Here is a 144,179-nt window from a genome sequence, read left to right as displayed (position 1 = left end):
CTTGCTAAGGAAAGCTAGGCATTGTCTTGCTCTTGCATGAACACATGTTATTAAGCTTAAATTTTTTATTCTGACATTTAAACTGGTGCAAGTAGGGAACTTACTGTTCACTTATTCAGTGTTAAGGCTCATCAAAGCTATATATTGCTGCAATTTGCTTTGACTGAATACTTCATTGTCTCTGGTAAGGGATTTATATCTTTGAAAATTACAGGTCTATATAACTATACTCAATAAGAAATACATAATGTACTCCTTGTACCAAAACTCAACTTTAAAGCAGACATTTTCCCCAAAACAAGAGAGAAAACATATATACAATTTGTGCAAAGGAACTGAATTATTTCATACTGGTTTAATTGGCTTGAAGAGTTAAAATAGGTATGTATTTTCTTACGGCCTAAATTTGCTAAAAGTACTTTTTTTCACTGAGGCTCAGTCTTGGCTATTTAATTGACAAATCATGTGGTTTTATAAATAGTGAGCTGATAAAACACACACTTCATATATTAAACATCTGGAATTCTATTGAAACAGGGCAGGGGGCAGGGGGTCCTGATATTGCTAGCTTGAACAGATGGGTTATATCAAGTTTTAAAAAAAAGAAGGAACAACGAAACAATTTTTCAGACTTGCTCATTTGCTAACAAGTTCATTGGTGGAGGCCTCTAAGTGAGGGTAAACTTTTTCATTCATCATGAGGCTGGGTTTTTTTTCTTGTAACTGGTATATTTAATGGAAGTCCTGTCATCCCTTGTTTCTTCACTCCTCCTCCCCCCAGTATACACTAGGATCTTTTCTACCAAGGAAATGTTGTAGAGACGAAAATTTCCCCTCTTGGCAAGGGGAGGCATGCTGCAGAAGAAACTCAGCACAATATTAATTCCAGTTGGACTTTTGTTCCCCTCAGTACCTCAAGACCAATATTTCTGATCATCATTTGAAAGCATACTCTTAAAAATACGTGACTAGAAATTATAATCAAATATGTATAGGATTCAGTTACTAATGTCTATTAGGAAATCCATTCTTTATGCTTCACTTAAGTCATGAAAACTGCCAAGTCTAAAGTACCTAATATGTGGTCTTTAAAGGCATTTTCACCAAAATCTGTGTTAAAGATAGAGAGAGATTGAACAAATGTCTTTACTTCTTGAATATTCACTAAAAAAAATAGACTGCAATCAAACAAATCCTCCTTTATTGCATTTGCATGCAAATTCACAATTTTATTTGTGACAGATATCTATTTTTTTCCACAGCAGGCGATGGTACTGAAATAAACAAGTAGAAGAGCTAAAAAAGTGTGCCACGCTGTGTTCGATGAAACATAGGAAATATGTACTCAGTACTTTTTAAACAAAATGGAGCAATGTCTGGCTGCTTTATCACAATGGCAGTAGCTTCCATGGCAAAGTGAAAAGCAAACTCTGGCACTGGGAATATCATCAAGGAGGTGTTCTCAGATTCTGGGATGAGGGCATGGTCAAACACCTTCAATTCTGTCAATAGGATCAAAAAAAGGCTTAGACACTTATAAAGAACACCTAGCACATGAAGTAGCATCTTTACAAACAGAATTCTTCATGCTGCAAGGTTAGATACTGATATAGCGGTCTCCTAGAAAACAGCAAAAGTGATTAGGATATTAGTCTTGTTCAGAAGAACTTAGATCTTTTCTCCCTGGAGAAGAGAAGGCTCAGCGGGGACCTTATCAATCTCCCCAGGGATGTGGTAGAGTCCCCATCACTGGAGGTTTTTCAAGATGCTATTGGACAGGGTTCTACATAATCTCATCTAGGCTCCCTTTCCTAAGAAAGATTGGACCAGATGATTTTTTGAGGCCCCTTCCAAACTGGACTGTTCTATGATTCTATGAATTTTACATGCCATCAGATTTCTATCTCCAAGTTAGTCAACAGCAACCTAAGCTTTCTTATGGAAGCCTGAAGATGAAATGCCAACTAATGTACAGCTGACCTGCCCACAGCTACTTTATACATAAGTAGTAATACTGATATTCTTCAACTAGAGGTTAAATTTCTGCATTTGCAAAATATTCATGTTAACTGATTTAGCAAAAAAAAAGAAGCTATAAAAGAAACATTCCCCTCATTAAGTAATTATTCCATTAAAAATTACTGCAGAAGCTGGATAGAGTACAGAATATATGATACAGGCAAATTAGTCAGCTGTTCAGAGGATGCTTACTGAAGTCAAGGAAAGCTATATTCTCCTTACTAAAGAAAGAAAGATTCTGTTAAAGAGGATAAAGTTGACATGGCATTCTTTACACTACTGGCATGAAGGCAACCAGCACCACAGCCCAGTGGGGATATCTCCTGCCACCGAAAGTAATAGCCAAGGTAGATGAGCCCTGAATACAATTAATGCCTTTTAGACAACATTTATTTGATACTTTATCTCTGTGGATTTTTTATTTTCAGGACAATCATATGCAATACTTGTTTGTCAAAGAATATATAATTTCTTTAAGCGATTAGTATTATAGTTCATAAATGCTGGGTTTCAGTGCTAATTAAATCCCCAATGTCATTTTTAAGTAGTGATGTAAAAGATACAGAGGTCATGGGACATTTGGCTACCATTCCTACTGTCTATAGTCCTTTGACCACATGTTTAAGATAGCCTTTATACTGCAATTGAGGAAAGAACAGCTTCTGTCTGTCCCCTCACCAAGTCTTTCCCAGCTATCTCAGTTAGTTCAATATACCTCCTGGTAGCTTTGCAAGTGAGAAAAAATCCTGAGAAATGAACTCAAATAAGCAGGCTATCATTTAAGAGCAATTCATTGATGTGATATTTGAGAATTTCTTTGTTAGAATTTCACAGAATCATAGAATATCTCAAGTTGGAAGGGACCCATAAGGATCATCAGGTCCAACTCCCTGCTTCTTGCAGAACTACCTGAAACTAAACCATATGACTAAGAGCATCATCCAGACGCTCCTTGAACTCTGAGAGGGTTGGTGTTGTGACCACTTCCCTGGGGAGCCTGTTCCAGTGACCGACCACCCTCTCAGTGAAGAACCTTTTCCTAATGTCCAATCTGAACTTCCCCTGATGCAGCTTCATTCCATTTCCTCGTGTCCTATCACTGATCACCAGAGAGAGGAGATCAGCATCTCCCCCTCCGCCACCCCACTTGAGGAAGTTGCAGACTGCGATGAGGTCACCCCTCAACCTTCTCTTCTCCAAGCTGAACAAACCAAGTGACCTCAGCTGCTCCTCATAAATTTTGCCCTTGAGGCCTTTCACAGTCTTGGTCACTCTCCTCTGGACACACTCTAATCGGTTGATGTCCTTCTTAAATTGAGGCACCCAAAACTGCACACAGTACTCGAGGTGGGGCCGCACCAGTGCAATGCAGAGTGGGACCATCACCTCCCTCGACCGTCTAGCTATGCCGTGCTTTGTGCACCCCAGGACACGGTTGGCCCTTTTGGCTGCCAGGGCACACTCTTGACTCCTCTTCAACTTGCTATCAATCCAAAACCCCAGATCTCTCTCTGCGGGGCTGCTCTCCAGACTCTCATCCCCCAATTTGTATGTATAACCAGGATTACCCCATCCCAGGTACAGAATCCAGCACTTGCTCTGGTTAAATTTCATACGGTTGGGAATTGCCCATCTCTCTAGTCTATCCAGATCTCTCAGTAACGCCTCTTTACCCTCAAGGGAGTCCACAGCTCCTCCTAGTTTAGTATTGTCATCACACTTACGTAATGTACATTTGATTCCTGCGTTCAGATCATTTATAAAAACATTAAAGAGCACTGGCCCTAAATTTGAGCCCTGGGGAGCCCCACTGGTGACTGGCCGCCAGCCTGATGTAACCCCATTTACTCTAACCCTTTGAGCCCGACCCATCAACCAATTGCTCACTCAACATATTACGGACTTGTCTAGCTGTGTGCTGGACAGTTTATCTAGAAGGATACTGTGAGAGACAGTATCAAAATCTTTGCTAAAATCCAAAACCACCACATTTACTGGCTTCCCTTGGTCAACTAGATGGGTGACTTTGTCATAAAAGGAAATTAAGTTGGTTAAGCAAGACTTTCCCCTTGTGAACCTGTGCTGGCGCTGTATCTCAGGAACTCCCAGAATAACCTCCTCCATAACTTTTCCAGGCACTGAAGTGAGACTGACAGGCCTGTAATTACCAGAGTCTTCCTTCTTACCCTTCTTGAAAATTGGGACAACATTTCCCAGCTTCCAGTTGTCTGGGACCTCTCCAGACTTCCAAGACTGTTGAAAAATAATGGAGAGAGGTCCCACGATGACATCAGCCAGCTCTTTAAGTACCCTGGGATGAATCCCATCAGGCCCCATAGATTTATATGCATCTAGCTGGAGCAGCAAGTCTCAAACAAGTTCAGGGTTGGCTGGGAGTTTATCATCCCTCCAGTCACAGTCTTCCAACACAGAGATCCGGGGATCCCAGGGCCCATCATCAGTGTTGAAGACAGAGGCAAAGAAGGCATTAAACTTCTCCACTTTGTCTATGTCAGTATCTGTGAGGTGACCGATCTCATCAAGCAACAGATCAATGTTATCTTTAATTTGCCTTTTGTTATAGGATACTGTTTCAGAAGGCTCATTGGATAAGGACTGCCTATCATTTTCACACAAGACCCATGGATGACATTTGAGAAGCCCAACACCTCTCTCATATTGAGTGCTACGTGAGATCTCAGCATTCAGGACAACATAACTTACAGGAACAAAAGGCTAGAGCCCCAGCTCCATCGAGGTCAACGACGAAACTCCAATTGATTTCCAAGGGCCAGATTTTCAACCTTGGATTTTAAAAAGGCCATAAATGAGAGAATTATAGAGATGGATTAAGACAAGAAAGGATTAAGACATGACTAGAGATTTCACAAAAGCAGAGAAAGCCAAGGAAAAATCCTGGCAATATTCTCCGCTATAAACAGATTTATAGATAAAGGAGGGAAAAGAAAGTTCATGGCTGGGCTGGTGGTAAGATTTCCAAGACCTCTGCTGGGAAGAGAGCTAAGAGTTACAGAAGCTTGCTAAAAATGAGCACCACTGCTACTAAGTATGTTTCAGAAGCACAATGTGTAAGTGATTTTGAGGAAAAAAGCTTATTCCACTCATACTCTAGCCCTGAGATAAGGCATACATTGTCTGACTCCATTTATTTTTCTCACTTCAATATTTTGCAGCAGTTTCCAGAATGTTTCACACCGCCATCTCAAGTGATTTAGTACAAAGAACTAATTTTCTCTCTGGTCTACCATCTGCAAATCATTATTTTAGAGTATATATTCTGCTCTAATTAGAAATATTTCCAAATATTCAGATAGACATCTTATTGATATACAGGTCAACTGGACAAATTAATAAATACGTATTACATTAGAAAAAATAAATAAATTTCAGACTGTTTTACCTGGAACAGCGTCTACAGAAAAACTGCTTAAAAGTTCTCCCAACAGAATAATATTCTGTTAGAAAATGCTGATTCATTCAAATTGACATATTCTACAAGAAATGTTTCATATTGATAAGGCAAAATTATTTCACTTCATTTTTTGCCTTTTGGATGCAGTTTGTTCATTTGGTCTATTATATTACATTATAATGCCAGCAAAACTTTGCACTCAAAATTCATTTTTAGTTTGCTGGTAATTTCTTACAGGAAACAATGTTGAAACTAAAAATCATTGCACAGCTCAAAAACCCCACCACGCTTCTATTCACCCATGTTGTTCACCAGTAAATATGAAGATCCAAATGCTCCATCTTTATTACAGAATCACAGAATCACTAAGGTTGGAAAAGACCTGCAAGATCATCAAGTCCAACCAAAAAAAAAAAAAAAAACCCCAAACAAAAAAAACCCCAAACCACCCACAAACCACAAAATACACCACAACCCACACCAAAACAACCCATCACACCACACAGCACCATGCCCATCAAGCCACATCCCACAATGCCACATCCACATGCTCCTTGAATACCTCCAGAGAGGGTGACTCTACCACCTCCCTGGGCAGCTTGTTCCAATGTTTCACTACTCTCTCAGTAAAGAACTTTTTCCTAATATCCAACCTGAACCTCCCCTGGTGCAACTTGAGGCCATTTCCTCTTGTCCTGTCACTTGTCACTTGGGAGAAGAGACCAACACCCACCTCTCTGCAACCACCTTTCAGGTAGTTGTAGAGAGCGATGAGGTCTCCCCTCAGCCTCCTCTTCTCCAGACTGAACAACCCCAGCTCCCTCAGCCGCTCCTCATCAGACTTGTGCTCCAGACCCCTCACCAGCTTCGTTGCCCTTCTCTGGACACGCTCCAGCACCTCAATGTCCTTCTTGTAGTGAGGGGCCCAAACCTGAACACAGCATTCGAGGTGCGGCCTCACCAGCACCGAGTACAGGGGCACGATCACCTCCCTGCTCCTGCTGCCCACACCATTTCTGATACAGGCCAGGATGCCGTTGGCCTTCTTGGCCACCTGGGCACACTGCTGACTCATATTCAGCCGGGTGTCAATCAACACCCCCAGGTCCTTTTCTGCAGGGGAGCTTTCCAGCCACTTGTCCCCAAGCCTGTAGCATTGCATGGGGTTGTTGTGACCCAAGTGCAGGACCCGGCACTTGGCCTTGTTGAACCTCATACAATTGGCCTGGGCCCATCCATCCAGCCTGTCCAGATCCCTCTGCAGTGCCTTCCGACCCTCAAGCAGATCGACACTCCCTCCCAACTTGGTGTCGTCTGCAAACTTGCTGAGGGTGCACTCTTATCCCCTCATCCAGATCATCAATAAATACATTAAACAAGACCGGTCCCAAAACTGAGTCCTGGGGGACTCCGCTTGTGACCGGCCGCCAGTTGGATTTCACCCCATTCACTACAACTCTCTGGGCTCGGCCGTCCAGCCAGTTTTTTACCCAGCGAAGAGTGTACCTGTCTAAACCACGGGCCGCCAGCTTCTCCAGGAGAATACTGTGGGGAACAGTGTCAAAGGCTTTGCTGAAGTCCAGGTAGACAACATCCACAGCCTTCCCCTCATCCACTAGGCGGGTCACCTGGTCATAGAAGGAGATCAGGTTGGAGATCAAGCAGGACCTGCCTTTCATGAACCCGTGCTGGCTGGGCCTGATCCCTTGGTTATCCTGTACGTGTCCCGTGAGCGCCCTCAAGATGAGCCTCTCCATAACCTTCCCCGGCACCGAGGTCAGGCTGACAGGCCTGTAGTTCCCCGGATCCTCCTTCCGGCCCTTCTTGTAGATGGGTGTCACGTTGGCAATCTTCCAGTCGTCTGGGACCTCACCCATTAACCAGGACTGCTGATAAATGATGGAGAGCGGCTTGGCAACCTCCTCCACCAGCTCCCTCAGCACCCTTGGGTGGATGCAGAACCTATGACTCCTGCTAAAACATATGACTTCCAAATATTCCAACTTTCACAAAATACTCAAACTTTTCAAGCAAATCATTAAATCTCTGATTTTCCCACAGAAGGATGACTTTTCTAGATCAATTGGCTCACCATTAGCTTGAGTAACATCGATCTCAAGTAGACAGCAGCAAATTTTTCTGCCCCTCCACAGCTGGTTCTTACAGATGAGTCTGTCAGAAATCGTTTGATCAACAAACCTAAGAGCATGAAATAGAAAGGCTAGATTACTACACCTGTTGACGAGTTAGGTGCGAGGAAGAGCAAACTTATTTCAGAGCACCATCTTCGGGACTGTTAATGAGGTAGGTAATCTAATGCCTAGGAAAGAGACACAGGAATCAACCGCCTGGCTTGGCTTAGCTCCTGCTCAGAGTGCCGTGAACTTTTATTAAGCTGCTCCTTACTGTCAAAATGATTAAGAGAATCCTTGGGTCATTCAGAGCAACACCAGGGATGACATGGCACATCATCATTTCCTGGCAGCCCACAACACTTTCATGGCCACTGCAGTCCCTGAAATTAGTGTGATGATAGTGAACAAAAACCCATAAAAATTTGGGAAGGGTAGCAAACTTCTTGGTATTTAGTAAACAAAACCAGACACAAGCCACTGAGCTGAACACTTTGCAAAACTCCAGACAGAGACCAAACCACACATTATTTGGACTTGCAGATTTTCTAGGTTTGTTCTAGACAGTGCAACACCTGATAAAAACAGGGTGAGGAGGAGCTGAAAGTGCTGCTTCTTAGGCTGAAGGAACATTAATCATGTCCCCCCAAGTTGGCTTTTCTCCAGAAACAGCCCAGGAAAAATGTCCCAGTTACTGTTGTCAGGGTCATAATTTAGTTCAAACTTTGGAAAGCTGTGTAACTTTCCGCATCACTTTCCAGTTTCTTCCAGAGATAATTCAACATCCTGCTTGGAGTCCAGACATAACATGTCACTAGGTTTCCCTCCAAGCAACCGAAGGATGAACAAAGCATAAACAGTTCATTCCCTGTAAAACAATAATGAAGTTGCAGGTGACTCACACTTTAGCTGTGGTGTCACATGGAAGAGCAGTAGAAGGTCTACAAGCTGTCACGACGTGCTGATCAGAACCCAGATCAGGTATGGCAAGTCAGGTCAGGCAGTGATGGAAAGAAAGAAACTATCAATCTTTTGGATGTAATCTAATGTGTTTTTTTATTATATTAGGTCCCCAGGTACTTATAGTGATAAGTACTATATAAATCCCTAAAATAAGTAAATGTGTATCAAATCATTATATTTGGAGAAGGAAAGGAATAATTCAGATTTTGATTTTCAAGAAATATTATAAGCTATGCCTTTGGGTGCCTATGGCCCAAAAAAATTAAACTTCAGGCCAGAAGGTACAGTTACACAGTCTGAAAGTCTGGCAAATAATTACAATGTTGAACAATATATTATTGACTTGCCTTATTCAATTTCCTGAAGTCCATGTAAACCAGTATACTGCAACTCTGCAGTGAATCTTCTTCAGGAATCTAGATTTTTTTCCCCATTCATCACCAAAATTAGAGTTGAAATGATTAACAGCATGTTCTTCTGATGGTCTTCCCACCAGCATGCTCCATCAAAAGGAACTGCATGTCAAAGCATGTTCAATTTGTGAAGTCTGTTCAGGTTTTACAGACCAAAGTTACAAAAGTATCCAATGAACCTAATAGCCAAAACTTGACTTCCAAAAGTACAACAGAGCATGAATTCGCTGAATGATGCCTTGTTCTCCCTTCAATTCCTTCCTGTCAAAGCTCTACCACACAAAGGCTCCATCAGCACCAGCATTAGGTAGATACTAAACCTTCGAAAGACAGCTACAATCCACCTAAATTCCCTTTAAGGCGCACAAATATGCCATTTTATGATCAAAGCACAGAGTTGGCTTTCAGTCCCAATTGACAGGAAGTCCCTGGGCTTTAAAGGCTTTTTCAAGTGCTGTGCTCCTGACCATTGCAGAGGTAACTACTTCCAGAAGGAGGGTGAGGTCTGTTTATCTTGATTCCTGTAGCCATTTATTTAAGTATGGATTGTGATTTTTATCTTTAAAAAAAAAAAAAAAAGTTACAAACTCTTTGTGGTTTTGTGGCAAATAATGTACTCATTTATTATCCTACGATTATGCAAATGTGACTGATAGTGCAGAATGATATACTGCAGCCTTTGAGCCAGGTATTCAAACAAAAGAATATGAAAACACCACCGTAAAATGGCAACTGCCTTCCAAACACATGTGTTCCACTTCCAGGACTTTTGAAATTTAAATCATCCTTTGTTAAAAAGATCAAATCTAGATTTCAGAGTGAATTCTAAACCACAGCAATTGCTTTTAGAAGCCTTAATTTAAGGAACATACCAGATTTTCAAGTCTTCCAAATTATGGGCTCCAATACTCATACTTTGGCATCAGAAAGATTTTTGCAAGAGAACTCTTGAAAATCCTCTAAGGCTAGTCAAAATTTTGCCTATAAGTATTTTTTTTTTGTTTGAAAAATTCAGTTCTTGGGGGTTTTTTGATATATAAATGGAAGATTTTTTTCTTGTTTCCTTTTCCTTTTTTTTTTTTTTAATTTATTTTAAATGCATACTCCAAACTCTTGAATTTTTTCAGTCAAAGATTTGCAGGTCAGAGACAGACAAATCTTTTGATGTTTCCTCAAACATCTATTAACAAATGTTCAATCTTTTAGTCATTTCTACATTCACAGAACCAAGTATTGGATTATGTTTTAAAACTTCAGAATTATTCTTAGCAGAATGCTTTTTCAGAACATTTTGCAGTATTTAATATACATACAACACTCTTTTTTGAACTCTTTATCTGGGAGGGCACCTTCTTGAAAAAACATCTTTTTTTCTTGATGTTTGTGAAGTCCCCAGTAGCACAATTGACCCACCCCAGATAAAAAATCAAAATACTCTGAAATGGCAAGGTGTTGAAAAACTGTCCCCACTGGGTACTCTCTGCAGCTTTACAAAATGACTGGTATGTACAGTGTCAAGATGACAAAGGGGTTTTTTTTTCCAAAAAAAATTCCTTAAATTGGAGAAGAGAAAACACAGAAATGTGCTACTTCATGAATTTGTCGGAACTTAACTTAAAATAGCTTCATTTTCATACATGCAACAAGACTTTCAGCCTTAACCATTCAAAAATAATAGGGAAGAGACTTCCTTATAGAAGAACACATTTCAGCTCGCCGTTTAGTCCCTGACACTTGAAGGTGTCCCTACAGCATGTTTTAAGACTCTCTCCATTATGAAGTGGGCTAAAGTTTTACTTCCCCGTTCAGCTGAAAGCACTCTCTTCAGTACTGCAAGTGTTCATGCTCACAAGCCTTGTGTCAAAGTAACTCTTTCACTTCTCTGATGTACAGCAGCAGGTAAGAATTGGGCTCTGTTTCTCCAAGAATGTTACATACAGTGTAGCTACACAGTTAGTGTAGACATTGCTTTTTCATTCCCAGTGATGTCCCCCTTTACAACTTAATGAAAAATTTCATTATTTTGTTTCAGACCTTAGGCTTTTGTGAAGTTAGTGTTCACTGTCAAGGACACAGAGAATACTTTTAGCAGAACTGGCCAGAAGGTGAAAAAACATTCCTGCAAATTTTGTTCCTGTTGCTGGTCCATGATCCCAAAATAGCCCTCAGTATGTTATGAAATAGGTATTTTCCTTCTGCAGCTCAATGCCCTGGAGAACATCTGATCAACTTAATTTGGATTTCCCAGATTTCTGGTGGAACAAGTGTTATTTACTTGTTCAGAAGGAACTTTTAGGCAACTGTCAAAAAAAGAAATCTCGGAAAAGGATCTGAGAATTTGTTGCACAATTACTCATAACACCAATATTTCCTTGATTGAAATCTCCTGAACAAAAGCATCTAATCCAAAGAAAATTTACACTCTGGAAAAGCATCAGTGACTCCATGAGGTAGAACTACTGCTTGTTCTTTTTGTCATTAAAATTGTTCAGATATTAGGATGACAAGGTAACTGTATCATCTAGGAAAAGACCAATTGCAAGGTATTGTGTACATAAAACTTTTCTGAAACAGAAGAGTAAGAAATACCTGGGAGGTGTTATTAGCTGTTTCTTTACTTATGAATTCTCTCTAGAGTTGTGGATGTTTTTTGGCAAGAAACCATGGAAAGACAAAGTTATAAAAGAAATCTTTGAGTTGACTGCCAGAAAAATGCCATCACAGTTGTAGGAAATGAGACCTTCCCACAGCTCTCACAGACATCCTCTTTCTTTTTCCTCCTGGATCAACTGTTCTGCTCAGTTAATCACATTCAGCATAGGCTGTGCAAACTTTTTTTGTTTACCTCCTTCATGTCTGCTATTTTGCTTTATGATCAGATGCACTTTGCTTCTTGATCTGTAATTTTCATAAGAGTTCCCATGTCTTTATCAAACTCTTTTGCTTTAAGCTTTAGCTTTGCTTATCAGAAAGACAATTTATTCATGCCATTCCATGTGATGATTTAATGCCAACACAGATATTTGATTCTGTATGGATGTGAAACAGCTCTTCTTCACGATTTCTGTACTCCTTAGCAGGCTTGGTACAGCTCATCTCACCTCTATGATTTCTAACAGTTCTTTTAAACAGATTTTTAACTCTCCTGGGAGTTCTTCTCCTGCAATCTCTTTTCTCTGGCAAGTGCCTTGTCCATTCTAAGGCTGGTGCCACATTATTAGACCTGCTCATTGCAGGCAGGTTGGACTAGATGACCTTTAAAGGTCCCTTCCAACCCAAACCATTCTATGATTCCATGATTCTGTGATCACATACCTTTGTCCAGGATGGCACTGGTAGACACAGGGCAAAAAAGAGAGCCACTGGTTTTGTTCAGTGGCTCACTTAAGACTATTTATATCCAAGACTTTGTTCCCTCTACAGTCATTGCTGCAAACAATGTTAATTTAGCCATGCCTAAGTTCTCTTTAAATGAGTGTATCTTATTGCTGCAATTAATTTCTCCATGAAACACTTGATTCTTACTGGGCTTTTTTCTGGTTTGCACCTGAAAATTGGTCTGCTCACAGTACTCTCACTGGTTAGTCTAAAGCTTGCTCAGAGACTTCAACATCTTTGACAACCTTTGTAGCTACACAATATGGTCTAACCAACAACCAAATACCAGTATAAGGTATCATACTTTTATATACTCTTTATTACTTGCATGGTTTCTAACCATTCCTCCTACATCGTCTCAGCATGGAAATTACACCAGCTTAGATCCCCTTCCATGTAGGTTTGCTGAGTCAAATTCAGAAGCAGATATGTATGTACTGTTAGTGAGACAAGAAAAGGTTGTGAGTTTCTAAAGGTCCATTAGAGTTTACACATGTGGGATGAGGGACAAGTTTAAATTAGATTATGATATTCCTATTATACTCCCATATACTAAACTCTGTAGTTTGTCTCATCATTTAACTTCATTTTTATTCCTGAAGAAAAGCCTTCTGTCAGCTCTTGTGGCACTCCTTCACAGTAGTGCTTTGGAATAGCTCTTCTCTTCCCAATCTTCCATCCCTTTATGTTATTAACGTGCTTCCTATAGTAAAGCTTATATATGAGGTCCCATATTTCACACAATGTCTTTGTAATAAATATAACTTTTTGTTATGGCTTTAAACCAGAAAGGCGCTTTTTTTTTTTAATGAAGTTTTGGCTCAGTTACAGTGGAAGTTCCCTTAGAATCAATTTATCCAGCTATGAACAGCTTGAAAATATATTCTGCTTATAAGTGTTCAATTTCTCTGGTGAGACAAAACCCAGCACATTAGATGACATATAATCTTTGCAAATGGAAAGCAAGAAGCTAATTAAGAAGTAAAACTCTGCCGGTTTTCTTTGCTGGCATTTAAAAGTGGAATATTAATCAAGTATTAACCATGTCATGGAGGAGTCAGACTAAAAAGTCCTTGCTGAAAAAAGAAACATGCTCTCATGTTAGTTATATCAAATCTTTAAGATCTCATTATTCCTGCAACAAACTACTTTCTCCCTTATAGATATCAGAATATGATTTACCAAGGGGCTGTTATGAGATATTTTATTCTAGTGCCTATCCTGGCTCCTGTATGTAGTGCAGGAGAGATGTCAACCTCTCTACATCTCTTACTGTTAGCATTTTTAAAGACATCAGTGCTTCCTTGCAGTTCAGCTACCTTTTCTGGGAGACAACTGTAAAGATACATGTTTTCTTGCAGCTTGCCATGACTGCTTGCAATGCTGTTCCATCACTCTACTTAAGGGAAAACATCTGTTGATGGTTGACACTGGCTACGTGTATGTCTTCCTGTAGGACTTACTTGCAGTATCAACATAGGCTGTGTCAACATGTGTCTTTTGTGATTTGTGGTCTCTCTACCCAGTAGCATCTCTTTAATTGTCATCTGTCTTTGCCAGTTGCTTTGAACCTGTGGTAGAATGCTGCAGGATTTTAATAATCACATTGCTCGCCATTCATTCCAGGACTTCACAACAGTTTGGTTTCTTAAGCCAGAAGGAGCACTCTTGTAACAACCCCTGCAATTCTCCAGCATGCCCGGAGCTATGGAGATACCGTAGTGGGCCACAGAAGTCTGGCTGAGAAGCTCTAAATCACTCACTGTCCTTGCATAAGGGAAAAGAACTGTGACACTCTAGGGAAGGATGTATGGTCAGGCCCAGCAACCTGCCAAGCTGATTTTCAGGATGGCCAAATTCTAGGTCTTCATGCAAGTTAATAGGGGTATGTAAAGGGTTCTCTTAAAAAGCAAGAATAGGTTTGTTGGTTCTCCCATCTGAGGCCACTGCAGGGTTTTATTGGCAAAGGATGACTTTGCCCACAGGACTTTGTGCTTATTTTTGATAAAAAAAGGAAAGCCATGACGGACTCTGATATATAAACTAAAACAAATGATAAGAAAATCAAAGATAACTTTATCATCTTTACAGAAAGCAGGAGCTCAGAGACATTAATTTCAATGACAAGTTATTTACAACATAAATCCTGTAGTGAGACTGTTCCTTTTTCCCCTTTTCATTTTAAAGCTCTTATTTTCAATATATTTTTTAAAAGCCCTGAAAGTGTAACATGTAGAAAGACAGACGATGACCCAAAGCAGACACACTGTGCTAAGTATACACTATACAGATGTTAGGAAATGTCTCCTGCCTTCAGGGAGTTAGCATCTAAGTTTCTGAGCTGACCAACGGAGTCACTTAAGAAAGCAAAGATCACTATGCACTCCTGCTATTAGCAATATATAGCTAGTAAGGTAGCCTTCCACATAATTTTCTGCCCATTTTACGTGAAATCCATATACAGGTAATCCTCCTTATTATGGGAGATAAAATTTATAATCAAGCAAAACATTTATTTAAATATCTTCAGTTAGCATGTTTACAGGGAAACCCAGCTCTATTAGCGTATAGGTCTGCTTCAGGCTGCAAGTACCTCTGGAACCTCCTCGTAGAAGCAGCAGATCTGTGCTAGATAAAATAAGATTTTCCGAGTACGAGAACACAGCTTCCCCCACAAAAGCATACAAAAGCTGCTTCCTTTCAACGAGACTAATCTCACTGATTTAAAGCTGAGCATGAGACTACACCAGGATTTTCAGAAGTGTGAAGCCTATATCCCAAATAAGATTAGGAAATAGCAGTCACACTTAGGATTTTGCTATACTAACTAAGAACTTTTGAACCAGCCTTTTGAAAACTTCCTCTCCCATAACATTTGCTCTTGCTCCCTCCAACGTGTGAGCGTCTCTGGCATTCAGAAAACATTAAGTGCAATGAGCACTTCTGTAACCCATACCATGTGTGTATTTTTCTGCTTAGTTTTAAGCCCTGAATGATTCCTGGCATCCTCCTCTGTTTGAACTTTTAACCTAGAATAATGACATTTGTTCAAGGGATTAAACACAAGTCTAAGAATTTTACTGACACATTCGTTCCTGTGTCAAAAATTTTAGTTGAAGATTAAAGACATTTGATGTCCTCAACACTCCGGATTTCCAGTGGCCATTATACTGTTTTGATTAATTCATTATTCACAGAGAATTGACTGAGAAAAAAAGTTTCTGGATGTAAAGTCTCATCAGCACCTCTAGATTTCTTTTAGGGCAAACATTTCAATCTCCTTTTATTTTCTGCTATTTTTGTATGTGCTCACTGAACGCATGTGAAAAGCATCACTGAAACCATTCAGAAAAAGTGAATACATGTATACTTGTTAGCGGGATCAAAAAGCCTTAATCACCAGATATCTCTGATGCATTTCAATTTTCTTCTTCATTGTGCTACTGTCTTGCTTTCATTATGTTTTCTGTCTATACCACATCTTTGTGTCATATCTTCTGCTTGTTGCAAGAGCATCACTTTGTCTTAATTTAATTTGTCATTTGTAGTCATTTTATGGTAATCAATGCCTGTTTTGAAAAGCTTTCTCTTTACTGAGGCATATTTTCACCACTTGATATACTGTTCTTTTATCTTTTACACCTGTTCTATTTATCATTGTATTGTTTCCCCTGTTATCTGCAACATATCATGTTTTATGCCTGTCAGATGACAGTTTTGAATTTAATAATAGATCTGTCTTCCTACCAAATGTGGTTGAGCAGTGACAGCAAATTGGCAGCAAAACTTTGTGGTTTACTGAAAAAGCTTTAGGTCACTGTCAGTTCAATGAAGTTAAGGTCTGTATTGAAAACAGTAATAAAGCACAAGACAAAGGCACAAAGTGCAATTCTTTTTTTTGTATTTCGAAGTTTGCTTGGTAGTGGAAGCTAATGAAACTTCCAACCCAGGATGGCCTTCGCTGGTAGAACAGCCACAGCTAGCATATGCTTTCAAAAGTGATTAAGGCTTTTTTTTGTCCTTTTTTTTTTTTTTTTTTAATAATAGTAGCTGTAATTTTCTGTAACATGTCTAGAAAAATGCTTTTTCTTTTACCTGGAAATGTGAATGTAAGCTTTTGTCCCTTCTCCCAGTGGTTTGCAAGTTGTGAGGAAGTCTATGCCTAATGAAGGACAGCTCCCTTGAAAGTCTCTGCATCTCAATTTCAAGAATAGATAGATGCCTGGAGCATTTTTAATAGCTGCCGAGGGACAGAGACCCTCAGGCTGTTGCACAGTACAGGGACTGCAGTAGTGAAACCAGCTAAAACAGTTCCCGTCTCCTCACTCCAAGCTGTTCTTGCTCCCTGCTGCAGCATTTCATCTCCTCCAGACTGCTGACACTACCATTTTACAAGACCATATTGTGAATCACATCAGTGGATTCATCCATGTTAAATATAATCCTTCTCTTTGCAGAGGCCCAGGCAAGGTATGGGGCAAAAGGTGGAGAAAATGAAGGGGAATGGGAAAAAATGGAGGGAAACAAGGCTTCCATAAGCTGGTCTTGTTACTCAAAGTCCCAAACTTGTGGAATGGTTGCTTTAGTCTCTCCAAAAAATCTTCTATGTTGCTATGCCACATAGCGAAGAAATTAGCCAGTAGGCTTTTCCACAATCTTACTTTCATGGCTTGTTTTTAAACCAAATTCTTCACAACCAGGCACACAAACCCCCTTATGTACAATGATTGGGGATCTTTGTGAGACTCATTAACTGTCTCGGAGTGGTTGAAGTTGTTTGCAAATTGCTCAGGCCCAAAACTAGCCACATAAGCATGTGCTTAAAGCCCTACAAGAGCGCTAGTGAACAGACATCTTCAAAATATACAGCAACACAACTGCATGTGTCAGAATAAAACTAAACCTTAAATCCAGACTGATCAAACAAAATTTTCTCTGTGACAATCTTCCAAAGACTGTGAGAGGACATCCCATTACTAATACTAACTTTAATCTAATCATCCCTTTTTGCACAAGGATTATTTCTCTCTTTCTTCTTCCATGTCTACAGGGTAACTCGGGTCCAGTGCACACGGCAAGTTCAAGACAGCTTATCCCAGTGGGACTGGGATAAATGCAAAGTGGGACTTCTGAGATGCTTAGCCTTTGAAATAACAGTAGAGTATGCAGAAGGTGATTCATTTAAATACAGTTAACATTCTAGGGACCTTAAGTCTACTGCAAGACTTAACAGGTCTGCAGTAAGTGAAAGTGTTATTTCAAGCTTTCTAGGTTTACATATATAATACAAGGGAAACATGTAATGTGAAGAGTGCAATATGGAGCAGTCCTAAATTATATAATTTATTTCATTCTCAGTAAAGGTACTTTTAAAAGCACCTGGAAGTGCCTCAAAAGAACAGCCCAAAAATTGTTGTGAGGACTGACTAATGACTGTTTGGGGACTCTGTTACAAGGCAGACCTAAATCACCCAGCAGTCTTCTTCAGTGTTGCCTAATGTTGATGCCCTGGCAGGCAATCTGGGAACACGAAGTTACAAAACATAACAGGGCAAAGCAGGATGTCAAGTGTTACGGATTAAATGCTGTATGGGAGAAAGAAACCGAAGTTACAGCTCCAGCAGCTTCTTGTGCTTCAGATCCAAAAATAACACTGAATTGAAGAGGAATAACTTCAGAGCTAGAGGCTCCAAAGGCAATGTCACCAGCCTGTGCTAGAGACAGTTATAGGAAGAAAAGAGTTTATGTTCTTTGAGGCATGACCTGATACTCGGAAGGCATCCACTTGACACAAGGCAGGACTATATATATATATATATATATTCATTGATATCCATTAGCTATTAGTCCAACAGCAAGCACTAGCTCTAATCTGAACATAAGCTCACTCAAAGAAAATATTTTATAGTATCTGTAAAGTTGATCACAACTTCAGGGACTTTTTCTATGCAGGAACAGGCTTAAGTATTATGGTTACAGCTCTGAAAAACACCTGCCTGTGCAGTTGTTGCTTTAGAAATAATCTGTACATCATCAGCCACCTCCGTTCCTGTGTTAAATGACAAATAACTTATCAAAAAATCAGAGCACAGGAAAATCTTTGGATTGTAAATGGTTACAAGAAATGTGCCCCAGTAAGTGTGATGAGTGGCTAAAAGACAAATCCAAGTCATATTAATTCAAGTATATCACACACCACCAAAAACATAGTGGGAAGCAAGCAAATCAATCCATCCAGCTCTCAGTTCTTGACCATCCCACTGTCACACTGAATCCTCAACCCACAGGCAGGCATCCCAGCAGCCCCTTAGATGGGAATCCAGAAAAGCCAGTTGGCTGAGCTACCTACATAAATCAAGACGAAATACATAAATGTTTGATAACATTTGCACACAGAAAAGTACATGGATTCTTCTCTTTCTGTCTTCCACACCTACCTGGCTCAAACCATGTCCATTTCAGGCCATCCTGAGCACAGAAGCTGGATTATTCATCTCTTGTTTCTCTATTATTGAATTCAAACTGCATTGCAAATCTCTGACAGTCTTGGAATCGAGTTAAATCTACTTACAGTCAGGACATTGTGCAGTTGATACACGAGAGGGAAGGGATGCCATCCAGGGGGACCCTCACAGGTTTCAGGAGTGGGCTTATGCAAAACTCACGACGTTCAATAAGGCCAAGTACAAGGTCCTGCACCTGGGTTGGGGCAATCCCGAATATCAGTACAGACTGGGTGAAGAATGCATTGAGAGCGGTCCTGCAGAGAAGGACTTGGGGATACGTGGTGGATGAAAAACTGGACATGAGCCAGAGATGTGCACTCGCAGCCTGGAAAGCCAGTTGAGCAGCCTGGGCTGCATCAAAAGAAGAGAGGCCAGCAGGTCGAGGGAGGGGATTCTATCATTCTATGATTTCTACAACGTATGCAATATAACATCAGTTTAAATCAAGCTTGCTTACTGCCAGGAATAGTGTGTAACCTTAACATAGGATCCTAGGCCTACCTTGGACCAGCCTGTGAGTATGTATGGGCCACCTATCCAAATGGACTTATCCCACTGCAGAAGACACACTCCTGTCACTGTATCCTTAAACAGGAGCTGCTTACTTTAAGTTACACTGAAAATCTGAGTACTCTGTCCGATATCTCAGTGTGAACCGAGTCCTTTTTAAAAAACCTTATTACCATGTTAATGAAAGGAGCTGGAAAGGATGCAAAGAAAGAAACAACGGAAGAAAAAATCTGGGCTTTGGACATGTACATGTGTGTGTGTGCGCGTGTAGAAATCCAGTTGTATTTCTTCTCTCCTTTTGACAGAGAGAAAGCTCCTAGTGCTATTTTTTTTCCCTTTCCACAGACTTTGTTATCAAACATTTGTGACCTGTTACTGCCAAAGGCAAATCTGAGGCTGGCTCTTGGGGCCCAGCTAAAATGTATTCTATATGCACCCTTGAATATAAGTGATGCTTTTTGGTAAGTACATTGAGCAGAAAAGAAAAGGGAGATCTAATAGTCTGGAGAATATAGATGATTACAGAAAGTCATAATCAAAGAAAGTTTGTCTTTGTGATAGGATATTTAAATTGACCTGATACTTAAAATGAAGTAAAAATGTGGACTTAACAGAAATTGTTTCATGTTTGCAACAGGTGTTTTTCCAATGAATGCAAGGCATAAAGATGTACTCTTGACAATATATGCTATTTAGGTTGCCAGTAAGTCATTAAGAAGTCAGCATTTGTTTCTAGAAAGAGGTACAGTGAGGGGGAAAGAGCAGGTGTAATAAAGAAAGAGTGAACAATTTCTGGAACATGATGGCCAACCTAAATAGTGGACTGTTATTATGTTGTGTGCAACAGTGTAGTGTTGAGGTTGGATGCAACAATGAAAAAGGATTGCAATACATTTGGGCAAGGATGAAAAAAACAAGTATCTTCAGAAGAATAAGTGTCAAGATGGAAAAGAAACATCTGTCCCTCACAGCAACACAAAAACAGTAACTCCAAGAAAAGGCAGTTATTGGTTTTTTTATGATTGCAAAACAAATAGAAACCCCATGTTATTCCAAACGCACCTTAACTATCACAAATTGTATTGGGACATTTTAGAGAGGTGCGATGAATAATCAATGAACTCTTTATACAAGAGTAGGTGCTCCAGGGAGGGCAACCACCTGAACTAAAGGTCAGTACTTATTCACCAAGATGCAAGTGATCCATGACATCACTTAATTTTACTTAATTTGGAGGAAGCAATCAACTTGTCTTCCCATAGTGTGTGTGCATTTTGGTGAATTCATTAATTTTCCTACCCATATGCACATGACAAAAACACTTTTGGTAACCTTTCATATCTGCTGTGCTTCCAAATTGCTTCAAAGGTATTTTTAAACTTTAAAAACTAAAGTAAACACAAAGGTATCGGACTACATTATGAAATTACCCACAGGAGAAAACAAACAAAAACAAACAGACAAACAAATCAATTTATGGAAATCACAAGTTAGACTCACCAGTGCAACTACCTGAACAGTCCACTATTGTGATACTTTTCACATCTATCTTTCTGCTGTTTGGTTTGGGTTTTTTTAAGCTGAATAAGTTAATAAATACGAAAGCTGTGCCATCCTGGTTCTCTTTTTTTCCTCTGAGTTTTATACAATCCACCACAGGCCTTTCATATTGATCACTAGAACTATCTGGTTTTGCACACAAGCTGTCCACTCTCCCCATGCCATGTAGGAAATAATAACTTGATGTGGCAGAGAAACAGCCTGAAGACTTGCGGAAGATTAAATGTGCCATGAAACCTATTTTTAATCATATAATCTTTGTATTCAAGAGCAGTAGTTGTAGAGCTACCTGAATGCTTGTTCATTTATTTCTAAAGTAGCACAGCAAAATGGCAGCAGAATCTCTGGTACATTGCTACTCTTCATTTGTTCACGCATTGGCTTTGGACCAAAATCCTGCTGATGAAAAAGCAGAACAATCCCTTTCACCAGCTGATTAGATCCACTTGTTCCATGGTAAGGATTTCCTTTACTTTATTACTTTTTGCTGCTTTCCACCTACCTCACCCCACACCTTCTTTTCCATTTTCACCCAATTACTATTTCATCTGTATTCTGCTTCTACTTCACATATCATGCAATTCCAAAAGGATCCAGCACAAGTAATTTTTCTGCCAGAGGCAACCTGCAAAGCATGATAGCTACATTAACCGTATCTTGCTCTGAAGTGTGACACACCACTACTGCATTAAAGATTACACTCCAAGCCTATTCAGAATATTGGAATGACTCCCACAGAGTCTGAGATGTTCTAGACTGTATTCGGTAAATGATATCCCCAATCAGGTTGGTTCTACAATTTAAAATGAGAAAGCCTACTTCCCTCATTTTTGATTTCCTGAAAGCCTTGGAGTCTGAACTTCAGTGTTCTTCCAATGCATTTACATTGATACAAAAAACATTCTCCCTGTGTGAACACATTGCCAAAAGAACAACTTAGCACAGGTCCAGCTACTTGTACCAGTATTTTTATTCACCTATTCACATTTCATTTCAGCGCTGTATTGGTTCTCCTCGGGTATGCTATGGTCCCATATTTTAATTCCTTCCTCTGTCTTCTCTCTTATTTTTTTTTCGATGTCATCTTTTTGAAAAATTAATTTATAAAATCAGAACTCATTTTTGAAGGATTACTTCAGAAAAGTAAATGTTTTTAATCTAGATGAAAGCCATATGGACAGGTCAAGTCATTCCTTTAATGCCTGTCTCTAATGCCATTGCTATGTACAACTAGTATCACGTGTCTCTCCTTACATGTACCTTCTCACCAGGCTTTGGAACTTGACTGGAACTTGACAACTTGAGTCATCAGGATTGTAAACCAAAAATCATAGGATGTCCCACTGATACCACTGCAATAGAAACATTACTGATAGAAAGGGAATTAAAGAGAACAGTTTAAAGCTGCTGTGCTTCTATGACCATTCCTGAGCCACACCTCAAAGTAGAGTACTTTTCCACCCCCATTTAAAGAAAACTCAGCATTTCTTCTTTTTTGGCAAAGAGAAGCCTTGGATGTAACCTGAGTGTAGAGATTCTGCAGGATCTGTACAGGATTACACACATTTCTTGTCCAGTTCAAAGAGCAACCTGTATTTCTGCCCCAATGCCAAAAGAAAAAGCAACAGGGGCAGCAGCAAACCAAAAAAGTCAACACACACCACACTTCTACTTGTAGCTTTCCCAAATAAGTATGCAAGAAATAGGGCATTTTCTTTCAGGCTGCATTGCTTCCAGAAGCACTGCTCCCACTAAACTATACCTTCCAGAGGTGATAACATTTAAACCAGCATAGAGAAGATAATGCAGCTACAAACATACGCATAGACACAAACACTGCTCCAATCAGCTCACTTCAGCACATTTATTGGCAGTTTTTATCAAGGACCAAAGACCAGAAGAGAAAAACAACTGCAGAGATAGTGTTTTAGTAAAAATCCAGGGTGGGGCGGGGGAAAGAAAGAGGAAATACATGCAGAGACAAATGCATGACTCTGGACTGTATTTCTCACCCCTTCACTCACCCCTTCTGTGTTTCTGTTCCTGACCTATCCTAAGATCCTCAGCGTAAAGGCTTTACCTGAAGTTTGCCTGGGGTTTGGAATACAGCTTCTGACGGATGAATCTCTTCGTGAAAATGCATGAACCAGATGCTGGAGGTCCAATTACAAGATCACACAGAATCACACAGAATCACTAAGGTTGGAAAAGACCTGTAAGATCATCAAGTCCAACCATCAGCTAACACCATCATGCCCATTAAATCATGTCCCACAATGCCTCGTCACATGTTCCTTGAACACCTTCAGTTACGGGGACTCCATCACTTCCCTGGGCAGCTTATTCCGGTGTCTCACCACTCTCTCAGTAAAGAAATTTTACCTAATATCCAGCCTAAACCTCCCCTGGTGCAACTTGAGGCCATTCCCTCTTGTCCTGTCACTCATCACTTGGGAGAAGAGGCCAACACCCACCTCACCACAACCCCCTTCCACGTAGTTGTAGAGAGTGATGAGGTCTCCCTTCAGCCTCCTCTTCTCCAGACTGAACAACCCCAGCTCCCTCAGCTGCTCCTCATAGGACTTGTGCTCCAGACCCCTCACCAGCTCTGTCGCCCTTCTCTGGACATGCTCCAGCACCTCAATGTTTTTCTCGTAGTGAGGGGCCCAAAACTGAACACAGTATTTGAGGTGTGGCCTCACCAGCGCCGAGTACAGGGGCACGATCACCTCCCTACTCCTGCTGGCCACACCATTTCTGATACAGGCCAGGATGCCGTTGGCCTTCTTGGCCACCTGGGCACACTGCCGGCTCATATTCAGCCGGCTGTCGATCAACACCCCCAGGTCCTTTTCTGCAGGGGAGCTTTCCAGCCACTCGTCCCCAAGCCTGTAGCATTCCATGGGGTTGTTGTGACCCATTTGCAGGACCCGGCACTTGGCCTCGTTGAACCTCATACAATTGGCCTCAGCCCATCGATCCAGCCTGTCCAGATCCCTCTGCAGAGCCTTCCTACCCTCAAGCAGATCAACACTCCTTCCCAACTTGGTGTCATCTGCAAACTCAATCCCCTCATCCAGATTCCACTTGTGACCAACTGGATTTTGCTCCATTCACCACAACTCTCTTGGCTCAGCCGTGCGTGTAGTTTTTGCATCTATAAAACCAATAAATATTAAACAATAACAGAAGGAATAAGGACAGGAATGGAAAACATCCCTATCATCATTCTATTAATGATCAACGCTTGTTTCCCCTCTCAGAACGAGCCAGTAGTTTAGACTCCAAATTTTCAGAGTAATTCAAATCTATGCCAGGTGGGTAGCTAAAGAAAAGTATTTTATACCAAAGCTCTGTGGTGTGGCTGTTCACCTCTGTCAACAGCTTCGCTTAGGGCCTCACCAGGACAATCCTGAAAAGTGAAATTTACTTCAAAGTCATAACTAGCTAACCATATACAATTTTAGTTTTAGAAAACTAGTTCTTACACATGGCTGCAGTCATAGTAAGTTCTCTTCATACAAATCATAGAATGATAGCAATGCAGAATGGTTTGGGTTGGAAGGGACCTTCAAAGATCATCTAGTTCCAACCCTCCTGCCATGGGCAGGAACAACTTTCACTAGATCAGGTTGCTCAAAACCCCATTCAACCTGACTTTGAACGCTCCCAATGATGGGTCATCCACAACTTCTCTGGGCAACCTGCTCCAGTGTCTCACCACCCTTATTGTAAAAAACGTCTTCCTTATATCCAATCTAAACCTACCATCTTTCAATTTAAAACCGTGGCCCCTTGACCTGTCACTATAGGCGCTGGCCAAAAGTCTCCCTCAATCTTTCTTATAAGCCCCCTTTTAAGTACTGAAAGGCTGCAATAAGGTCTCACCAGAGCCTTCTCTTCTCCAGGCTGAACAACCCAACTCTCTCAGCATTTCTTCATAGGAGAGGTCTTCCAGCCCTCTGCTTATTTTTGTTGCCCTTGTCTGGACCCATTCTAACAGAGCCATGTGTTTCTTGTGCTGGTAACCCTAGAGCTGGATGCATTACTCCTGGTGAGGTCTCACGAGAGCAGAGTAGAGGGGGAGAATCCCCTCCCTCGACCTGCTGGCCTCTCTTCTTTTGATGTGGCCCAGGCTGCTCAATTGGCTTTCTGGGCTGCGAGCGCACATTTCTGGCTCATGTCCAATTTTTCATCCACCAGGTATCCCCAAGTCCTTCTCTGCAGGACTGCTCTCAATGCATTCTTCACCTGGTCTACACTAATATCGGGGATTGCCCCAATACAAGTACTTGGCCTTGTTGAACTTCATGAGATTCATATGGGCCATTTCTTTTTGTAAGCAAGAAGCATGTCACAGACACCATCTCTAGCCTGAAATGTCATTTTCTCTCTTCCTCCTTTCCTTTAAGTCTGTTGTGTATTCATCTCAAGTGACTGTGCTCAGCTGCCCAACAGCCTAAGTTCATCTTCCAAATAGGGAAAACGAGATGTGTTGTGAATTGATGACCAGTCACTATTTAATACATCCAGCAGGACTGGATTTACTGCTTTGGACAAACAGTTGCAACTCCTGGTTGTCTTGCACCTTTTTTCAATTTACAAGTTTATTTGAAGGCATATATTCACAGTCAACCTTCCACCACACTCCCAGCACCAAAAGACATTGTCTGTTTCCAGTGCTGTTGAGTGTCAACATTTCTCACTCTCGATGACTTTTTGACATGTCTTAGCAAGTCCATCAAACATTCCTCAGGATATTATGCTTCTTGAGATTGGAGAACAGGTCTATAATTTCAGTTGTACATACCTTCTAGCTAGTAGAAATTTCCAAATTTATAAAAAACTTATCATATCCTAACTAAAAATACCTGGAAGCAAACACGGTAGCAGAAGTTCAGAGTACTTATGTTACTCACCCATCTGGCTGACTATGCTTCCAGTCCACAAGCTAGATTCTCTTAACAAAGAACTGATCATGGTCCTCCCTCTGTCCTATAAGCCTGAGGATCAGATTAGCAGATCAAGTGGAAGGCTATGTGTATTTTACACCACACTTCTGATCCTCCTTTGGGATGTTACAGTTACAGGTTGGCTGGGCTACTGGGATTCCCACTACTGGCTTCTGAAATTCTCTATTCCTAGCTGCAAAATGTCTCTGCTTCTCTTCTGACACTGGCATCTGCCAATCAGTTGGTTTTCTCAAGTCACCTTTTTATATGGTGTACGCAGAGAGTGTTCTTCACATTTAGGTGAGACACCTTTGAGGATAGATATAATCAATACAGCAGTGCAATGCCTACATCCACCTTGCAGGTATTTTCTTACTCTGAGAAGGTATTTCTTGGAGAAGGAAGAAGCAAAGAAGCAATAATCATGAAGGTGACCAGTACCTATTCTGACTGTTTTGCCTGCTTCTATGACTAAACTCACGTTCAGATTTCTGCTCAGAATCACAGTTGCTAAGCATAGCCTTTTGGGATTCTCAAAGACAGGTAAGTTTTCCATGTCTAAGCTGGTACATAAGGACTGGTCTATTTGATGATTTTTCAGCTTCATAGCCCTCAGTGTGGAAAATCTCAGTGAATGAAATTTACACATCAATTGCTTAGCTGCAATGTCTTCTCTTTTACGTGTCTGTGCTAATCACCTAGAGGAATATGGTTGCTTCAAACCGGAAAACATCTTATGTGTATCTAAAACAATGCTCTTAAGGTCTGGCACACAGGCATACAAAGAGAAGCAAAGAGCAATACCTTCCTCTTTTTTAAAAAATGCAGCCTAAAGTATTAATCGGAGGACAGACATGTGACCAATTACTATCTCTCAAGTTAGAGGACACCAGATAATGGTTACTAAACCAGCCATGTTCACACCCTTTGCTTTAGACAAATGTGAAGTAGCGCAGCTGTGCTTCTCCTTCTTTCACTGCAGACTACATTGAGGTGAATTAATTTGTATTTGCCATGGGCTAAAAGCATGCACACAGACAGTTACTGCTGCTCGAAGAGTAATTTGCTAAGCCATGATAATCTGCTTGTGTGTCTGAGCCAGTGATAAGCTGGGTGAGGAAGTACTACTTCATCGTGCCTCCTTTTACTAGGGGTTCATAATTAGCAGGCCAGCTGGTCAACCTCTTGCCAGTGACAGTATGATTACCACCACTTACAAAAGGGAAGGCTGCAACAGATGATGCTGTTAATGCATTTCTGATCTAACACATGCAAGACTAATATATACCTACAGTGGGATCTGAACTAAAATCTGCTTAGAGAGGAACTGGAGTTTATTTCATTGACAGGAGTTTAAGGGACTACAAAAGCTGATGCTTTCCAGTCTATCCACACAGCAGTCAAAAGGATGCCTCATAGTTTTAACAGTACTGCTACGCTGTAGGATTGTGCATATCCACACAGTTCCACTCAAGCGTGCTGACACCCTTTTAAAGAATCTTCCCATATCTTTCCTATACTGAGCAGTAGTAATACCTTTTTCAGCCTCTTCTTTATATTTTAGTAAGGAAAATTATTTTTAAAAGTGCCATAATTAAATGGAAGCAGAGAGCCACTGAACAAACAAACCATTAAATTGCATTGAAATCCGCTGCCTTCAAAGGCAAAATCTAATTAAGGTTTAAACTGCAATGTTAATTGCACACTACTGAGATTCACCATGCATTATGGGTTTATTATCAGTTTTCTAACTTGAGTAATTTCGGAGAGGCAAATGCAACTTGTGGGACCCATGTTATGACATGGAAATGGACTTAATTACTAGCAGGAAAATATTTGCTTTATAGTTGGTTTAGGGCAAAATGTCTGAAGAGATCTTGCTAAGAGCTTGGGAACATAGAGCACCATGTAAATCACAATGTAGTATTAAGATTATCCTCAGAACTATTCACGGATTGCTTTTCAGTTTTAATCATCTCAGCATCATTTGGAGAGAACTAAACCTGCTGTTAACATTGCTGCAAATAACCAGATTCTAAGAAAAGACCATGACCAAAATAAGAGAATTAAACCAAATAATTTTTCATGGACTTTAAGAAAATAAAGAAACCCTATTCTGTGTCAGCACCATTCAATCCTCAGAAAAGACAGCATTTCAAACCAGATTTTTTTCTGAAGTACTTTTCCTACATGAAAACTTTAAAAGAGGAGAAACATTCCTTCCTCTGTGCACTTTTGCTTTATTTCTGGCTCTCAGCTAATTCATAATAATATATAAGCCTCTATCTGAGGCCTAACACTTAGGAATCTGATTATCTTTTGCTTTTATAGAGACTTAGGTTAACTAAGGCTCAGCTTCTCAAAGGCATTATGTACTTACTTACTACTGAATTCAGCACCTAAATATCTTTGAGGATTTAAGTGTTAAGTGCCTATGTTACTTCTAGTAACGGGATTCTGGCACCCAGGTAAAATTGGCACTTTCAATATTTTTTCCTTCACTCACAGACATACAAATTTTTCATAAACACACTTATATGAGTGTAGGTGACATGATTAGGTTGTTTGTAACTGTATTTCAGAATTCTTCATTTAATGTCATTTGCATAGGACACATGCCTTCTTGCTAGACATAGGTGAAAAATGAACACAGTGCATTCATTCAAAATTAAGCATATAAATCAAAACTATCCTTTAGTTACAAATTTCCTGCTATGCACTGTCAGCTATTTTTGTCAATTTTCAAGGAAGGAATTTTGTTTGCATTGAAGACAGAGGAAGGATTATTCTTCATATTGACCTGTAGACCTTTGTCTACAGGTGAGTACTACTGTTACTGCAGAAATATATTTGTGGTTTTCAAAGTTCGGTTGTCCACTGAAGTAAAAGAAGAGAGTTTGCTTTTGGCAGCCAGTTAAATCCCATGGAAAACAACCTGTTGGATGAAACTACCTAAAGATGGAAAATTCCTCATATCCAGAAGGAATCAGGCAAATAGCTCAATAGAATAACCTGTAGGCTGACATTGTTCATTCACAAAAAGAATCAGGTCATTTCATGAATGATTTGTGAACAGAAAATAGAACTAAATTCTCAGCTAATACTCCTTGCAATAAATTATTCAACCAGGTCTACTTTTTGCCTAAACAACATAGCTATAAATAGCTTTCCTCCATAACAGTAGAATTTTTCACCAAGAAAAAGCACATTCGAAAAGTGTAAGATCTCCTGTCTCTGTGAATGAGCCACTTAAAAATGGACTATTAATGCATTCATGTTTATAGCCTGTTTCTTGCATCCTGATTAAAGCAGGGTGAAATCAATACAAGTAGATTAACAGCTCAATATATAAAATGTTAAGGATGTAAGTATCGCATTCACTAAATATACATATATTTAAAATGAGAGAATTATGCACCAAAAGAGGTTTTTAAAAGTGTTTGGCGCTTACGTCTGGGGACAATTCTTTACAGAAACCTCAATGTCTAAGACTAGACAGCTCTCAAAAGTATAGGAAACAGGCTTCTCAGTCCAAGCTCTGTTGAAATGCTTTAAATCTTGAAAGTCTAATTCTGCAATTCTTGAAAGTCTAATTCGTATCTCTGGAGGAGACCTAACCACCACTACATTTTCATATAGTCAACAAGAGTTGTACGCCACTAAAGGATCAGATACTAAACCAATAACACAGATACACTAGAACACCATTCACACAATCTCACTAATTCAATATCTATTACTTCCACTGAAACTGATGGGCATCTAATTTGCAAAGCTGTGAAAATAAATGGTCATTTTGGTTATCTGTCACTTTATGAAAAAAAGAAAAAAAATCAGGGAGGACAATAAAAAACAAAAAAGAGTCAGGCTTCTTTAAGAAGACCTTTTTGTATCAGCAAGAAAAAGAACAGCTTAATTGCAGTTACTCTTTGTCGGGAGTTTTCCGAAGATGTCGGGAGTTTCCCGATGCCAGGAGTTGACTGACGGTTCGCGGCTGAAGGAACAGATGCGTCCGACTCAATATGAGTGATAAAGCATAGTCCACCTTTATTATTCAAGCAACACATATTTATATCGTTAGACCTAATACGCACCTACTTGTTAGATCCTAATTGGCTGAGCCTAAAACATACGTCTACTTGCAGTTTGAGCCTAACAGTTACTTTTGTTTATGTTCTTCTACTTGCAGTTTGAGCAGCTGTATAACTCCCTTCTACTTTGATCATAACTTCTTGTTATCTACATCCTCACTTCTCAAGGACGCCCAGTCCTTGCCACGTAGCCCTTATTTATTGCTTCGCTTGTAATTTTCCACAGGCCCGTCTTTGTCTCTCTCAGAACAAGCTCTGATCCATCAGCTGCACAGGACCACCCCAGGGGCCCGCATCCTGCCTTCCCACAACTCTTGGGGCTTAACAGATACAAAGAGCTCCTGCAGCTGTAAGAGAGACTACTGGGGAAGAGGGACAAATCACAGGTCTACAATGAGAAGCATGGAAGTAAAAGCTCACAATGCAAACTCTTTTAAAGGAGAGTTGATCACACGTGTTAATGTTTTCCTGCATATGCCTTTACTAACCAAGCAATAAATAGATGCCATACATCCCTTTCCAGAAGATATCTTGAACTACGTACCGTATACAGACAGAGCACATTAGCTCTTGAATGTTTTAACAAACATGTAGTTTTGCATTTACATATTAAGGTTAAAAAGCATGCTTTTTGTAATCCAAGAGTTCAAAATGCAAATCATGTGCTACCTTCCTCAAGTGACACGTGCCCCTCCTATTTTGTTCTAAGAACTAAATTGTTCCATTGCTTTATCAGGCAATGGCCCTTCCTAAAGATATCTGCCAGCACATACCTACTGTTGATCATCTTTAGATCAGGCTAGTTAGAATCACTTTCCCGTTTTGGAAGACTGCTTGGCACATTGCTGTGAACAAGCAATCATTCTTAATGCTCATCATGTGTACCCTGTGGCAAAGGGTTTTGCGGGGTCTATAACCAATTTTCACAGTATTGCGGAATTAGGACAACCTACACTGCATTATTTCACATCCAGCTGAGGATCTCCATGGTTCTATAATTAAAAAAAGTTGCTTTATAGGATGATAGGAGGTATAGCAAGTTGCAAGGAACAACACACACTGCATAGGATACACACACTGCATTTTCTATCAGGAGGTTACCAATTGCTCATCATGTGCTAGTCCAGCTCCATGGTTTTGTCTTGCCTCTAGGATATTTTGGATTATTTGATCCCTTGGATAGGATAAGCACCCCAGGAAGTTCCAACATAGAACAAACTACACTTCTCAACATGAAGTAGGACGCTGAAAATGCCAGGCACCTATTGCTATTCAAGCACAGAAGATGGGGCAAGGCAGGGAAGGGAGATATGTAGTAATGAATTAACAACATATTCAGTGCATTCTTGCCCCCAGGAAGTTCCAACATAGAACAAACTGCACTCCTCAGCATGAAGTAGGAGGCTGGAAAAGCCTGGCATCCATTGCTATTTAAGCACGGAAGATGGGGCAAGGCAGGGAAGGGGGATATATAGTAATGAATTAACAACATATTCAGTGCATTCCTGCCCCCAGGACCTGGAACGATATCCTTCCCTCACAAAGGTTCCCATAGCAAAGGCTGGAGCAGCTGACCCAGAAACATGTTGCATCTAGCCCATAATATCAGACTAAGCTGTAGCAATGCTGTCAGAAATGTATCAAATTTAAGGTTGTGCAAGGGATATCTGAATCTCTTCGGCATTCCTGCTTGAGCGTAATCCTGCCTGTGCTAATCAAACCACACAGCTCTAGTAGGGATTTAATAGCCTTGCCTTCATAAAGCCTTTTTTTTTTTTACTCACCTGCCTCTTACGCTGCAGCTTTCACGTCACCCCGGATGTAAAGACTATGCACATATTCTTATCATGTTCTATAAAGCACCAAGTTCTGCATTCGATTGGTGTGTTGGTATTAAGGCATCACACAGCCAGCACACACTGACAAGGACCCCTGCAGAGAGTGTCAGATGCGATAGCAAATGCAACTGTAGTCAGAAGATGGCAGCTGCCAGAGGGGACTAACTAACAAGCTCTTAAAAAAAATGCCAATTTTAACTTGAACTGACAAAAAAGAAATTCATAGTTCATGCAAAAGCAGGAGGCACTTGCTTTCACACATGAACAAAACTTTCTAGATCGCTGTGCTGAGCAAAGCAGGTGCAATTGTCCCCCAGTCCTTTCTAAAAGAAACTGTCTTGAATAGACACATCCACTCAAACACTTCTATTTCAGGCTAATTTAGTCCAAGAACTTGCACAACTAGAAAAAATATGATGCAAACAGCTAGTTATGCTTCTGAACAATTTGCTAATATCAGTTCTCCAGGGAGCTGACCTTTCCGAGAAAGATTTCAAACAAGGCATAAATGAATCTCTTGATAATCCTTCTTCTAGACAGAACATGACTGGAGTGGGAGATATTTGGAAGTTTTTGCCTTTCATAGCATATGCAGGAAAACAACAAAATAAGAACATTCTCATTACATCAGGATACTCCTGTAAACCAATGCTTATTTTTTTCTGATTATACTTGCTGCCAAAAATCCTCAGAGCAAAGCTATTAAAAATAATAAAATAACAGGCTTTTTTAAAAATAATACTTTAATGTCATAGGAGGAATTATCAGTTTTATACCAGGGTCTCAAGACAATACAACCTTATTTATTTTCCTATCTGTGCTAGCCTTTACAGGCCTAGATAAAGATGTAGTAAAAAAAAAGATGCATGTCTTACATCCACTATACTGCATATAGTGTTCCTCTGTGTTCCAGATTTTTATTGTTTTCCAGTCACAGCTTGTGACAAATCACAAATTTTATTCCTAGATACCTGTTGGGCTTTCTTCAATAATAATTAATCATCCTTCTGTTGCCTTTAGGTATGTCCTCTATTCTTAGGCTATTATTATCCACATGCCCAGGAAGATGCTATGCATCCCTGCTAGAAACAAAACATTCTTCTGTTAGCATGCTTTTATTTTCCAGAGAAGTTATTTTTGCTTTATAGATCTGGTAAAATAATCGATACTCTGTAAAATGGGCAAAATCTTGCTCTTTCATTAGAACTCTGACTGCCCATAAGTTTATTTTTGAGGAGAGAGATATGTGGGATGCAATGTTTTAAGTATGAGATATGGGGGCTGTTGTTTTTGAAAGAACATTGATGTATCATCATTTTATTTGAATTATAGTGCAGAAGCTTCATCACCCAAGGACCATAAGAGATTGTTACTTTTCTGAAGTGCCTGCATACACAGTTAATAGGGAATTTTTACCAAAAAAACCACAGATTTCTATTGGATGCTGCCAATTCTTTGAAATTTCCCATGAATGTTTTTCTGTGAAATTTTCTATGAATGTTTAATTTTGAGAAAATATCCTCAGAAATATCACATTCTAACATTTCCTAAAATAAGTAATATTTTTCTGTTGGAAACATTTTGTTTAGAAATTTAAATGAATGCATAGTAAGAGGATAAAAAGTTACCAGAATGGCTTCCAACTGTTCTTTCAACTGTTTTGTCTTCTCCCCTTCAACTGTTTGAGTCACAGAAGTTGACAACATTTCAGCCGTTTTCCCTGATTTGGGATGTGATCTTATTTTTAATCCCAAGTCTTTTCAAGGAGTGGAAAAAACATCCCTTGTCAGCATCTACTTGCAGGTTACAATAGGCCCACCTAAGAGCAAGAAGGTAAACAGAGAGAAGTAATGGGCTGCCCAGGGGAGTAACAGGGCTACGGTGGGAAGGATCAAAGGAGAGAAGCAAACTCTCCTGTTTGGAATGGCTCCTCAGAAATAAATGAAGTCACCCAGTCCCTAACAAAATTTTTCCACAGGCTGCGTGGTATGGAGAAGAGTCGCTAATCCAGTATGGAAGAACACCAATTTCCCAGTGACTCCAGTCACAGCTAAAGGGAGACTGGAAAGGGATTGAAAACAAGTCCTTAGTACCCAACAGCAGAGAGAGAGGCAATGACCTCATTACTAAGTGCTACACAAAGGCCTAATTAAAGCGCTACATGCTTTTACAGTTTTTCTTTTCTTTTTGTCCCATCCCACAAGGAACACTTGGTAAATCCTGCCTTGTCAGCTTAACACATGGGGACAAAAATGCACCAAATGCTTGAGTAAACTGGGTTTTATGGTGTTTGCAAGATTATGACAGGATTTGTTGCTTGAGGAAAGTGGATCATTCACTTTCCTTTGTGGGTGATTTGCATTACAAACATCTCTCCTTATATTACAAAAGTAGAATTGAAATCCTGAGCTAAGCAGCTGACTTCCAGCCTCTCTGGAAGTACAAGATTTCTTCCCTGAGGTGTAGTTTTTCTGATTTCATTTCTAAGACTTTCAGAGACTTAATATTCCAGTGAGTCAAACGTACAGCACACTGAAACCAGCCAGTCTGTCTTTATTATTGTTTGGGTTTTACAGTTTGCAGATGCCTTTAAGAAGTTCCTATTTTCACGTGCCCTGTGGTGACACTTTACTGAATTACAATTAACATTAAGGACCAGCCCAGGGTGCGTGTGAGGGGAGCTTATCCTGGGGACTACTGCTTGCTTCCCTACGCCAAGGATAAGTGTCAGAGCATGGGTCCTGGAGCAATTCCGTGGCTGATTGAGAGCAAATTCATAATGACAGTGCAAGTAGCACCCATCATCCGCCCTGAGACCATACTGCGGTTTGCCATAGAAAACCCAGCCATATGTCTCCTAGTTAGGTTAGAGCTTTTTATGCTTCTATTTTGCAAATATTTCTTTGCATAGGCTGCTTTAGTAGTTACTTCCATAAAATCATTTCAAATCTGTAAAATTTCCAGAGCTACACCATTCCTCATTTATTAGTAACACCATCTTCCCTCCACTTAGGTTTTTTTCCTGTCATACTATCATAAAAACAGTTTTATGTCCTTTTTCAGCTGCAGCTGTCATTTACTGCTTACCACCTTCTTAATTTATCTTTTCTGGGTCAGCCTTTTCTGGCCCACGGCGATTTTGGCCCCCTCAAAGTGGGACACTCAGACTAAAGTCAGGATTTGTCAACAGTGTTCCTATTAAATCTGAACTGTTGGGGGGGAAAAATATCACTTTAATGTCATTTGCATTTGTAGGAGGACTTTTTGAGCAAAATATACAAAATTATTATAACAGTCTTGACTTCAATTCAGCAGCATGCAGGAACACCCTTTTTCTCTCCTTTGTCCCCCTCTCCCCCTTCTTTACTGGTAGGGGAGAAAGGGGAAGACACAAAAGGGAGCGAGAATGTCTAATGAAAGAGAAGCATGTGTGCGCAAATATGTATGTCTATAAGTAAAAAAAATATTTAAAAAGTCAGTTAAAAAAATCCCTAAATTTTTAGTCAACGGTAGATTTAGCACCTTTCTCAAAACACAGCATAAAAATAATTTGGTTATTGGCAACTTCTGTGTTTCTAAGCACCCCAGGGGCTGCTGGAAGGGAATTCAGCTGTAGATGAAGGAATTCAAGCAGCTGATGACCTTGTATATGTAAGTACATTATACACCCTCTTTGACTGACTTTCATGTGTTCTTTAGGCTTTTTTGTTTTGTTCTGTTTCATTCTTATAACTCTGCACACTTTTTTTTTTCTAACAGCATATAATAGACTATGGGCTCAGATTTTCTTTGTTTGGAAAAATGACATAAGACATTAACCCACCTGTTCAAAATTGGTTACAAAGCAAGAAAATGTGAGGAACTGTCTGAGGGATTTAATATTTCTTAGTCCAGGCAAAGACATTCCACTTCTGTACCCCTCTGCACATTTCCAGTTTTGTAGCAATATTTTAATTTTAGAAAATATTATGCGTTACTCCAATCCCTTTCAGTCAGTCACATCTTCCTCCTGAAATTTTTCTAGCAGCCCTCAGACAGTTAGCTTCCACTGCCTACAAACATCTGCCTGTTAAATATTGATATCGATGTAACAAGATTTCTTTGAAATAACCCACTTGTCCTTCGATCACTGTGTGACCACTGCCATGTTTAAGGCCTCTGTCCTCCTGCAACACTGCACACATGAGCATGGGAGGGAAGAAGGCTGCAGTGGTGACTTGCCCCCCTCTCAAAATGCATTCCAATCTTCCCAGCTTATTTTTCCTTCACAATCTCACCTGACTGTGGTCAAACCACCCCTGCCTGTACTTGCAAATGTCCAAATCTGGCCTTTTCCACTCCCTCTTATAGAAGCCATTGCTTCAAGCTGTCCCACCTCCAGAATAATCCTCACTGTCTGCCTTGCTCAGGAATATGGGTGGGAAGCTTTTTTCCCAACCGTGACTCTTTTCAAGATTTAGAAGCCCTACATACAAAATCTGAACAAAACCAGGTTTTGGGGGAGGAAAATTTATTTATTGAGAGAGTGGTGAGACACTGGAACAGGCTGTCCAAGGAGGTGGTGGAGTCACCCTCACTGGAGGTGTTCAAGGGACGTGTGGACATAGCACTGTGGGACATGGTTTCATGGGCATGGTGGTGTTGGGTTGGTGGTTGGACTTGATGTCTTACAGGTCTTTTCCAACCTTAGTGATTCTGTGATTCTGTGAAAAGAGGGAAAAGAAATACTGCACTATTGCCCAGAGTAGGACCTAAGGGTGGCCCAGGCTCACAACAGGTTTTCAAAGTTCAGATGCCTGCTCTCCAATCAATTAAAAATAAATTAATTAAATTAAATTTTTTCTTGTAGAATTATCTTTCAGGTCTACATTTTACACATCACTGTGTTGGCACTGCATTAGTTGTACGTTGATCTTTGTGAAAGTACATGTTATTCTTCTATGTCTGCAAAATACAGCAAAGCCAGAGTTTGTCTCTGCTCAGTGAATATTTTCCATTTTATTTGTTGTGTTCAACATCCAGAACAAGCCAGCCAGGGGAGCTCAAAGTATAGCAGTGTCCTTAGGAGTGATATTTTTATATGCACCAGTAACACTGGCCTACCGCTGTTCCTATTGACTTCGGCACTAAATCAAGGCCAAATCACTTTTTAAATACTGCTAACATGTTGTTTTCGATAGTGTAATTCATGAACATTTCATTCACCCTCCTTGAAATCACATCTGTGCGTTACTTTGCTGACCTGTTAGTTTTAGCTAGCCCTCAGCCACTTTCAAATCACACACTATATATGCAGCAACATTTTTTTCTGCTTCAGTCATCTTGTCTTCTTATATCTAGTGTAATTAATATTTGTTTCCTGAACTCTTACTTAGTAGAAAAGACACAGAAAAAAAATTATCATCTAATGCATGGAACGGCTCCTCTCTGAGGAAAAATTAAATAGATAGAACACTGCAGTTTGGAAAGAAACTGAACAGGTATATGACAGAGGTACCTAAAATTATGAGCAATATGAGGATGTGAATTGGGAATGATTATTCATTGTGTCTTGCAATAGAAGAGCTATGGGGAAGCAAATGAAATTTTCAGGGAATACTGTTTCATACAGACTATAGTTAAAGCAGGAAACTCCCTATCACAGGAAGTTGTTGAGACTCAATACAAAGAATTCAAGAAAAATTAATGGAAAAAAATGTTACTGAGGGTTAATAAAAACCACATGCTGGAAACAATGCTATATGAGTTTCCTAAGTCACAGACTGTGGGAAGATGGAGGATGTAAAGGGAGAAGCTTGTCCCTATTCCATGTGTTCCTAAGCATTTGGCCACTGTCAGAGACAGGTAGTGAGACGGTCTGAGTCACTATAGCCATTATTTTTATGGGTGGTTTAAAATACGAAGTACTTAAAACTATGATTCTTTTCACTGTATTACTACAAATGACACTTTTCTATTTGGAATATGGTAAACACATTGCATTTCTGGTGTGCCAAAGAAGCATTAATTAACACACAGGTGTGTGTCAGCTGGTATGTACTGCGTTTGTCACATACTATGCTGGGAGGCAGGAAGAGGTAAATGACAAATATGGTTTAAGACGTGAGTAAAATACTGACTATAGGATTCAGTAAAACTGGATAAATTGGAATTAAAAGTTCTCACTGAACTTAAGAGCATTGGTTCTTGCAAGTAAGGCAATTAATGTGATTGCAAAAGAGTCGGATTGTGAATGAAGAAACAAGAGAGGAAGAAGTCTCAAGATTCAAGTGGAATTAACATTCTCAAGGTGTTTTTTTACTCTTAAGGTCTTGTCTCTACTAGTAATTTTGGATGAAACCTTTCAAATGCAACAGTCCACTTGTGACTCTCTTTTCTTGTCTGTTGTACCAACACGTCCGTTGTTATCTCAGGTATGGGATGGTTAAAAAATGTTGGCAAAACATTAAGTTTCCTGATTCTATCCTTAAAGTAGAAGTTGTTCTGTGAGGGAAAACAACCATGTTCAGTTATCCTGAATCTGGTTCTCACTGGAGTTAGAGGAAAACATGCCTATCTGAGGTCAGTTGGGAACAGGTCAGATATTGCAGTGCACACAAGTGGATGTGGTTATGTGTTGACTTCAACAAGAAGCAGAAAGGCAAATGACAGTTCAGGTTATAGCATACAAAAAGAAACCCGAACACTAAAATATGAAATTATTAAATTTTATATAATTTTATTATATATTTCCATTTACTAGTTTAATTTTTAGGTGAAAAATAGAAAAGTATCAAAATTCTTTTTCCTATATAGTCTGATAAACAGTGATATTCTGGGGCTCTAAACTCAGTTTCTGACTTTGCCACAGACTGACTATGGTTTGGCAAGTCTGTTACTGTCTCTGGGCGTCAATTCCTCAGCCTCGGGGTAAAAGTATTTCCTTGATCTGTCCTCCTTGCTCTGCCACTAAATCACCAGGAGGAGGATCTACTGCCCTCCACAGCAGTACACATAGCCCAGGTCTGTTCAGCGTTGTGAAGCAATGGGACTACCATGCACATAGCAGTGACTAATCTATACCATCTCCCTTTATGTGCACTGGAGCACAGGTTGAATGACAATACCTGACCGATAATCTGACAGGGAAGGAAGTCCTACCAGTTGTCTCAGAGATTTTGTCTCCAGATTACAGGGTTACATGTTTGTCTGCCAGATAATTTCTGCTTTTAAGAAGTGGAGCTGCATTGCTTTCATAACCACTAAGGGTATTAGGAAGAAGCTGTCTATCCTTATTCTTTGCCCAATATGCAGTTGAGTGGAAATTAATGTAAGATGGGAAATCTTTCAGCACGCTGCAGGGATGATCAAATTATTCCTTTCTATCTAGATAGAAGCAGCTGCACTAATTGCCATGCTGCATTTGGCTTCCCTGTGACACCACTGTCACCAGAACCAAATTGCTTCATTGATCAAGATCCTGAGCCATAAAGGCAGTAGAAAAGATGCCACTGGAACAGGTCAGAACTCTATTTCAGTCAGAATAAAAACTTAAACAATTGAAAATATACTTCAAAATAAAAACTGTGACATATTTCCAGTTGGGACGAGCAAAAATTTAATTTACACAATGTTGACCTAGTTTGTTTTTAAAATGTCAAAATGTTTCAGCTTATTTAGTTATTAGATTTGATTTATTGCCTTAGTTACCTTAGATTTGAATTCATATTAAAATATTAAACAGAATCCATGAAATATAATATATTGTGAAAATAAATGTTAACATTACAGTCCAAATGAAATTGTTTGGAATGACAACATTTAAGCGGCTTACCTTATCAAAATGACTCATGCTTCTCTTAGAAAACCAACTGCTTGATATTAGTGAAATGAAACGGGAACATCAGAGCAATTTGTTTGAAATTTTTCCTCATCAAAACTCCTGTTGAAAGTAGCATATTTCTGTGAAACATCTTCATTTTGATGAAACTGCACTTTTTGATGGAGAATCATTCCACTGATTGTCTTCTAGAGGATCCAGACATTGCACCTCATCTTTCTTCTCCAAACTACACTAGAGAAAAAACAAAGTTCTGCAAATTTCCCATTTTTTTTGGCCTCCTGCTGACTGAGAAGGTTGTAAATGGGCTTAATGATATTCTGGGATTCCCAATGTCCAGGAAAATTCCCATATGTCTCTGTAAAACAACTGCGCAGAGCCCAATGGAGTTGCACAAGGGCACCATTTAGAAGGCTGTAACTTCTCAACAGCATTGTAAGGCATGCATGGAGAAAGATTTTCTCTCTACTCCCCTGCTTCTTGTAAACATCGATGATAATGAGGAAAAGATAGATCTTTCTTTTTGCCCAATAGATGGCCATAGGTTGGCATCATTGAGCTCTCTGTGAGAGGTCTGTGCTGACAGGAACCAGCTAAATTCAGATTTCCTACATACACGTTAGGCAGATCTCCTGCTGACTTCTGCTCATTCAGATGGCTGGAGGATCACCAGAGAAGAATGATGAAGATAATCCAAAACACACACAGAATCACAGAATCACTAAGGTTGGAAAAGACTTGTAAGATCATCAAGTCCAACCATCAACTAACACCACCATGCCCATTAAACCCTGTCCCACAATGCCTCGTCCACACGTCCCTTGAAAACCTCCAGTGATGGTGACACCACCATTTCCCTGGGCAGCTTATTCCAGTGTTTCACCACTCCCTCAGTAAAGAAATTTTACCTAATATCCAGCCTGAACCTCCCCTGGCACAACTTGAGGCCATTTCCTCTTGTCCTGTTGCTAGTCACATGGGAGAAGAGACCAACACCCACGTCTCTGGGACCCCTTTTCAGGTAGTTGTAGAGAGCGATGAGGTCTCCCCTCAGCCTCCTCTTCTCCAGACTGAACAACCCCAGCTCCCTCAGCCGCTCCTCATCAGACTTGTGCTCCAGACCCCTCACCAGCTCCGTCGCCCTTCTCTGGACACTTCATCAGAGAGTGGGACAAAGACAGTTAACATGTTTGCTTCTCTATTACCAAGGATTCTGCTACCCTGACAAGCACAAAGACCCAAAATAAATTCCGTATAGAGTAATTCTAAAATTAATCATAAAAATACTGGAGAAGGCTGATTCAAAAAATAACAAAAATTTTAATCACAATTCATACAGTCCAGTTAGTCTCAGTGGAAGAGGGTCTGATTTTTTAGTTCTTACTTTACAAAATACAAACGGTGAAAGAGAGAGGTCTCCAGTGAGCCAGGGAGAGACCCGGGAGCAAAAACCACATCTAGTGCTCCATCCACTGAGAGACGCTGCTCGTGAACAGTATCACTAATGTTGGCAATGTACTGAATAATTTCATATAACTTTTAATTAACAGTTAAAGATATCTATAGGAAAGTCTTGGGAAGCCATGGCTTTGCTGAAGGGTAAAGAACAAACTGAAGAGTTTTACGAGGTCCTGCAAAAATAGAATTTATCTGACCTAGTGCAGACCTGCACAAAACATACCCCTGGTACTGCACTATTTACCTTCCTAGTCAGTGGTGAGAAATAGTTCTCAATTCCTCACTTCCCAGAAAGACATCCAAAATAAGCCAGCTGAACTGCTCTTTTAAAGTGCTATTTAACTTTTCAATAATTATTAAGCATGACTTGATAACTACCTAAGAGACAGACATCTGCTCTGTAGACATTTGCAATTAGGTGACAAATCTTACTGAAAGTGGTGTCAAACAGAGGTTTCTAAAGACCTGTTTGTGGGCATCACTGCAGTCAATTAAGAAAATGAAAAAACAGGTAGAATATGATGCATGAAATATAAGACGGCTCAAGGAGGGGGTGGGAAGGATCGCATGCGTTAGTAGCTGCTGATAACTACGTTATCCAAAGAGCTCAACCCCCAGGAACCATCTGAGGTGAAAAGGAGCCCACCCTTTAATTATTCTCAGTAGAAGCTGTTCAGATCTTGCCTTTCGGTTATGAAATCCGATCTCTCACATCTACCCATTATCCCTCAAACTGTCCAGTTATCCTTCTGTCCACTATTCAGCTCTCCACCATCCTTCAAACCGTCCAACTGCTTGAATAAAGTGGGACAGAAAACTCAAAATACCTGCTCCTGATCCCAAAATCTCAGTTAGGCTTTTCAGAAAAGCATATAACTCCCATACACCACCCTGAAATATCATGTATTTCAATATTCCTCTCCTATTACAAAGTAACTTTGGGACATACTCTTAAAAAATACTCTGATGACAATCTGTTTTAGGGTCTAGTCCTGTAGTATTCAAGTAGACACTTTTTCTCTGGGTGGGTTTACTTTGACAGGATTGCAGGACAGATCCTAAATTTAACAGTTGTCTCTGGTTCAGGGTTGTCTGGAACATAGTGATTCATTTCAAGGGGCCTAAGCTACCTTGATGGATGGAGTGATGCTGGCTGTTTCACCTTCCTCTGGGTTGGACTCTGGCCAGTTTTGCTGCATGGTAGGATTAAAAGAGCTTGAAACTGTTTTGTATGAATTATGGCTCACTGCTACAGTGAGAGATCTGTAGATCACAGTTTAGAGGAAATGAAGAAACCAGTGATGGAATGACAAAATAAAGCACCATATCGCCCTGGCAAGTTCTCGGTAGGAGAACTCATGTTACTTTAAGCACCTACCAGATATGAAAAACACACACAAAAAACCTGTAACTTTTACAAATCCATAAGAAAATTCACAGAATTCACAGGATAGTGAAATCTTCCAATTTTTATCAGCTTCAGCATGCGAAAACTAATAATATTTCACCAGGAATACAAAGATGAAGTTAGGAAGCTCAAGGGTGGGTTGACCTTACCTTAGGAGAGTTGCATCACTTCACGGAAAAATTTGCCTCCTCTCTTTTTTTTTGGTGCAGATTCAGTGTTGTAGGAAGAAGCCTTTATTCCATCCTTTAGCCAAATCAGGTGCACAGTATCACTACCTCTTCCACAGATTCAACACTCACACTAAACCACCTCATATTCGATACAAAGTGGTTGGTTTAGGGCTTTTTTTGGTGGCTGAAGCAGCTCACAGGCTCACAAGAAATATAGTAGCTTAAATCCAGAATGTGATACCATCAATAGCATTGATCCTGCTCAAAATCTGTACCTGTCTTACCTCTGATTTTAGTGAGAATAGCTTTGGAGCCAAGCTAGATAATGCACAAATATTCTGAAAAGAGTAATTAAAAGCTTGAATTAGGTTAGTACCCTACTTGTAAGCAAGCTTGAGGCATGACAACTAAACTGCATCAGAACTGAAGGAGAGCAGTTTCATTCGGAAGTATCACTCCAAACATTTATCACCTCCAAAACAATGTCCCATATCTTCATCATCCCAAGCATAACCTCGAGCAACCATAACAACCAAATTGTTATAACCCCACTAGACTCAGCCTTACATTTACTAGAATATTAAGGAGAGAGCATGGTCTGAAAATCTATACCGAAACCTGAAAGACCCATAGTATGTGAAGGTAGAGGAGACAGTTGCAAGAAAGCAGTCCTCCAAGTTGCTACAATCTTAGAACACTACAGATTTTCTTTTTTCAAGTCTGAAATTTTCAGTTGGCAGATTAAAAACCTGACATTCAGCTATCACACATACCATTCAAAATATCTGAAGTTGTTCTTAATGAGTAACTCACCATCAGGAATTTGTAAATAATTTGCAAATTCATGTGTCAAATAACATACAAGTCAAATTTCCTCATTTTGGAGTAAAGTATTCAGTAGTTCTCCCCAGTGCTTGTCTGCCTGTGCCAAACACACACAACTTCAAAATGTACTCATGCAAAATCTTCTTGCAACATTCCCTTGCATCACTGTTTACAGAAAGGAAATGTCTGGTTATTTTATACTTATTGTATTGTGAACATGTGAAGTGAGAAAAAATTCTCTGCTTTTTCATTGCTGTGAACACAAGACTGCCAACCTTCACAGAATCATGGAATCACAGAATGACAGGGGTTGGAAGGGACCTCTGGAGATCATCTAGTCCAACCCCTACCAGAGCAGGGTCACCTAGAGCAGGTTGCACAGGAATACGTCCACGCAAGTTTTGAATATCTCCAGAGAAGGAGACTCCACAACCTCTCTGGGCAGCTTGTTCCAGTGCTCTGCCACCCTTAAAGTGAAGAAGTTCCTCCTCATGTTTAGATGGAACTTCCTATGACCAAGTTTGGGCCCGTTACCTCTCGTCCTGTCACTGGGCACCACTGAAAAAAGACTGGCCCCATCCTCCTGGCACCCACCCCTTCAATATTTATAAGCATTGATAAGATCCCCCCTCAGTCTTCTCTTCTCCAGACTAAAAAGACCCAAGTCCCCCAGCCTTTCCTCATAAGAAAGGCGCCCCAGTCCCCCAATCCTCTTCGTAGCCCTTTGCTGTACCCTCTCCAGCAGCTCCCTGTCCTTCTTGAACTGGGGAGCCCAGAACTGGACACAGTATTCCAGATGCGGCCTCACCAGGGCAGAGTAGAGGGGGAGGATAACCTCCCTCGCCCTGCTAGCCACATTCTTCTTGATGCACCCCAGGATGCCACCAGCTTTCTTGGCCCCAAGGGCACATCACTGGCTCATGGCCATCCCGTTGTCCACCAGGACTCCCAGGTCCCTTTCCACAGAGCTGCCCTCCAGCAGGTCAGCCCCTAACCTGTACTGATGCATGGGGGTATTCTGCCCCAGGTGCAGTACCCTACACTCGCCTTTGTTGAATTCCATAAGGTTCCTCTCTGCCCAACTCCCCAGCCTGTCCAGGTCACGCTGAATGGCACCGTAGCCTTCCGGTGTGTCCGCCACTCCTCCCAGTTCTGTGTCGTCAGCAAACTTGCTGAAGGTATGCTCTATCCCTTCATCCAGGCCATTGATGAATATATTGACCAGGACTGGACCCAGTACTGACTCCTGGGGAACACCACTTGTTACAGACCTCCAACTAGACTCTGTGCCACTAATCACAACCCTCTGAGCTCTATCTCTCAGACAGTTTTCAATCCACCCCACTGTCTGTTCACCTAACCCACACTGCCTAAGCTTACCTATGAGGATAATGTAGCAGACGGTGTCGAAAGCCTTGCTGAAGTCAAGATAGACATCATCTACTGCCCTCCTCTCATCTATCCATCCAGTCATGCCATCGTAGAAGGCTATCAGATTGGTCAGACATGACTTCCCCTTGGTGAATTCATGTTGACTACTTCTTATAACTTACTTTTCCTCCAGATGCTTTGCGATGATGCCCAGAATGAGCTGTTCCATCATCTTTCCAGGGATGGAGGTGAGACTGACTGGCCTGCAATTTCCTGGGTCTTCCTTCTTGCCCTTTTTGAAGACTGGAGTGACATTGGCTTTCCTCCAGTCTTCAGGCACCTCACCTGCTCTCCAGGACCTTTCAAAGATGATGGAGATTGGCCCAGCAATGACTTCTGCCAGCTCCCTCAGCACTGGCGGGTGCATCCCATCAGGACCCATGGACTTGTGGATGTCCAGTTTACTTAATTGGTCTCTAACTTGATCCTCCTCAACCAAGGGAAAGTCTTCCTTCTTCCAGACTTTCTCTCTTACCTCCAAAGTCTGGGACTCCTGAGGGCCGGCCGGAGCAGTAAAGACTGAAGCAAAGAAGGCATTCAGTAACTCCACCTTCTCTGCATCATCTGTCACCATGGTACCTCTCTCATTCAACAGCGGGCCCACATTTTCTCTACTTTTCCTTTTGCCTCCAATGTACTTGAAGAAACCCTTCCTGTTGACCTTGACTTCCCTTGTGAGGTTTAATTCCAAGGAGGCCTTGGCTTTCCTCATTTCATCCCTGCGTACTCTGACAGCATTCTTGTAATCTTCCCAAGTGGTTAGTCCCTTCTTCCACATACTGTAAACTTCCTTCCTCTACTGGAGGAACAAGCATGTAAACCAAAAAGAAAAAGCCCTGAAATAAGAGACTAAGCTTAAGTTCCTAGCAGTAAGACTATCCAGAGATGCCTGCATGACTTAGGGGAAATTTGTTTCTTCAACTCATAACCACCACAGTAGCATATGGTTGCACAAGGTTGAAGCGGCCAAAGCTGTTTGTTGCAGTCGCACCTGACTCCTGTTCCTATAGTCTGCTGCACCCGTGCTGAGACATCCAGCCTGATCACATACGGGCATTTCAACTTCTGCTTCAGAGCCAGACCCACTGTGTCAGACCATGCTATAATCTGTACGTAGCAAACATTTCTACGTGTTCTGCAGCCATGCAGTTACAATCGAGAGCTCTTCTTCACGTATCACTTGTACAGAGCTCCTTCACAACTACTGAATAATGCTGCCTTTCCCTCCTGTCCCCATTTTTGCCTATTTCAAAGTTGTTTTACCAATTTGATATTTTTGCTCTAGATTGTCATTAAATGTTTGGATCTCCACTCTACCTTCTCCTGCTTGCTGTCTGTGACCCTCCTGAGGAACACAGCACACAAGCCAAGAAATACCACACAGCTGGAGACAGTCAAGGCACTCACTTATCATCCATTTTATTTCTGATCATGTTCATGTTTCTACCTTTCTTCTGCCAGAGAACTGTCAATCCTTTCCATACCTGCAGGGGAAGGTAGATACATACTGTGCCATGAAGCCACTCATCATTTTCTCTCCTATTTCTCCAGGGTATCACCAGGAATATGTTCATCCTGTCAAATTATCCGTGTTGGCTCCTCCTACTGTGAAATTTTAGCCATCCTTTAGTTGGCTGCATTCTGCTGAAAGATGTCTCTCTCCCCTGCCATCATCCCACTTCATCATTTCCTAAAATCCTGTTTCCTCAATATTTTGCTCCCTTTCCCTCCACTGTAGGTGTCTTCAGATTAGCAGTCACTTTACGATGGAGGACAACCAGTTTTTAAACTAAAACATGGACCAGAAGGATATAAAAAAATTACTCATATCCTTTATCTTTCAATGTATTAACCATACTTCGAAGAATTCCATAACATACCTCAGGTCATGTTACAGTGCAGTAAAGCTTATACACATAAACAACTGATCATTTGGTTTCCTAGTTATTCTAAATAACTGCTAGGGCTGTGCTCCAACTTCCCAACCCAAACGCCAAGCTACCAGAAGATAGAGAATGCACACCTCATCTCCCCCATCCTGTCCATCTTCCCTCTGCATTTAGATGAAAACCAGAAAAGCAGCAGCAAAGCCGTAGAACTCCTTAAACGGTGGCTGGAATTGGGTGGAAAAATCAGTTAGGCTTCTACAGATTTCTGGTGGCACACAGTGAGTACCGTCACAGACTTCTCCATTGCTAACTGGCTTCAAATTTCACCCTGAAAGAACAACTGAGTGTTTGTTTGCAGAAAAGTAATATGCATGCTATATGCTGTATGCTTTGCTAAAGAGGTAGGGTTAGTATTAGAGAGGAAGCTGCACTGTTCCTGGTCTTCACTGCTACATCCTGCATCAGCAGTAAATCTTCTGGACATGAGGAAGCAGCAGGAATAATTTTCTGTGAGAGCAGGTTAACAGGACAGGTTCTGGAAAAGGGCACGGAGCAAGCAGGTGGAGACATAGCCTCAAGAAAGACTGCAGTTCAAATTAATGCTAGAAGGCAGCCACTATTTTTATGTTGCTGTCTCCTCCTCGTCTTTTGTGACAAGGCTGAAAAGTATATTTTATTGTCACACTTACCCAAATTGCTTCCTACCTTCACTGTTAATGATCAGTTTCTACAAATTAGTAAGAATCAGGTCTGAAAGATCACCCTTTGTAGTTGCCCTCTCCAATTTCGTCATTAAAAATGGCTCTCAGTAAGCTACAGGAACCTGCTCGACAGTTTCTGCTGCTCAATTGCATTCCCAGCAGATCCAACTAAACTCCATACCCAGGTACTCTCACACTTTAAATAATATACTACTTGCTCAAGAAAATAACTTCATTCCCCAGATCTCCCTACCTTAATGGTCTGAAGTAAACTCCTACCTTCGCAGAACCCTTTTCTTTTTCCCTTTTTTATCACTGTCCAGATGCTTTACACTTCGGGGTATATAGTGTTGATATACAGAGGTAACTGATGACTGACTAATGTATTCCCACTTCTTAACCTTGGCCATCCTTTATATAATTCAGGATTGGTAGTTACAGCCATGCTTGTGGTCCATTAGTGCTACTGACAATCCAGTCCCTGTTAATCTGATTAACAGATATAGGCCATTTCAGTAAGGAATTTCTACCCCAAATCTCAGGCCATCGTTACATATTGCAACAAAGTGAGTTAAAAGCAGTTGTCTGTTATTGTTCCATACAGGCCTGTCTGAATTTCTTTTTCTCCTCTTTCATTATAATCAACACCTGGACTTGCACAGAGCCAAAAAATGAGGATGAATTAGCGTAACAACATTTTCGTACTAAGAAAAAAAGAGATGGCTCAGGTTCATGCAGATTTAATGCAGGTTCCTGCAGCTTACTGAGAGCCATTTTTAATGACGAAATTGGAGAGGGCAACTACAAAGGGTGATCATTCAGACCTGATTCTTACTAATCTGTAGAAACTGATCATTAACAGTGAAGGTAGGAAGCAATTTGGGTAAGTGTGACAATAAAAAATACTTTTCAGCCTTCTCAGGAAAGACAAGGAGACAGCAACATAAAATACAACACACCTCAGCACTCTGAAGAGGGTTTTCTGCAAAAACATGTGGGTATGTGTCAGGTATTTGTATGAGCTCATAATTATGCATTAGAAATACATACATCTAAGTAAATACTTACATACATATGTACAGAAATACAGTGGTGTATCAAACAAAAGTGGTCATAGATTTAACTTGGTCTGTGGGCAAAGTTCCTGGGATGGGAAAACCAAAAAAAATCTATACTTATGGCTCATTTGTAGACTTCACCAGAAAACTGAAAAGCAGATTAAGGAAGTCACACATTTATAAATAGCAGTTGTTGAACGAGTGGTGGACAAGGAGTGTCATGTTTTCCATGAGATCACATGTATTAGATAGCATGGTTTATCTTTCCAAGAGAAAAAAAAATGCAGAAAATCAACACAGTAGTTTTGGACCATCTCAGTCTCTTTAGGCTGAGACTTAAAAAAAAAATTTTGAAGGAAGTTAACTCGTAGAAAATGCAAGCTCTGTGGTAACTCATGCATATTATTATTTTAAGAAAACGTCCTCTCTGAGATACACAGACAAGAATGTTATGCTGATATACTTGTAAAAGATTACCTAAATCTCTTTATTTGGGGAAACAGATCTGTTTTGAAGCTAGGGTTGGAAACTAAATGAAAGGCCATACATCTTAAATCACAGTTCGAATTAAGTCACACCTGGTAGCAAACAAAACTGTTTCTGCTAATGGATATTGCATGGCCTTTGTGGAATAATTGTAGTAGTATTGGTTTTCCTTCCTTAAAGAAATGAATAATACTAGTAAACTAGCATGAATAATACAAACTGGCAACAGTGTCAATGCTTTCTGAATGGGAAGTGAAAGGAAGCACAGTCCAAGAGTGGTATTTGCGAAGTGGTTGTTGAGTACTTGTCTACGGAATGGCACCAGCACTGTTCGTGCTTGTGCTGTGTCAGTTCTTGAGCTCTGCACTTTGAATTTGCACTGGTGCACTGCTTCACGCAAATGGATGCTTTCGTTGTGCCCTCTTCTCTCCTGGTTGCGTGTAACATACTGAGATTTTGCCAAATATGCAGCATATCTGTGGAAATGCAGGAGGCACTGCATTATAAAAGTCACAAGCTTCCTGTGGCACCCTGGACAGTGTTTAGAAAGCTTGCAAAATTCCATGTCCCTACCGAAGGTCAAGCACAGCTAGTGTGTCTCAATACCATAAATGAGAGCAAATTTAGGAAGAAGGCTCAAGGCCTTCAGCCACCCCTTGATACAGACTGTTGCAGCTCGTTCTCCCACTCACACTATAAGGCTGCGGAGCCGCTGGTTCTCTTTTCCCTTCCCCACCCACAGTTGCATCTCGCCCTTTGTATCACAGCCAAATTCTCAGAAAAATCTCTGTTAGATCTACCCCTATTTCTATCAGCTTCCAGTAGCTTATGACATACTGATTTGCAAGAGATTATAAAAAAAATGCAATGTGGTAACTTACTGACTTACGCAATTAACTCCAGCTTTCACCTACGCATGTAGCTGAGATGGCTTCTCAGACACTGACTGCTGATTTGGAAACACAGCCAAGCGGTTAGTGCCCATGAAATGTTTTGCAGTTGAGAAGTGCCTTGGTAAGAGCAACATATTTTTGTTGTGATCGTTATGGAAGTACTTTTGTATGCTGGTCTTCATACAGCTAGAGGCCATTTTGGTATCTGCAAAGCTCTAATGACAGCTTGTGCTCTTATCTCCTGCCTCCCATGTTATTAAAATAAACAAACAAGCAAAAGTTTCTGTAGGCAGAAGGGCTCTCAATTATTAGAAATTTCACTATGCTATCCAGAAAAGAGCTCTGTTTGCAGACTATCCAAATTGTTTCATGATAATCTGGCAGATCTCTAATTCAGAAGAGAGGAGAAATTCTGTAAAATTTACAGCAGGAACTTGCAAAGCTGTATTTCTTAACAACAGAGCTGACTCACATTTATTCATTACTTACTCCTTATGGTGGGTTGTTACTGGAATACAGTCCCAGATGGCAGGTTAAGCTGCAGAGAAGTGCTCTATATTTACAATGCTGATGAGACATGCAAAAGTGAAATGGTTTATTAGGAAGGCAGGCTTTTCCTTAGACCTGCATACTCAAATGTGTAACTTTCAGCATCTCCCTTTGCAGACAAATGCCTCCTGCCACATCTTTGACTGAAGCCACCTTGTTTATTCAACAATAATTTTTTTTAGTTGTTTATTGAATAAATCTTTTTTAAAAAAAAGACAGCAAAAGATTTAGAGTATTTTTTTTTAAACAGACTACCTAACTGAATTTGACAAAGAAAGGGCAGTATAGCTAGATAATTGATTTGGCTCTTAATCCACAAAATCAATTAAGCACTTCTTTACATTTGACCTGTTCTTTGCTGTGCAAGGGCTTTGTCGTTTAAAGGAGGTGCAGAATTAGCAAGTCTTCCACACTGAAGTTTCCGATGGGAAATAGGTCCCAGAATCAAAACTGTATGCCAGATACCGTCCTGGTTGCTCAAAATGCCCAGAAACTTCCTTCCCCGGAGCCTAGGACACTCTTTGGCAGAGGGTGTTGCATGTGCTTACATGCTTCTGTATATAGCCAGGAGGTTGCTCTAATGGGTGCCAAAATCCCTATAGGCCTTACCATCATATATCATATCACCATATATCACACCATGCATCATACCTTACTATCATATATCATACCATAACCAAAGGTTATGTCCTTTGACACAACAATAGATGCTTGCTTACAGACACAGCACCAGCCACACAGGGAGCACAACAGATAGCAACAGCAAATGCAGAGGCCACCAACTCACGTACCCCATGTGGAAACTCTCAACCCATGCCAAGGAATCTGTCGCTATAACTACAGCCCAGTTCTTCACCGCTCCAAGCCTCTGTGTCCCCAGCTACATGGTAATCTTGTTGCTGGTTCACTAAGTCTCTTTCCTCCTGCCACCACAAAGCCAGAGTCAGCTTGTGCTGGAACAGGTTGTCTCAGCTTATTAAACCACATCCAAAAAAGCTGCAGTACTGAGAAGTTGGTCCTTCCTCTACCTATGCACACCAAGCAGCCCAGGGGGAAAGAGTGGGAGAAAGATGTTAAAAAATGGATTAAGCCTGAATCGTTCAAGGAACATGTGGACGAGTCACTGTGGGACATGGTTTAATGGGCATGGTGGCGTTAGTTGATGGTTGGACTTGATGATCTTACAGGTCTTTTCCAACCTTAGTGATTCTGTGTGATTCTGTGTGTGAGATCCCTTCAGGAGAACAAGTGAAAAGAAGAATTAAGGGAACCTACCAGGACAGAGCAGTGCAAGAAGTTACTAGAGAACTTCTCCCAGCCATAGAAATACTTTCTTCTTCACAAGAAGCATGGCCTCTACAATCTGGGAACTGAGTTATCGCAGAGTGATATTAGGCCAGGCAGCCTGAGTGCTGCTCTATGCTTATGGCTGTCAGTTTGCATTGTGTTGCAAATTTTCAGGACAAAAGTGATAGATGTATTTCAGGCTGTTTTACTCCCCAGAGTGCACTGCTCAGGAATCTCAGAAACAGATCGGTACCCTGATTCGAATTTGGGAGACATTAACAGAAGTGAAAATTGATTAGTTTATGTCTACTAACGTAAGCACAGAGCATCACATGAAATGAATTTCATGCATTAACTGAAGCAGGATGAAGAATATGACATCTCTTAAGTGTCTTATTAGAGCTCTCTGAGGTGGCTACAGACTCAAAAAGACTCCCCACTTCCAGAAGTAACCAAAGATATTAAGGAAAACACATTACCAGAAATTAGGACTTCAAGCTCAGGCAACAGCTCACAGTTCTGTGCAACATTAACCTCCTTTTTTTTTTCTGTTTTGTCACTTCAGGAACACTCACTTATCATCATGCTCCAGTTAGAAAAGCAGTACTTTGGGTACTTACCTGTTAACCAAGTTTAGAGCAAAATTAAACATAATTAGAAGGTCCATGGTCTTAGACCATGGAAATTCAGGCTATTCCATCTGTGCAAAGCTTCATCTTAAATGGATCTTTATTTCAATCAAATATCTTCTGTTAATTAGCTTCATGAACTCCATCTGCCAAATTGAGAGTGGGCTGTCTCTGTGCATTCCCAGTACTCTGAACAATATACTACAAGTAACCATTCAAATGCTGCACCTTTTGTAGCACAAAACCCTGAAATACTAATGCGTGGCAGAAGAAATTAATATTTCATACACAATAACTTAAAAAGCAAGAAAAATATTCTTTTATGTATTTACTGACCACGTGCAGGCAGATTCCATCAATTAAAGTTTTCATCAGACTAGGTACAATTTTCAAAAATGCATTAGTATCACAGTTTAAGTCTGGGGTTTTTCCTGAAATGATATAGGCTTTGAATAACCAAAATGATAGACCTTTTAGAAGATTCTGGCTCCTGCTTTTAAAGAAGTGGTCTTATCATTAATGGCTTTTTTAGTCCTAAATTCAGTAACTCCTTCGGCCACGGCTGCGGCACAGTGCTTCGAGACACTTAACATGCTGACAAAGCACAGTGAGTCATAGTTCAGAGATGCAGGCCACCTCAGAGGCTTGCTCAGTGATATCCACACAGTGCCACACTAAGTATACATGGAAATAACAGGGCAAATTTGCTCAGGCAGAACTTCTGCCTCTACTAACAAGTACCTGAATACCCTAGAAGGGAACTGCCAGCACCTGGTGAGTGTATCTGGCAGATGCAGAAATAAACCTTTGCTCTGTCCTACTTCCTTGTGCTGGTGGTCTTTAGCATAAAGGATAAAATACTGTTTTTCAACAAAGTAGTCTTATGTTTTTGTCCTATATATATTTACTCATAGGTTCACCCAGCAAGACAGTCCGTTTGTGTATGTCAACTTAAGCACATGGTGGAAATGTTCAAAGGTGCATATTTGTTACGATTCCTACATTACCAAGTTACATATTCCCTATCACCCTGTATTTCTGCCTATAAAGTTGCCTTAATTTTAACTATAGTTCAACTGAAAACAATAAAACATATCAAAAAAATAAAACCAATTTAATCCCATTCCATTTCTATATGCTATGGTATACACATGATAAAACTCTCGGGCAGTTTGGGGATGGCAGAGTTAAATCAACATCACACTCCCTGGAAAATCCTGTCCTTCACAATTTTCAATGTTTTCTGCAACAATTCAGCATAATGTTGAGAATTCAGAAAAAAAAAGTTTGCTTTCTAAATGTGGAATTACCATCCAATATAGTGTCATTTCACACAATGCTATCACGGGGAGACATACTTTGAGCAAAGCAGTAGAAGAAATTTGGCCAGATTCCTTCACCTGTAGATCTTAATAACAACTCTCAAAATATCAGTTTATATGTACAAAACCTTAATGAACCATACAGTGATCACTTCCAGAGACTGGAACTGGAGCTGGCAAAATGGAGAGGAGGAAAATATGATTGTTGCTCAGCCATAACCGATGAGGAGCTAACATGAGGAACTGCAGAGACAATGCTGCATTTCCCTAGTGGACTAGCTATTCGTTGAGAATAAAGGTGACTGCCATTCATTTGGACAAAATGGGCACTGTACGCATCTTAACTGTCAGGCAAGACGCAGCTGAACAGTGCTTTTGTTGAGCATGATAAAAGGCATGAGAAATTTAGGAATAAGGAGGTTTGCTTGATACAAACTAGGTAACCTCCTGAAATATCTCATTTTCCCGGGATAATATCAACTTGCTGTTAGAGTAACCCTGGTATTTTGCCCTCAGAAATCCTGCCGCACAGACAATCACAAACATTTACTACCTTCCAATTGAAAAAGTGCTTGCCTGGACTGTAGTGCACTTTCTCCAGACACTTTACTACCCTGACTAAAAAAAAAAATATTCTAACATATCTATGGGGGTGTTGATGAGGGTGTGCTTCATGGAGATTGATTCACTGAGTACATCTTTTTGGGGATCTGATTTGTTCTTTGTCTTCATGCTTCCCTGGGGCAATACACCTACCCTCTGATTCTTAAACTATGAAAACATGCTATGCTGCATGAAAACAGCACAAGCTAGTCCTAAATATGCAGCTCTAGCAAAAAAAAAAAAAAAAAAAAAAAAAAGACAGTTGCTGCTTTATGATCCAGTCCTTTCACATTGACTTTACAGAAAAAGAAAGAGCAATTTTAGAAGATGAAAATTCAACCGAGTTTAATGACGCGATGACTCTGGGGTCTCATCAGAGCAATTTAGCTGCCTACAGGGTCTTAATATTTCACTTCCAAGCATTCTACACTGTATTTTGATCCAAAAGCCTAGGACAGACTGCTTTTTTCATCTTTGCACGGAAGTGTTTTTTCAAAGTCCTAAATTTTTTTAAGTTACTGTGGCCAAGCAACTTCACAACTGGAAAATAACAAAATAAAGTAGTCCAGCCAATTTTGCTTCAGGTCTCTCATGCATCTCTAATTACATGGTTTTTATGTGTGTTCTTTTATACCACGATAACTATATGACGAAACATCACGGGAATGACAATGAACCTTTCCTCCAGTCCCATGGCAATGTTATTCCTTTAATGAGCTTTGGCATGGAAACTTGTCAAAGACTTTTGGAAAACCCAAATATATTTTGTCCACATGCTTACTAACATCCTCATTGCAACCCTTCCTGTATGCTGTAAATAAGTCCCGTGAAATAAAAGGCATACCAGGACATTTGAATCTGCCCAGGAACGGAGGTTTTTCAATTATATTAGGAGACAGGCATGGCAGTCCTGAGACAAAGCAGCACGCTACAGAACTGCTTTTACTTTCAGAACATTGCCAGTTGTAAAATTTACACTATTCCAGCAGCAATGACATAAGAATCAAAGCACAGAATTTTTGTAATTACTAATAATTTAGTTAAACTTTTAGAACAAAAGGAGGACTGTGCTGGGACAGAGCAGAGCTGTCACTGTCAGCAGACACCACATTGCTAGGGACAGCATATAAGGAGCGTGAGAAGTATACAATGATGCTTCACCTTAGTACATCCTCCCAACAGCCAACTAACTTCATGCTATACATTTCCAGAGGCTGCATCTTAAGTGGTTTCAAAATAATTTTTAATGCCATTCATGATTATTTTTCCCACTAATATGTAAAATCACATTTTTATTACATTTGGGATAAAATGGATAAAAATCTCCTTGCTGCATAAAATTCCATAGTTTCATTTTGCATTGCATAAGAAAGGGATTTACTGTATGTACTGGAAATCTGCAGCCTTTTATGGAAGAAGAGCAAACAAAGATCCCTGTTTGTCTTTCGAATGCCACATGTTTTTATATACATCTTGTAACACCCTTCTTCAGCTTTCATTTTTCCAAGTGGAAGAGAACAATTCTATTTAATCAGTTCTCATACAAAGTCTGCTCCATATCTTTGACCACCCTTGTTCTTCCTTGTACCTTTCCTAGCTTTACAAAAACCTTTCTTAGGCAAAGAAAATATGCTGTTACGAAGTAGGCACAACAAATTAAAGTGACACAACAACGTTTTCTATTTTTCCCTTAATTTTTCCCCCAAATCCCTAACATTCTATTTGTCTTTCTGAACAATGATAAATAGAGAGATGAGGTGTTAGAAGATCCTAGATAAGAAACTCTGTGATCTCTTTTCTGAGCAGCTCAGTTAGAGCACCCTACTATGCACATGCACTCCTGAAATTGTTTTCCGTTTACATCACTTTGCATTTGTCCGTGCTGAAATTCATCTGCCATTTCATTAACCACCACCCTAATCTTCACAGTCAGTTTAAATTTGAATAACTATGAATTAACTTTGTCATCACACTACTTCCCTTGCTTTGCAGATCACTTACGAACAGCAAAATCTCTACAGGATATAACGGCATATTTGGGAGTTGGAACTAGATGATTTTAAGGTCCATTCCAACCCAAACCATCCTATGATTCTGTGGTCTATCCGATACAGAATCAACCCTTTATTTCATATCTTTTTAGTAACCATTAATCCAGAAGAAGATGACTATTCTCTAAGAACTCTTAGTCTTTAAAAATACTTAGTGAGGGACATTCATTCAGATGCTTGGAAACCTAAGTACATAACACCCATGGCCCTGCCCCACTGTTTCCTGATTCCTTTCAAGAAAAGCCCCTCAGATCTGAGAGGTGTCACTCGCTCTGAAAAGGCCACACTGTTTCTTCAGCTGCTAAATATATTGATATGTTTTTTTATCCTCTCCATTATCATCATTTCATCGTATCTGCCATATGATGGAAGTCAGACTTGGTCCATAGCACTCTAAATCTTTTTGGATACCTTCTTTAAAACTTCATCACATTTTCTGCTTTCTATTTTCCTGGACATAAGCTGATTAGAACAATAGCTTTCATACCACCATTAAAACTTTGGCAAATTCTCCTTCCAGTTTTCAGTAAATACCACCTGAACCTGGCAATTGGTTTCTAGCTATTTTAGCTAATTTTTCTAATGCCTCTTACATTAACACTTCAATGTGAGGCAATGTCTCTGACATGAGCCTCTCTGCAGGCAATGTCTCAAGCCCTTATAAAAAGGCTGACGTAGAATCCTTCCTAACAAACACTGACAAAAGTCATCTCTGCTTTAATGTGGCTTTATCTTTTTTTAGTCTTCCCTTTGTTCATCAGTCACCTATCTAATCTACAGAGTACCGATATGTTTCCTGGGATGAATGTGTTAAAAATAAATATATCTACTAGAAATTTTAATGTGTTTCACAAGCTATTTCCCAATCTTTTTTATGCCACCTGCTAGGACCTGCTTGCATGTAACTTGACAAACTTCATGATCTTTTTTGTAATTAATTTAAACTGAAGTTCAGTGCAGAAGCTGTCTCATCTGCGTCTTCTTTGCCCTAGTTTTCTTTTCTCTACATTTTCTGTGTTTAAAAACTTCCTTTGTTCATCCGATTTCACTGCTTAGGAGCACAGTGTTACAATACATTTCTTTTTATCCTGTGCTTTCATTTCCTTTGGTTACTCAAGCCTTCCTACCTCCGTCCAGAATAAGAATAAATGTTATTCTTTACAATTTCAGTGGTTAGAGATTTCAACATATCAATTACTGCTCTTTATTATTCTTTAAGATCAATAGAATAATCAAAAGAGCAGTAGTGTTACTTACTTCCATAAAAAAGCCAAAGCCGCAAGATTTCAAAGCAAAGTTAGCTCTGGTTTCTAGGGGAGCAGTAGCTAGGCAAAGTCACTCAAGTCTAGCAATTTGAGAGAGATCGCAAAGATCTAATTACTAATTCTCACTGAAAGTTAGAAATGACTGAATGATGGATTTACCAACACGTTTGCGGAATTCTTGCCATCTGTCCCCAATCTTTGTGACTGCCACTGTACTACTACTAAAGTGTGCACACTTCACATATATAACTGAAGCCTCTTCATATCATCACGGTGCTTTTTCAGTGAGAAGAGAACTGGAGTGGTCCCTTAAAACATAAAGCTGTCAAACAAGATCGAAATATCTTAATAAGCTTGAATGTAATGTTTAAACAGAGAATGAACTGAAGACAGTGACCAGAACCCTGGATATTTGCCTCACATTATCAGCACCAGAACAAAAATAAATCTCCTTGGAAGAGTTTTGATGTGACATTAAACATGACCTTTTAAGTAACTGATTGAAATGGGATTCTTTAAAAAGAGAAACAGACATATACAAAATGTTGAGCTAAATACTGCATCCGTTAATATTAGTCTCATTCAGTTTAAAAATCTCTCTGCTTTCCATGACATATCATGTTTTTTTTAAAAAAATACACCTCATCTAAAGCAATAGTCAGAAATTAATTCACTCCTGTCAGCACTACATAGGCTACTTGGTAGCAAATACGCAAATAACTAATTTTTAAAGGCATGCCAATGTGAAATCAGCTAATAGACTGAACATTTCAGATGGAAGTGGAAGTAAACGAAATCATGATCAGCCAGGATTTTCCTAGGGAAGAAGCAAGAGGAACTAAAGAAATGTCAGGCCTCCTATTTTCCCACCTAGCACCTGGCATTCCCACACCATGAATCCTTGTGTTTCCCCAGCACGATCCCTATCAGATCAGCATTCTGTACATCCCTGCTGAGCAGTGTTTGTTAAAATATCCCCCTCATAACCAGTTCTCCAGAAAACACCAGATTTGAAGGGCTAGAGCTAATTAGGTTAAAGATTACATTTTCAAAGAGCACCTCTGAGATTTAGAGGACCAAATTTTATCACTTGTAAACTGCACGCCAGAGTCTGAACTTTCAAAAGCTGTCCAATAAAATCGCAGGGTAAAATCACACTGAAGGTCTCGGTTCTCCTTTAAAATACCTCACTCTATGTGCAGTGCATCTCAGCCCACTGAATTTGACACTAAGTGTCAGAAGCGATGTTTGTTTTTTTTTTTTTTCTTTTTTCTCACATCCATTAATGGCCATGCTTTGGTAGCATTTCCACAAAATCAAAATTGAGGATGCAAGTGCCCACCCTAAGCAGTATCCAAACTCTGTGACCCTCTGTTGATGATGGCAGCCTGGTGCAAGAAAAGTACATCTACATCGACTTCTACATTTCAGAGATTTAGAAACCGATCCCAAGTGAACTGGTGCATCTACACTACACACTGCATGTGGAATAGTTACTTCCATGTGCCAGGACTAATTAAATATGTGTCACAGCTCCACAGACAGCTGCCCAGTATCTACTAAGGTGGCATGTGGCGTTCTCAGCATCCCATCTAGAAAAAGAGGCACTGTGACCTTCTGTTGTCCTGTGATATGAAAGTTCTCTGCAATTTGAAGAAAAGTACCTACAGCAACCACTTCTTTGTACAGAGCCCAAACCAGTAGCTGAGCATTAGAAAAGATCAGGCACACACACACACACACAGAATCACTACGATTGGAAAAGACCTGTAAGATGATCAAGTCCAACCATCAACCAACACTACTATGCCCATTAAACCAAGTGCCTCAGACAAAACAGATAGACAGAGTAGGTGTCTAGTTTCTGAATCTCAACAGCACATGTCAAGAGACAGCTGCTAACCTACTCAGCCCCTGCAACAAACTTCAGCCCTAAAAGTTGGACTTCACGTACCTCTATGTTTAACTGGTAGTTGGGCAGGTACTTCAAAGAATTCTCTTTTAGGGACTCAGAATATAAAATGCCAGTTGGCTTCACAAGTTCAAGACACCAAGGTGACTGCAAGTTTTAACTGGCACTGAATCTCAGGGGAAACTCTTGAAGACAGAAGCCGTACTAAACACTTTCCACACATGAGAAGGATGGCAGTATTTTGCAGTAAGCAGGTTTCTGGCTCCTTTTCCATAACCAGTTCATAGACTAGTGGTTTGAAGGTCATCATCCCTGAAGTGCTGGAGCTGGAAATGACTCAGGTACGTAGGTGAAAGCTATTCCAGGTCCACTGAACAATTAGAACTCATTCTTAAAAGCAAATTGCTTGGCTTCCAAAAGAATGAATATATAGGGGGTTTGTGTCTGTTATTTCTTTACACAATGAGAGCATAAACTTGCATGGGATTTCTTATGCACTATTTTCTGAATTTAATACAGCTTTTGACCAAAGTCAGAAAATTATGCCAATAAGATCTATCACATAGGTAAGAAAAAAGTAAGGAGAAGGTTGGGAGGGTGTGTTGATGGTCTGAAAGTACTTAGAAATTAATTCAGATTGCACTGTTTCATTCTCTGCATTGGCCATTGCAGAAAGGGCAAGCTTATTTGGCACAATAACTGAGTGAATAAAGAGAAAAAAATATTTCCTATAGTTTCCTGCCCTGAATTTTTAACTGAAGTTAATTCAGAGGAATCAACTCTTACCTATTCCTGGAATTTTCATTAAAAAATATTTTAATATCATGTAAATTATTAATTTTCTAAAGCCATATAACTTCGTTCCACCTACATAAAAGAAAGCTGACGTTGTACGATCGGGTGATGAATTTGTTCAGTTGTAAAACCAGGAACAGAGGACATGAGCACTTTGAGGCTACCAAGCAGGAAAAAAATGTTTAGAATAATATTTGAAAGGAAAGAAATACTCAGTGAATGGTTTATGATCACGGCATGTATTTCAGCAAGTATTATGTCATGAATTAAGTTGTAGGATGCTCTAGACAACCCTAACAAAGCCAGTTAATACAAATGGCCTTTACATTTGGACATTTAATCTAACCTCTCTGATGTTCCAGGAATAAAGTATTTCTAAATGTTTCTTACTTTGTTACAGAGAAATAAGAACTATGATACATTTTTTAACTGTCCTCAAACAGGGATGTGAGACGGCAATGGAAGAAAGCTTTTCCAAGGGCTTTTGGGACTATAGTCTAAAAGGTGATAGCCTACTGATTGACTAAGCTAGATCCTTATTGAAAACAAGTCAAATTTTGATCTATGCAGTCACTATTTGACCTTTATAAATCAAAGAACAAACTGTAGTGGAAGGCTCCAAAGCTTATTCACAGTTTAAAATACCACTCAGCAGTTACTGCTGCAGTCCCATGGCAGTGCTTCAGCAACTCCACGCAATGAAATCAGATCCAGCAGATCCCTTGACCATAAAAAGAGACAGAGTAATGCATCACAGCTTGTAAATAACCTTCTGTAGCTTCCACAGACATGGAACCAACCAGTTAATGTGCATCTTCGCACAGGTATCACGGACATTTTGGGTGCTTTAAAATACAATATGATTCCATAAGGAAAAGACAGATAAACAGACTGGTTTCCATTCTCTTTACAAGGAAATCTCTTTACACAACACACAATGGACAATATAATGGAGGGTTTTAGGTGTGTCAGGTGAAATTACTCAATATGCTGAAATTTTCACAAACAGCAAGAAAAGTTAAGCTTCCCTAAGTACAGCCACTAGAAAGCTTCTGTTAGATAGCAAAAGAAATCTGTTCTGTGATCTGTCAGGAAAGAAAAGCCTGGGAGAAACAGCTGCTCTCACTGAGTATGGCCTAACAGAGTAGAGCAAGCTGTTATCTCTTGAGTATGTGTGACATCCTCCTCCACCCCAGGTGGAGGAAACACAATAAAAACATATGAACCATGGATATAAAACTGCTCAAATCCTCAAGCATAGGCTTAGGTAAAGCACCAACTAACATACACACATAGCACATGTACTGTTTATAAAACTCTCTAAAGTCTGAAGTTGTCTGATGAGCTGTATATGCAACAGATAGCAGTCGTTATTTCCATTCACACTGAAGAAAATGTATTACACATTTCCTTCCTTGCAGAGAAATATATGTAATTAAAGTCCATGTCATATGGAAACTGTTCTTCTGGCCCTTAATTTCCTTCCATTCATGTTTTGAATTGATTCATGGTGGTGTTTTGGTTTTTGGGGTTTTTTTCTGCAGAAATCTGAAGACAACTCTCAAGTTTCAAATCATGGTCTGATTGCAGTTGTTATGAAATGGTCTTCTCTTATTATTTAAATTTCCTCTCATATTCATTTTCAAGATGCAGTCAAAGTAACAGGAAAAAGGGACTAAACCGGCAGCACAGGAGTCAGGTAATATAATTCTGGAAGAACAAATGAGCGTAGTAGAAGAGCAAATGGTCTGTGTTCCAAACTGGGAATGTTTTTACTCAGTTTGGAAGTGAATAATCTGCCAAAACATACTACGCATTTTTCTCCAGGTGACCCCAGCAGGTGTACTTCATGGCTTTTATTGTTTATAAATATAATTGAGATGGTGGGTCTTTTTAGAACAGGCCTTCTAAAGATAACAAAAAAGATTTTAAAGTAAATCAGATGATCCTAAAATGCATTTGATCCTGAACTGGCGAACATTTTGGTTCCTGATTTGAGAACATGTAGGGGGTGCTGGAGGAGATTAAGGAAATGGGTAGTACAAAACTGAAGTATTCCTACTTTGGAAAAGGGTGGTGAGATATGGAAAGAGAGAGGAAAGGAGGACATGAGTTAAGAGCTAGCTATTCCTGGTGCCATTGGCTCTTCTCAGGTAATCTACAGCTGGAAACCTTTCACCCAGGCAGATCCAAGAGATGAGGAATGTAAGAGAAGGGAAAGAAAAAAGTATTTTCTTATTTTGTTTTAAACAGACCCAGAATAAAAGTCAGGTCTTCCGACTAATTTCTGCCCTGAATTATATCATTTGGTAATAAAGGCACCTCTACCCAAGAACCTTTTGGTTTTCTTCTTCCATTGTAGCTGCTTGAAAACTCCCCTTTATCTAGAAGGTATGATTTCAAGAAATGCAAATAAAATCTCTATGAGCACACACACCTAAAATATATTACCCTATCACAAAGAGCTGCATCCAGAAGGAAAGCTGCAAATGTAAATAAATGCCAACACTTGCTGAATAGTTTCAGCTTCTCAGTATTATCAGCTGTGTGTTCACCAGGGAATCATCTGACTACTGGGATTTTACACATCTTCCAGCAAAATTGGAGTTCCAAATGCAAACTTAACAGCTCAGGAAGGTTACGTACGCTTCTCCCAGTGGGGGCTAAGGGTCACAAACCAATGCACAGATTGAAATGAAACACACAGAGCAAGATTTCAAGGTGTGATAAAGACAATTTGTTAAGTACTGTTTCATGCTTCATATCTTTCATTTTCTTCAGATCAGTACTCTGGTATTTCACAAGAAGAGAAGCTCTGCTCAGCATTAATATGTAGTGAATTCCACAGGGCAATTAATTTAAAAGGCAAAGCTGCTAAGGGGACATAAATTAAGGATTTATTCTGTTAAACTATAACATCAGAGACTATCACAAAACAGAGAGGAGGCTTCTCATCTAGAAGAACTCTGTTAACTACCACTGCTTCATGACTCTGTCAGGTGAGCCATTTCTAGAGATATGGACAAACTGACTTTACCAGACAGCTCTTTGCTTGGGGCTTCACTCACACTCAAAGCTCAAAGGTCAGGAGTAGTAACAAGAGGAGGCATGTCCTCATAAGACTTTGGACTTGGAAAAGGAGATTAATTCTCTGAAGCTGACCTGAATTTTGAGTTTCGGTAAGATTTTCTAAGCCTCTGAGGCTCAACTTTCCTGGTAGCCATCAATTCTGGTTTTGTTGACAAGACTGGAAATGCCAAGAGGCATGGAAAAACTTCTCAACCACATTGCCTTTCCAGAGATAATTTAGTTGTATCAACCTCACTAGCAAGGCTGCATGCAATCTCCAGAATTGCCTCTTTCCTTACATTTAAAGAAACCTGAACCTTGACTCTGAAAAAATGTATATTTGTGTTGAAAATCTAGAGCTAAACCTTGGCTATTCTTTTGTAGACCTCACTTTCATACAATTTAAATTACTCAAACCTTATTTATTCATTTCATTTGTACATTGGTTAAAACCAATAAAGAATTTAAAATCCAGAAACTAAGAGAACAACTGTCGTGAGCCAATGAAATATCAAAAATGTGATGAGGTCATTGATTAAAATGTTCCTTTCAGCAAACAGTAAATAAATGACAGCATGAACTCCCATTTGGCTCGGGAACTGAAGCCAGCGTGGCTCGCTTCAGTAGCTGCCAAAGAATCATTGATTATGAGGGATCAAACTCTTTACTTGCTCACTAATATCAAAGCAGAGAGATTAATCATGGACTGCAATCCAGAGAAAACTGTCGCAGGACCCATCACTGCTTTTGATCTATGAAGGCTAGATTTACCTTTGGCAGCTCCCAGTGATGAGGCTGGCAGAACAGCTTGGATTCAGATGTATACGTCCACCGTAGTTTTACTAAAACCTCTCTAAGAATCTTACTAATTCCATAAAACTTTTTAAAGCCTTTTTGGGAATATGAAGTACTTTTTAATCTTTATTTATCCTAATTCAGTTGTTGTGAGAGGCAGTCAATTCACTGAAGTACAATCGGATCAGGCCTGTAATTATAGATTAGGCACGGGGCTACTGGAATGACGTGAAAATAGTATTACATTGCATGCTGTAAAGCAAAATTAGCATTGGGCTAATGACTTCAGGTCTCCCCAGAAAAGAAGTATTTTAACTCCTAACAAATTTTGCATGCGGAGTTTGAGGCCTGTTATTTTTATTTCTGTGACACATCATATGACATTATTTTCATACATAGAACAGCACGATATTCCTGGGAAGTGAAAAGTTATCCTTTCCCGTGCCTTGCTACCTACTCTGGGCACCAAGCTCCATTTTTAGTCTGACAAACTCAAGACTTCTCTCACATCAGCAACTTGCATTCTTAGGCTTTGTTATTGATACTTTCCTACTGGAATGAGAAATTACTTTCTTGAAAATATTCACTTTCTCTGGCAAGAAATAAAAGATACAGCACAGCTAGTGCTGCTAGTAGCATGAGCTTGTGAGTTCTCTGTCATTCCTTCTCATACACCACCTTCTTCAAAAGTGCAGCAAAATTTTGACAGCTCAAGTCTATCATATTTTTCACAAAAAAAACCCCTGTTGATATTTTTTCCCACAGAGAAGAGCAAATATTGCTTGCAGTCATACCTCGTTTCCTGTCCATTTTTCTAAGTCCACATTATTTTTATTTCAAAACTAAAACTCTTTAAAGCCCACAGTAACCTCACTGCATTTGGAATCCTGTACATGATTCTATTGTATACAAGAAAATCTCTTGTATAAAAAGAACAAGAATGAATAAGCTGTTCTTACTCATTTAGTTTCCTGTGCTGAAGCCCTTCAAAGTCCTGAAACCTTCCCAAGAGAGAAAGAAAAGGGAAAAGAAAATGCTCTACATCTTCAGAAATCATCTTCAGAAACCTACGGCATACTAATTTAGCTGTATTCTCAGGAAGGATGAAGCTACTCACTTCATTAAAAGTGTTTCAGTTTGGGGACAAAAGAAACCCAAGAAGTCAAAAGTCATTTTTTTAAAAAAGTATCATAACACTAATTTGATTTTATATAAATTTCCCCCTGCTGTACATTTGAGTAGATATTGTCAGACTAACATACAAGCCTAAGCATACAAGAATATCATTCTTCTTTTTTCTTTTCTTTTTAAGATCAACTCAACCAGCCTCTGCAATGAAACTTAAAATGAAGATTTACCCAGGTCATACTCTTATGCCCTTGACGACTTTCCAGAACTCCACCCAAATTCCCTTGCGCCTTTCAGTGACAAGCCTTCAGAACACTCCGGGGAAATTATTCCAGTTGGTGTTTCTATACAAAGCAGAGAATACACATCCCCAACAGCAGATTGACTCTGATTGCACATCTCATATTAGACAATCCTAACTCTCAGCAGGATTTTAAGAGAGAGACTATTGACTTACTGCCCCTGTGTCTCAAACCAACAACCTGTAAATCATATGACAAAGTGTATGGGGAGTTTATTTCTGAGGCCAGACAGGGAGATAAAGAATAAAGATTCCCCTAAAAAAGATTGAAACGCGAATCATTGATTTCTTGAGGCAAAATTAATAGAGTTTTTTTCTCATCCTCTGCAGTTAAATCTCAGACTTCTCTCCTGGTGAAAAGTTTTCTGTTGGCTAAAAAACAAACATAATACCAAGTAATCCTTAAGGTAGCTTCTTCTGTTAAATTCATTAAACCCAAATCTACCTCTCTGTGGCAGTTTCATTTTGGATTTTTGTTGTTTGTCCATAGTGAAAACTCTCAGATCAAAACAAATCTCAGACTAACGTAAGGATCTGAAATACATATACTGAAGAAGAAAAAAGAAAAAAAATCACAGGCATTTAGTATGTCAAAAATTACATGTATTTTATTGCTAAGAATTGTTACATGAAACAAAAGTAAAATTATGCTTAGCAGAAATTCTACTTCAAAGGACTAAATCTCTCAATACGTTTTTATTCTAGAAGAAATTAAAATACTTCTAAAATATAGTATCATAAGCCTTGTTCCAGTGTTGGCTGTCTTGAGCTCTACCCTACAATTTATGATCAGGCTATATATTTTCCTCTTGACAGTTTCATAACTTTGGTCCTGCTGCTTACGAGATCCAAATATGAATCAAACTTGGCGGGGGTGGGTGGGGAGTGGAAAGAAAACTTTGTGGTAATTAATTCTAATACGGTCCAGTTATACCTTGTAATGTTGTAAAAGTGCCTGTTCTCAGCACTGGTGCATGCAAACATGTTTAAATTGAGAGAAATATCAGGAAGATGAAAGGAAGGTGAGAAATGGCAGACCGCTCATCCCACACCTGCTGTGTAAACAGCATGAGAGAGAGGATCAGCTGCTCAGAACGGCTCAGTGCTGGTCTCATTCTGCTTGCAGCTGAGAGCACTGTGATTTCGACCTTCCACTCAAAAGAAAAGCAGATTTAGCCAATGGCAGGTTGAAAATCCTATCCTAAAATGCTCAGTGAACTATTCACAATAATCTGGCTGGTGATCTGCTGGTTCTTCAAGACATTAGAAAAACCTTAATAATTAAATATTCTAAAGTCTTACAGTATTGATCCCTAAGGAATTATTACCAATTTCCATGTTTTCACAGAAGGTTATTTTTTTCCAGCAAGACCTAACCTGTGAAAGCTTTTTTCTAGAAAACTTAAGTTGAAGTGAGGCCAATTTTGAATTGGTGGAGGAGGTGAAGAGGGATTCTGTCTTGAAGTCATAAGACTTGTGCATCCTCAAGACTCATGAGAGATAAAAGAAGAAAAAATCTTTCTAAGTGTGAGACAAAATAATTATGGAACTGATGTGTAGTCTAGAAGCCTTCTCAAGTTCCACGAAATAAGCCATGTTTAATTAAATTCAGTTGGCTTTACTGAGTTACTGCAGTTGTTCTAAATGAAATGAATGGAAAAAGTATGACATATTTGTCCAAAACACTATTTAAAAATGAGTGGGTAGAATCTAACAAGATTCTTTAAAGCAAGTTAACTTGAAGTAGAATATTTTAGCACATGCATTTTAAAGGAAGGTCATGATCACTTCAAACTTTCTAAAAATGCTGAAAAATGAGGTTTTGCCCTCTTTCTCCCCTGCGTCCTGAAGCAACGATTTCTTATGAGAGAATTAAAACAGAAGGCTCATGGAGAACTAAAATTTTAAAGTGAAACTTTTTTTGTTTTTAAAGGTAATATTAATTGTCAATCCTAAATGGAAAAATTTGTTATGAAATGTAACTTCAAAATAAGATATTTTGAAATCCATCATTCTAGGGTGTTGATGAATTACAGAAATCTCCCATTTTCAATGTAAAAATGTTGCACTTTTAAATATCTAGATTTTTCTGTTTCAATTTGCAACCGAGACAAAATTTTTCAATTTTTCCACTGAAGGCATGCTTTATTTTCCAAATAGCTAAAAAGAAATCGTATTTTAAAAATCATATTTCAATCTCAGTGCATTGATTATTTCTTCTACTAATGCACCGACAGAACACTGCATGAGGTTTCTTTTAAATTAATATTTTTTGTGGTTTAATTATCGTTAAAGCTGACTGAGTATACACCAAAAATCCATTGAATAATTTGAAAATTGACTGAAGAATTTGCTGACTAATGTGTTTACTGAAGGAACACTACACATGTTCTGTTATACAGATTAATAGAGAAGTATAAATGATTTACAACACAAGCTGCAATGAAACGGACCTTAGGGCTGCCTCTTGTTCATACCATAAACAGCGACACCGTCACCATTCACAAAGAGGAGTACAAAGAGGTATGACTCAGCCTTGCTGCTCTCTAGCAGACAAATGGTTTTAGAAAAAGGTGCACAATTAGTCCATCCTATTGAGTGGTTTTCATTCACTCTGGCACTGGAAGACCTCCAAAGAACAGTGTCTTCTTGGGGATGGCGTAGCTGGGCACGCTAGGAAGAATGACCATGTCTTTTCAAAGCAGTATCTTAGTAAAATACAAACCAGCTCTTCACCTTAGAGGAAAGCAGTTGTGAGATCATTTCTGATCCACCGCTGTGGATATGATGACTATTATTCACCGATTCCATTTTCCTTTTCCAATAGCAAACCCGCTCGTGAGAAACTTCTTAGAGATCAGAAACCATCCAGAACCTCATCAGGCAATGACTTAGCAACACATTGACTTAACAATGTGCTACTGACTGCACTGCAGTGTGTAGGATTAGGAGTAAAACTAGTTTATATGGGGTTTTTTCATTTATAATTGTGTAGTGCTGTGATTGACTGTCACATTACATCATCCAGACTAATCCAAAACATTAAGAATTATTTCCTATCAGACAGCTTGCTGTACTTGTGCTTTTAGAGTGCTTTTGAATTAATTTACAATCTTTCCACTGTTTTTATCTTCAATATTTTCTTCTCAGCTAAAGATGAAGTGTTGTGAATATAACATTTCCTTGCATCTTATATACTTACTTCCATCTACTCCAGTAAGTATAAAAAGTGACAGAAGGAAAAATTTGAACTTTTTAATCTGCTTGTCCACTGTCTTGAGGATAATTTCTAAGGGCACAGGACACTTGAGGAGGATCTATGGCCAAGGTGCCTGCTATACTTGGTGAGGTTTAAGGTGAAGGCAATTATGATTCTGAGGACCATCTGAAAAGAGCTGTTGGCTATAAAAAAAACCCTCGTTATTGCCATTAACTATACCATGGAAAGTGCTCCACTACTGTGGAAAAGGCAGCAGGATAAATGCTAAAACTGACAGTAAAAACATGATACATATATTTCCTTGGGCTGAAGATTTTGTATCCAACTCCCTTTGCCAAAGTTAGCCACTTCTAAAAAGTCAAGGGCAAGAACAGTATGTTGACCCTGTGGTATTCTGAAATCTCCATTCCACACAGCACTAGTTGATGGCTATGCAGATACTTGCAGTGCTGGTCAAACCCCTCCTAATTTTAATAGTTAAGAAAATACCTGTTCTGTCCCTATGTTTAATACAAATTAATAAAAAATCTTAATCTACCTGGCAAATTCAAAGGTAATCTGCTAATTGGGTCAGACAGACCTATACATCAAATCCTTCCATCATCAAATTTCCCTTTCATTTGGGAGAACAAAGCATGAAATAATACAGAAAGTAACCAAATGCAGGCTTGACAGTCTGTAACACTTCAGAAGAAAATCCTTGCCTACACAAATTACTCAAGTTCTCTTTTTTTCTGTGGCACCATGAGTCTTTTCAGGATATTGAACTCTGGACTGGGTCAAAACCTGTTGCTACCTCTACACAAGAGCTTTTCATACTGATTGTGAAAGTGCTGCCTCGGACTAAACAGTGCTTGTAGAAAGTACTATGCCTTATTCTACATGAGGAAAAGTACCTACACGACACTGAATACTTTGGCAGTATCATAAATATCAAATGCAACTAAAATTAGCTGCCTTTTTTTTTAAGGCACTGAACAATTTTTTCACTTCAGTGATACTAACATCCACATGGAAAAAGGAGACAGCAAGTAACATTATCTATGTTGAAGCATTCAGAGAACCGCCCCATGAACGCTTCCCTTGACACTTACAAACCTCCCAGAACCCATCTACAAACACAAAGAGGCTGGCAAGCCCTGGAGAGAAGCATGAAATTGCCTGTGTAATGTTCAGATTTTGGTGAGTCATTATAGCAAGGAGCTGTTCTATCAGGATCGCCCTTCCAAGCAAAAGGCCACTGTTTGTCTTCTGTTTTAAGCAAAAATAGTTACAGACATTTTGGTAATTAACTTTATTTGCTGGGGAGAAATGCACAACATAAGCAATAACTGCACAGAAATGGCACATATCAAAGGCTTGTATTAATCATAGTGCACATTTACCCCTTTTTTCCATCTTCTGAACACAGTATATCAGGCTTCTCTGAAAAAAACAGCAAGAGTTGATTCAGGCATTTTTGGCAACAGTCAAAACCCTCAAGAACCCACTGTGGTCAGTTCTCACCCTTTTTATCATGAATCTCGTGATATTTGGTATTTTACTTAAAGCTTCATTTCCTCATGGTAATTGATTACCGTGACAACCCAACATCCATCACTAAAAAACAAGTTTCTGTCCCCAAGTCAGCAGGTTTTTTTCTAAAGCTTAACAAAAATGCACTCTAAGAACTTAGAAGTCGTGTTGCAAATGCTTATAGTGACTTTCAACCTCTTTTTTTCCTCCCAACTATTTACTGAAAAGTAGAAACACTTTCTGATGATTTTTCACATGGCTCTTAATGAGATTTAAAGGCAAAACTTTTCTGAAAGAATTATCTGATGTTTACAAATCCAATGGACAAAGATGCTACTTCACTCCTATTTTTGCCCTACTGTTTTTGTAGCATTTTTTTCCACTGGAGTACATATTTAATAAGACATCAATAATACATTAGAAGACAGTGTGACAAAGGATTGAATTTACCTTGCCTACCTTCATTCAGGCATCTTGTAGACCATGACATTTTTGCTAGTAAGTTAAGCTCTCTTTGGACCTAGGGGAAATAAAAAATTGCTTTGCCTCATGTTTATTCTCCTCCCAATGTAGATAAATTTAATGTACAATAAACACCAAATTATATCTGTAGATGCAAGGGATTGTAGGTGTGTTCAACCACAATATCACATGCACCAAGATGACAGCATATCCTTGTGAGAAGAGCTCAGATTGCATTCTGTTAAACCCCTAAAAAATGTTTCTGCATGTAAATCACTAGTGAAGAAAGTAAACTACTAGATTGCATGCTTAGTCAAAGCACTCCAATGCATACTTTTCCAAGAGTAAGAGACTTGTTTCTTAATCTGAGGGATTTGTTTATATTGTAAAACTGCAATTCTTAAATCAGGTTGTGTCAGACTAGCATGACTACATGCTCTACACTCATGATTCCCATGATTAGAGAATTTGGATCAGATCCTATCAGGTTTCATTTATTAATGTATTTGGAGACATAAAAAGGGCATATTTATGCGCCTTGACATTTTTTTCCTGCATCACCTTACGTCTGATTGACTAAAACACATTCTGAGATTGAGTCTCTCTTCTTTTCATATCTTTCCACACTGTTTTTTATTCACCTTTTCTCTCTTGCTTATCTTTCTCTATCTGTTGCTTCCTGTTCTTGTTCTGTTGTTATTTTTTTTTAATCTTCTAATATTTATATCTCTGTCTTTTTACTGTAAATTATCTACACTGTTTTTTTTCAGTGTCCTCCTCTCAGTTCTGCTGTGGTTTCTGTTGTTTTGTTCTCTATGTAAAAAGTACAGAAGAAGATCTTTCCTCAAAAGCCCTGAGGTTCTCTTTGTTACAGGCAAGTGGAAGGTGTCACAGCCTGTGGACAGGTAACCTGCACCAGAGAAATTTTTCAAGGTTCTACTCATTAATTTAGACACTTTGTATTAAATCAGGTAATGATGTACTTAAGTTTTCAAAAATCAATAGCATATACGGACATTCAAAAGTGTTTTGTTAAAACAGAATCAGTCTAGACTTATGCAGCATTTTTCAATGTTACCACTTAGCTTTAGCTTATCATTACTGGTGAATGAAAAATTGGACATGAGCTGTCAATGTGCACTTGCAGCCCAGAAAGCAAATTCATGCCTTCCCTCAAGTGTATCAACTGTGTGACTGCTTTTCATCCACAAACTTGCTGAGGGTGCAATAAATCTATGTCATTGATGAAGATGTTCGACAGTACGAGTCCCAGTGCGGACCCTTGAGGGTCGCCACTTGTTGCTGGACACTGAGCCATTGACTCTAACTCCTTGGATGCGGCCATCCAGCCAATTCCTTAACCACTGAATAGTCCATCCATCAAATCCGTATCTCTCCAGTTTAGATGTAAGAATGCTGTGGGGGACCATATCAAAGGTCCAGGTAGATGACATCAATAGCTTTACCCTTGTTGCCTGATGCAATCACTCCATCACAGAAGGCCACCAGATTAGTTAGGCATGATTTGCCCTTGGTGAGGCCATGTTGGCTGTCTCTAATCACCTCCCTGTCTTCCATACGTTTCAACATAACTTCCTGGAGGATCTGCTCCATGATCATACTGGGAACAGAGGTGACGTTGATAGGTCAGTATTTCCCAGGGTTCTCCTTATTACCTTTTTTAAAAATGGGTGTGATGTAATCAGCTTCACTTTAAAGACAGGGTGCACAGATGCAAAGCAACGTAGTGAAGGTCGCCCCAGAGGGCAGGCAAAGCCACCCTTGCACAAAGCATAGGTCTGGTTTTGAACTGCAGAGTCATGACATCCATTAGAAGATCAATCTGTACAAATTAAAAAACAACAGCCTTAGGACATGCCAGAATTAAGAGCATCTGTGTAACTTCAATTGACAAAAAGGGACAGGAGAACCATTTTAGCTGTAACATAGGGCAGTTCACCAGCCGTCTTTGAGTCCAGTATAAATCCTTACGATTACTTTTGAGAGACAGAAACATGCCTTTTATACATATGGAGGGCCTAGGCTGCCTGCAAGCCTGAGTAGCAGCCGTGACTGGAAGGCTTTCTCCACCTGGAGGAAAAAGCCAGAGCGATAGACAGGTGGGGATTTTCCCAGAAATGGATTTGTTCAGATGCACAGAAGATGACAATTTCAAGGTGACTGGTTATGTGCCTTGGCATTAAGCTTTCACTTAGCTTTCAGGACAAGACCTCAATGTCATGCTTCACCTTCCTGGTGAAAGCAACCCTGATCAGTTTTTGAGATATTTTCAGGCTCTTCTAGAGGGACATTCTTATGTGAATGTAAAGCCACCATCGTTTGCCAGATAAAAGAGAAGAATGCTGCTTTACACACCATTAAAAAAGGACTAGTTTGAGCTCCCGAAAGTGAAACTAAAGTAATGTAAACTACTTCTAGTCCCTGTGGTTTATGTGTGCTTGCTTGATCCAAATTCAAAATATGGCAAAAGAGATCTTTTATATTGGGTTTTTTTGAGGTTTGAGGGGTTTTTTTGTTTGTTTTTTAGGTTTTTTTTTAAATGAATCCTGAGCACAGGTTGTTCAAATATTTGGTCCTTTCCGTTTGTTGAAATGCATTGATCAAAGCTAGGAGCTGTATTTTCGTTGAAGCTTTTAACATTTTCTCAATTTGTTTGCACCGTTTTCATTCAGAATATTCTGACTGAAGCTGTTCTGACTCACTGCATTCTTGTCATCATATTTTTTATTTCTTAAAAAAGGTTTATTGCACAACCCTGGGAGATGTATTAGAAAATCTGAAAAGTGATATGAACACTGTATATTTGAAAAAAGAAATGTAACCAGTTCAGATCTTTAGCCAAACTCCTCCACTGGGTTCACAGCACTGATCTAAGATTAGCACTTGATGTGAAGTTTAGTCTCATTTATTTATATATTTATTTATTTTGGCTGTTGTGCAGAACTGTGGCTTAGTGTTTACTGTCCCGAAGCATAAATATCGCCATAACTTTGTCTTTTAATCCAGTGCTCAGTGCTTTGTTTTATGAATTCATTTACGTACTTTTACTCTTTTATCTTATTAATACAGCAGGATGCTAAAACAAGAATTATTATTTTTAAGATTTTTTTTTGTATTTAGAATGGCCATGTTCTCAAAGATTGCATTACTTTACAGGTTCTCCAAGGGGCAGTGTGGGAATATTTTCAGTGAACTTAAATGGCTTCTTTGTTGTTTTCAGGTGCCTTTGATTATTTCAGTTATACCAGGTCAGGATTTTATACTTCCCATTGGCCACAGTTCTGTTTTAAAGTCAATAATGCACCCAGCTACATCAAAGAGCCCTACTTGCAGTGCTTTAATAAGAGTCCTTAAGATGAATTGCAGCATCATTACTATTTGTGTGTTGGGTTGTCCTTGGCACAGCTGTATCGTCCTCGTTATTACAAGCAAAAGGCAGGCCAAGTCATGAAAGCCACGCTACCCAGCTTAGGAGGGAGAGGATGGTTCCAGGCTGCAGAATGAATCTTTTGATCTTTGACCTCACATCTGAGTCAATCCCACAGTAAAAATGGCTGTCATTTAAAAAACACTTAACTGCTTTTCACATTACCCGGTGAAGGATGCAATCCACAACGTATCAGACACTTGCCAAAATTGAAATTAGTGCCTTAGACATGAGAGCTGTGAGTAGCCACCACTAAACGCTGTCATTTCAGGCACTTGAACAGAAAGAGCATCCTAAGTTTAGCTTACCTTAAAGCCAATGCCTCAAAAAGATCATTCTGCAATGATGAACGAATTCAGGCTTTGGTGTAAATAGGCCTGAAAACTGACCACAGAATGTCACTACGTATCAGGAAACTGTCCCAAAGTAGGGTGGAAGAGAAGACTGGGATATTTTGCCTTAAAAATGGGGATGAGTAAGAATGAACATCATAAATATAAGTGAAAATACAGATATTCAAAAGACAGCACATCTGAACATCTCAAAAAAAAAAAAGACCAAAAGAACTTGCAAGGAAAGCCAAGTCTGACAAATGCAGACAACAAAGGAGAATTTTTTTTCTCACAGCATGTCAGTAGAAGATGAAATTTTGCCATAGGATATCTATGAAACCAAGAACTTAGCAGAGCAGGATGTTTCTATGGATAGCAAAAACATCCGGATTTACTGTTATAGTTAAAATTTTTAGGAAGGCTATAGCACCTCAGCAATTTGAGGGTAACAGCCCTAATGACTAGAGACAGGTGAGACCTACTATGGGAAAAGCATAGCGTAGAGCTCCAGGGTAGCCCTATCTCTGGGGCTTTGCCATTCCCTGAGGCATCTGGACTAGGCCACTGACAGGCAGAGGACAGTGGAAAAGATGGATCTTGGGTCTGATCCAGTCTGGCAATTTTAGTCTCTCCAAATTTTACACAATAATTGTTCACACTAAGCATGGCCCTAGCAAATGCTTTCTGGTCCTAACGTTAATGGCCAGTAACACCCACAAGTCTTTTGAAGAAAAATTCTAAACATATAAATAAATACAAACTACATTATCACCCAGTTTGCAGGGGTGTAGAACATCAGCAATAGAAAAATCCTGCTACTTCTGCCAGATTTGCCATCCACTGTGAAAATACCTAGGAATTACAGAAAATGGGGAGAAAACGAGATTTTTTTAAAATCAAAGAGCAACTTCTTAGACTAAAGCAATAAAAGTTTGGAAAAGGCTCAAATGTGGTCCAAACCTGAAGAAATCAGCACTGTTGCTAACAGTAATCAGCACTAACTGTTAATGACTTCCATATCAGAGGGAGTGCTTAGTGTAGCATTATTGTTTTAGGACTATAGTTTCCTTTCTGAGGACAGAAAGCACATCTTTTTGGCTTTGAATTTTCCTGCTCAGCCTTTGTAGCTTTCCAAGGACTTTCCTCTCCTTTCAGGTCAGACAATTCAGGCCTCAGCACACCATCATCTCTTGCGTAAAAACATCTTCGTTTTCTTCTTGCATTGATTATTTTGACAAACTGAGGATTTGGCCCAATCTTTGACTAAGACAAAAGTAAATGTTTATGATTTTTCTTCTTTTCATCAGTAGGTTCATTTCAACCAACAGAACAATTCTGTGTCTCCATCAGGCAGAAGTCTGTCTGGAACTGGAGTCACCTGACATAACGTAACAAGACTTTCCCAAAATAACAGAAAGACAAAAGGGGAGGGAGGAGCAAAGACTCTGCAAGTAATTGCTATTTGGAGTAATGAAATCTGGCCTCCTAAAAATCTGTATACCTTCTTCCACAGTCTTCACTCATCTTCCCAGGAACTCCCCATGCCTCTCTCCCCCTCTACTCCACTCTCATGAGACCCCACCTGGAGTACTGCGTCCAGCTCTGGGGTCCACAGTGCAAGAAAGACAAGGACCTGTTAGAGCGGGTCCAGATGAGGGCCACGAAAATGGTCAAAGGGCTGGAACACCTCCCCTGTGAAGAAAGGGTAAGAGAGTTGGATTTGTTCAGCCTGGAGAAGAAAAGGCTCTCGGGAGACCTTACTGAGAAAAGATGGACAGAGTTTTATCCAGGGCCTGTAGTGCAATAGTTATAAACTGAAAGAAAGTAGACTTAGCTTGGATATAAGGAAGAATTTTTTTATGATGAGGGTGGTGAGACAGCGGGGCCGGTTGCCCAGAGAAGTTGTGGATGCCCCATCATTGGAAGTGCTCAAAGTCAGGCTGGATAGGGCTTTCAGCAACCTGATCTAGTGAAAGATGTCCCTGCCCATGGCAGTGTTTATCAACTAAGTGATATTTAAAGGTTCCTTCCAACCCAAATCATCTCTGATGGTGCTCCCTTGTCTGAAAATGTCCAGTTCTCCCTTGCCTAAACATACACACATGCACAAGAGCTTAAGCTCTGTCCCATATTCTCTAAGACTTCCTCTTCAGTTACACTGACTGGCTATCCAAATAATCCCAGTGAAAGTGGCAAGAGTGAAATTCTCCTTGCTGTTCCCACAGGGAGGGCATTTGGCATCTACTTGCCACTTTTCACAAAACTTGTAAACGAGTAATATTTTAGACCAATTTGACTGAAATTGGATCATGAGTTTAAGAGCACTTTAAGAGAAAGATGGTGATGGACAGTTATCTAGAACATGGAATTAGTACTTTCTAGAAAAAAGCAGACAATGTGTAGCATTTTGGACTTGATGATCTTACAGGTCTTTTCCAATCTTAGTGATTCTGTGATAGAAGGTCATAGAGTCGGAGCATGGTATGTAGTAACAACGCAAGTTGAAACAAGCTCAACAGTTTCCCACAGATAAATATTTCAGAAGGGAAACGGGACCAGTCTGTGCCACATGCCAGGCTGGAGTGATATTTCTTGTAATATGTTAATTATTATTTAATAGTGGCATGGGTAAGAATGGAAGTAAATTCATTATTCTTTGATGTAATAGCAAAGGAACTGCTGTATTTTTGCAACACCACATGAAGAAATTATCACAACCAAATGTGACTTGTTACTTTCCAGTCCCTTTCCAGCCTCATGTTGCCCCCAGATGCATCTCTTCTTCTTCCAGCTATATTATCCAGTGTCATGCATACAAAGAGTCTAGGTACTTTGTAAAGGAAACAGATACATGTGTTTTCTTTGTAATTATTATATTATAGCAATTATTGTCTGTTCCAAGAGAAAAATCTGGAAAGCTGCATGTACAAATCAGGTTGCAAAAAAAGAAAGATGATAATCAGAACCCTTTATTCTGCACTCATTTATTCTTTCTCTTGCTCTCATTTGGGGAAGACAGAGGTAACACTACCTGCAAATAAAGTTGCCTGATATCTCTGCACTTCAATTGTTACTTTTAACTGTGTGGATGCAGTCTTCAATAAATGGAGATGTACCTCAGGAGAGTCTTCAAAGCTTCACCCATATTTTAAGAACAAATCTAGATTTCTTAGGACACTGCTCAGTGAAGGAGTGCCTCTTTCCTCCAAACTATTCAGTGAGAAGGCCAACAGTTATTTACTGAACACTGATTAAACCCTGCTCTGAAGGCAAAATTATTAATGTCCTCCCTGCTGCTTCTCTGCTGTAGTCACTGTAACGTCTGACAGCTTTGTAAATATTAACTATTTTTTGCTTCATCAAACTTTTGTGAAGTTTGCAAGTGTTTTTTGCTATCTCACCAAGACATAAGGCGGAGAGAGGTAAAGTCAAAAGTATCTAAAATTAGCAGATTCCTAAATTACTGCCTGATTTTTCATGATGTTTATCATTATACAGCATTTCACACACACACAAAGCAGATCTCCTGGTAGCTTTAACAGCAGTGGTAACTGTTCAGAATCTCTGCAAAACAGACCTCATGTTCTTAAATTGGAAACATGAAAAAATGAAGAACTCATGGTTCCCATTCATGAAAGATTTAAGTCACTTGCTTAACAACAAATGAAGTCAGGCCAGGTCTTCTGAAGCAACAAACCACCTATGCTCCAGCCCCCTCAATCAAGTGCACCCGTGCAATGGATGAGTCAGAGGCCTGTAGGAAAAATAAATATATATATATGGCCTTCTTTTAAGTTTCAGATTACAGTGTTTCATAATACATACATGACAAAGAGGCAAGTGAGGCTCTACAAACTTCCTGATTCGTAACACATCCTAAGTCTCTGTATTCCTGTCATTTTTATGTTTAATAAACTTATTATTATGCATTCATACATACAAAACCAATGACTGTCTCTCTCATTTGTACAGACTGAGGAAGGAGGATGGAAGAGTATCCTTAACCCCAAGATGAGTTTGACATAGGCATCTTGGCTCTCCTGAGGTGGATTTGCAGTTGCTGTACAATGCTCCATTTCTCATCCACTATTTGAAATGAGGTGACATCTCTAGCCTTTATCACAAGCGTACGTGAGCAGCTATGATAATTCATTTCTCTTCTCATCGGAACTGCAGGGAGGGGAAGATCCATGATCTCTGAGTGGAAAACTGAAGCTCAATCTGACTTCTTCAGTTTACCAGACATCATCTTGGGAAACTGGAACCCACTTGGTACATGCACAGGAGAGGTACATGCACATATCTAGTGAGGATATATCCAGCTGTAACCCTATATGTAGTACCGATGCTCTATCTGTATGGCTCTCCTTCAGGCTACAGACCCTCTCAGCTGCTCTCCACAGTGGTTTCTTTCTGCTTACCTGCTTGACTGCCTCACACTTGTCAGGGAAGTACTCTGACTTTTGAGGTTCAACAAGGCCAAGTGCCAGGTCCTGCACTTGGGTCACAACAACCCCATGCAACGCTACAGGCTTGGGGACAAGTGGCTGGAAAGATGCCTGGCAGAAAAGGACCTGGGGGTGCTGGTTGACAGCCGGCTAAATATGAGCCAGCAGTGTGCCCAGGTGGCCAAGAAGGCCAACGGCATCCTGGCCTGTATCAGAAACAGTGTGGCCAGCGGGAGTAGGGAGGGGATCGTGCCCCTGTACTCGGCTCTGGTGAGGCCGCACCTCGAATACTGTGTTCAGTTTTGGGCCCCTCACTACCAGAAGGACATTGAGGTGCTGGAGCGTGTCCAGAGAAGGGCGACGGAGCTGGTGAGGGGTCTGGAGCACAAGTCTGATGAGGAGCGGCTGAGGGAACTGGGATTGTTCGGCCTGGAGAAGAGGAGGCTGAGGGGAGACCTCATCGCTCTCTACAGCTACCTGAAAGGGGGTTGTGGGGAGGTGGGTGCTGGTCTCTTCTCCCAGGTGACAAGTGATAGGATAAGAGGAAATGGAAATGGCCTCAAGTTGCACCAGGGGAGGTGTAGATTGGATATTAGGAAAAATTTCTTCACTGAAAGGGTTATCAAGCACTGGAACAGGCTGCCCAGGGAGGTGGAGTTGAGTCACCATCCCTGCAGGTATTTAAAAGACGTGTAAATGTGGTGCTTAGGGACATGGTTTAGTGGTGGACTTAGTGGTGCTAGGTTAATGGTTGGACTTGATGATCTTAAAGGTCTTTTCCAACCTAAACAATTTGACGATTGTATGAAAACACATCTAGCAATCTTTTTTGTTCAGTATTTAATAATGTTGCAATGCAGCAAAATACCACATGCAATAAATACAATGCTGTATTAAGATCTTATGTAAAAGTCCGTGACAAACATTTCACCCAAGCAGTGCTCTTCTGCAGTTCTAGTTTCTCCTCATATTGAGGGTCTGACTTGCCAATTTAAGAGGTTAACTGTCTTTTTTCTCAATGTTGACTGTGCTGTTTTTCATGTTCTGTGGGACTGCAGCATCCCTGGAGACAGTGGGCTTCTTCCTTCATCACAGGCATTTTTAAAAGATGCCAAGCTCCTTCATTTCACATAGAAATCCATGCTCAGTACACATCAAACTGTTCAGGATTTAGTAGCTATGAATTTTACGGGCTATCTACCTTCCTGGCAAACTCTAGCTGGGCAAACAGATCTCCAAGCCCACAAGCCCACAACTGAAGAGTCAGCCCATCAAAGACCTGTAAGAGAGCTGTCACATCCCTAGGGCAACATGCACAAGGAGGACAAACAGCATACACTGATGAAGGAATTGCATGAATTTCACTGCCTGCATCAGAAAGACCACACAACTTTTACTTTCTTAAGCACCTCATCTCCTTGCCCACCCCAGATTCCTGCTACAGTGCTGAACCCAGTCTGAACTCCATCACAGCCCTTGGGAAACTTCTGGGACGGGTGCTGGTTTAAGGACAAAATGATACCAATTTCCAAGCTGGTAGATGAAAGGAAGAATGATGACTCTTGAATGTCATCAGCATTTCTAATGTGCAGGTGGTTTTATTTCCTGTGAGCGAACAGCATTTTACACATTCCTGCACTCCCCATCAATAGCCAAGCATGGTGAAAGGAAGGCTGGTGAAGCGTTGCACTTCTTGTCGTCTACTAAGTTTACAAATCAGAATGAATACAATGAGATCCTTAATTAAAAACCTTAAGTCCAAGAACTTTTCAGCCCCAAATTTCTTTATCATATAGTCTTTTTTTTTTTTTTTTTGTTAGGCCCTTTATATGTGAGATGATTTGTGCAAAATTCCTTGCCAGATGGGAACATGCAAATTTGCTTGTCTTACTGCAGCATCTGAGGTGGAAAGGTCTAAGTATAAGCCAGTTAGGCTTGTTTGACAGTTACATCAGCTGTGGCTTTTTGCATTAGGCTGAACATACAGTCACTGCTTTGGAATAATCAGAAAGCAGCTCTGAACTGTCAGACTCTGATAGGGACCTGCAGTACAGGGCTATGTGGGAAATATCACTGATAAGCTGCTGCATTTATTACCTAGAAAAATCAATTATCTGCTCTGAGGTAACAACAGTCTCCTGGAAAGACGAGAGAGAAATAGCAGCAAAAGAGGATTAATGGAGTAGTTAGTGTGGTATTGATTAGGCCTCTGGCTTGTGGGGCTCAGTCTGGATTTGGTTAAAAAGAAGCAAAAGTCGACCCTACCCAAATAATGACTGGGTAGATTTTTGTCCATGATAAGAGGAGCAGATCCTGCATGCAAAAAAATACACAGTGAGCGGGGTGGCTTTAATGTTTTATGTAGCTCACAGTATCCCAGAACATTAGTTTTATGCAGAAGAAGTCATGCAACTGCATAAAATTTTCATGCCATTATCCCTGCCTCCTTCCACCATTAACATGAACCACACTGGAGGTGAAAACCTTGTTCATTAGGCAAACATAAAGAGCGGACACCACCAGAACAATAATACTGAATAAAAGGTATATGACAACATTTCCCCAGAGAGAGGGAACACCTGAGTAGCTGGTATTCTGCTTTCAAAGAAAGGTTCAGGTTGTTCGTGCCTCCACCCTCTAGCACTGGCTTCTTCTTTGGTTCACAAACTCTAGGAATCGAGATGATTTCATGCTTTCCAACAGAGTGGGAAGACATGAAGTGACAAAAACAAGCTGTGGCAGCGGACTTTTTCTTTCTCTTCCCAAAAGATTATGGTCTTTCCATGTTTTGCACTAGGTCTGGTGTTAATATAGTCATTTCAGACCTGGAAATGGCATAAACAATGTTCCTGGAGGAACATAAAGGTAATGCAAAACTCAGGGAGTTAGTTAGAAGTAGTTAAAGTAAGGAGGAATGTCAAGGGGCTGAACGTGCCATCTGATGACAGGTAAAAGAGTTAACAATTAAAAAATATGTATTTTATATATATTGGATGCATTTATATATATTTGATGCATCAAAATCCACACATTCCAAAAATTCATCTTGCCATCAAACAAATTCCTCTCTGTTTTGGTTCTTACACAGGTAGAGCTGCTCTACCCAGACATGCATAAGCATGCATAAGCATGCATAAGCATGCATAAGCAAACATCTTATTGTTAACTGGTACATAAGGTGGTACAACGCAGAACAGTATACAGCTCCTGGCTGCCCACAACACTGCATCCACCCACCTCAGGAAAACAGACACACTCAAGGGAAAAGGACGTGTAAGCAGCATAATTTATTTCCCTGCATATCCATTGCAATGTACCAAGGAACGTGCCCAGATGTAAATTACTGAAGATAATAATCCTTTAACACTGCTTCTTGTAAAAAAAAACAGTCTATAGAAACTTCTCACTCAGGGAAAAGAAAAAAGACAATCTTTTCCCTTAACATATTTTTTGCCTCTCTATCATTCCCACCCCTAACCCCACCTGAATGTCACCCATCTGTCACTTCCTTTATTATATTTGTCCCTAAATTCAAGGCTACATCCTCTAGAGATTTTAATTTTGGAAATCAAATATTGTTGAAGGCAACTTCAACAGGAGGAGACTAGGTGAAAAAACTACCCTCCAGAATTATAAAAAATATAATATAATTAATGTTCCATGTAATTTTTTTTTTTGAGATTTTGCAACTGAGTAGTGAAAACTAGAATCTCCTAAAAACAACAGTCATTCAACAATAACTTAATTTTTCAAATATAATAAATATAATACTGGTGTCAGTGACTGAAGAGACAGTTCTACAGCCACATACCCCCAAATAAAGAGCAGGCTGCTATTACAAAGGACTGCCTAGATCTCCTTTCTACCTCATTCATATTTGCATTCATTTGTCCACAGCATAAACCATGACAAATGAGTTTCCAATCAGATCTGTCCTTGAGGCCACTACAGAGATGCACAAACCTGATAAGGAAGGTAAGAGAGGAAACAAGATGCTAGTCAGTGAGGGACCACCTTCTTCAGTAAGGGCCTGTACTTCTGTAGATTAAGGAGAACATGGGACTGCAGCCTCAGCTTTTTATACAACCTCCTTTTTGTAGAACTGAGTTTGGGGGTTGTTTTAAGCATACATGGGCAAATAATGCCTGAGAGAGCTTCATTCTGAGCATCTCAAAGACACATTTTGCCCAGAAGTGATCCAGAGTGTGACTGGCTCCATGCAGTAACAGCATGATAAAGATGATAACAAGTTGTAGTAAAATGCTGCTCACTTCTTTAAGCATTGTACAGCTATTAGCATTGCCTCTTCAGCAACTGTAAATAATAAAGTGACTTTTATGTTGCTTATTAGAAAAAAATTTCTAATTCTCTTCGGTAACGGAAATGAGAACAATGTGTGGTTTCCAGCATTTAATTTTACATGGATCTAAAGAAATGGGGACTTTTAGTATTTGTTTAACTCTTCCACTTGCTAGTACACACAATAAAAGCAAGCAGCTAGTACCAGAATAGCATGCAATAAACTGCGGTATAGGACCAAGCAGTATAATGATACAGCCAGCACCAGTGAGCCCACAAATCACACAGATAACAAAAGGTTCAAAGCAGCAGCAACTGACCTGCATCTGAAAAGCTAAAACTCCAGCTGAAATGCAGCAATTACTACAAAAGCCATTGTGGAGGGAGATACACCTCCGCCTGTGCACATGGCCAGGAACAGCAAAGCTTTCCAGCCAGCCTTGCAGGAGCCAGACACTTTCTCATTCCAGGTCTCAAACCTGCACTCCACTCCAGTCCGAGTTAGCACCAGTCCCCGGCTCACACATTGCGTTTCAGTGATGTTAGAGACACTTCTCTACTGTTTCTGGAAGAATTGTTCCCAGGAAAAGGTAACACACAAGATAGATAGGAGCTAGCTTTGGAGCACTGTCCGCCAGTGAGACAATACTACTTAAATCACTGTCGCCTTCCCAAAGATGCAATGCAATTCAGCGGCAGTCATTAGAACACAAATTTACTGAGTCTGCTTTACCTTGCTCCATCAGTCTATCAACAAAATTTCAACAATTATCTCTTAATATTTGTTCTTTATATATTGATATGTCAATCACACGCTTGAGCAAGCTGCATATAGGAGAAAGTAAATCAGAAAAAAAATCTGGAAAGTCAGACTACACTCTTTCTAAAAGTAATTAAGTGCAAATCCCACAAAACACAAAATTATTTCTTAGCCTCAATTTCACTTTTACACAACACAATTATAATTAAAAAAACTAAACAGAGTAAGAATATGAAACAAGATAACAACAGTGCTGAAAACTTCAGACCAGGAAACCATGTAGAAATCTATTCAATAGAAGCACTTGGATATATTGCAACAAATTAGATACTGAAATGTCTGAATAAAGCATAAAAGTATGTATTTTGTTGTATCTACCTGAAAACAATCAGAAGCAAGAGCATATACTAAACTAACTTTGGTCAAAGTTAATAATAAAAATCCAAACAATTCCCTGAAACTGCCAAGCTATATCATTCAAAACAGTACTACATGCTACAGTCTTCCAACATACTGAAATTAGTTTGGAGATCACATGTAAGAGACTAATTTCTTTAGCCCTATCCACTGTCTATTTGTAGCAATGACACTTAAAGCATTTAAATGTATTATTCAACAGAGTCTAGAAGCAGAGACTCAGAAGTGACTCCTTTATACACTCCATGGAAGAATTCAGCAGTGGTGGCCTGGGAACAAGGCTCAAACCATGTCTTTCATGCTGTGTGTTGTTTTATTTAAGTGAAGCACTGTCCCAGCCATTCATAAATTACTGATGCCTTGTATCCTCCAGTCCATCTGTTCCTGCAGGGTTGAGGGAGGGAAGGTGTTCACTGATTCATAGGCCTTTCAGCTTTTCTAGAACACACCTGGTATATTTCTCTGCTGCCTTCACCATCTAGACCAACTGTTCCTGAGGAGAAAAATGCGGATGTGGATTTGAAAAGGGAGCACCGGTCTTTGTTTGGCCTCAGTAAATCTTTCAGCATAATATTGCTATGGAATCCATATCCTAACTAGAATCAGCAAGGGGCCCAAATACTACAACAGGATTTGTTACTCTTGTTTTGAGCATCCAGGCAAATCCCCAGGGTCCTGGTAAGACATACCTCAGAGCCAAGACATGTTGGCGAAGATCATAGGGCTGTGAAAGGAGGTGAGAAAAACACTTTATTCCAAACATCCTCATTAAATTTCCTTCTACAGAAGAAATGCAAAGAGGTGGAGCTGGATATAAGCAAGCACTGGTTGTATGAAACAAAGAGGATTTCACAAGTCTCGAAATGCCAGGGGAAATTTCCATTGTACAGAAAGAAAGTAATTTATGTGCAATGCAGGGACAATTAAGTTTTGCCAGGCCTAAGCTGAGGGCCCAAGTGTGTTCCTCTTAGGAGTGGGGGACAGGAAAGACAACTGCTACTTTCCAAAGGAGGCAAGATCCTGCACATAACACCACACTACACTGAACCCCTGTCTCTGCAGCAACCCACCCAGGGCTCTGGCACAGAGAGGCTGCAGCCCTCTCACCACCCATAACAGTCTGTAAACAGCAAGTGTTGGGCGGACACAGAATAGCTGAAGTGCAAGACAGCAGAGCTTGGAGATTTGAAGAAAGCAACCAGACCTTCAGGAGCTCATCCCTCACAAACTAGCATGAATATCAAAAAGAGAACCACACCTCGTCTCAGATTCACCCTTCAATGTCATGAGGCATACAGGTTTCAGCGTCAAATGGAGCCAAATCCACAGCAGATGACTCAAGATACTACACAGTTAAACTTCCTTAATGCCTCCAAAATGACAAGAATCACCAATGAACAACATTTAAGGAGTTTTCTGAAGCCTCAGAAGAGCACAGAGATATGGTTATAAAGACAACTGATGCATGCTCATTGTGCTGGGCATCTAACCATTTCTCCCACCTGCAATTTCAAAGTGGTACAAGAGTGGAGTTGTTAAGAACATGCTTTCTTAATTACATTAGTATGTCCCAGGCTGGCTGTCCCAATCCAAATCCCAGTCCCAATTCCAAGCCCAATCCCAATCCAAGCACATCAATGGAAATAAAAGATTTGTTTAGAGTTTGGGGTGTTAACCCGATAATTTGCAACTCCTTATTCCCATTGGAAGCCAAGGAACCCTGTTAAATGCAGGGAGTCAACAACACCAAGATTTGCCTGCCATTGTGACATTCTTTCAAAACATTGGCTAAATTCTGCAGTATCTGTTGCAAAAACTTACCTCCTCAGGCCTTATGGCTGACCAAGATTATAGGTCTTTTTGGAGTAAGAAATATTTTCACCCAGTTATGGTTATAAAAATTTAGTTGACGCATGTTCTGGTTCACTGCTGAAGCATCATGGAATGGAAGCAGGTACATTTTAATTATTTGAAGTGACGTTACAGGCACAAAATATAGCCAATCCCATATACTCACTTGACTATTCACCCTTGGTCTTTAAGAATTTTAGAGCTTTTCAAGACATCCTGAAATTATTGCACCAAAGACACATCACCAAATAAAATTTCAGTTCAAACTCAAAGCTGACTAGTAATCCAGTTTGCTTTGTTTTCTGATGCAACGTGCCTCTTGCTGCCCACATTGGGGTTGTGGGACAGGGGGAGACACTGGAAACATGGTCATAGTTACACTTCCTAACAGTTTTCTCAAACAGCTTTCTTGAAAAATGTTGCTGCCTTCATAAAAGATTTTACACACCTGGCATGCTCTACTGAAGCAGATCAAACCCATCTTTCTCATTTCCTCCTGTGCAGTAACTGTTTCCCATCTCAAAGCTTTCAAACTCAATCCACATTTCCCTCATGCCCACAAAAGGAGAAAGGCACAGAACAGCTACTGGGAGGTGGGACAATGACAATACCACTACCCAAACAGTTTAACACCAATTAAGGGCAAGTGTCTGCTTATTCTATGCTAGCTATGCTTGGTAGCTGCTTTCAGGCATATCACTGTCTCACAATGAATAAAAAGCAATTTACCTCTAATGACAGACTTCCATGAGTGTGGTTACTACAGAGTAGTCAAACTGTTCTAATGCCAGTGGTAGTTTTCTTCTTTGTAATGTTACAAAAATAAAACTATCCCCTGAAATCCGAGTCTGTAATATGGAGCAGAGAGAGGGGAAAAAACTCCAATCTAAGTAGGAGTTTCTCAAAATCCAGTGAAGTGGTTAAACTACCAGACCCCTGGTCCCCCCTACCTCCAAACAGAAATCCTACCCTGGAGTCAAGAATCAAGGAGAGGATTATCACTACTAGCGTGTTTATCAGAGTTATACATTTGCCTAAGTATTTTAATTCCTGAGGACTTTTTTTTTTTTTTGAGAAAATACCAGCCCGCTTTTCTGTATATGACTTTGGCAATGTGTCTACACAGCACCTTGAAGCCAAATGAGAACTTTTTCTTACTGAACTTCAAGCTGGCCAAAGACTTGCTAATTCCAGTCAGAAGCCATGCAGACAGCTAGTGCGAGCTCCATGTTCCACCTAGTGAACTGGTCAAATAATTTTTCTGAAAGCAGGTTACACCGCTTCTAGATTCAGACTTAAAATATGGGGGGGTGGGGAAATCATATGCCTGCCTGCCTGGAAAAAGATGCAGTCACTGGGATATCACTTCAATAGAAAGCCAAATTCTCACCAATATATGAAAGAACAGCTCCTATGATTTCAACACTAAACTTCTATTTCCTATAATAGTCTGAGTAACTCATTGTCTTAATTGACACACTTGAATTTATACTGAAGTATAAAACAAAAAACCAGTCCAGATGACAGTGTGAAAAATAGTCCAGATTTTTCTCTTTTTTTGTTAGAGTGGAAAAGCCAATCTCTGAATGATAAAACGGCAGCTCATCTTACTTCTAGACAAAAGTCTGCCTTGCAGAGCAGCATTCAATTCACTGTGGCGCTGCAAATTCGCCAGTGAGTATTATTCACAGTGAATAAGCAAACAGGCTTACCCCATGTTCCAGTCCCCCAACAGAATTGCTCTAGTCCCCACAAATATCTGGGGCGATCCTGTATGAAGCTTTAAGGAGCCTTTGGAGCCTAGTGATACAAGGCATGAGCTGAAGGATGAAGGAATGTCCCAGGTGATGGCTAGAATTTGGCATAAGCAGACAGCCTGCAAGTAGGAAATAAAATGTTTTTGCTTCCCAAAACTAATTGCAGGGAATTCCTATGCTTAAGTAAGGAATAATAGAAGCTTCAGAGAGCTGCTTTGTATTTACTAGAGGTAATAGGATCAAAAGACAGGGACAATACATGATGGTGAGGTGAACAGAGTTCTTGTGGGGTTTTGGATAAGCATATTGTATGGAAGCAAAACCCTTCACTAGCGACCTAGAACAGGTCAAGGCAGTGACACAAGACTGTGCACTGTCCCCTGCATGAAGAAACACATCTCATAAAGGTTCAATAGAAGTGGGTGAAGCATGACCAAAACCGTCTTCATCTCTCTCCCCTCTTTATGAGGCAGACTGCTGAGAACCTGGAGCCCATCTGCCTAACTAATGAGTGGAGTAAAACCTACCCTGCTAAAAGAAATAATATTCTGCCAAATTCTAACACATATTCTATGACAGAGCTGCCAGACAAAAATATGTCACAGCATTAGAGTTCAATAAAGGTTACAAAGTACTGTCGGCTTCTCAGGAAAACAGGATACACAAAGTGGCTTTTTCTAGACATCAAAAGCACTAAATTATACTTTCATGACAGTTTAAGGGGCAAGACCAAGTACTGCCTGTGTTGCACCTCCCAGAGCTCAATACCTGGGGAAACTGATGAGAACTACAGCAAAAGAAAGAAACATTTAGTGGACAGGGTGATTTTCTTTCAGAAACAGCGTGGCCAGAAGAGTAGTGGCAGGAGTAGGGAGGTGATCGTGCCCCTGTACTCGGCACTGGTGAGGCCGCACCTCGAATGCTGTGTTCAGTTTTGGGCCCCTCACTACAAGAAGGACATAGAGGTGCTGGAGCGTGTCCAGAGAAGGGCGACAAAGCTGGTGAGGGGTCTGGAGCACAAGTCTGATGAGGAGCGGCTGAGGGAGCTGGGGTTGTTCAGTCTGGAGAAGAGGAGGCTGAGGGGAGACCTCATCGCTCTCTACAATTACCTGAAAGGAGGTTGCGGAGAGGTGGGTGTTGGTCTCTTCTCCCAAGTGACAAGTGACAGGACAAGAGGAAATGACCTCAAGTTGCACCAGGGGAGGTTCAGGTTGGATATTAGGAAAAATGTCTTTACTGAGAGAGTGGTGAAGCATTGGAACAGGCTGCCCAGGGAGGTGGTGGAGTCACCCTCCCCGGAGGTGTTCAAGGAACGTGTGGATGTGGCATTGTGGGACATGGTTTAGTGGGCATGGTGGTGTTGGGCTGATGGTTGGACTTGAAGGTCTTACAGGTCTTTTCCAACCTTAGTGATTCTGTGATTCTGTGATTCTGTGATTCTGTGATTCTTTTTTAATCAGAAGATTCCAAAAAGCACTTAGGAGTGCTTTTAGAATTTCTTAATCTTGAGCAATTGACCTAACAGCCCAGTGAAGGTCCTCTGGCAGGCAGAGGTCAACTGCAAAGGACCACTGTAGCCATACCAGGATGTGAGCACTACAACCATGATTTTAGAATGAGATGCTGTATACACAGAATTAAACTATACTTCTGCATGCACTAATGGAAATGTGGGCTTCCCCTCCATTAACTAATTTGTCTAAAATTGGGACCTACCTTGTCTCTGCTAGCGTAGCAGCAGGCATTGGAGAGAATGATTAATTGTGTGCTTCCGAAACATCCTTTATCCAAGCCATCCACAAATCCTACAGAAAAGGAGGACTCTAGGAAGTCAGAGTTTTATCATCACTATAAGGTTATTCCACAGGCAAATTTCAGCTCCTTCTCAAAGCTTTCATCTCTCTATACACATTCCAGTTTAAAAAGTGCTGAATCTCCACTCATGCTAAACTACCATACCTCTACCAGTTTCAGTGCACTTGTATGCACACTTAAAGCCTTACTGGTCCACGCATCACAACCACCAAACTTAGAGTGATCTGTATGTTAGATGCTTTTTCTGCTGCCCTTGCTAAGCAGCTGATCTGAAAGGACGAAATTCATGAAAAATAATGCATAGTTTTAAACCTGAATCCTAGACTTCACAGACCTCCTTAAATCAAGCACGAGCAGGTGCCACATTTGGGGCCTTTTTATTAACTACAACGTTTTTCTGTTCTCTTCTTTAGATAGTTTCTTGAGATTATAGAGCAGCACTATTCATAGCAGAAAAAAGGATCTGAAATAAGGACATACATTTAATATTTGCAGGTAAGCTCTGATGAAAGCTGAAACTACCAGAAAGCAATTTGAAACAAACTGATTCAATGTTAATGTAACCTGCTTTGACGAATTCTTTTGTTTGCATGTTTGTTTTGCTTTTTTAATTTCAAATGAAGCTCGATTCATGGGAGATCTAAAAGTCAAACAAAAGAGGCACCAAAATTTGTCTCCTTTTTTTTTTTTTTATTTATTCCTTCGAACACTCTTCATTGTCTTTTCATAATTAGAAGAAAACTCCTTAAAGGCAACGTAACAGCAGCAACAGAGGAAGAGGCAGAATTCAAAATCAGGTACATGATTTGTGTCTCATTCAAATAGCAGCAGCAGAGTGAAAAATAGGAGAAAAGCCTGTACCAAGAGATGAAAATACTGTAACAGAGGGATATATCCATAAATCAGTAAGTTACAGTAGCATATTCTATCTCTAGTGTAGAATATGCTGTTTGCATCAAAAAGATGTAGATTTAAAATGCAATAAAAAACAACAAAAAATCAATAATGATACATTTTAATTCAAACAGTCATCACAGCAGTGTCACAGCAATCCGTCATATTTACCCAGGCCCTGTATATAATAATCCCCCTGATCCCTATATAATTGCCAGCTTCACCTTTTGAATTATCAACAGCTCTCATAGCTTATTGCTTCATACTTTCTTAATAAACGCCTGCAATCAATAATCTTGCCACTGAGTAAGCAGCAACCAGCCAGCCAAACACAGGGTGTAAATGTTTCAGAAGTGATCATTACAGGGATATGAGTGACAAGGTGACTGTGCTAATGGGATAGGCATGTAGTAAAGACATAATTTGGAAGATCTGCTTTCTGGAACGTGTAGATGCTTTGCCATGGCAAAATGGTGTTTCTGCAGAGAGGAATATTTACCCTTGAAAATGAAACCTCAAATCTTTCTGAGGGATGTTTTTTCTGAGATGGCAATCACCATCACCAGACTTTTATATTTCACCATCAGCACAAACCATTCAGCATGCCTGCAGCCTATTTATTTCATCTGGAAATGCAGCTGCTCACTGCTTCACACAAACTCTGTAATGATTGATAACATGGATTTACATGCAAATTGGAGAATTAGTGTCACTTTGCTGACAATGGTTTAAATACTAATGTGTATAACAAGGCCCCCCAATCTTTTCTGCTGCTACTCACTCATTAAATACCAACACAGAAAACATCCACCTATGTTTGAGAATTATTTCTTAAGTTTGACAACAAAGAAAAACTGGTCCAGTTTCCCACAACTGAAAGAGAGCTTTGAGCAAAGCCACATTTTCCAAAGTGTTCACTACTCACATTGGACTCATCTCCAAAGGAGCTCAACTCCAACTTAGCCAACAAAATGAAGGTGACATGTTTTCAAAAGGTCCTGCTGAAATAAGTGGTCGTTTTCTTTTATTCTCCCTAGGAGCTGCAGGCATGGGGCTCTTAAAAATCCACCTGCCTATTTAGGCACGTGGATGAATTCCACCAGGAAATACTCAGCACTTTTTAAAATGTACCTGCTTATTTTAAATGTCTAAATGGATGGTAGGCCTTTTTTGTTTGTTTTGTTATCCAGTCTGAAGACTCCTTAGTAAAGTGTGTGAATTGTGATGAGTCACGGTGGCAAAATGCTTTCCATTTGGATGCAACATCAGAAGTAATATGATGATCTCATTAAACTTGGTGATTCTCACCATACACTTAAACCCATTGTTCTTTGGAGATTACAATGCATAGGAAGATGAAAATCCTGTCAATTATTCAAATACACAAGAGATGTCAAGAAAAATGATATTTATCCGCATTTGTAATGCTATCTTTGAACTCACAAAAGCCCTGTGGTAAAGCCAAAGTTTGATCAACAGGAATACATGACAGAAACTGATTTGCAAAGTACTATTAAAATAGAAACAGAGTTTTACCTTTATTATGTTAACTATCAGTCGACATTTGTCTTTGTTGACAGGTGTTTTATTTAAACATTTTATATTGATCAATTTTTTTATGTTATTGATTTTTCATCTCGGCTTCTGAGATATTTGAAATAAAACCATAAGTTGTATTCATTTCACAAAGAAAACTAAACTAAACTATATGCAAGAAGAAAACGTAAGGAAATCAACATCCACAGTGGCCTGTCCTTCTAAACCCATCAGTGCCAAGGCTCCAAATGATGACTTGTTTCCTGTCAATCCCATTTGCAGATAAATCAGGGGTCAGTGCCTATTTACTTTATTTTGTTTTTTCTTTTTTTTTCTCTCTGAGGCTTCATTCCTCAAAGACCACCTATTTTTTACTGAGTTTTGCCATGTTTTTAAGCAGTGAATGACTAGTGAGCTCTGCCTATGAAGGATGTGCAGTAACTGAATATCCAAAAGTCCTGCAAAGTACCCAGACTTCTAAATTAGCTACAAAAATTCATTGCTAATGTTTTGACATGCACATCACCACAATACTCAATATAGAGAGCTTTCGGCAAGACTGCTGGTGAGCCATAAGATGAGATGATGATGATAGGAAACTGATAATTAAACAGCATACTCTTAAGGGACCACTTCTGCCACTTTTAATTATCTTGTGTGTCTGTCTTAAAGCTTTATACTATTACCCATCACAGCAGCACCATCTAAGCTCTACAGTCCCTCAGTAGTTGCAGCAAAGTCTTCAGCACATTGCCTGGCCCATCTGGCACTTTTCTTTTTTTAACGGAGAAAACTGCACTAGAGATGATTTTGCACATTATTTCCCATTGATTTGCTTCTGTTGGTAGGACAATAAGGTCCAGGAGACTAAAAGTTTTATTAAAATGCTTTCATAGACTTCAGTGAATTGCTTGGGGATTGAAGTGTAACATAGTATGTGAACACATACATACATGTGACATGAGGGTATGGCCTACAAATAGGTTCTGTTAGCAATATAAAAGAGTTGGCTCATGCCTTTAAGAGTGCTTCTGAAGGAGGGGGCTGTGTGTTTGTAGCTGGTGCAGGAGTAGCCTCCTGGCCCACTGCTTTTCAGGCATACTGTTCATCTCCCCCTTCTGACATTTGCATTATTCATGGTCAACTGCACTAAAAAGCCTTACCTTTTGGAAGACAATAGCATGAACATTCACTATCTATCCTACTAAAGTACTGTTGGCTTTCCAGTCCTCCCCCTTGCTTTTCACCATCCAAGCAGCTATTGACAGAGAAACTACTAAATTACTCTGGCCTTTTTATTCACTGGTCCTAAGTGATGCCAACAAACCTTCTCAAACCTTCCTCACTCCCTCACTGATTTCCCCCCTTCAGAAAACTGAGAGCATCCTGCAGCTTCACAGGACTTCAGATCTGCCATTGTGCACCAGGCAGGGACTACCAAGAACTCTGTCAAGAAAGGTCAGAGACATGGCTCTGTTCTGGAGACTCTCAGGGCTTGATCCAAAGCTTACAAGTATTGCAGGGAGTCTTTTTACTTCCTTTGAGAGACCTTAGATATTTCTCATGCCGCACATGAATGGGAAAGCTTCTTCTGATGACAACAGGCCACAACAGAACCAACAACCATGGGCTGGCTGAAAATTAATCTCAAAGCAGTTAAAAACATAAGCTCTCCCTTAGCATCCTTATAAGTACAGTCTTGGACACTTGGACTCAAAATTGGATCCTCTAAGACTTCTGCTGCAAACTCTGTGAGCAATTCAGCCATATGATCCATCAAAAGTGTGATAAGTGCCTCTGTAGACTGAGTACAACCATATGATTGGGTTAATGTCTAGATAATGACAGTGTTCAGTTTAGGTCTGATTACTTTGTATGCCTTACTAATCACCAACCTCCAGAGGAGGGATTCATAACAGGGACTTCAAGGAGACATCTTGTTGTAAGGAAGATAACAAGGATAGAAGAATGCCACTGGCATGAAGTCGGTAAAATCCACAGTAACTGGGGTAAAGGTAAAGGTGGCAGGGGGAGATCATGACCACCGACTCAACTGAGGGTCTATGCCAATTGCCCCCCACACACTTGTCAAGAGCATGTGTGCTGATTTACATGGAAAGTGAAGCTAATTTAAATATAACAAACCAATAGCAAGCGATATGGTGTTCACTAACTGATAAATGTAAATTTGGGTGGGTTTTCCATTGTTTTTGCTAATCATGTAACAGCATAAATATGTTGCAATTCCTCCATGTGGTGTGCTAACTTTGTGGAATTACCTCCCAGCACCCATCTTTGCACAAACATGAAATAAATAAATATCTCAGCTCTGTGTGTAAGACTGGCCTATTGCACACCCGGTACTGGACCCCGCTTGTGGGACAACACCTCAGGTTAGCAGCAATATCCAGTGTAACTGTATATACAACTTTTTCACTGCTTGAGTATCTTCATATAACCAGGCAACAGTTGGCTTTTTTGAGGTAAGCACGCAAACAGGTAGCACAGGTGCTCCCTAGCTTGCAATAGGGAATATAAATAAATTTGAAAAGAAAGATTGAAAATAAATAATAAAAATGCTATTTGGTTAGCAATCCACAGCCACCAATTCATCAGTTAATAAGAAAGAAATTAATTGCTAACTTTGAAATGACCTCAGCTATACTCCAAAGAAACTGACAGCTTCACAGCTGATGTATTAAAATAAGAGTGATTACTTATTGTAAACAAATTTCAGCTTACCTACCCCCACAGCTCTTTAATTTCAAGAAGGATGGTGCATCTTTTTGTGTGTCTGCTGGACAACCTTCAGCTCTGCATTAGCTAATTAATTCAAGGGAGGGAGAATGTCTTTTTCACAGAATCATCAGTATAACTAATATTATTTATATCCACCCATAAATAATACAGGAAAAAGATCTCTGAGTTCCTCGGGATACTTGCTTTCACTTTAGCCGTATTTTAATCCTTACAGGATGAAGAAAGCAATGATAATACGTGGCATTACCAGTAACAAGAGCACCTGTGTAGCAGAGGCATGCAGGTAATCAAACACGGCTTCAGAAATGGAAGCAGAGGAAGCACATGCATGCAAGATAGGGGAAATGCAAATCCACATAAGGAGGACACGGGACAAAGGTAGATAGCTTTGATTTAAAATAAGGGGCCTGAGATGCTGAGTTGTCAAGGAATAAAAAAAGTAATAGAAAATAAAATAGAAATAAAAAATAGAAAAAGAAGTGATATAGGTAAATAAAACCACTGAGAGGGCAACACTTGTTGAGTTATGGAAGGGCACATTTTCTTCAGTCTGTGTTGACCACTTTTCTTACTTTGGAGAGCTCTTCATAAACTTGAAAAGATTACTTCAACAGGTCTTTTCCGAAAGCATGCAAAACCAAGACTGTAAGGTTGAAGAGCAGAAAAAAAGAATGAGGAGAAAGAATAGCCTAAATAGCAGAAGCCGTGATTCCTGAGGAACTCAGAATGCTGCAATGAAAAGCACAAGGCAGTGATTCAGTGAAAAGCAGGACTGATGCTAAACTGAAGGTAACATTTCAAACACTAAAAGGCTTTAAATGCCAACCTTTGACCTTCCAAATGTGCACTTGCACAAGGTACTGAACTATATGTCTGGAATACTGTCATGTGAAGCACACTATATCCCAACAAATGGACATGGCTGAGTTTTATGCAGGTAAAATGCCAGTGCACAGCAGAGCCTGCAAACATTTTTCCTCTTCCAAAGGTTCTAGCTATGAGTGCATGGATTTTTTATTTCTTTTATTTAAGGCAGCTAAGAACGGAGTTTTCAAATTATAGCAACATTTTCACAGCAAAAATATTCATTACCTCATCTTTTTTGAACATTAAAACCCCTCCATTCAGTTCAGATGGAATTCATACAATGCTTTTCATTTCTTTCTCAACTTCTAGTTCTTGTGGGCCCCCTTTCTACACTGGATATGGATGAGGCGATAGATGGGGAAAAAAGAGATAGAAGAACAAAAGAAGAACTACTCCTCCAATGTATCAACTCAGTATAAAGTTACATTTTCCCACTTTTATTCCAGTTTATTAAGGAAAATATGAAATGAAAAATTTCCATTGAAATAAAAATCCCATTCAATTAATAAGATTTAAGCATCCATTTCCCTTGAGCAAGTTTGAAAGCACAGCTGAAAATTCTGACTCAGGTGTACTGTTTGTGTATTACATTTTAAGCACATAATGAAATTTCACCTCCAGCATTCTAGGGAATCTTCTATATTTTTTCATATCTCAGAGAGTTTAATGTTTCTGTATATCTGATACCTGCTTAAAATATTTGAATACTTAAATGCATTATGAGTAAACTAGAATATGCCATGGTAAAATCTTAGTCCATTGACTCTTCATGTGTGGATTTTTACCATTCAGTAAAATGTTCTTCTCTATGAAAATCATGCTTGAAAACAAACACATGCAAAAAGCAACACTGTGAAAACAACTCAGAATTTTCTTCCCAACCCCACAGAATGATTATTTCGTATCAATTACAATCTTCACAGATACATCTGCAGAAGTCTACCTGCAATAGGTTCTAAGGATGTAAAAGATCAAATTAACTATCATCAAGCTGCAGTACGGTTGACAATTTCTCTTGTCTTTCAGTGTGCGCCTTTAAATAACATTTAAAAATATGTTTGGTATTTTTTCAGTTGGAAACACTACGCTTTGTAAACTCATCTCATTTTCCATGGTACAGCTGTAAAGGAAGCTCATTTACAAGATCAGCAGCATAGGCTTCCAAACACACTCCAGTAAGGGTTTCTTTCACCTTGGTGAGACACTGCTCCCCTCAGGTGGACTCACTTGATTTCCTTGGGGATACTAATCAAGGGAGGTGCTGCTCATACTGAATACAGGCATTATAGGCATTGTGATCTCAGCTTTCAAAAAACAAAGAAAGAAAACAAAATACCCCCAACCAACCAGCCTCTGAATGTAAGCTGTTCCAGTCCTGAGTCAGCTCACACTTTCATGGATAGCTGAAGAGCAGTATTTAAAGCAGTTGTTTAACTTAAAATGTAATTTCTCTTTGCCACATCCCTTTATTCATCCCACGCGTCATTCCAAACTCACATGTGCTTGTGCCACTGAAGTCAGTACAGGCAGACAAGGGCAGCATTTCTGTCAGGGCGCAGTTAGATCCTTTATTCCCCCTCTACTTTTTCCAGTCCTGCTGAAAAAGTAGTGTTGTGATCTACTCTGTTCCACACTATTACAATGCCAACTCTGATGTCTTACAACGTGACAACTGGCAGCAGCTTGATAATTTCTGTTATTCTTTCTCAAATCTCCAGCTCCTAAAGTCCTTCAATTATGTGTGGATTAAGATCAAAACTATGAGCCCTTAGCTGCACAAAAGTTAGAGGACTGACAAAGTAATTACAAGATCCTGTAAAAGCCAACCTCATTGCCTAAAATTTAATAGTCTATTGGGTTCATGCGGCAAGATTTTGGTAGCAGGAGGGGGCTGCAAGGGGGACTTCATGAGAAGACATCAGAAGGTGCCCCCATATTAGACAGGCAATTCCAGGTACCTCCAAGACTGACCTGCTGCTGGCCAAGGCTGAGACAATCAGTGATGTTGGTAGCGCCTCTGTGATAACACATTTACGAAAGAGTAAAAACCACTGTGCAACAGCAGTTGGGCGAGAGGAGTGAGAAAATGGGAGAGAAAAAGCCCTGCAGATAGCAAGGTAAATGAAGAAGAAGGAGGACGTGCTCCAGGTGCCACAGACATTTCCCTGCAGCCCATAGTAAATACTATGGGTAAGCAGGTTGTACCCCTGTATCCTATGGAGGTCCACAGTGGAGCGGATATCCACTTGCACCCCATGGAAGACCCCACACCGAAACAGGTGGACATGCCCTGAAGGAAGCTGCAGCCTGTGGAGAGCCCACACTGGAGCAGACTCCTGGCAGGACCTGTGGCCCTTGGGGAAGAGCCCATGCCAGAGCAAGTTTTCTGGCAGGACTTTTGGTCTGTGGGAGACCCACGCTGGAGCAGTCTGTTCCTGAAGGACTGTACCCCCTAGAAAGGACCCATGCTGTAGTAGTTCTTGAAGAACTGCAGCCCATGGGAAGGACCCATGTTGGAGAAGTTCATGAAGGACTGTATCCCATGGGAAGGACCCTGTGTTGCACCAGGGGAAGAGCCTGGGGAGGAAAGAGCAGCAGAGACAAAGCATTAGGAACTGACAGCAACTCCCATTCCCTGTCCCCCTGTGCTGCCCGGGGGGAGGAGTTAGTAAAGTTGGGAAGTTGAGCCTGTTGAGAAGGGAAGGGTAGAAGGAAGGTGGGTTTAGTTTTGTCTTTGTTTCTCACTACCCTACTCTGTTATTCACTGGCAATAAATTAAATTAATTTTCCACAAGTTGAATCTGTTTTGCCCATGATGGTAACTGGTAAGCGATCTCCCTGTCCTTATCTCAACCCATGATCTTTTTCATCTTATTTTCACCCCGTCTTGTTTACGAGGGTGAGTGAGAGAGTGGCTTAGTGGGTGTCTGGCAACTAGCCTAGCTTAACCCACCACATAGTGCTCACCTGACTGCTTATTTTGCAGGTTTGATCTTTTTGTCTGTTGAGGGGAAACCCAGAGAAGTCTGTAGGAGCAGCTGATCCTTCAAACTGCAGAATATGGCACTAAATGTTTCCATCTCCCTGCTCATTTATTAGTCAACAAATTTGCCTAAATATCCTCTTTGATTAGCTACGAAGAAATCAAGCTTTAAAGGCTAGACCCATCCACTAGTGCAAAGAAAGCATTTCACAGAAATACTTTAAATGCTGGCAGTGCCTACATAACACCTAAGCATGTTTTATGTGTCCCCACCTATGGCTTACTGATGAGGACATAAGTCTATCTCACCATGAAACTGGGGTATCTTGTGATTTCAGAGCAAGAGCTGGCACGTCCTGGTTTTGGTACCAGAAGCTCCCACCTATGTGGTCAGATGGTTCAGCTGTGCTGAAGTCCATCACATGCACACACAACCACAAGAAGCTTAAGTTGGATTTGCATCTGAATCTATCAACACCTTGAAACCTTGTAAAGAGTTGCAGTGCTAATTCCATAGGAAAACAGGTAAAAAGAAATAGGCATGTATTTGTCCATACCTGAAAAGACAAGCAGGGTGTCTTTAATAGCAGGGAAAGATGAGGTGAAACACGTTGTGGTACGGAGCATTAGGACAGAGGCAACTCAGAGAGAGATATGGAGATACTGGAGACAGTCCACAAAAATGGTTAAGGGACTGGAATATCTCTCCTATGAGGAAAAGCTGAGAGAACTGGGACTGTTCAGCATGGAGAAGGGAATTTTTGGTGGGGCTTCTCGTTAATGTACATAAATACTTGAAGGCAGGGTGTAAAGACGACGTAGTCAGGCTCTTTTCAGTGGTGTTAGTGATAGGATCAGAAGCAATGGACACAAACTGAAACACAGGAGGTTCCTCCTGAACATCAGGAAAACACTTTTTCACTGTGAGGGTGACCAAGCCCTGGCACAGGTTATCCAGAGAAGTTGTGGAGTCTCCATCCTTGGAGATATTTAACAGCTGTCTGGACATGGTCCTGGGCAACCAGCTCTAGGTGACCCTGCTTGACCAGATGACCTCCAGAGGTCCCTTCCATCCTCAAACATTCTATGATTCTGGGATCTATTATGGTTTTGCCCCACAACAAGGAGATGTGAATTGAAATGGGGAGTCTTGTGCTGCTCAAGTAGCCCCAAATCATATAGGAATACAAAATATATCTACTGCTTGAGACTACCAACCAAAGAGGCGAAGGTTACAACTGCACAGGGGCTGACAGTATTTGCACATAGAACTTGTGAGCTACTATTTGTCCCACAGGCTAATATGATGCAAGACCTGAACTCTGGAACCCTGCTTTCTCAGTTTTCCCACTGAACAGCAGTGACTACTTGTGTAGGTGCAAAATTCAGCTAAATCACCAGTGCTCTGCAAGCAGCTGGACTTCCCTGTCAGAAAGAGAATACAGCTGTATATTCCCACTAGTGGTTTTGAACTTTGGAACATTGGGTTTTTTGCTCTACATCTAATCTGCTGCAGCGGAGGAGATGGGAAAGCAGATGGTCATGATGGCAGATCAACATGTGAGGGCAAATAATGGCCTAACACTGCTAGTCTGGATTCTACAGCTGCCTAAGCAAAGCCTGACCACAAGTGCAGTCACTGCAAGTGAGCATTTGTATTGACCTGAGGCAGCAGTACAGCCAGAAAGCAGCAGTTTACAGCTCATCACAACTTATTTTCTAATGTGGAAAGAGCAGCGCTCTAAGGTCCTGAGATATTCAATTGATAAATCAAGCCAGAGGTTGCTCAGCAACTCCCCTCTCAAACCCATCCCAAAATCCCAATTCCCAAGTAAACTCTGGCCTGTGATACTTGACAGGTTAATGTGCAGCATGACTGTTACATTACAGATGGAGGAACGCAAGGCAATTAGTTATCAAGTATTGACAATTGACACAAATGTAGCATAAATTGGAGAAAATGAGTCCTGAAGAGAGAGAAAAAACATCTCTGGATTTCTGATCCTTTCTTCACCCTTCACATGTTTTATTGTTGGGCAAGAAAAGAGGAAGAAGGGAAGCACACAACAGGCCATTGGAAGCCAGGAACTGACAAGAGAAGAGCCAAAACTGTACTGCAGAAATCACAAGCCTCACTCTCAACGTCTCAAGTCGGAGTCAAAGACACTTTCCACTCTGTTACAAGATTTTGCAGATTTAACTTTTTCCATTAACCCTTACATTGACTTGCATAGTAAGCGTGATAGCAGTCCAAAAGCCTTGCATTTTGGTCATACTTGAATTGCAGTCAGCTAGCGGCAACGTGTTTCCCTGTGAATAAATTGGAAAAGTCTGACCATTGTCCTCATCATTCTTCAGATTTACAATGGTCAAATGGAGTATTTCTTCTGTCACTAGGATGCTCTGAGGATAAGCATATGAAAGTTCATTAAATACTCAGATTCTGCCATAATAAAGATCATGTAAATAGATTTGCAGACATTATATTCTTTCCTCTGTTGTAGTGTTTTGGCTGAGATAGTGTTAATTTTCTTCATAGTAGCTTCTATGGGGCTACGTTTTGGACTTGTGATGAAAACAGTGTTGATAACATTGGGATGTTTTAGTTACTGCTGAGCAGTTCTTACAGAGCATCAAGGCGTTTTCTGCTTCTCACACTGCCTTGCTAGTGAGGAGGCTGGGGGTGCCCAGTTGGGAGGGGACACAGCTGGGACAGCTGGCCCCAACTGGCCAGGGGAAGAAGGAGGGACGTTCAGAGTTATGGCATTTGTCTTCCCAAGTAACCATTACACATGATGGAGCCCTGTTTTCCTGGAGACAGCTGAACACCTGCCTGCCGATGGGAAGTAGCAAATGAATTCCTTGTTATGCTTTGCTTGAGCATGCAGCTTTTGTTTTCCCTGGTAAACTGTCTTGATCTCAACCCACAAGTCTCCTCACTTTCACCCTTCCAATCCTCTCCCCCATTCTACTGGAGTGGGCTCGGGAGGGGGAGAGCGAGCAAGCAGCTGTATGGGGCTAATCTGCCTATTGGGGTTAAACCGTGACCAAAAGCAATTATGTAATCTTTTTCAATTAGCTATTGATGTAATTCCAATAAATAAAAAACTGCTCTTGACCATGGACTGTAATTTTCCTGATTTCATGTGGCTTGCTTAATTAAATTAGCAACATCATTTGCATTTGTTGGATACAGTGGGTTCCAAGCTCCTGCCAAAAGGAAAAATAGTAGCAAGCTGAACCTCTCACAGTAGGGACAGCAAAGATTTCTTATTTTGATTTCACCTTGACCCAGTGTGAGAAGTACTCCCCAGCAAGCCTGCCAATACAGCCAAGGTTTAGAGGTGAGAAAACACTAGCAGTTGCAAATTCTGTTCAGAAAGGCACTTAGCACTTTCTGCGCATAGCTGGCCGCATTCTTCTTTCACTTGCACTCTGCAATAATGTTGCCTGAAATCAATGGAAAGGCTTCTTCCTGGGTCCTGAAATGTAGTCTTCCAGTCACCTGCAATCTATTCATAGAAGATCTATTACCTTTTCTGAGTTTCCCTAAAAGTCACTGCAACTGTGGGAACCTCTTTGCCCCAGAAGTTTAAAAGTGTCTGTTGCATACCCAGAAAAACAAAACCATAAGTGTTTCCATATCATTACAGTATCTCGATATCTAGTTATCTTCTGACATTTTCTCCTGAGAATAAAGACTTCAGGGAACCCATACTGTGTCCCCCAGCTAGGCAAACACAGCCAAGGATCCGCCCCAACCCCACAAAGTAAGATTCGTTTACACAAAAGACCCATATTGCACCTCAAGGTACTAGTAGGAAATAGTTGTGCGTGTTAGCATAGTCCAGGGGAGCTTAGCTATGGACAGCTTCTCTGTTGCTGTGGCATTGTAATGGTTTTGATGGCAGGAAAGTGTCAGTATCATCTCTAGCAGCCAGTACAAAGCCAGTTCAAAACCAGCAAACCCTGATTTTATGCTAAATTTATCTTACTGTTAATTGTACATTCAATCTGAGTGCAGGGTAAGAAGTTAATTTCAAAGCCTTTGACTAGCACATTCCTGTCTCTGCTTCAGACTTGCCTGTTTGCTGTGAAAATTACTCTCTTTCCCAGTATTTTTACATCTCTCTTGGCCAATGCATCTGAACACTCCATAACCTGTAATGTATTTACCCTCCTAGCACCCCTGAGGGCAGTAGAATGCAATTATCCCCATTTTACTGATGGGAACCTGCAGTATAAAATAGATTAAGCTGTCCACACAAGGATCAAGAGCTCTTTGTTCTATTTCTTGTGAGCAGGTCATCTTGCTGCTAATTTTCCATTTGGCTTGAATCCCAACTGGCAGCTGATGACCACATCCAGCTGACAACTTTCTGCTCCAAGAAATCACCAAGAAACCCCAAACTTTAATAAAATTTTGGTGAAGTAATCATTCAGTTCTGCTTTTGGTTACACAGGTGTGAGCACACAGTATATTTCTGGAGAAACTGGTGGCTCATGGCTTAGACAGGTGCACTCTTCACTGGGTAAAAAACTGGCTGGATGGCTGAGCCCAGAGAGTCGTGGTGAATGGAGTCAAATCCAGTTGGCGGCCGGTCACAAGTGGTGTCCCCCAGGGCTCAGTTTTTGGGCCGGTCTTGTTTAACACATTTATCGATGATCTGGATGAGGGGACTGAGTACACCCTCAGTAAGTTTGCAGACGACACCAAGTTGGGTGGGAGTGTTGATCTACTGGAGGGCAGGAAGGCTCTGCAGAGGGATCTGGACAGGCTGGATGGATGGCCCGAGGCCAATTGTATGAGGTTCAACAAGGCCAAGTGCCGGATCCTGCACTTGGGTCACAACAACCCCATGCAACGCTACAGGGTTGGGGAGGAGTGGCTGGAAAGGCTGCCTGGCGGAAAAGGACCTGGGGCTGTTAATTGACAACTGGCTGAAGATGAGCCAGCAGTGTGCCCAGGTGGCCAAGAAGGCCAATGGCATCCTGGCCTGTATCAGAAATGGTGTGGCCAGCAGGAACAGGGAGGTGATCGTGCCCCTGTACTCGGCACTGGTGAGGCCGCACCTTGAATGCTGTGTTCAGTTTTGGGCCCCTCACTACAAGAAGGACATTGAGGTGCTGGAGCGTGTCCAGAGAAGGGCGTCGAGGCTGGTGAGGGGTCTGGAGCACAAGTCTGATGAGGAGCAGCTGAGGGAGCTGGGGTTGTTCAGTCTGGAGAAGAGGAGGCTGAGGGGAGACGTTCTCGCTCTCTACAGCTACCTGAAAGGGGGTTGTGGTGAGGTGGGTGCTGGTCTCTTCTCCCAAGTGACAAGTGATAGGATAAGACAGTGTGGATGAACTGTCCTTGGACACCAGGATGCTATTGTACCCTTCATTCCCAGCTTTGTCTCTGATGTGACAAGAAGCAGTGTTCCCTTTATCTTAAAGATGAGGGAAGAGAGAATAATGCATCTAATTTCCTTGATAAAAGCCTCCACACTCCAAGGGCAGAGATGTCACTCAGAAGCCAGGTATTACTATTAGGTAACATGCAGGACACAACAGTATCTGAGACAACATACCTAACCTCTCTGCCCTTCATTCTCAAAAGAGTATCACCCCAATGCTTTTACTCATCACTTGGAGTTCTATACATAAAAATGTTTAGTAAATCCAAACACTAACATCAAACATTCAAAGTAATTCTGAACAACTCCAAAATTATATTACTGGGGTAGGAGGTCTCCTTGCTCACTTCTAAACCAAGGTTTTCTTTCCCAGACCGTATCTCATGTCTCCTTCCCACTTTAAAGAAAAAGTGTATTACTGTTTGTCTTCATAGCATATTACTGTTTGTGGTTTTAGATTGGTGCCTAGAGCATGAGATAACCTGGCCCTTATTCTCCTTCCATTCACACTGTATTAATAACTGATTATTCATTATTTTCAAAAACTTGATTAGAGAGGGCATCATACAAAAGACCACCTACTTCCTTCCTCCTGCTTTTACAGAGCAGGATCTAACAGGCCAAGCTAGGATACAGGCGACCTGATTTCAACTTCCTCAACAAAAACATCTTCTTGCTTTCTGAACGCCTCCTTTCAGCCATTGTTTTCCTATTTAGATAGCCTGTTTTGAAACAGGGATCATTGCTTCCTAAGTGTGTTGACCTGGGACTTCCATCTGAGTTTAGGCATATAGTCTCTATTAAATTCTAAGTAACAGTAGGACTGCATTCAAAGTAAGGGACAAGTCCTACTGCTAACATCTTCACAGTTCTACAGCAGCGTACAGGCCAGGCAAACAATAGCTCACTTCTTAAAAATAAAAACAACACCACCAAAACCCAAAAACCAAAAAAAACCCCCAGCCTCACCAAATCAAAGTTTGCATAGTTTTTTCTCTGACAGGTCTACCTTTCTCAAGAACATTCTGTTAAGTTGATGATGGTAATCTATTTCAGGTTGAGCTGTTAAGATTTTCAGACATAGCATCTACCTGGGGAGATCTCCCCATTATAACCTTGGGGAAGCATGGGAGAAGAAAAAACTTACTTTAAACAAATATAGATAAAAAAGCAGCCTTTGCATGTCATTCAAACATATGCCTTATGCCTGCAAACCCAATGGTGGGAGCAACATTATTTAAAGAAAGAAGCTGGTTTGAACTCATTTGAATTGTGTTAACATTTCCGCCTCTAAAACAGGAGAGCCTTATCACTTCAAAGTGTCTGTGGGCACAATGTCACCCTTAACCAGAACCGATGGAGGACATGAGGGTAGAAGACAGGCAGATTCCGTGTGGTCTTTTTTCTCCAGTTGTCAGAAAGCTAAATATTCTCATCCAGTTTCTGTTTAGCTAGTTTCAGTAGAAGCAGCTTTCAGCTAAGCTCTTCTCTTCAGATGGTGAGTTGAAAGCAGATAACTGAACTGAAGCTATTAAGATGGTGTTTAGAACATACAATATAAAAGACATAAATAGCTCTGAGCTGAATAAAAGAAGCAAATTCTGCATCATCTTCACTGTGAACACATACAGTTCATAGAAGTCAACTGGATCACCCTAGAGGCTTCTAGAAGAATTTGCTTTAAATCTGTACCATGTAAATAGGGAGTCAGAAGATGTAATAAACTGTGAACTAAAGCAGGACTTTCCTTGATACATTCTTTCATGTCTCCTTGTGCTAGCTGTTTTCCCTTGATGCTTACCTGTCTTTCCCATCAGATGAAAATCCATTTGAGCGACTTTTGAAATCTTTATGGAAGTCAGTCCAATTTCTCTGAATCATGGTGTTCAAAGGCATATTTTGCAAATCAATTGCTATGTAGCAGTCACTCAAGAACAGATTCTTCTTTCTTTAGTGACAAGTAAGTGAAATCTGAGCCATAATAAAGTGAAAGGGGAATCCTCCAGTGTATAAGGTTTGCTTCGCAACAGGAGAAGGAAATTACGAGAAGTGTAGTACGTGAAAGAGCAAAGCCTCATGCTGCCATCCACACCAGATCACTTAAACACAAAGCTATCACCTTCAACAGTAACGGAAAGTGCCAGCCTAAGTTAAATATCTCCTATTTGCCCCTAGAAAAGGTGCAGAACAGATAGCAAGATGAAGTCGAGTTCCCAAGCAAGACCAGAGCAAGGGCTCAGAGCATAGCCATGTCCTTAAATCACTGCTCACCTGTCTCCAAGAGGTCACATTTCTGGTGCTAGCTACGGAATTGACTTGTTTCAAGTGGAGAACAGCACTACTGAGAATGAACAGCAGCATCCTGAGCATCACACACATAAACATGACTGAAGCAGGAAACACCATATAGCTGCTCTCTAGTCTGTCAGAGCTACACAGTTTGTATATTTGGAAGACAGACTAAATCTTACGTTGGAAGGCTAAAGGCCGTCACACATATTAACAACCAGGATTTAATGTGATATCAGGTACACATTCTGCTCTGAGGTTCTAATATCACCCTCTAAAGCATTTGGTATGGACCTTTGGTAGAGTTTGCTTTTCTAGACAGTTTAGTGCTGACCCACTTTGACAGTTTTGGAATCTCTTCTGCTTACTACTAGTATTTTGATCCAAACTCTTTATAAGAACACCAGTAAGAACCTCGTGGACCAGCAACCTAGAATCCTCCTGAAAACACTCATCTTGAAATTTTTGCAAACTCATCTATTTCATCTCTAGATCAATAAGGTTTTACTGCCTGTTGCTCCCATTGGAAGACTGCTCTAGGATTAACTGTTTGAAATTTCCTTCTAATATCCTGCCTAAATACATTTTTCCATTTCCACTTTGTCCTAGTAACAACATTATTCTTTAGATTAAAGGTTTTCTTTCATTTCCACTGTTTTAAGAGAACTATCACAGCCTCAGAGGGAATTTTTGTGGTGGAGTGGGGAAAATCAGGATTTTTTTTGTGAATGTAATTGTAGAAATGGTCTCAGTAAAGTCAGGGAAATGTCAATCACAGTTTTTAGAAAAGACCTACTGACTAGTTCTCATTTGCTATTTCTTGCATTGCATTTAGAAAAAAAACAGCAGGACTCGAAAAGCCTGCCAACTCTTTAAAAAGTTGATGGAATCAATCCCCTCAAAATAAAGTTATGAAAACTCCACCTAAGAAAAAGTGTCATAAAACAGCATTGAAGAAACCCTTAAAAGGGAAAAGCAGATTTTGCGCCAAGGAGAAAAGCCTCTCAGTGCCATTCTTCAATGACAACACAGTACCATCTACCACATCAAACAACACAAGGTCACACAACACACATTAGAGATTTCAGACACCAGCAGTTCATTAGCTAGACACAGTAAAAACTGGGATGTCCCAAAAAAAGGCATTACTATACTCACTAGCGTGATCTACTACTGGAGCCTGCATGAGCATAACAGCTGTAACATTGCTGTCAAAAAAGGTACCAATCTTGACTCAAAGTCTCCAAGCAATAAAGAAGCTGATCTTCTCCTTGTTTCACAGTTAAATTTACACTCCCTATAAAACAACACATCTACAATAGATGGGTAAGACTTAGCCAGGCTTGGAACAGCTCTAGAAACACAGGTTAATGTTGTCCAATGCTTTCAGGCATGTTGTTCCTCTTATGCATTGATCTCTCCCCAAGGTACTTTATTTCTCCTACAGAAAGTGAAATCTCAACAGCTTAACCACTGAAAATCTTTATAGGAAAGACAGTTTTGTCTTTTCCCTTTGGTTTTTATTATGCAATAGATATAATTGCTATTTCTTTCTAGTATGTAGAACAAACAGCTTTGGAAATTAATAGGCAAATTGAATTTAAGATATTCAATCAGTCTTAGAACCTATAAAACAACAGAAATTGTCCCATAAATATAGAAAGTGCTGTAGTTAGTGAAAGTAGTTTAAAAAGTTCAGAGTGAACAAAAAAAGCCTTCCTGTCCAGAGTAAGTTTATAACACACTAGCTGTAGAATATACAGTAGTAGCCCTGATATATTTGCACCCACATTGACATACAGGAAAAATAGGAAAAAAACCACATTAAACTCCAAAGGGAAAATAGTTTGGAAAGGTGTTTATTATTAATCATTTGGGGAACTTGATGGTGGACAAATGCTGGTCTATGACATTTCATGCAGAGAATTCAGTGAAATATATCAGTAGGAAACATATCTTTATTATTTTTTTAAGATATATATACTGCAGCTCATTAGACTGCCATGGGAATGTACATGGACATGAGGAAATTTTCACTGAGTATTTGTTGAAATACGACGCCTTTTATTCAGCTCAAATAATGGTATGCAACACCTTCTAATTTGAGGCTCTGAAAATGTGTCTGGAGGAATATAAATTTTACAGTTAAAAAAACTATTGCCATTGTAATTACAAAGAGCTTGTCAGAGAAAGGTTGTGGTTTGTGTTCTTTTTTTTTCCCTTTGCATTTAGTTTGTTTTTTAAAAAGTTGTTCCACTTCACTTGAAGGATTAAATTGAAAAGATTTTGAACCAATACAAAAATGAATCTATTAATGTCTAAGAAATTTCATTTAGAAGACTCGATTCATTACTAATGTATGCAGTAAGCCCAGATGATGATTTGCACAAAGCCAATGCAGTTATTTCCCTGTCTGATTTTAGATTCTCAAGCAAGTATCTATTTCTGTTGTGGGAAGAAAAGAACCAGAGACAAAGAACCTCAAGCATGATTTTTATCTCTTACTGTATCAGCCATGACACTACAGCTGAAACCCAGGAGGACCTACCAACATATTGTACTTTCATGAAGGAACAGCTGTCATTATTTTACTACAATTATTAAAATAAAGTAACAGTAACTAGGAGTACATCGACATCACTAGAATGACTGATAGTGAAATTCCTGTTATTGATACAATACCACCAGTCCTGAGTTCAAAATTCAAGTGGTGAATACCAAAACATGTCAAGAGTGTTCCAAATAAATATTGTATAAATTATATATGATCTACACCAATACACCACTTTCATTTCCCTTTTGGCTTTTGGAGCCATTCAGATTCATTCAGGAAATATTTTCAAGTCTCTCCCTACATATATGAGGGACAGGAATAACAGACCATAAGAAGCCTCTGAGGATCACTGAATCTGAACTCCTACAATTGCTATATCAACCCTTTCCTAAAATTACAGCGTTTCATCTGCCTAGAAGTAGGTTTATGCCCTTGCCCTCCCACAGGGAGGCTGTTTTAAACCCGTAGATTTTGTTTTAAAGCAAAGCAATGATTCTCTAATTATTACCTCTGACAATTATCTGACTCTAGGAACTTGGTCTTCAAGCAAGAAATCAAGTCTTGTGAGCCTTTTACTAGCACGCAGCGAGAGTGCTCTAGCATTCATAAACCATGCAGTATGCAAGTTTAGATCACAGCCAAGTACCACGACGAATCACTGCAACAGTTAAGTTAATAAAATTTAAATATGACTCTGTGATTCTGTGATACATTTGTATGTATGAACATATATATATAACATTAAGAAATTTTCAGAGGATACATATGGGAGCTTTCAGGTTTCTGTGACTGATATGAAGCTAAATGCAGAAATCTGGAAAATCCCACTCCACCTGAGGACCACGAGAGGGATGTTAAGGCACGTGAACTAGCTCTTTGGTCTAATACTGTTCTCTGAGTGTGAATAAAAGACCCAGTGACAAGAGTTTCAGGAATGTAAGCATCTGCTTCTCTCAACTTCAAAGAAGGTCATGGATACTTGCTGTCTCTCCACATCGATAACTGGTAAACAGAAGTTTATTGTCTGCCCTACCTTTAAAAATAAAGCTTTCCCTAGTAGGGTTTCTCATAAGATAGTAGCTAAACACTAACTTGTCCAGGAGCAAGCCATATGCTTATTAATTTTATTTATTTATCAATAACATGGACAGAAGGATGAAAGATTCATGTAAACCTAAGAAATAATCTTACTTTTATTACTGTTGCCTTTCTTTTTCTTCCCTCCCTCTCTTTCTTTTCCTCTCTTAATATAGTGCTGCTTAGCACAAAGGCATGAATCTGTGAATGATTTTTGTTGCTGGTCTAAATCAGCAAAGCAAGGTCAGTTTAGATGTGTTAGTAAAATCTTCATCTCAATCTGCTTCAGTGCATAATTATAATAGGGGTTGTGACACTGTTTATATCACAAAGATTAAATTTTCCTTTCACATCCCAGACATTTCACATTGTAAATCTGTTCACAACTTGCTTAGTATACTGGTCTCAGTCACTCAAGATATGCCATAGTGGATTAGACCATGGTAATATTGTGTGACAAATGCTGGCAAACGGGTTTGTTACTAGCACTCCCTATACAGAAAAAAAAGGCAGGTTTTTACACTTCCAAAACATGTGTGCTAATCTAGTATAAAGGACTGGAATTTTTTTTATGAGTGAAAACATCTGTAGCCCACAACCTTATTCTCATTCTTCTTCCTCCGTTTGTTCACTTTTATCACTTCCCCTCTTTCTTGACAAGAACTTCATGTCTTGAAGTAGTAAACTATGTACAAAGCCTGTTACAGACACGAAGTACGTGTGATCTTGCTGGGGTGAGAGTCCCTTGGAAGTCATAAAACATTTGCCACCTTTTCCGGAAAGGACAGTTTTGTACTCAAGTTTAAAAATTAAGTTTGTGCTTAAGTGCTTTGCTCACTAAGATAGATTTATGAAGTACTCAACTGCTTTCCTGGTTCAAGGTCTTAGATGGCAGGGGACACCTGCATATCTGGTCTAAAAACTACTCAGAAAAGAGTTTTCTAGTGAAATTCACCTTTTTCTTTTGGCTAGCATCAAGTCCTTGCACCTGATGAAAAGATGTTTCTTTTTCCCTTGGGAATTACATGGATCAATATTTGCTGTATGACTTTCTTGGCATCAAGCTAGCAGCAAATATTCTAGTTAACTGTACCCAAGCACAATTAGATTTCAGACACACTCTAATATTATTCTTTTTTCAGGTCAGTGATCAAACGTGGTAAAACGAATTGAAAGGCAGCACATCCAAGCCTTCAAACAATCCTCTTTTTCTATAACTAAAGATTGGTACCTCTGTCCTTGCCCTGCTGCGAACTTCCATGCAGCAATTTTTCTTGGTGGCCATTAATACAGCTACAGTTGCTACTTCACTAGCCACAGTAATGGCCTTTCCCTCATTCACCCATTCTACTACAAACCTGCTTTACTGCAAGGAAGGATCCTTCACTTCTTTACGTGCAATGCTGACAGCTCCTGTTGCTCTTTCCATTCTAATCACAGTGAGGAACAGTATAATGCATGTGCTCGTCTCCCAGTATGACAAACACACTTGTTTGCTTCATAAGAGGCATCTATGTGATTAGTTAGGACCTTGCCCAAGGCTTTCGTGTTTTGTATCAGTGAGAGAAAGGGGAAATATATGTGTGAGTGCAGCCATGTATCCAAGTGGAGAGTTGTCCCCCCACTTTTTAACCCCCAATACCACAGAACCGACTAATTTGAAACTAAATTCTGACCTTTGGGGCACCTGTCCTTAAACACATGAAACCCTCCTGCTATTTTGCATCAACAGATACTCATTTTCTCTTAAATGTTTATGCACTGTAAATTTAGAACTGCATTTGTAATCATTAGACTTTATGCTAATTTAAATCTCAGTTTCTGTAACAGTCCAAGGTGCTGTAAGAGGAACAAATAAATGAGCAAAGTCATAAACAAATGTGCAAAACCAGAAAATTCAAATATACTGAAATACAATACTGAAAATGAATTACACACTATCAGCTTTTAAGCCGTAAACTGAACAAGGAAATATGACTGCAAACCACAATGTACAAGTATAATAAGAGTGACATTGTTCATGCCTTCAGATATGCAATTCATTTCCTCCACATCTCAGGTCTGTAAGATACGCCAGGTTTGTCTAGTAGGCCCTCAGCTATGTTTCAGTCATTTATAAACACAAAATGGATTTCAAACAAAATGCATTGTTTTTAAAAGTTTGCAAAACTCAACCATTCAAAATAATTCATTTTGGAAAAGGGACTATGGTCTCTTCTCCCAAGTGACTAGTGACAGGACAAAAGGAAATGGTCACAAGTCGCGCCAGGGGAGGTTTAGACTGGATATTAGGAAAAATTTCTTCACTGAAAGGGTTGTCAGACACTGGAACAGGCTGCCCAGGGAGGTGGTGGAGTCACCATCCCTGGAGGGATTTAAAAGCCGTGTGGATGAGGTGCTCAGGGACATGGTTTAGTGGTGGACTTGGCAGTGTTAGGTTTACGGTTGGACTTGATGATCTTAAAGGTCTTTTCCAACCTAAATGAGTCTATGATTCTACGAAGAGAATCAGTTTAATTTTAAAAAAGAAAAATTTCAAGACAGACATTTCAGAGTGGAAAATGCATCTTAATCCCAGCAATTATACCAACTGATACATCACTTGAATGGCCTTCTCATACTTTTGAAAGTCTCATCAACTCCGAGCTGTTGAATTCTGAAGAGTTAGTGCTTGAACTTTTTTCATTCTGCTTAGGAAGATGCAAATAAAGACGGCAAACAAAACCAAAACAAACAAAGCCTAATTATTTTTTATTAAAAGTGTTTTAAAAAAATAAACCCCTTCAAAGTTAGAGGTGGATGTATGTCAATCCACAGCTCAAGTCTGCTACATTTATTTGAAGAGAAACTCAACCAATTAAAACTCCTTATACATACTAAGGAAAAGACCACGTAACTGGGAAAGACCCAAACCAAACATACAGACAGCAACACTTAACACCAGAAATGAAACTTTCTAAACAGGACCGTACTATCTGGATAACAGGTTCCCAAAACAGCATTATGGAGTGCACAAATGGTGCATAGCCTACCACAGACACAAGTTCCCACCACCAGGAGTGACAGTGTACAAAGCCCCCACGTTTGAGGACCTGAGACCTAAAGCTTAATCAAAATTACATTTCCTTAATTCCCTGTCCAAAAAAAAATCAGTCTTTCCATTTCTATGACACATGAAAGGTTTAGCCTTAACCCTGTTAAGCTGAAATATAAAAACGCTTTTAGGTTTTTCGTCACTAATTTAGAGATATCTAACATCTTTCAATTTAAGGTTTCAGCATCTGTAAAGAATAAAGTCTGTTAATTCTAATCAAGCAATAGAAATGGTTTTAAACTGTGCTTTTGCATTAATTGAATTTCAATTTTCATGCAAATTTAGTTTGACACAGACCATGAATAAAAAGGTAATTATCTAATAAATATGAAATAAATTATTCTCTATTTTTTAACATAATGGGGAATCATAAAAATTAAGAATCTGAATAAATGTATATTAAAGCAATACAAAAGGCTAAAATAAATGTGGTTAATTACAGCATATCCTCCTGATTAGGAAGGAGCAAGGCCAAAACAACCATAAACACTACATTTAGTGACAAATAATAATCAAACCAATACAGTGGCTATAGCAGTTTATGAGAATAGTTATTTTTACAATGGATTCCTCACAGAATGCACAAAAGGAAAAAATAATTAAAAGAATTAATAAAAGAATTTACATCTAGTTCTATGGCTGACAGTGTTACAGAAGTATCTGTCTAAAGATGGGAGGCACCAAACTGTAGCTCAACATTAAACAGAGGTGGATAAACTACTATTAAATTTATAAATAGAAGCAGCGTTAATATTGCAAAACACTTGTTCCAGCAGATTAAGAGCCTGCCTTGTAAGTAGTGACCCTGGGCTGAACTACCAGTGCTGCCTTTCTTCAACTACTAATTTTAATAAATAAATAAATAAATAAATAAATAAATAAATAAATAAATAAATGGAAAAGCAACACCTATGATGTGCAGCAATTCAGCTACTTTAGGTAAATAGATGGCCAAATTCTGTATGCCCTAGTTCTCCCCATCGCAGTGCGCCCTGTATATTGGGTATGTTGCCAGATTTTTAAGTCAATAGACTGACTTGTGCCCAAGAAAGCGACGTCTGTTTATGCAAAACTTTATTTTGCACCAAAACATAGTAGTAAGAAAGCACCAGACTTAGACAGTTCACACAGCGTAGTATTGTTCATGGGCAAAGACAGTTTTCAAAGATTCCTAATGGTACTTACACTCCTATCTATTATTTTCAGAGAAGTGTCTTCCAAATCTTAAACAGTCAAAAATGATCACCTAAAGAGTTCTTCTCAATTCAGAGCGTGTTGGCAGTTGGCTCTTGGATGCAATTGCTGAGTTTTGCAGTCCTTCTCAACCTCTTCCCCAGCTCACCTGCAAAATACTTTTCTGATTTCAGTTGTTCAAGCCTGTTATTATGCCGCTCAAGGAACAATAAATATCATTTTTTCCTCATACTGAAAAGGGTTCATTTTCAGTCTGCATTCTCTTTCAACATGCCACTCCTCAAAATTCACATCTGGGTGGGAATGTCAATACTCTTAAAACATTCTTTTAGTGTTTTCAGGGGGTTATTGACTTAGTTAAGAATGATTAAAGGACATAGGACCCAACAGCAGCTGCTACAACAGTGAATAACACTATCCTCCCGAGTTACATAGCCACATCGTGGTGTTTTAAGGCAGTCAGTGCCATCATTTCTAAAGGGTATCATTGTATACAATGAGGTCTCGATAACAAATTGACTGATGTAATGGTTATAAAAGCATCATCTGAACTGACTCCAGGTAGCTCTATTTCCTGCTTGTTACCAGCACCCACCCTCCCACCTCACAGGTAACAAAACAGTCAGATTTTGATTGATGAACAGCCAACTACTTCTCCAAGCTCAGCTGTTTGTGTAGCCTTTGTTGTTTTATGGGAAATCTAGCAAAGCTCCTGCTGCTGCTTTCAAAGAGATCTTACAATAAGAAGCTCAAGGCAGGGAGCAACTTTGCTCCATTAACTGGAACTAACTCCTCCATTTGCTCAATTTCATGCCAATACTAGCAAGGTTTTTGAAAAAGTAGAAAGTAAAACTATACTACTTTCCCTTTTCTCTTCACTCTGCAATAAGTGAGACTGAAAGCCTTGGTTTCTCAATCGCTAATTCCCGAAGCCCAAATCCCCCTAGTACCAAAGTCAAAACAATTTGCCACAGACTTATTAGCAATATTACCATGATGATGACTGAAATGATGATGATTTATCTAGGAGGTTAGAACATAACATTCCAGTTCATTATGTAGTTTACACTTTGGCAGATAACAAAAATGTAGATGAAATGCACACATCAAGTATACAAATCACATTAGCCTGATGAGATTTTAAAGGCTGATCAGTAAAAATAAATTCCATTAGCACTAATTGCAGCTCAAAATGTGGAAGACATAAAGTACACTCTCTGAAGTATGAATTCTTAAGTCCAAGGACACCTCAACCACAAAAGCCTTCTTTTAAAAATTATCTGCATTGTTAGCTGTATTCCTACCTCATAGAAATTTTGTGAAGTAGCTTATAAAACTGGTTGTCATCTTCTGGGCTCTACAACAATGACTGATGGGTCTTTCCAGTCCTTTGCTGGCCCAGGCCTGCCAACCATCTGCCGGTACCGTCCTCAGCTCCATTCCTCAGCTGCAGTCCCGGGGGGCTCTGTAGTTAGGTCTGAGGTTGACCCAGCTTGCTCCCTCCTTTCTCTCTCCTCTTCTGGAAATCAAATAAACTGAAAAAACTCCCCCCACATCAGTCCTATAATTCCTGGTCCCTGACTCCTCTCAAGCCTCATTCCTACCTTTTTACATCTAGGCAATAACAAGTCCAGAAAGAGAGCATGCCTAAGTAGACTCCTGAAGGTGTTCAGGAGAACCTGAGATGCATTTCAAAATAAGTAGGTCACTGCCATTACTTTTCAGCACAAATTACATGACAGAGGAGGAAAAGCAATTCACATGACTCGGGTTAGCTGAGGACATTCCTGGAACAGCAGAATAGACAGAACTTTGGTTGAAATCAGTAGATAGCAACTTGGTTTACACTGGGACTCCTTTACAGTCAAGTAATAAGAAAATGTATATAACAGACACTTTAAAAACTTTAAGGCTTCACCGCACAGAGAGTGGGGGAGTGCAAGAGTGAAAGGAACTCCAGTACAAACGGGACTTCATCCCAGCAACTCAGAGAGATGATGACCTGGAGCAAAAATGGCACTCCAGTTGTGGAACTCCAAAGTACTGACAGCCATGGATCCATGTTACCTGTAAACTGCATGCATAAAAACAAGGAAGCAGGAGGTGGTGTGGCACACGTGGGAAGTTAAGGACTGGTTTTTAGAAGAGGGGCATGTGAGGAGGAGTTGGGGGGGGGGGGGTAGGGCCCAAAGGAGGCAGTTCAATCTTGCCTTCTGTATGCAGTGCAAACACCCTTTTGCACTCTATCAGGTGTTACCACTTAAGCCAGACAAAAATAATTAACTTCATTTTTTTTCTGTTTTCTGAAAGAACCCATTATACATGTCTGGCAGTGGTCTTAGTTTTGACACAACCTTTTTACTCCAGTGCAATGAAATGAAAAATACATGTCCAGGGCTTCCCAATGTTTAAGTGATGATAAAGACTGTTAAAAATTCATCACATCTCTCGCTCACTATGATTGTCAACTGCTGTAAGTGAATAAATTAATTATTCCATTTCATTCATAATTTAATCTAGCCCTTTCTGTCTTCTTTTAGATCCCCCTTGAGCTAGGATTTTGTTTTGCTGTGGGATGCTTCAGTTTGTTTGAAGATGAGGATGAAGCCACAAGCAACGTTAAAAACTCCACAAAGAGTAGGGTTGCTGATTCCTTTTTTGCTACAACACAGTTTATTTTAAAATACCATTTGGGCATTATTGTCTCAAATAAAATGAAAATACTTCAAAAAAACACAAGTGTTCCGCAAGGTAATATTATATTTCACATGTAAATCCCTTTCTTTTTCTTTTCTTGAGGAATTTTGTATGAATCTCAAGGAAAACATTCTACTTCTCCCATAGTAGTTAAAACCTACCAAGGTTCCCTTTAAGTTATTTATCCAGCACACTCCCATCTTAACAACTTACAACTTTCTCTGTCTGAAAGATTCTGTGAAGTCTTAGGGGGTGATCTGTAAATTTCCCAATAGCGGGAAATTCAAGAACTCAAATTTAAAAGCTGGGGAAAGCACGGCTTTTGTTCTGTCCAATTTCTATGTCATAAAACAGAAAATTATGACATAAAACAGAATTTGGAGATCCTTCAAAAAGGTTCTAGAGAAATAAGCAGTGGATCTGGATTTCAATTTTAGAGCTGGTTCCTACCAAAAAAAATATTCTCATCTGCAGTCTTTGCATATCCATTGACTATGTACCAGGGCTTGTCGTACCAGGGCTTGTTGTACCAGGGCTGTGTAAGAAACACGTATGCACAGATGATAATGGAGCTTTGAGAGGTTAGCACCATGTCTTGAACTGCAGACTTACCAGTGAAAACACATACAAAGCGATGCCTGCAGGCTTTTTGGCCCTGATAAATCACGTTTTTTTCTCCTATGCTTGTACAGCAACTAACAGAACGGTGCCTACCCACAGAGCAGGCTTTCCACCTGCTATCACAGTGCTCACAATTAACAACCCAAGTTCCAACAGTTGTTCACAGAAATATCTCTTTCATAAGAGCATGCACTAGGTATGCACAGATTTAACACAGAAAAAAAGAAGTGATCAGGTTTGAGAGAAGGAGAGGGGTTGTTTTATAAGTTAGAGTGACGTTTTTATAGTAACAGGGGTCAAAACAAGTAACAGAGAAGGAGACATGAAGTTTTCTAAGAATGGCAATAGGTTTTATGCACTTCCAAAGTTGTCATTATCTTCAAGTTTATTATTGCCAGCTCAAAGACGTTTCAGATGCGATTGAATCTGGTTTGGACAAAGCAACTGCTAAAAAGCTATTTCTAGCATGCCATGCTCCCTGTCATATGCTGCTCCTTCTTCCAGAAGTCCCTGTACCAGTGGTGACTCACAGCAAGCTATTCCCTCCGCCCTCAACCCACCTTGCCCTTTTGGTATGAGAGGGAATAGTCTATTGAATTTACGTTGAGATGGAGACATGCCCTTTTCCCCAGCCTACCGTACTTGGCTGGGCATGATGAGAAGGAGAAAGGAGCAGACAAGAAGTCCCAGCACCCGTGCTCCCCTCCCACACTCCTGGAAATGGTAGCTTTTCTCTGACAACACACTTTGCAGCCCCGCCACATCCACATCTCCTCTGGGATTGCTCACTGCTGCAATGCAGGCATTAGCAATACAGTAGTCTGTGTCACATGTACCGTGTGTACATGGTAATGAAAACAAACAGGAGTAATGGGAAAACCTGCACTTGTTTAAGGCCAGACATACAGATTCTAATTTCCAAATGCAGGCATGAACATTTGAAAACTTCAGTCCAAGAGCATACCACTGAAGCATGAGATATAAATAGTTCCATAACAAGAGTAAAGCAAGATCAAGACTAGTTCCTTGCACTTAAATCTTAAGCTGCAAACGATACTCTGCAGCCAATTAAAGCCTTTAACAATACTATAGGAATATAGCACTACACGTTTATGTGTACAGCACTACAGGAGCAGTGACAGGGAGAGCAGTAGAAAGAAACCAGGACATGGATGGTAGATGGACTGTAAATTGTTTTCCTTGTTTTTGACAAGCTTTCTAATTCAGTATTGGTAAAATGCAACATTAATTATTTTTCACTATTGAATAACCAGTATAAAAACCCCAGACAAGGTAATCGGTACTGTTTATTAGGATACAAGTTCTAAGACCTTTAAATCCCTTTTTTTCTAGCAATGAACCATTCTTCAGCTGTTATTGTATTTTCCATAAATGTAGCAGCAATATCTAAAATTACATTTGCAGGTCCCTATTTTGAAAGTTTACCTGGAAGTTCAGTTACTACCACATTCATCCTTTGAAAAAACTCTTCCACAATCTCCCTTACCAGCACTCCAAAGCTTAGTATCTTCCCACTATGTTAAAACTTTTCCTAGTACAAATTTATTATGGAGTACATAATTGCATACATAAGATTGTCCTATAGAATCTGTTCATCTCCTTTGATCGTGATAGTGCATTATTTATAGGGATAAGAAAGGTCATGGAGATTTTCCTGAATGACTGTGTGGAACTGGAACTAAATAAAATCATGCATTTAGTGGAATGAATATCTTGCTTTGTTCACACTGAGTTTCCACCCTGAATATTTCCAATTTTAAGCATGCACTGCATATTATGCGTTACACAAGTCTTAGATGGGAAAGACCTGGGTAGTATTGATTTCAGCTGACATAATCTTTTAAATTCTTTCCAGGCACAAAGAAAAAGCAAATATTTATGTTCATGGAAAACATATCCATAACTTTCTTGTTACGTGCAGTTGTAGAACCAAGAAGCATTTCTAAACAACATTTTACATCATTCAGGATAACAAGAGGAAACATTTCTCTCAACACACCTAGTTTGTTGCAGCGTCGCCCCTTTGAGGCTGTCTTCTTCTTTCCTCCTCTTGAGCTTTGCTTCCACTCAATTGCTCATATGAATTTAGAAAGACAAGCCAAAAGTAAAAGGTACTACTGTGTTATAATGGACCAAACTGTTATTATTAGTATGCAATGCTTTAGAAGTGCAAAAGCTCAAGGAAAGCTCTACTGCTAGCAACTCAGTGAGCATGCCGATCTCTGTCTGCTTCTGCAGAGCACGGTTCACAAAAAGCAGCATTTCCCTACAAACTTAGACCATCTGTTTAATGGCAAAAAGACTTTCACGTGGGGCACTAAACATCCACAGATGACAAACTGTAAAAATACAATGTGTAGCAATGTTCCTTACAACAGAGTAATAGGCATCACTGATTTTCACTCTACATATTCCCCAATATATGGTCAGGTGTGAGCCCTTATCAACCTAACTGGATTGTCAATTAGAACTATGAAGAACAAAGCAAACAAAATAAACTTTTTAGTCCATTATACCTAGATTTGTCTGACTGGTGTAGAAATCAGCTGACATGAAATCTAATGTTTTGCTTTGCAAAAATTGTATGCATGTGTCTTTATTAAATTATTTTCATTTTTAACAAGACAGTGGAACTTGTAAAACCGTTTGTTCTTCAATTTCCAAATCACAACCACAACTGTTTTAGGTTTATCAGCAACAGCTAAACATTTAAATCTATATGTGCACACAAATTCAAGTCTTTCCTTTTAAATATATGCATTTATTATAAACTTAAACTCATCTCTACTCTTTGAAATGATGAGATAAATGTCTTTATTTCACTTCAACTAAAAAACTTTGTCAAAACCAACAGAGGTCTAATTCAAAAACATCAGATACAGTCTCTTCCCAGACATCAACATGATACTGTCATCATCTTTCAAAAGTGAAAAGGATTAAATCAAGAGAGAACATATGCCCAGGATCGGACATGATTAGTTTTAAAAATTCTGGGTTGTTCTTACAAGTAGCAAAATTCTGGCATACCCCAAGTTCCCTAGAAATTCAATTTACTGTACAATTAGAGAAAGTCCAATCATGCTTCTAGTGAAGCTTGCAACAGACTGTTCTACACACTACATGAGAGAATGAAATACAGGCTTAATGAAATATTCCTCATAGTAGGAATAATAGTGTCTATACACAATCATGTCAACATGATTTCATGCATTTGACTCCTTGATGTAACAATAAACATGGTTGGAACATTTCACATAGAATGCTGAAACGAAACCAACTAATTAGTGAGGTTAATCTATACGGTCCAGGTGAAAAAAACCTACAACTTCAGACAAAATCACAGAATGACAGGGGTTGGAAGGGAGATCATCTAGTCCAACCCCCCCGCCAGAGCAGGGTCACCTAGAGCAGGTTGCACAGGAATGCGTCCAGGTGAGTTTTGAATATCTCCAGAGAAGGAGACTCCACAACCTCTCTGGGCAGCTTGTTCTGGTGCTCTACCTCTCTCAAAGTGAAGAAGTCCTTACTCATGTTTAGATGTAACTTCCTATGACCAAGTGTGTGCCCGTTACCTCTCGTCCTGTCACTGGGCACCACTGAAAAAAGACTGGCCCCATCCTCCTGGCACCCACCCCTTCAGTGTTTATAAGCATTGATAAGATCCCCCCTCAGTCTTCTCTTCTCCAGACTAAAAAGACTCAAGTCCCTCAGCTTTTCCTCATAAGAAAGATGTTCCAGTCCCCCAATCCTCTTCATAGCCCTTTGCTGTACCCTCTCCAGCAGCTCCCTGTCCTTCTTGAACCGGGGAGCCCAAAACTGGACACAGTATTCCAGATGCGGCCTCACCAGGGCACAAGTAGTCTTTTCTTCTGTAGTAATTTTTCCCATGGTACAGTAAGGATACTTCAGACTACCTGGTTCAGTGCCATAAACAAACAAACAAAAATTAAAATATCAGAAGATATCTTCAAAAAATATCACCTAAAATGGAAAAAATGTAGTTTTATATTTTAATATCTAAGCAAGTTCTATAACAGACCACTTCAATTTGAGAAAATTTTGTTGCCTAGACAACTGATCAGAAGATACTGAAAATACTTCATATCATGCTATAGATTTTAAATAGCAGAGGCAAAATTCAAAGGTAATTATCTTGTGTTAGGCCAGCTGATACAGCAGGCAAAACCAGACAAAATTTTGCAATTAGTGTTCTGTCATAAATTCATACAGAAAGCAGAACAATCCAGCCTAAGTACAGGTTAAAGATTATAGCTCTTAGTGTAATCTAATTACCTAAATCAATTGGACCACTAGAGAGAGAGTGGTAGTTAACCTCTGACAATAGAAAGGCGGAGGAGCTGTTAGCACCTGTGTGAAAGAAGGGAGGAAGCATAAAAATTGCTATGAGTAATAAAACCAATAGCTCTGTCCAGTTCACAATTTTAAGTATCTTGATTATGAATTCATGTTCTGAGAGTGGCTTTTCAAAGTATTTTCTGTGACCTTTCCTCACAAGTTTTTCCTGACTTACATACATCCTTAGACTATCAGAGAGAGAGGGAGATGATAGCACTGCTATTTTAAACTGGTTCTGCAATAAGAAACTTAACGCTCACCATTAGTACAGACAGATTAATGAAAGACCAAAAACCCTGATGGGCAAAAGAATGGATGCTATCAAATGTTATGATGAAAACAAGAGATGAAGTGCAAAATCATTTGGTTAGCCAAAAAGAGAAGTAAGTCTAAATGACAAGAACACCCCATCAGCTCACAAAATATAAAGGTCCTTATATGAAAATATATGGTAGAATATCTGCAGCTATTTTATAACACAACATTAGTTATGTCTGCTTGAAGACAAATCAAGTGACTCAATGAAATCACTTCATTGTACTGCATGACAAGAAGAGAACCAAACAGAAGAACCTGGAGGTAGCTAAACTCAAAATACAGCTAAAGCAAAAGCCATAATCTGCTCAATTCATGGCCAAGAAAGCACAAGGCGTTTTCCAAGAACAGAAAAATTCTCCAGACCAAGATTTAAAAAAGCCAGAGATGGCATGCTGTTTTACAATGAGGACACAGTTCAAGACAGTCAGATTAGAAAATTCTTTCACTGGAAGCAGAAAACACTCTCCGGTTAGCTACACACCTTGGCCAAGAGGCAAAGCACCTTGTTCAACAGAAGGTATAGCTCAATAATATGCTCAATACATTTCTACAGATAAGAATACAGAAGACCAGATGTCGTTATTTGGCTGAGTCCTTCTCCCCTCCTTTCCTGTCTTTCGTTGATTATTAAATAATGAGATCTTGCCACTAGTGTTCTTTTAATTATTTTTAATCCCCATCTTCAAATCACTACAAGAACTGGAAAGAAAATACGTCTCCATAATGCCAGAGCTAACATCCTAATTGAACTCATGATCTATGTTGGGAATCCAGCCAAAGCAAGGAGGCACAGATAATCAGAAAAAAATACTTTCTTCTTACCTGTATTGTTCAGCCCAGTAATGAGTCAATTATGATAATAATTCTCAGATTTAGCACAACTTGATAGAGGCCTGCTGAACTACTACTGTGTATTTTACTAACAAGTTACTAGTTGCATAAAGCTTACTTTGAATTAAAGTACTCTTTTCAATAATTTCATTAATCTTGACATTATTCCTAGAGAATTGAAATCAAAAGATGAATCTGTCTCTTTACAGCAAAGGTTTGCAGCAAGAAAACAACCTAAGGCTTTTCTGGAGGAATTACTTAAGAGTTTGTGACCAAGAGAATGAATAACATCTTGCTAGTGAAAAAAAGCAGCCTTGTAACTTAGCATAATCATGCCACTATTTAACAGCTTTTGCTAGCACAGCATTAGAAATGTTCTCTGTGATAAAAAAACCAACAAAAAAAATTCCAGAAAACTAGAAACTCATGGAAGGCATCATCTTATTTATTCTTCTGATTTAATACAAGATATTTGCACTCATACAAATAGCACAATGTGGGCAAACATCACCTTCTCATAACACTGAATCTAAACTAAATACTTTGTGCATCTCTAAACTACATCTTTGACTTATTTGAATGAAAAATTAATTCCATAAAATAAAGAATTACTTCCAAGGATTAATTGTCCTGTATGGGTTATTATATAATCAGCCCTTTGAGAATAAATAAATCCAGATGCTGAGAAAAAGCAGCTTTTAAATCCTGGGTAACTGAAGAGTTTCTATTCTCCTCAACTAGAGCGAGAGAGGTTTGGGAGGGAAAACAGGAGCATTTCACTATAACAGAAATTTTGATACACTTCATCTTCACAAAGCATCAAGATCAGCTTAAAGATTTTCTTTCCAAATTGTCTAATTTTTTTTTTTTTTGCATACTATGGCATAAATTCTTAAAGACACAAACACAACACCAGAAAACTGAAACAAAAAAAGGAAATAAAAGCCAAAATACAGTAATGCAAGTTCAGATTGAATACATTTTTACTACCAAAAAAAAAAAAAAGAAACTGAGGCACAGTCAAACGTTGCAATATCTAAAAGTTTTAGCACAAGATTTTCAACCGACTTTAGCTGCTATACTTCTCAGCAACAATTCTGAAGACTTCTCTACCAGAGTTGAATCACAATCAGAGATTTTTACCTTGGAGTTATATTAATAACAAAAACTCAACCAGAAGTATAAGAAACTACTTTTGTGTGGGCAAACCAGCGGATATATGGCAGCCAGGAGGTCTGGCATCACAGGACCAGGCCAGAAGATACACTTGACCCTTTCTCAGAGCACTGCCAGCTCATGTTCAGATATTTTTAAAATAAGATTTGTAATACCCAATATTTTAAAAGAGTTCCTGCTGCTTCAGTTATGGGACTGTGAGCAACACCAAGCACCATTTAAAAACAGAGGGGGGTTTTTACAGAATCACAGAATCACTAAGGTTGGAGAAGACCTGTAAGATCATCAAGTTCAACCATCAACCAAAAAAACCGACCACCATGCCCATTAAGCCATGGCCCACGATGCCACATCCACACATTCCTTGAATACCTCCAGTGATGGTGACTCCACCACCTCCCTGGGCAGCCTGTTCCAGTGTGTCACCACTCTCTCAGTAAAGAAATTTTTCCTAATATCCAGTCTGAACCTCCCCTGGCGCAACTTGAGGCCATTTCCTCTCATCCTATCGCTTGTCACCCACCTCTCTGCAACCCCCTTTCAGGTAGTTTTAGAGAGCGAGAAGGTCTCCCCTCATCCTCCTCTTCTCCAGACTGAACAACCCCAGCTCCCTCAGCCGCTCCTCACAAGACTTGTGCTCCAGACCCCTCATCAGCTTCATCACCCTTTTCTGGACACGCTCCAGCACCTCAATATCTTTCTTGTAGTGAGGGGCCCAAAACTGAACATAGTATTCAAGGTGCGGCCTCACTAGCACTGAGTACAGGGGTTTTAGTTTCACACTGGCAGCGATTCAAATTTCTCCAATATCAGAAGTCAAGAAAAGTCGATTATTTTTAAAAATACTCTTGAGAGAAGACTTCATGTTTTCTGAGCAGTTTGGTTTTCATTGTCACTAGAAATGTCCACGAATTCAGGTCTGGTCACTTCCTTGTTGAATAATGAAAGCTAACTTGATCCTTCAGCTGAAATGTTAGGTTAGTCCATAATCTCTCACCCTCTAAGGCTTCCAAAATCTTAACACAACAATGAATCAGAAGAAACGCATGAAGTGTGGTGGCTGAAACCTGACTTTCTCTAGGTACTTTGATACATCTTCATCACATTAAAAAAAATGGGGTGGGGGAGAGGGCAGAAATGGGGAACTCACTAAACCAACTGCTACAACATCCATACAATCTGGGGAAATCTGGAGGCTCCAGGACTGCAGCATCATTCTGCTCCCACCTCTCAAGTTATTTTCAGCAGGAGATGCCAAAACATCTGCTGAAACTGCTACCACACGTTTGGCCACAAATGTCTTTATTTTCACGCACCTATCACCTCCCTTTCAGATGTTCATAACCATATGGCTTCTTCAAACCCCGTGTTAACTAATAAGAGTTATCTGAATTAGAAACACAAACAATCCCACGTGCATTGGGATTCCAATCACACAACTTATTATGCCTTGATTTCTGGAATAGAAGTGTTGAAACTTCAAAATGAGCTTTCTTAACCTACATGGTAGTTTTGAAATTTTGAAACAATGCTTGGAAGAAAATATTTTTTAGATATTTTAGTCAGCATTACCCAGTCATTTGGAGATTGAAAGGTAAAAGCACCAAAAAAAATCACCCTTGGGACGAGGACAAAAATTTGGCTTTACCTTCTTCTTAACGTGAGATAAATGAATCAAAAATACCAGTTTGAGAGATATAAGGACAGTTTTGGAAGATCTGAATCTTTCTGTTTTTAAATGGCTTAAACAAACACAGGTCAAGATTGTTATATATGCTTACATTACATCTGAATGTGTCTGTCGCAGGGAGGGCAGGGCAGAGTTGTTACTGAAAGCAGAATTCGACTTCACACCTGTGCTTCTTGAGAGACTAGGGTGTCATTAGCATACAAAGTTTGTTGAAAACTGCTTGTTTACACAAGAATCAACCCCGGGGCATATTATTTAGGGTGAAAGTATACCGCTAAGTGTAGATGCCAAACAAACTCTTAAAGATGACATATAAAACATCTTGAAAACAAGAACACAAACAGAATGAAACCTAATTTTCTTCATAGCAGCAATGATTCTATGTAACTGGAACAGAAGTTCAGATTTACAAGTAAGGCCCATGTCTCAGGTCAGATGGAGAAGCTAATTTAACAGCTCACAAAACAGCATGCTCCAGGGGGTGACTCTTTCAGATGTGTTTATTTTACATTGAGAGGGGGGAAACATTCAGTTTACCCAAGAAAAAAAACCAAAAGAAGTGATGGAGACTTGCAGCAAGTATACAGGGAAGAGTAAGGGGAAACAAGGTGTTAACTTCAGAACAGCCACGCCCCAACCTTCCAACCTACCCTTAGCTTAAAAATCCAAAACGTATCAACGAGGTAGTATTAATTTACAGCTATGTCTTGAGTTGTCATCATTAGATGGTTCAGTGACTAAATGCCAGGAAAAACTGAATTGTAAAATCAGAGCAACAGTTCCCATCATAATTTACTTGAAGTTTCACATTTCTGCTTCAGATCTAAAAGGGTTTGTGTGCTCAAAAGCTTGTCTTCTTTCACTCCAATTATATCGGATACTGCTCTTCCAACAGAGCTTCATCTTGCTTATATTCCCAGATCGCCACAACTGCAACAGCCTTACTGTACTGAACTTGATTTTTTCTGAACCATCCAGACTATATAACAAATTAGTGTCGATTCTTTCAAAAAAATTTTAGCAAATATGAAGTAATATAACTGCAAATGACACTGTGTTTGAACAGTACCACCCCACTTCTAAAAACGTTTTCTTCACGCTGTCTCCTTGCATGCCAACTGCTGACATTAAAACCCTAGAACATTCAACATGCTCCAGGCTCAGCAATTATGACAGATTTGATGTTTAAGCAAGTTTTCCAAGGAACCTGACTGTGAAATTCAGACCAGCTTTTCAAAACAACTTGCTCTACTAAGATCATGCAAGAATGGTATCAAAAAGTACACAAAAGTTCTGATGGTTATAAAGTATTTCTGGCTTATACTTCATAGAGCAATGGATAGACACACAGAGAAATCATTAGACTTTTGTGAAGCCTCACTAAACGCTCTGTTGGTTTTCACAGCAGCCATAAAGAGGGCTAGACATTGGACATGAGTTAAAAAGTGCACAGAGCTTTCCTTACGTTAAGCAAGATCACCTTATTTCCCTTAATAAGAACTGAGCTTGTAGTGCGTTTAAAACCTGGTTTGAGATACTTGCGAATTAAGTAATAAATGTTTAAGCATTAGATGTTCCACCATGACACCACTGATGTCTGATTGCATTTTCCAAGGTGTCCGTAAGGAAGTTTATAATTTACCACATCGGTGATGGAAACGTTACCCAGCGGAACACAGTACACCTAGCACACAAGTACGTAATGAGTACATACAGTTCACATATACCTATGAGCATTACATAAATCAGGGATCGAGTGAAACTGTATTCCTGAGATGACACCGTCAGCATCTTCTCACCACTTTTTGTCTAACTCTTTACTTTATCATAAATCTAAAAACTTTTAACATAAGTTACTGCTAGAAAATTTACTTCATAAATAATAAAGTCTTAGTCTATGGCATGGATTATAAGAGGAATTATAAGCTTGTCTGCTAAAACAACAAGTTACCACTTGAAACATCATTTATGAAGACTTGACGAAACATACTGATGTTAATAACAAATACTTTGAAAGCAATGTGCCCAGAGTGCCCAACATACCTGTGAAGATCAAACCCTACTATCAAGGTTCACTGGCTTACTTCAGTGAAAAATAAAACAGAAATTCAGAAATCATGCTTTAAGTATCTGCAGGTAAGCCACCAGAGAGAGAGAGAGAATGAATTCCCATTCTTGGTATGAATTCTCCATAGAAAAATTTATTCCACTTCAAAACAAAACCTGAATACTTTTTACTGTATAGAAGATCAGTTTTGTGTGTAAAACAGAATCTTAACTTGTCAAATTTAACTTGTTTTGGAAACCAAATCAATTTTTCAGCTTTACTTTATAATCTTTTCATAAAAAAAAATTTCAAAAGCCAAAAATACATCAAAACAGATGAAACAAAACCGATATATGTTGTGTTGAAAAAAATGTAATATTTTACCCTCCGAAAAGCAGCCACTTCTAGTATCCTTAGTACATCTGCATATACATCCAGAAAGGTAATATAGAAATCAGATTAACATTTCGCAGTGTCACAGTCACTGCTACCTGGGTCACCTGGGGCAGTAAAATTCCCTAGCGCCAGGCTGGCTTCCTGCCTTAGTTTGCCCTCTTCTTTCCTGCTAGCCACATCCAGCCAGACAAGCTTTCAGCTTAACTCAGACAAAAGTCAACACACAAGTTTTTAATCACCTTGCGTCAATTTTTTCCAGCAGAGCTTTTCCGACCAGCTCCAGTTTGGAAGTCAACCTATACCTGTATTGAAGCAAACATGTGCTCCTAAGTGTCATAGGCACTTTTTGACATATTTTTCTCTTTACACATCAGTCCCCAGTACTTAAATTGGAACAAACATCCTTCCTTCCTCTCTCTTGTCAACTAAGATTTTAATTTCCTGAGGGCAGTGACTTATGTGCATTTCCAAGCCTCCCTGCAGAGAGCTCTGAATTCAGCTGGGGCCTCTGGATGCTGCTGGGGCTCCGTGGTGAGTGGCAGGCACACAAAAGCACAGTGCAGGATCCCAAGCAGGAGTGATTCATGCTGAATTAGAGCTCTTAAGACCTCCTCATTAAAAAATTCCACAGTGGCTCTGCTTACCATGCATGGCATTCCCTAAAGTACTTGCAGAGCATCTGCCACCCAAAGATAATTAACTGTCTAAGAGTGAGGAAAGGTGCATGCAGCAAGTCAGATTGTTTGTTCCCTCTATGTTCTCTTGTTAAAGGGGTATGAAAAGAGTAAAAACACCGAGACAGATCAGCAATTACTTCACCACACAAAAGCACAACACAGCAAAGAACGTTTACATTTCAGCACTGACAGAGCCGATGAACACAGCTACCACACAGCAACACTGCAAGCTCTGAAATGATTTACATGTGAAAGCATGTCCTACTGTTCCACAGAACTTTCCAGCCAACACAGATTGTACTGGCCTAACTACAGTGGTACTGTCAGAACTCTGTAGCCCAGTCCACAACATACATGTGCTTACAGTAGCACAAAGATGCTCCTACAAACTGACATAAAGCCACGCAAGGATGAGGGATCGTTAGAGCAATATAAATCCAGCCTAGCAAGACTGTGCTGCTGTAACAGAAAAATCACAACCGTAACTAGGAGCATCATATTTTCACACAAGCAACCTGCCTTTCAGATAACAGATATGCTCAGGCAGCCAACGCAAGGCAAAGGTTCAGAGAAACAAGAAGCAAGGGGATTCTGAAGTAGAAGCAGCAGCGCACAGGTGATGAGAAAGAAGGGAGACACTGAGCGCAGCCATTATGCAAAACTCACCTCATTACTACACAAATATTAATGCATTAAAGCTACAGGGTGTCACAGAGTTGTGGTTTTCAGCTGACTGGCTGCCAAAAAATATAGAAAAAAAAATATAAAAACTTCTGCACTCACCAGATCCTTACTGAAAAAAAGAACGCATGAAACATTTCCCTTACAGTGGCGAATACCTTGATTATTATCAGAAGAAACAAAACTGGGAAACCGAGCTATAGTGTATGCCCAGTGTGAAAGAAAAATGCTTGTGCTTAATATATCGGTAGCACTATCCCCTAGCACTTCAGTAAACACAATCAAAGCAGCACAGCTGGAATTTGTAGCCAACTGAGTTATCAGTTTATGAAGAGCTGCTTAACAGAGACAGTGCCATCTGGGCCAATTACAAATCACATATCTGAGGTACGATGGAAAATTATTCCAAGTCACTATGTTAAAATTCAACATAGTCTTCCCTTTGCTTGCTTTCCCTTTGTTTTTCACCCTCTTTGCCTCATCACCCATGTATTTGCACTTTTCATCCTGCTTATCTGTTGCCTAAAAACCAAGCAACACTAGCAATGATTTCGGCTCAGCCTAAACATACAGTAACGCTGGGGTAATTTCCTGTCTACTTAATCGAAGGGATCTGGATGCACATGTTTATACAGGAAGAAGTTAGCATCATTTTCTGAAAGTTTCAGCATATAAAAAAAAAACCACGTTCCATTTTGGGCTTGTCTACTCCTTCCCAACTTACATACAAAGTACACATTTGGGAATAAACACACCAGAACGCACAAAAAAGTTTTCACTTCTTTAGTATATTCAGATCACAGGGAAGAAATAAAAAGCAAACATGCTGTAATGCCCACAACATACCATTACAATAAAGCATATGCAATAAACTGGAATAAAATAGAACTATAAGGACATGAATATTATTACACTCCTGATGCCCAATTTGCCAACATTTTGTGTCAGCACATCGGATGTACAATTTATGCCTTTTTGTTTGTTCTTCCTCTAACAAATTCTGCTTTGGCAAAACTAAATCATATGTGAGACGTGTCCTTTGCACTCCCAGTAGGACTGTAATACGCAGTTTGTCCAATATAAAAGCAATCTTTATTTAAGAAAAAACTAATGTTTATAGCCACCAGGTGACCTGTAAAGGAATTTGTTCTGGAACAAATCCTACCTTCGGCTTGCTCATTGGTTGTAAATAACTTTCTGAATATTCAGCAGTAAGAATTGCAGCGGGCTACATAAAGCTACTTTTTACCTTAACATCCTAAGGGTGAGTTATCCTGTCTGCAGAGAATACTGGGATCTTGTCTTCATTCCTTTGAGGAACACTGCAAAAGAACAATTAATCCACTGAAGTTACCTCTTTGGCCCCACCATGTTGCTGCCTTTGAGGGCTGCTCCTTTTTCACCCCTAGCTGAAGACACAGCAATGACATGCGTGGTAAAGACGTTCAGTACGTGTTCAAATAGGTACTAAAATAGTGTCACAATAAGTAACTCTGAGCCTTCCGGTTGTAAAATTGCCTCAGAAAAGTGCTTCATTCCAGTGCTTCAGTTTAAATTTGCAAGAACTCACCTGGCAAATGTAAAACCAGCAGTGCTCAGTAGGGAGCTGCTACCATCTACCTTCAGTGACTGACTTTGTAAAATAATTGCTTCTTTCATTACTCTCCAGGAAAAAAAACCTAACAAAAGTATTAACACTCCTGTTTTGTAGGAACTTGTATCATAAGAAATAAAATCTGTTTTTATTATACCGAGTAAGGTTTGTATTGTGAAAATCTATGAGCAAACAGGCACATGCATTTCAAGGAGGGCTACTGTTAAGAAAAAAAAAATACTAAAAATAACCCAGTGAAGTCTTAGGACACATTGATCTTTTGTTGGGCGACACAAAAAAAGAAAAATAAAACCTTCAAACAGACTGATGGAAACATTTCTGGAAGCAAACATATACAAAGAAAGATATTGTTTTATGGTACCAAGATACTTTCATCATCAGTACCATTAGATTTAGTTTTGCATCTTGAAATGAATATTCTAGTGGGATGTTGGCATAAAGCTGAACTAAATGAAGCATGAAATTACAGGCAGGTATTCTTATGCTATTTGCTACTTAAGTGCATCCACATTTGTTCACCAGGAGTTCTCAAATTACTGTATAAATATGAATATTCCATTTTACAGATGGGGAGACCAAGATGCTGAATGGTGAGGTTTGCTGTATAGGAATAACAAGCAGTTTAGTAATAGAGGTTTCACACCTAGTGGGGCTTAATTCAAACAGCACTACCTCACCTTTCACATGAGCCAGGCTCACATGGCATGACTATGCAAACAACTTTGCCAGTGGCAGGGGAGGAATTGCCAGCCAAGACCATGAACTCTTGCATGTTTTTATTTCTCTGACAAATCCTCTCTCTAGCTGTAGGTTGTCAAACACAGAGCGTTAAATTCCCTTTGTCATAATAAGCAAGAGACTAGTGAAATGTTCTTGCAGAGTTCAAGCTCATCACAAGGACGTGGGTTTGGTTTTTGGGTGTTTGTTTTTTTTTCCTTTATTTTGTTTAAAGGGGTTAGGCAGGTGATCATTTTCTCCTTTCTATTCAGTGTCTGATGTTCTTCTCCTTCACCCACTTTTATGGCAAGGGCATCAAAACAACTTCATCATGGAACGGAAATAAAAAAGGATTTAGGAAGTTAGCTTCCTGGAGACCACACTGCAACAGTATCTCAAACCCCAAATTTGGTAGCTAGACACTTAGATAGCTGGGGAAGACGGAGAGAGTCACATTCAGAGTCCTCACCCAGGGACTATTTTGACTAATTAATCATTTACTATAAAATACAGAAATAGCCCCTGGTAGACATAAAACATTGATTCTAACTTTCTGAATGTTTCATTTTTAATACAGAAACATTTTTAGGCTTTTGAGCTTTTTTGTGCTTTTTGAGGTCTGTAAAGATATATGCATATAACAGTAAAGGAAGTAAACCAGTAATCCTCTATATCATATAGTAGGAAAAAAAGCTAATTCTAGACGTTTCCCAGCATTAATCAGTACTTTCAGAGCTGCAACTCTGCAGATTATTTTATAGTAAACTTAAAAGATGAAGCATCCAATGGCATAACATACTGAAGGAGACATCTTGTTTGCTGTAATAAATAATGATCGTTAATTTGTGGAATAATTCATAGAATCATAGAATTGTTTAGGTTGGAAAAGACCTTTAAGATCATCACGTTCATGATGATAGAAGAAACTATGTTTCCTAAGAAAATCTTCATGTCAAAAACATGTTAAAGAAGAAAAACATTTGGAGATACGGAACTGCAGTATCTGCGCAGTGAGTAACGAGACTTTGGGATGAGTAAAGAACCAGCTACTTACACCAGCATGCATGCTCAGAGGTTACAAAAATTCACCAACTGCTATGAAGTTTGAGGGGGCATAGACTTTCAAGGAATAGAGCTTTTACATAATGAAATCTATTGAATATCAAATCATTTTTGACCTAAAAAGGAAATAATAAAAAAGTTAAGATATCAGTAATGATTGCCATTGTCATTTTTGTGGAAAAGGTTAATGCCAAAAGCATGAGTTTAGGGTAGTAATTCCTCTTTACTAGCAATAGTATTGGTGCTTCAGACTATGGAAAAAAAAAAGAAAAAAAAAGAAGTTTGGACTGCCACGACTTTTTTTTTTAACGTAAATTTCCATTAACTAAAAAAATGAATCTCCAATGTCAAGGAAGATCTTCAGTCCATTCTGTTTGTATCTACAGGTATTCCAATTCCTGCACATTTCCATCATTTCTTTATATGAAGCGCCTCCAAAAGCAATTTCACCTTTAGCAGAGAAAAAGCAAAAAGCCAGAACCAGCCAAGGTCTAAGGTCACACAGAATCTGGTGAGATGCATTTTTTTCAGTCTTTTTTCAGTTTCTTTGCAACTAGATGTAATATTTTAATTAAATGCCGAGACAGCCTCTAGTCCTGAAAGCTTCAGGCACAGTCCCCATCAGAACAGTCGCACAAAAAAGGATGAGACCCTTAAGGAACAGACTGCGAAGAGCTGGAATCAGAGGCGATACAGAGTAACATTAGCAGGGGCTGTCGTCAGAGAAATCTGTCCAAAATCTTCGAGAATAGTTTGTAGTTTCCAGTACTTCCAAATTTGGGATGTCTCCAAAGAGACACACTCTACAGCTTCAAGAAATGTTGGGGTCCTGTATGTAAAAAAGAGTGAAAAATCTTCCCTGAGTAAATTCTTATATCATCCTGAGTTTGTATAATCAGGATTTTTTTGGATCAGGAGAATGAGTGGCAATTAAAGCTTTAAGATCCATGAATCTGGCCCTCCACCTCTGCATCCTTTCAGCTACTCTTCTGTGCACTGTCGGTTACAGAATACCATATTTATTAACCCTTCCTCATAAATACCCTATATAAAAACAGGGACAAGATCAATCAGAAAACAAATTAATTACTTTTTTTTTTTAACTCAGAAAGCAATCAATTAGCTCTTAAGACTCAGAATGTTCATTTCTCAAAAAAATGGAGATGCATTAAAAACTAGGTTAAAAGTGTTACTTATTTTTTTAAAGCAGCAGGAAAAAGCAAATTGAGAAATACAGATTTGTTTACACTCTTTAAGACAGATATACAACAGAGGAGGGAGAACTGCAGCAATATTTACTTTAAGCATGAGATAAAAGGATACATTTTATATACAAATAGCAGCCAGACAATAAGATATATTCTGTGTTAAACAAAGACAAAACAACACATCTATAGGCAAGTATTATAGCTGTTCGGCACAGTGGTCAACTTATGAATTCCTGAGAACAGATTGAGGAAATAAAGCAGCTTCAAAGAAAGTCAGGCATTGTTTTCTCAGGCAGTCTTTTCACAGAAGGTCTTTCAGTACAAGGCTACCCATGAAATGCAAGTTTTATCTGGGAGTTGGACTCAACGATCCTTATGGCTCCCTTCAAACTTGAGATATTCTATGATTTATAAAAATATTGCCTTTTTTCAGCATTAGCTTCAGTGAGCTGCCCTGGAGATTTTTTTACACCAATTTCTCTTAACCTTCTACCTATATTTAGACCATGGCAAGCCCATAAACATACAAAGGAAGAAAATCCCAGGTTTTACCTCCCAAGAAAGTTCTCAAATCAAAACAACCCTGAGCAAACTCAGCTCTCCAGGGTGCAACAAAAGAAAAAAATAGGTTCTCAACACTTTCATCAATCTGCCTTGTCTCTTATCATCACCCCGTTTCATAAACTCATACAATGGTTTGGGTTGGAAGGGACCTTTACAGATCATCTAGTTCCAACTCCCCTGCCAAGGTCAGGGACATCTTTCACTAGACCAGGTTGCTCAAAGCCCCCTCCAACCTGACTTTGAACACGTCCAATGATGGGTCATCCACAACTTCTCTGGGCAACGTGCTCTGGTGTCTCACCACCCTCATCATAAAAAGTTTTGTTCTGATATCCAATCTGTCTACGCTCTTTCAGTTTAAAACAGTTGCCCCTTGTCCTGTCACTACAGGCTCTGGTAAAAAGTCTTTCTCCATCTTTCTTATAAGCCCCCTTTATATATTTAATAGCTGCAACAAGGTCATCTCAGAGCTTTCTCTTCTCCAGGCTGAACAGCCCCAACTCTCTCAGCCTTTCTTTGTAGCAGAGGTATTCCAGCCCTCTGATCATTTTCATGTTCGTCCTCTAGACTGGCTCTAACAGGTCCATGTCTTTCTTGTGCTGAGAACCCCAGAGCTGGATGCAGTATTCCAGGTGGGGTCTCACCAGAGCAGAGTAGAGGGGAAGAAACCCCTCCCTTGACATGCTGGTCGTGCTTCTTTTGATGTAGCCCAGGTTACACTTGGCTTTCTGGGCTGCAAGGACACATTGCTGGCTCATGTCCAATTTTTCATCCACCACTATCCCTAAGTCTTTCTCTGCAGGGCTGCTCTGAATCCATTCACCCCCCAGTCTGTACTGATATCGGGGATCGCCCCAACCCAGGTGCAGGGCCTTGCCCTTGCAGAATTTCATGACGCTCATATGGGCCCACTCCTCCAGCCTGTGGGGGCCCCTCTGGATGACATCCCTTCCCTCAAGTGTATCTACTGCACCACTCAGCTTGGTGTCATCCACAAACTTGCTGAAGGTGCGCTCAATCCCGCTGTCTATGTCATTAATGAAGGTACTGAACACTACCGGTCTGAATAGGGACCCCTGAGGGACACCACTTGTAACTGATCTACATTTGGACATTGCATTGAGCCGTTAACTGCAACTCCTTGTATGCAGCCGTCCAGCCAATTCTTTAGCCCTCCAGTAGTCCATCCATCACATTCATATCTCTCCAATTTAGAGACAAGGAGGTTGTGTGGGACCATGTTAAAGGCCTTACAGAAGTCAAGGTAAATGACATCGGTTGCTTTTTCCTTATCCACCAATGCAGTCACTCCAACATAGAAGGCCACCAGATTGGTCAGGCATGATTTGCCCTTGGTGAAGCCATGTTGGCTGTCTCCAGTCACCTCCCTGTCATCCATACACCTTGATGTAGCTTCCATGAGGACCTATTCCATATTTCCGTAAGGACAGCTTTTTCTTGCATTCAGCACACGTTTCAAGGCCACAAGCCCCTGCTCTACCACTTGGATCCTTCAGTGTCATCACAGCGTGCATAGCTAAGTACCCCAGCTTCAACTTTACTTGCTGTTGTATCATGTTTGAACTGTCTGCAACACTCAGAGAAAGCAGTGTTGTGTTCAGCCTTCGCACTGGATGCATATTTCTCACCGTACAATGCAAGATATTATAAAAGCCAGCAGAAAACTGCAAAAAAGAAAAGCTATCTGAAGACAAGAGCATGTTAATTAAAATAAACAAGAGAATGTTCATCAAATAGCCTTTAGGAAGGAAGAGAAAGGAAGTATGCTGCCGTTCTGCTCCTTTTTCACAGGCAGGAAATGAGCAGAAGAATGAATCACCAATGTAATCCTTTGGTATTACATTGGATCCAATGTATCCAAGGTATTATCGTTGTAATAATACCAATAATTACAAGGCACGATGTCCATCACGGGGCAGCAGAATACTTGAGCACTGCCAAGAACTTCTTTAGTCCTGTTCTCATGCAATTCCTGAGCTGTTCCTTTAAGTGAAGACAGTGCAGCATATGGCAGCACAACGCCTCTGATAGCATTGCCCTTGCCGCACTGGTGCATGTTTTGCAACAGTTTAGTGGCTGGAGACATATGCTGAAATAAAAGACCTGTGTACTCATCTGCTGACACAAGCAGGTTTTTGATCTCTACCTATAATGGATTTGGTAAAAGTAACACATCATTTGACACCACAGATGCCCCCTTGAGGCAGTCCAAAATTCCTATCTGCAAATGGCACGTAAGGCTTAATCAGCACCTGAGAAAGGAGAAAGGAAGCATCTGCTGACCTGCTCTAGCCAAAACACAGATGATTTCATTCTTCTTAAGATGAAGCACCCATTGATGTAACTCAGCAAGCAATCCCCTATTTTATTGTGGAGAAAATGCAAGGCAGCCAACTGTCCCTACTAAATCAAACTAACCTGAACTTCTTTCTGAAGCTGCAACCCTCAGTGGAGGCTGGGATCTGCTAAATTAAAACATTAAAATATGACTTAAAGATTTTAACAGTAATCACCATTTTATAAATAGGATAACGATTTCCCCTGTAGCCAAATCTCCATATGTGAGACAACAAGCAAACGTTTCCGTATTTTAAACGTTAACTATTCTGTAGGCATACCTCATTAAAGATGCTACGTTGTTAATGTGCCAAGTCTCAAATAGCTGTACTATAAGAAAGAATATTGGGTCATATCCTCAGCTGCTGTAAATCATCGACTTCGCTTAAATGGAAATAACTCAATGTACATCAGCTACAGATCTAGCACATTGTTTATTGCTGAACTTGCACAGATAGAAGAGCTTTGAAAAAGCACTGCATATAATAGCCCTGTCATTCGTTTTAGGATTATATTTTCATGATGACTGGTGAAAGCTGGCTTTTCCTTTGCATTTTCCCTGCTTTATTGGTAGCCATAATGGGTGATTTTATGTCTGTTTATAGAAAGCTGTAATTGAAATAGAAAACATCTTTAATTGATGTGGGTATTTATTGTGCCGAGGACTTGATTGCTGACTCAGAAGTTGATAGAGAACACCCTTCCTAAATGACTGGCTTCATATCTCATAGATTTGACATGATAGCAGAAAGTCTTTTTTGACTAACATTTGCTTAAAAAAAAATCCAGGGAATAAATTCCGCACTGAAACGGATTCCCTGCCATCACCTGTGTTGTTTCTATTCCTCTCTACTGCAGTAGTTGCAATACCCCTGAGTTCAGAGTAGCTGCAGAAGTTTTTAACAGAGAAGAAAGGCTTGCTTTATGAGGTAGGTCACCTGCAAGCTTTGAACACCATTTCTATCTCAAAGCGCATCAGATGTCCTCAGTCCTTCAAGCAGGTGCTAGTATACACTAGGGAGGCATGGGGAACACCGTCTTCACCAGGTCACGGATCTTGGTGGCATGATAGAGAAGCAAAGACAAGATCCTTGTGCCCTATACATGTGCTTTCCTTCTACTTCTACTATTTCAGTTCCAATACACAGTGAGACAGCATACCACACTTAAGACATCATGACTGTGGGGAAAAAAGCTAGAAGGCTGTTGTTATGAAGCTGATCCCACAGGACATCTCCCTGCCTGCAACAGCAGACTGTGACTGAGGTGATCAGGCTCTCCCACAAAACATCCAGAACAAAAGTGTGCAAGATATTCACAAATGTCAAATAAATATGCTTCCATCTTTAGAGGTGCCTATATCACAGAGACATTAAATAAGGACCTGTGAGTGCACAATGTCAACTTTTAGGACATTTCTCTTCCTATCTCCAGACAGAAGGAGGGGTACCCACCACTGACAGATTCATCCCTCATTCAGTGTACACACCATTCCTTTCCTTTAGAGAATTGAGTTGCTCCTTTGGAATTACTGCAAGCATGTGCTTTCTAGTGACTGCTCAAAGATCACCTGGATCAGACGTACCACCTAAGAACTTTATTTCTGCAAAGATGGTAGAGGCTTCCTTGGTCAACTGGAGGAGGAGCAGCCTTCAGTGAGATCTGGAATCAGCAGCACAAGATTATGGATCGAACATACGCAAATGGACTTGCATTGCCAGGAGGTCTTTAAAACATTTCCTCTTACCCTGCTGCACTGTAAGAAACTAGGAACAAAGGAATGAACTAATTCATTCTGGAGCCACCGTTCACTACGTCTGTATTGCTGAGGTATGAGAGTGGTTCCCACCTGTGCTAATCCAGCAATAGTATGTATGTATATCCCTGAAGTAATTTTGCAGGACGAATATCTATGCCTCCAGAGAAAATTAAGACAAAATGATCGAGTGGGTTTCCTTTGGAGTTTGCAGCACATAAATTTCCTGTTCTTTAATGACAAAAGCAATTATAAATTTGTCTTCAGAACGTGGCCTTGCTTAAATACATGTGATTATAGAAAGAACTGTAAAATAATAAAAACAATGCATGATAAAATTTAATAAGTAAAAAATAAATACGATCTATAACCATTTTGGTTTAAAAAAACCCCCACAACCACGAACAGATCCTTCCAAATTTCAAAGTGAATTAATGAAATAAATTATCAGGAAAGCACTATCTGTATGTTTATTTAGACACTTTCTTCCAATGAAATAACTAAGTACTATTCACAGCAGTTAGATAGCACATCAACCAATTCATTCTTCACTGCTGAATTTTTAAAGACAGATTTTGGAGGGCTTTTCAGTATTAAAAAAACCAACCAAACAAACCAAAGAAAAAAAGACTCTGTCTGCATACCGTGTGGTTTGGAACAGGTTTCAGAATTCAATCTAATGCAAGTTTCCTAACCTGTGTGTCCCTGGAGCATCCTCTGAAAATACCTGGAGGTAATTATCAAAGTCCAAAAAACCCCACAAGTGCCTTTCCAAGGCTCAGCTCAGAATGCTTTCCATGCTGTCTTTTTTCATATTCCACAAGTCCATCTGTTTTAAAAGCAGAAGTAAGCATGCTGTCAGGCAGATGACATTCAAACAGACTGAGCATCTGAAAAATGTAATACTGTGTAGGAATCCTCCTTTGCTGAGGATCTGCTGGAGGCAGATGGAAGTTCCCATCTGAGCTGAGGGAAACCCCATCTCTGTCACTACTACACTTAAATAGTACCCTGAAGGATTCTTCCCTAACAGCTCTTCTCAGGCACAATTCTGCCAAAGCTGTGAAGGGAAAGAAAACTTGTTTTGTGTTTGCATGTCACCTGCTTTCCATTGTCCTATTACTTTCTGCCCCTTCCTAGATCACCTCTTGAGTATCTAATAAGGTGTATGTCCTGTCTTTCCTCGTCTTTGTACAGGAAGTAGGCTTCTATGATCTGTTTAGATCTGGAAAATCCCTTCCTCATGCAGCAACAAGTAGTTCCAGTTGGAAGGAATAGAGTAGTTTCAGTTGGAAGGATTAGAGTAGTTTCACTTAGAAGGGACCTACAATGACCATCTAGTGCAACTGCCTGACCAATTCAGGGCTGACCAAAATTTAAAGCATGTTCTTAAGGGCATTGTCCAAATGCTGCTTAAACACTGACAGGCTTGGGGCATTGACCACCCCTCTAGGAAGTCTGTTCCAGTGTTGGACCACCCTCTTGTCCTAATGTCCAGTCTAAACCTCCCCTGGCACAGCTTTGAACCTTTCCCATGTGTCCTATCACTGGATACCAGGGAGAAGAGATCAGCACCTCCCTCTCCACTTCCTCCTCTCAGAAAGCTGCAGAGAGCAATGAGGTCGCCCCTTGGTCTCCTTTTCTCCAAACTAGACAAACCCAGAGACCTTAGCCACTCCTCACAGGACATGCCTTCCAGCCCTTTCATCAGCTTTCTTGCCCTCCTCTGGACACATTCAAGTACTTTCACATCCTTCTTGTATTGTGGGGCCCAGAACTGCACGCAATACTCAACGTGAGGCCGTGCCAACGCTAAATACAATGGAATAATCACCTCTTTCAACCACCTGGTTATGCTGTGTTTGATTAACCCCAGGATGCGGTTTGCCCTCTTGGCTGCCAGGGCACACTGCTGACTCACATTGAGCCTGCTGTCAACCAGCACCCCCAGGTCTCATTCTGCGGAGCTGCTCTCCAGCCACTCATCTCCCAATTTATATTTGTGCCTGGTGTCACTCAGTCCCAGGTGCAGAATCTGGCCTTTGGACTTCTTAAATTTCATGCTATTGGTGATTGCCTAATGCTCCAATCTATCCCCAGACTCCCAAGACCTTTGGTAGATGATTGAGAAGCGTCCTGCCATAACATCCGCCAGCTCCTTCAGTACTCTGGGATGAATCCCATCAGACACTATGGACTTGTGAACATTCAGCTGATCCAGCTGGTCCCTTACGATTTCAATGTCCACAAATGGAAAGTCACTGCTCCTGCAGTCATGGTCCTCCATCTCAGAGGTCCAAGCAGCCCAAGGTCTATTAGTATTATTAAAGACCGAGGCAAAAAAAGCATTGAAAGCCTCTGCTTTTTCTTCAACCCCATTTGTCAGGTGACCGTCTTCAACAGATACTGGTTCAATGTTGTCCTTAGACAAGTATTATCATACTTTAAAAAGACTTTTTTGTTGTTTGATACAACACTGGCCAGTTTCAGCTCTAGTTGAGCTTTGGCCTTTGGTGTTGTCTCCTATGGCTCTGTAATCTTCCTGTGAAGCCTGACTTTGCTTCCAGATATCATACAATTTCTCTTTTCTCCTGGGTTCCAAGAGGAGTTCCCTGTTCAGCCAGCTTGGTCTTCTGCCCCGCTTGCTTGATTTGCAATGCATTGGGATTGCCTGGTTCTTAAAAACCGACCAGCACTCATGGACACTTAAGTCCTCAAAAGCAGACTCCCAGGCGACACTGCTAAGTAGCTCCCTGAGTAGCTTCAAGTTTGCTCTCTTGAAATCCAGGGTAGCAACTCTGCTGACCTTTTTTTTCCTCATTACACCAAAAATTTTAAACTCAGCCATTTCATCATCACTGTGGCCAAGACAGCCACCTACCATCACATGTCCCACTAGTCCTTCTCTATCCACAAACAACAAGTCTAGAAGAGCACCTTTCCTAGCTGGCTTACTGAGTACTTGTGACAAGTTATATTCCACAATCTTCAGGAATCTCCCAGACTTGCTTGTCATAGCAGTATGGTATTCCCAGTTATGTCTGGGAAGTTGAAATCTCCCATAAGGACAAGGGGTACCAATCCAGATTAAAATAAATGCTCACAGTAGCATTGCTAACCTCAGGTGGTGCCATGCCAACCCTTGGCTTACCTTCAGCTCTCATGATCGTATTCCCTCCCCCAATATTTCTAGTTTAAAGCCTGCTCAATCAGCCCTTCCAGTTTTCCAGAAAAGAAGCATTTCTCCCATTGGGAGAGGTGGATCCCGTCAGGCCCCAGCATACCTTGTGTCTCAAAGACTCTTCCATGGTTATAAAAAACAAAGTTCTAGCGGAGGCACCAGTCCTGGGGCCAGGCATTGATGTCTTAGGCACGAATGTTTCTTCCAATGTCTCTCCCCATTACCAGGAGGATTGAGGAAAACACTACCTGTGCTCCTGAATCCTTTAGCATTCTTGCCAGGGCCCTGAAATCTCTTTTGTTTGACCTTGGACTTCTTGTTGCAACATCATTAGTACCCATGTGAAAGAACAGGAGGGGGTAATAATCCAAAGTCTGTACTAAGCTCCTCAGTTTTCGGGTGAGTTCCCTGATCTGGACCCCAGGGAGGCAGCAAACTTCCCTGAAAAGAGGGTCCGGTCTGCAGATAGATGTGTGTCTCCCTTCTGCTCAGGACTATAACTTGCCATCGTTTCTTCTCAGCGCTGGTCATAATGCAGCTCTTGATGCAAGGGGTTGGTTGATCTGACCTTGGTGAGAGCACTTGCACGGATTCCTCTTCCTCCACCTCATCATGTCCTTTGTCCACCATATCCAGAGCCTCATACCAGTTCTATAAAGTTAGCTCAGAGGGCAAGGAGGGGCTTTTCTTACAGCTCCGAGTAGTAACTTGCTTCCACTCCTCCCTATTTCTCGTACCACCACCTTCATCCTGGCACAAAACATATACCAGACCTACCTCAGTAGTGGCCATGCTGCGTTGGCATGTGTGTACCAGGTATAGCTCCATTGTTCTATCTCTTTCTCAGACTCCCAGGTGCTCCTCAGTCTGCCCACCTCCTCCTGAAGCTCAGCCACCAGGCAGAGCAGTTCATCTACTTGGGCATACCTCCTATAGGTGCGCTTGCTACTGCCCTCCACCTCTGGGAGTAGCCCCAGGCACACTTTGCAGCCTGAAACCTGTGTGGTCGCATGCTCTGACTGGAGCTCTGTCTGTGTGGCTGTGTTGGTCCTACTGGGTGCTGGAAGCTCAGAAGCAGAGGACATGTCTTTTTGCCAGGTAGTTACCATGCTGCCAGGCACCTGCCCACCTGGAGATAGATAGATATATATATATATGAGTCCATTGCAATTAGTGGGGCTGATTGTCTTAGCCTGTTTAAATCAATGGAATTGGAGAACATTTCAGGAGGGGTCTAGGGTCTCTTTCAGGACGCTCATACAGAAGGCTCCTTAAACCTTCTATTTTTCCTGCAGTGACCCCACCAACAATTAACATATCCTTTCCCTCTCCTACATCAAGAATCAGCCAAATTTTCATATGTCAAAGTTCAAACTTCAACAGAAGAACAGTGATTTAGAGCAATGGAAAGCCTACATAGACCTAACACTACTGATTTCAAAGAGATTTCTGCAACGTTTGTCAGGAAGTAAGCATATTGCTCACTTCAGTGCCCTTGAAATCTACTTTAGATAAAAACAGTAATAGTATCTCTCTCCCTCTTCTTTCTCTCAATTCTTTCTGATGTCACACTGAAAGCCTAAACTAGAGTTAGGGAAGA

The sequence above is a fragment of the Gavia stellata genome, chromosome 5, assembly GCF_030936135.1.
Source record: "Gavia stellata isolate bGavSte3 chromosome 5, bGavSte3.hap2, whole genome shotgun sequence".
NCBI lineage: Eukaryota > Metazoa > Chordata > Aves > Gaviiformes > Gaviidae > Gavia > Gavia stellata.
This window is presented reverse-complemented; position numbering follows the sequence as displayed.